At 42.4% G+C, this 144179-nt stretch overlaps 2 protein-coding genes across 3 annotated transcripts; one reads left to right on the top strand and one right to left on the bottom strand.

Moving 5' to 3' along the window:
• The first annotated feature begins 23137 nt into the window (after positions 1–23137).
• On the top strand, positions 23138–38457 carry LOC145350849 (hematopoietic prostaglandin D synthase-like). Its single transcript, XM_080200219.1, is given in 8 exon segments — positions 23138–23324; positions 26526–26666; positions 32603–32695; positions 32825–32835; positions 32838–32936; positions 35198–35221; positions 35223–35297; positions 37825–38457. Coding segments are annotated over 7 exon segments (600 nt in total). The 5' UTR covers positions 23138–23324; positions 26526–26533; the 3' UTR covers positions 37990–38457.
• An 11035-nt stretch (positions 38458–49492) lies between these two features.
• On the bottom strand, positions 49493–134907 carry LOC145347795 (SWI/SNF-related matrix-associated actin-dependent regulator of chromatin subfamily A containing DEAD/H box 1-like). Of its 2 annotated transcripts, XM_080195625.1 has the most exons (23): positions 134617–134907; positions 127819–127990; positions 121334–121514; positions 114575–114641; positions 110973–111070; positions 105749–105838; positions 103490–103568; positions 101245–101657; positions 89095–89297; positions 79626–79716; positions 78847–78946; positions 78527–78586; positions 71294–71369; positions 70442–70577; positions 69552–69689; positions 65045–65140; positions 61921–62038; positions 60392–60510; positions 58736–58924; positions 57280–57398; positions 55709–55891; positions 51179–51288; positions 49493–50408 (listed from the first exon to the last, which is right to left on the bottom strand). In XM_080195625.1, exons 1-23 carry the CDS (start codon positions 134780–134782, stop codon positions 50347–50349), a joined length of 3066 nt encoding a protein of 1021 aa, XP_080051751.1. In that variant the 5' UTR covers positions 134783–134907; the 3' UTR covers positions 49493–50346. The 2 variants fall into 2 exon arrangements, with proteins under 2 accessions (XP_080051751.1, XP_080051760.1); XM_080195634.1 differs by lacking the exons at positions 101245–101657; positions 103490–103568; positions 105749–105838; ... (3 more) ...; positions 127819–127990; positions 134617–134907 and adding an exon at positions 90957–91054.
• Positions 134908–144179: the final 9272 nt, after the last annotated feature.

Below are 144179 nucleotides of genomic sequence, written 5' to 3'. Positions count from 1 at the left end.
TGTAACTTTGTGTTCTCCAGCTTAAAAGCAGTTTTGAATCATGTCACCTTCTGCAGTTTTGAGTTGTACTGATGCCTTGATTAGGCCCCCTACTGCTGAGTCTGAATGGTTTGTAGGAGGTTTCTTCCAGTCCTGCTCGGTATGAGCTCCAAGCAGTCCACTGTAACTGAGGTCCACTAAACCCAGCATGGTGGGCATTTTGTTTATTGACCTGTTGGCTGCATTGCAGCTGAACTAGTTCTGTTGCCACATGTGGATGCTAGAGTTTTGCTGTCTTTATCCTAAGTGGCATCAAGTTCCTTTTGCCCATCACCTCTCCATGCTCTGTCAGCTCCCACTGCAGTGATGCCATTTTAAACACTTATTCTTGACTTCCAGTCTCTATAATCTTGCCCTGACCCCACCTCTGGAAATTCCTCCAGCCAAAAGAAAGTCTGGGCTTGGGTCTTCTAAATGGCCACTTCTCTCAAAACAATATTCAAGTTCAAGCCAGATTTTGGCAATTAACTGCTTGACATTTATTGAGCCATTCATCCATCTTGCCCAGGTTGAGCAACTTACTTCCAGAAGATATCAGGAACTCCTTCATGTTAATGTCGCAACCAGCAGCTCATTTGCAAATAAATATACTGAACTATCCATTAAGTCTTGGGTACATGTCTGAACACCTCGCTAACGTGATGGAGAAACTTGCCTATTGGCCAATGGTTCACTCCATTTTAATGTGTGTGTTTGTCTATATTGAGGTGTTTTGTTTTTGGTTTATACTGTCATACCTATTCTGTCATGCCAGAATTGATGAGATACCTGGCTGACCCAGTTTTAAAGGTTGTCAGAAATTCCATTACCATCCCAAACAAATATTGGAGAGCACTACCAAAACCCAGAAAAGACCCCATGCTTGCATCTAGCTACCATTCAATCTCTCCCCCTCAGTCCCATACAAAATTCTTTGAACGTCTCAAACTTCAAAGCACATCCCCAAATCTGATCCTCACCACCTACATCGAAAACAGCTTTCAGAAAAACTTCAAGACAGGTACTGTGTTCCTTGCCCTTGCAGCTGCCTGCAACACATCTGGCAACTGGTCACGTCCTGAAGCTGTTATCCCACTACCCCCTTGTGTCCCCCCCACCCACCCCCCTCTCTTTTCCCCCACCCCCTGTCAGCTAAATTGATATTGAACATTATGGGTGGACTTTTTTGGCCATACGTGCCTATGGGATTTTCCAGTCCTGCTGCAGTGAACAGAGATTTGACTGAGTGCCAAATTCTCCATCCTCGCTTGCAGAAGTGGTGGGACATGAATGATCAGTAAGATCATGCCCCATAATCCAAACAGTTTCAATTGAATGAGAGAATTCTAGGATCAAAATAATGAGCTAAACTGCACAATGCAACAGTTGTTACCACACAGATCCCACTAAGCAGACACTGAGGAGCATAAATGACTCATTTGAAAAAAATCAGACAGCACTGTGCAATCTGGCAGCAGAATTTCTGCACATCAGCTTCCTCTTTGTTCACATGTTCACCTTAACCAGCAAGGGATTATTTTAATTTGCACAACTGTGTCAAATGAGCAACACCGAATTGGTAGCTAGTTTTACATCTCATTCTGATCTCATGAGACATCAGCCTTCTTGAAGGTCAAGCTATGGAAAACAACTGCCCAGGATGGGGTATCTGGAGGAAAACTTAGATTGTGCAGGGACCAGTTGGCAGAGGCATTCGCAGCCATCTAACTTTTTTTTTTAAAAACACCAATGTCAGGTCCCTATCTGCTTCAGGAAGGGCATCATCCCAGTACCAGAGAAAAGCCAGGCAGTGTGCCTAATGACTATTGCCCAGTGACTCTGGATTCCATCATTAGGAAATGCTTTGAAACAGTTGCTTATGGCATGAATCAATTCCACCTTCTTAGGTTGCTTGGATCCAATACAGTTCATGTCTCACCACAACAGATCTACAGCAGACACCATCTCCTTGACCCTACACTCAACTCTGGAGCACCTGGATAACAGACATGTATGTTAGACTCCTATTTATTGATTACAGCTCAGCCTTCAGCACTATTATTCTGACAAAACTCATCTCCAATCTCCATATCCTAGGGCTCAGCTCCTTTCCCTGGGACCGGATCATAAACTTCCTAACCCACAAACTGCAGTGAGGATAGGTGATGACACAATCCATGATTAATGAACACTGGTGCCCCACAGCATTGTATCCTCAGCCCATTAGAGCTTATCCACCTAGGACTGAGTCCAAATTCCTCTCCAACTCGATTTTCAAATTTGCTGATGACACTGCCAGTTGGTCAGATCTCAAACAATGATAGATGTACAGGAATGAGATACAGAATCTAGTGAATGGGAAAATAGAATTCTATAATATAATAAATTAGAAATTTTAAATTCTCCATGCCTTTGGCTGCCTTGAAGCACGTAGCTCCCACCCTAAACCTGTCCAACACTCTGCCTCTCCTCCCTTCTTTAATACTGTTTAAAACCTACCTGTTTGACCAAGCTTTCGGCCAATTTCCCCAACAACTTTTCTTCTGGCCCCAAGTCAAATCTTAATTAATAATGCACCCGTGAAGCACCTTGGGATGTTTGAGATAAAAGATATTATAATTGCAAAATGTTGTTGAAGTCAGCATGTTTGAAACTAGGGACAAATGCAAAGCAGAATTATTGATCCATTGTCACCTGTGTTTCATATTAAAAATGGCAGAAGCTCTGTCTTCTCAGTGAGAGGTTTATATTGAATCAATTCTAAGATGGCATCTTAGAGATTACCCCATGCCTCCTGTCACCTGACTATGGCAAGCCAGATAAAACATGTAGGGTGAGATTCTCCAGCCTCCCAGCTGTAAGTTTCCCACTGACAGGAGTGGCACACTGTTTGCAGGTGGTGGAATTCTCTGGTACTGCCACTGTCAGTGGAGATTCCCACTGGCATCACCCTGTGCCAGTGGGAACCCATGGGTGGGGGTGCACTGCTGGTGGGACTGGAGAATCCTGCTGGCATTAAAGCTGGAGAATTCTGGCCATAGTTCTGATTGCGTTTCAAACTCAAACATCCCCTCCCTTTAGATTACAGTCAGAAAGAATGCTTTCTATGGTGTATCTGTAAAAGTTGGAGAAAAGTTGAACCAGAGAAACCCTGCAGTGCAGAAAGAGGCCCATCAAGTCTGCACTGAACATAATCCCACCCAGGCCCTACCCCCATACCCCTACACATTATACCACTAATCCCTCTGGGGCAATTTCTTAGCACAGCCAATCAACCTAACCTACACATCTTTGGAATGTGGGAGGAAACTTGAGTACCTGGAGGAAACCCATGCAGACATGAGGGGAATGTGCAAACTCCAGACAGTGACCCAAGCTGGCAATCAAACCCAGGACCCTGGAGCTGTGAAGCAGCAGTACTAACTACTGTGCTGCCCATCAGTTGTAGTGATATGCCAAATTTCCTTCGTCTTCTGAGAAAGTAGAAGCATTGGTGAGCTTTAACTATAGTGTCAGCATGGGTGCATCAGGACAGGTTGAGAGTGATCTGGACACCTTAAAACCTGAAGCTCTCAACACTTTCTACTTCATCCCTGTTGATGTAGACAGGGGCACGTTCTCCTTTACGCTTCCTGAAGTTGATGACTATCTCCTTCATTTTGTTGACATTGAGGGAGATCGTTGCTGCAACAGTTCACCAGATCTGAGATTGGAAGCCAGCTGCTTTTTAACCAAATATCTGAGCCATCCCACATCAAATACCTTTCTCCCTCAACTTATTTGAATCTTTGAATATGCTTTGATCGCATAGAGATAACACTCCAGAAAATATTGCGGTCTATAAATAAGTAGATTCACAGATTAGTCGTTAACAACTGTAAGCAACATTGACACTCACCTCAAAGTTTCCAGACAAGTCCCCTGTAAACTGTAATATTGGAGCCTTTGACTAATTTGCATAACAGAAACAACATCATTTGTTTCGAAATGTGCTGCAAACAGCCAGTGCCTGGATGTAAAAATGGAGGTTAACGTATAAAGAGACACTATATTCACAGAAGAGTAATTTGAACAGATATTTATTTTGTTGGTGGGAAGACTGAAAGCTGAAATAATTTACATTACCCTTGTTTTGCTAATGGGTCACAAAAGAATCAATATACATTGCCATCTGATATCTCAGAACGGTTACAGCACAGAGGCGCCATTTGTAGTGTCTGTGCCCACTCAAAAAACAGGTTCTCCCATTCCTTCCCTCCAGCCCTGAAATATATTATATTCAGATAATTATCCACTTTCCTTCTGAAGGCCATAGAGTCAGTAAGGTTTACAGCATGGAAATAGGCCCAACTCGTCCATGTCCCCTTTTCTTTAACTCCTAAGCTAGTCTCAATTGCTTGCGTTTGGCCCATATCCCTCAATGTGCTTCCACTACATACTCAGGCGGTGCATTTACTCGTGGTGTACAAAAGACTTTCCTTATGCTAACTTTGACTTTTTTGCCATTCACCTGAAATCTGCATCCTCTGGTCCTTATGGGTGGCATGGTGGCAGTGGTTAGCACTGCTGCCTCACAGCACCAGGGACCCAGGTTCAATTCCCAGCTTGGGTCACTGTGTGGACTTTGCATGTTCTCTCCGTGTCTGCCTGGGCTCCCTCCCACAGTCCAAAAGATGTGCTGGTTAGTTTAGACATGCTAAATTCTCCTTCAGTGTACCCCAACAGGTGCCAGAGTGTGGCAATGAGGAGATCTCACAGTAACTTCACTGCAGTGTTAATGTAAGCCTATTTGTGATATTAATAAACAAACTTAAAAATTTGATCCTTTCACTAACAAAAACAATTTCTCCCTACCGACTGTTCAGATCCCTTACGATTTTGAATTCCACTGTCAAATTTTCCCTCATTCCCTTCCCTGGGCAGAACTATTCCAACCTACCCACATAACTGCAAGTTTTCATCTCAAAGCCATTCTAAAGAACCAATTATTCTTTGGAAGATTAAGGTTATTTCCCAGCTATTCATATACTGATTAGTCATGAAGAATACACCCCAAGCCAAGAATTTCCTTACTTGATGACAATATCTTTGGCAAGGACAAATCCAATGTTCATAATAAACGTTTCAATTGCCTAATTAAAACTTTGCTCTCCCAGTTGTGGTGGCAATATGACGTTTCTTTTCCTCTTATTAACCAACATTGAGGAAGTTTTTTTTAAAAAACAATTTCTGGCCATTCCCAGATTTACTGATTGATTGCCAAATCATCATAGCAGGAATTCTCCAGCTGTTTAAGCCAGTGGGATTATCCGATACCACTGCAGCGAATGGAGATTTGAATGAGCACCAAATTCTCCTTTAAAATTTATTAGCATCACAAAGAGGCTTACATTAACACTGCAACAAAGTTACTGTGAAAATCCCCTAGTCATCACTCTAGCACCTGTTTGGAAACACTGAGGGAGAATTTAGCATGGCCAATGCACCTAACCAATGTTTCGGACTGTGGGAGGAAACCAGAGCACCTGGAGAAAACCCACGCTCTCATGGGGTCATTGCGCAGACTCCCTGCAGACAGTGACCCAAGCTGGGAATTGAACCTGGGTCACTGGCACTGTGCCACCATGCTGTCCACATGGTTTAGGTGGATTGGCTATGCCAAATTCTCCCTTAGTGCCCAAAGATGTGTAAATTAGATGGATTAGCCATGGGAAATGAGTGGCATTATGGAGATAAGTGTGGGGTAGAGGGCCTAGATAAGATACTGACAAAGTTGGTGCAGACTTGATGAACTGAATGGCCTCTTCTGTGCTAACCATTATGCTGCTGTGCTGCCCATGTCTGTCTACACTTGGTGATGGTGGCTCATGAACCTTTAATAAGGAGAGTGTACTGAGCTGAATTAGCCTTTTTCCTCAGAGTGCCACATGGACAAATCTACCACTCTTAGTGCTAATTCTATTTGTTTTCTTGCAGTTCAATATTCCTAAAAACTCCATTTTAAAGGACAACTGCTAAGTATTTTGGATATGGATCTAGCAAGTTTGCCAGCTTTTAAGTGCTAGCAGATCCATGATGGGCCAAAAGGCCTTCCTTTGTTCCTTACGGAGCCATGGAAACAGGGTTGGAGGTGAAGAAGTTTTAAAGTTTAAGTTTATTTAGAAGTAGGCTTACATTAACACTTCACTGAAGTTACTGTTGACATTTTGAGACAGCTTCCCTCCTGTTCGTTTCCACTTTGGCTGGCAACAGGGATCTTGGTTCAAGTGAGGCTGGAGAACATTGTGCAGATGAGGGCAGACTCTCTTGACAGGTTACACAGACTAGGTAAAATCCCCTTGTCCCAGATGACCATTGGCTGCTTGCCCCATTGAGGGGCAAAGATGACTGGTACTGATTTAACTGGAGGATCACCTCAGCTGATACAGGACTTGAACCCATACAGTTGGCATCACTGTGCATCAAATGGGGCAGCAGTGGTTAGCACTGCTTCCTCACAGCACCAGGGTTCAATTCCTGGCTTGGTCACTGTGTGGAGTCTGCATGTTCTCCTTGTTTCTGCATGGATTTCCTGCAGGTGGTCTGAAAGATATGCTGGTTAATTGCATTGGCTATGCTAAATTCTCCCTCACTGCTTGGGCAGGCACTGGAGTGTGGTGACTAGGGAATTTTCAGTCATTCCAGTGCAGTGTTAATGTAAGCCTACTTGTGACACTAATGAATAAACTTTAAAACCAGCTGTCCAGCCAACTGAGCTAACTCTTGGCTGGACTGCTGGTTCATGATGCAGAGTTGCATTTTAGGTCTCTGCATCAATATTTACTGCAAGATCTTTCTCCCAAGATATTCAAGGATCTAAAATAATGTGTCATAAAATCTGCTGATTAATTGCTTTGGTTCTGTAGATATCAGGATTTATTTTCCAGCCACAGAGCCACTAGCATTAAGATGTTGAGATATCTCATGACTAAAATCTGAGTTGTAAATATCTGAAAAACAACAAGGAGGTATCAATAAACATGTCATCCAACCTAATGAGTCCCCTCACTTCAAGTATCCAAACCATGGTCAGTAAGGCCTGGTGGGAAATCTATGTTCCCCAAATTAAAATCTTCCATCCAATTCACAGACCATCCTCCACACAGTGTTAATGGATTCTCATTTGTCAGATGCAGTCTTGAAATCTTAAGAAACTACTGTAGTAGCAATTGCTGTGGCTTAGACCTGCAACACTTGACAAAGTGATTCCATTTGCCATAGGTATTCCAATGCTTATAAAGTACAAAGCACACACTTCACCTTTGAGTGCCAGCCACTGCAATTTGGGCAGGGTTTGTTCTGTACTGAGGAAACTTCCTATTTCTCCTGAATTCTTTGCTGCTCCATTGACTCTTAGCATTCAGACAAAGGCAGATTCTAACATGGTTTGTTAGATGGATTAAATGCAGTGTCACTGTACTCCACACACTAAACAGTCTTTGAGTTTGAGAACATCCAAGATGTGCATTTTTACATGATTTTAAATGTTGAGGCAGGTGATTCTATCTATTCATCAGGTTTTGGATGTTTAAAACTTGTACATGTTTGTTTTTATTCATTTGTGGGGCATGGGCTTTGCCAGCTGGCCAGCACTTGTTTCTTCATAAGAAATAAGAACATAAGAAATAGGAGCAGGAGTAGGCCATCCAGCCCTTCGAGCCTGCCCCGCCATTCAATAAGATCATGGTTGATCTGTCGCTGCTCAGTTCCACTTTCCCGCCCTCTCCCCATAACCCTTAATCCCCTCTCCTATCAAAAACCCATCAACCCGCGTCTTAAAAATATTTAGCGAGGCAGCCTCCACCACTTCAACGGGCAGAGAATTCCAGAGATTCACCACCCTTTGAGTGAAGAAGTTCCTCCTCAACTCTGTTCTAAACTTCATTCATTCAGATGGAACTCTTCAAAAAAATGCAGTGAATGAAAATACAAAATTTACTCCAACATATAGATCAAAGGATGTGTTTAATAAAAAACTTACTCCAAACTTGGAGCCTTGCTCTGGGCCACTCCAAGCTCCCCACTATTCTACATAGTTCCTTGTTAAAAGCAAATCAGCTAACCATTGTTTGTGTTTTACTGGGTCAGCCGACCCTCATCTTATTCCCATTGGTCACATTACATTCAAAGTTATCAGTTACATGCTAACAAATTTTTAAATTGTTTCTCAAAATGATTTAAGACAACCATCTTCCAGTATTCTTAATAACTTTCTAGTACCTGCACCCCTTTTTGTAAAACAGGGGATACCTGTAGATTACCACTGACCCAGTCAAGTTAAAAATTTGTTTTCCAGCATTTGCTTAACACTGGCCAAATTAATTCTTAAATCTTTTTCTCTGCTACATTTTTTGTTGAGTGAACATTGTCCACATAACGCTCAGTTGGTACTTTTTACCCAATGTGCCCATTAAAAAAGTGTCAGATAAATATATCCCTGCATCCAACACCTCCACTAATGTTAGTGTTTCAGCACCAATCTGCTTTTGACTACCCTTTTTTTCTTTGCTTTCCTTCCTTACCTACCAGGAAGGTTATGAATCCAGCACCACTTGAATGTCCATCTGGTAGATTGGTTGTGTTTACTGATGCTTCACATGCCAATTTCATATCTTTTGGTTCTCCTAATGCTGGAAATTTAATTACTCCTCTTATTTTAATTAAATATTTTTAGCCTGCAAGATCTGACTGTGGCACACTTCAACATATCACTGAGTTCTAGGACATTAGAGATCTGCTCAACAAAAGGTCAATCACTGGAAACTACATCTATACTTATAAACTGATTCCTGCAATCTTATAGCAAAGTATCATGTTTTAGAGGATGTTAGAGTGTTGTCATCTCCAACACTAAAGCAGATGGAACTATTACATTTTTACTTTGTCTTTATGATCAAGAGACCCTAAACTGCAATTTAGCCAATCTTGGCCATAGACCATGGAAGTACATCCACTATGTAAAACAGCACAGAGGAGAGGTTCAGGACTCTCACTATAAGACTCAACTTTTTTTTGCCACCATAACACCTTCCTGGTCCTTACCCTCATCACTACTGGTTTCCACATGTTCTGTGTCACATGTGATTTCAAGGACAATTTCTTCTTTTCAGACAGCTTACAATGTAGTGGTTTGGGAAATCACATTGGAAACAGCAACTCAATCCCTCTAGCATTCCTAGAAATTTAAACATCTATCAGTATCCCATGTGTATGTCTTCACCCATTTTCAAATTGGTTATAACACTATTAACTATCATTTAAAGGCCTTCATGTACTATTTGGTCTGGTACACAGTTGAGTCACCATTGATTCCTCTGTTCTAGGCACTATAGCATTCCATTGTGTCAAACAAGTTGGTGGGGAGAGAATTATTTCCCAAATTTTTTTTAATGCTACTGCCATTTGATTAAAGGGCCCTGCTCCCTTAATTGTACCCCAGCCATTACTAAGAGAATTTATATGCAACAGACATGTACAGGCCAACAACTTAAAGATCAATACTGCATCTAGAATCTCCAAATTAAAATTTAATTAGCCTGTTACAGCCCCTATTTAAATCTATTATATACTCTCCCAGGGACCAAGCATCTTGTCTCCTAGTCCAGTCAAACATCACCCATCTTTCATAATTCTCCAACTCATCTTTCTGGTAAAATTTACTTAAGTATTATGGTAGGAACTGTAGCCCTTTACTAATGGTATCTACTGACCAAAAAAAAAAAATACCTTTCTTATCTTACTCCTAATTGGAAGCAATAAAGCTAATGCCATACCTTGCTTTTTTTTTCTCTCCAGTATTGTGGTGACAAGCATCCACATTTCCACCTCAGCTTTCCATTGCCAATGTGGTTCAGCATCTGTAAAGACAGGGGGATAATCCAATCCCACCAGTTACTTCTACTTTCTACCATGGTTGTAGCACTTCTTCAAAAAGAAACACCAAATTACAATGGGTTTTCCTCTGCTACCAATGTTTCTTCAGAAAAACATCTTCAAAATGCAGCTTATGAAAATACAACAAAACCTACTCCAACTGATAAATCAAAGAAAGGGTTTAATAAAGAAACATTATTACTGCAAACTTAGCACCTCACCCTGAACCACTCCAAGCTCCCCACAATGCTCCATAGTTCCTTATTTATAATGAATCAGCTGGTCAGCTGACTATTAAATCACTCTGTAATTGGTTCCAGGGTTTCCTGGGTCAGCTGACCCTTACATTTTTGTTCTCATTGGTCACATTACATCCAATCAAAATTATCACTAATTACATTCTAACATTTAATGCCCATTCCTAATTGACCGAGAGTTAACCTCATTATTGTGGCTCTGGAGTCACATATAGGCAGACCAGATAAGGACAGCAGATTTCCTTCCCTAAAGGACTTAGTGAACCAAATGGATTTTTCTGATAATTGACAATGGTCATCAGTAGATTCTTAATTCCAGAATTTTTAAAATCTCCACCATCAGCTGTGGCAGGATTCAAATCCAGGTCCCCAGAACAGTAGTTGAGTTTTTTGGATTGATAGTCTAGTGATAATACACTAGGCTGTCACTTCCACCTCAATTTATCAGGGAGATGGACATGGCCAAATACTCGCCATTCTTTTTCCAAATGTTGACCGTGCTATCATCAACAACAAACAGGCTGATGTGCCAAAGATCCCTTGTGTTATCTCCTGACACCAGGAGTTGTTGGGTTGTGTAAGAATGATGATCAAGGACTATGACTTAAATAGTTCACTACAAGATCTTCAGCAGCTCTGACATGCTGTGCCTACGGCTGTACTGATGAGAGGTCCATGGCTCAATATACATAAATATACATGTTACATCCAATCTTTCTGCATAACTGGTACCATTCTGTTAAATCTCCCCAGTGCCCTCTCGCTGTTTTCACATTATAATTGCTGGCAAAACATTAAAATAATTAGAGTTTACATAAGAAATAGGAGCAGGAGTAGGCCATCCAGCCCTTCGAGCCTGCCCTGCCATTCAATAAGATCATGGCTGATCTGTTGTGGCTCAGTTCCACTTTCCCGCCCTCTCCCCATAACCATTAATCCCCTCTCTTATCAAAAACCCATCAACCCGCTTCTTAAAAATATTTAGCGAGGCAGCCTCCACCACTTCAACGGGCAGAGAATTCCAGAGATTCACCACCCTTTCAGTGAAGAAGTTCCTCCTCAACTCCGTTCTAAACCGCCTCCCCTTTATCTTGAGGCTGTGCCCCCTAGTCCTACTGTCTTTTTTGAGCGGGAAGAGTCTCTCCACATCTATCCTACCCATCCCATTCATCATCTTATACGTCTCAATGAGATCTCCCCTCATTCTTCTAGACTCTAACGAGTACAAGCCTAGTTTATTCAGCCTCTCCTCATAGCTCAACCCCCTCAACTCCGGTATCAGCCTAGTAAACCTCCTCTGCACTCCCTCCAAGGCCAAAATATCTTTGCGCAGGTGCGGCGCCCAAAACTGCACACAGTACTCCAGCTGCGGCCTCACCAATGCCCTATACAGCTGCAGCAAGACCTCCCTACTTTTATATTCAATCCCCCTCGCTATGAAGGCCAGCATCCCATTCGCCTTCCTGACCACCTGCTGCACCTGCAAGCTGGGTTTTTGTGACTCATGCACAAGGACCCCGAGGAGGCTTCGACCTTGTACGGTCACTTCCTCGTCAGTGGGTAATACAAGACTTCATAAGGTGCTGGTGAGTCCACACCTGGAGTACTGTGTACAGTTTTGGTCTCCTTACTTGAGAAAGGATATACTGGCACTGGAGGGGGTGCAGAGTGGATTTACTAGGTTGATTCTGGAGTTGAGAGAGTTGGCTTATGAGGAGAGACTGAGTAGACTGGAGCTATACTCATTGGAATTCAGAAGAACTAGGGGAGATCTTATAGAAATATATAAGATTGTGAAGGGAATAGATAAGATAGGAGCAGGGAAGTTGTTTCCACTGGCGGGTGAAACTAGAACTAGGGGCATGGCCTCAAAATAAAGGGGAGCAGATTTGGGACTGAGTTAAGGAGGAATTTCTTCACCCAAAGGGTTGTGAATCTGTGGAATTCCCTGCCCAGTGAAGCAGTTGAGGCTACCTCACTGAATGTTTTTAAGGCAAGGATAGATAATTTTTTGAACAGTAAAGGAATTAAGGCTTATGGTGAGCGGGCGAGTAAGTGGAGCTGAGTCCATGAAAAGATCAGCCATGATCTTACTGAATGGTGGAGCAGGCTCAAGGGGCCAGATAGCCTACTCCTGCTCCTAGTTTCTATGTTTTGTTCTTCATGTCTGGTGTGAATTTCCATTGCATTCCAGTGGGAAATTAATGACGAAAATCTCCTGCCTATCATGGAATTGTTGACTTAGAGATTACAATCAAGCATTGCTGTGCTACCAATATTGCACGCATAATACAGCTAAATTTCACAAACTTTGCACTTGGTTAAGAAGTACTTCTGTTGTTAATACATGTTTGTTGATTTTTCCTAATTTATTCAACTCAAAAATTTGTCACCATGTCAACAGTAGCAGGACTATTCTCTGAATTCTGAAGCAGAATACGTCACCTCCCTCAAGGCAGGTTTGTTAATATTCTCAGCATTAGCCCAAACTCAACTTGAAATGTGTTGGCAGGAAAAGCAAGGTTGATGTCTGCTCACTGCACTGGGAGAGGGTTGGAGTATGCTCAGCTGCAGGCAGGCATTATTGAACAAACTAGTACTTATGTCTCCCTCCCCCCACCCCTTTTAAAAGTAATTTATAAATCAAAATGTGAAATGATACTTGCACATCATTTGCCAGAATGCAAAACAACTAAGACAATATCAGCAGTACCTGATACGCAACAGCACACGGGCGACACAGTGACACAGTGGTTAGCACCGCTCTCTCACAGCGACAGGGACCTAGGTTCAATTCCCAGCTTAGGTCTCTGTTAATGCAGAGTCTGCATGTTTGCCCCACGCCCGCATGGGTTTCCTCTGGGCGCTCTAGTTTCCTCCCACAGTCTGAAAGATGCGCCGGTTAGATGCATTGGCCATACTAAATTTTCCCTCAGTGTACCCCAACAACTGGAGTGTGGCAGCTAGGGGATTTTCACAGTAATTTCTTTGCAGTGTTAATGTAAGCCTACTTGTGACCCTCATAAATGTTGTTACTGTAATCGCTGTTAAAACACATGTAATAGCAATACTGCTGGAGTAATATGCATGTTTAGAAAAACCTTTTCCTTAATGTAAGTTTGTATTTAACAAAAATACTATCGTTTAACAAAAAGCAATGAAAAGGACAACTTACTTATTCTTCCTTCTTACATACTTTCAAATAACCTAAATGGCTTCTTTCTCTTTCTATACTTTCTTCTGATTCCATTTCCATCAGTTTGAATCTGCTGTTTCCACATTTATCATAGAATGCCTACATCACAGGAGGAGACCATTCAGCTCATTGAGTCAGCAGCAACAACGATCCCACCCAGGTCCTATCCCCATAACCCCACGTATTCAGCCTGTTAAGTTCCCCTAACCCTAAAGAGCAATTTTAGCCTGGCCAATCCACCGAACCTGCACACCTGACTCAAAAACAGCTTCTTGTCTGCTGCCATTAGACTTTTGAATGAGTCTACCTCATATTAATTTGATCCTTCTCTACGCCCTTGCCATGACTGCAGCACCACATTCTACACCCTCTCCTTTCCTTTGTCCATATGTACGGTGTGTTTTGTCCGTATAGCACGAAAGAAACAATACTTCTCACTGTATCTCAATACATGTGACAATAATAAGTCTTTGGAGTGTGGGAGTAAACCAGAGCACCCGGAGGAAACCCTTGCAGATGCAAAGGGAGAACGTGCAAGCTCCATGCAGACAGTGACCCAAAGCTGGGATTGAAACCTGCTCCCTAGCACTGTGAGGTAGCAGTGCTAACCATTGTGCCAGAACAAGGGCCGCCTCATGACAGGTGTCAACCCTAAACTTTAATTTTGACAAATGGTTGTGATTGTGACATTGACTTATTAATTTTAATCCAAGACTTATTTTCCTCTTTTAAGCAAATTATCTACATGACACTGACGGAGTCTCTCTTCAATCTTCAACAGATTGTGAATGCACCTCATGACTTTACAAGGACTGCAGACACATACTTCTGTTTATCATTTTGGTGATTTTTCAACATGGCCTGCTTACCAGTACTGAATTCTCCAAAGTTCATACCTGGTGTATCATGGCCTATCTCCGCTTTGTTTTGCTTTTTCTCTTGCTTTTCTGTTAATATGAGGCTTAAGCTTTTTCTTTTAATTGGTAATGGGTAATGGGTAGAAGGGAGGAAAATGGGGATGAGAAGCACATCGGCTGTGGTCGAATGGCAGTCCGGACTCGATGGGCCGAATGGCCAAATTCTGCTTCAACGTCTTCTGAACTTGTGAAATGTGTTTAAATGCTAACTCGTAAGTTGGGAAACTTGTGGTGTGCTGCCAAGCTATCCTGTATGCTAAGGAAACAGAACATTTTCAAGCTCATGTCAAAGAAAAGTTACTACTGAGTTTGACATCCAGCAAGTGCCATTATAAATGTCTCTTCACAATCTGCACACTTCTTTCTGCAGTACCATTCAATGCTGGGTGATGTGGCGTTGGGTACTGTGGTGTGTTTGAATCCATTTTTACTCAGAACTATTTCAAACTCTTCTCGATTTGATTTGATTTGATTTATTAATGTAACATATATTAACATACAGTAAAAAGTATTGTTTCTTGCACGCTATACAGACAGAGCATACCGTTCATAAGAACATAAGAAATAGGAGCAGGAGTAGGCCATCTAGCCCTTCGAGCCTGCCCCGCCATTCAATAAGATCATGGCTGATCTGAAGTGGATCAGTTCCACTTTCCCGCTTTCTCCCCATAACCCTTAATTCCCTTGTCTGTCAAAAACCTATCTACCTGTGACTTAAATATATTTAGCGAGGCAGCCTCCACCACTTCAACAGGCAGAGAATTCCAGAGATTCACCACCCTTTGAGTGAAGAAGTTCCTCCTCAACTCCGTTCTAAATTGCACCCCCCCTTATCTTGAGGCTGTGCCCCCTAGTCCTGCTGTCCTTTCTGAGCGGGAAGAATCTCTCTACCTCTACTCTATCCATGCCCTTCATTATCTTATATGTCTCTATAAGATCCCCCCTCATCCTTCTAAACTCCAACGACATCTCAAATGAAGGTTGTTAGCTCGGCCTCCGCTGTGTGGATACAGGTGGTTAGTTAGGGGTCGATGCGTGGCCTGTTTTGTATCGTCGGATTATCCTCGTCCCTGCGGTCAGTTGTCCTGTCTCCCCCCCCCCGGGTGATATGCCTTTAACAGTGACCAGTGTTTCCAGCGGCCTTTCCCTTTGGTATCAACACAGGCACATGTGTCGCTGGTGAGGATAATCTCATGGGGTCCTATCCATTTTGGTGAAAATCCTGTTTGGTCGGGAGCAACTCGGATGAGGACTTTGTCCCCTACTCGGGGGAGTGTGGTGGTGTGACTGATGTCCTGCTTGCTAGCCTGGTCCCTCATAGCTTGTTGGTCTCTGGCTGCGTGGGGCAACTCTCTGAGTTGCTGGTCCAGCTGTTTTGCACATACCTTTCCATTTTATCCCGGAGGGGTGCCATTTCTTCTTCTCCTACAGCTACGTTTCCTGGGAGTCTCATTGCCCTCCCCGTCATTAATTCGAATGGTGTGAGTCCTACGGTGCAACCTGGGGTGGCCCGTAGGCGCATCAAGATGCAGGGAGGGACATCTACCCACCCCTGACCTGTCTCAGCGATTGGCTTCGCGATCGCATTTTTAAGTGTGCGGTTCATTCGCTTGACCATCCCAGAACTCTGAGGGCGGTACGGGATATGGAATTGCTGTCGGAGTCCCAGGGTTTTGCAAGCTTGTTTCATTATTCTGCCCGTAAAGTGTGACCCCTGGTCGGAGTAGTTCGGTGTGTATAAATGAGGGGGCTGCTACTTGGTGCCCTCTGTGCCACACTCCATCTTTGTCCCTGGATGCCCCTGCCTGTTCCCACTGTGCCACCTCATCTGGGCTTGTATTACCCTGAAGCTTACAAATGTCCACCTCTTCCAGGGGAGATGTTGTGGTAGAAGTTGTGTGCAGGAGGGCTTCCCCAGCTGTAGCCTCAGTGGCAGCGTCTGCTGGTTGATTCCCCTCCTGTTCTGCAGTCCTCACCCTCTGCTGGGCTTCTATAGTTTATATTCTCATGCTATATGTGGCCCCCCCCCAACCCCCAGCAATCATGAACCCACACCTTTCCCAGGCCATCATGTAGTCGTGAACCACCCCTTTGAAGTTAAAGTGTAAAGCATTGTGTAACAAATATTCCACAAAACAAACAGACCTTTAACAACTCTGCTCTTAACTTAATGCAGCAACGATCACTTACATTCGACCAGCCGCAGGATCACACAAACACACAAAACTACTCAAATTATTAGCTCAACCTTAGATTTCTCTCATCAATTTTCCATCTTGCCAGTTAATTTACATTTTCCTAGTAAGTCGAGAGAACATAGTTCCTTTCTCTCAAAATTCTGTAAGACACCCTGCAAACTTCCTCCTTTTCAAAAAAAAACAAAGGACAACTTGGGTGTGACTGTATACAGTGCTAAGATTCCTTAAAACATTCATTCCCTCCCAATTCAACAACATCTCCTGGTAATTCCATGCTTTCCTTGCAACTAATAGTCACAGAATTCATCAAACCAGGGACAAATTCTAAACTTGCTGTGGGATCAGGTGCCTCTGGAAAAAGAAGTGGGGGGGAGTTTTAAAGAATGCCACTCGCCTACACACACACACACACACACACACGCCATTCCAATAATCTCCCTCTCCCTACATCGTAAAATAAAATATGCGCCCACTATTGCCAGTGTGCCTATTCGCAAGGTACGAGATCAAGACAAAAGTGAACCTAACAGAGGCGACCACGGCGGGATGGGGGTAAAGTTAGGGGCGCAAACATTTATTTACAGAGCGACTGATGGCCCTTTGTGTCTGTGGACTGACAGTGGCAGGAAGTGAGGGGGAGGAGGAGGAGAACATAACCTGGCCAGAGGGGAAGTTTGCAAGCATGAGTCTTCAGGGTGCAGTTATTCACAGAATGGCGATCACTGAACGTCGCAGGAAGTCACCAAATCGTTCCAATTTGTTATACTTCATACACAATGGGTAAAGGAAACGTCAGCTGCGTGTAGGTGGTACAGAGTGCCCAAACAAAATCCTGACTCGCTATCTTGGCAGACAATATATTTATTGCGAGGAGGTGACGGAATGGCTTGTTCACTTCCAACTGCTTATTGTTCTAGTGTGGTCACTGTGCTCAGCGGGTCAGTGCGACTGCACAGGTTTGTCAGTTAACAAATGTCCACTTGATGTGGCTTGTGGTAACATAAACTGTACTTGTTAGGGAGGGCGTCAACTCCTTCAACTAGCGCCTAGCAGACTTTTAATGCAGCCAATCCCCTTCCCCCAAAATACATTGGGGTGCAGAGCCACAGCTTTGGCATTCAAATCCTCGAGATACACAAGTCTCTGAATGAAGGGGAGATGGGCTACTCGCTGAAGCCAAACTACACCTTAACGATTACACACGGGCAGCACCTCTGGACATGTCCAGATGCAGCGCAGGAAACACCCTGACTCAAGTATTCCTGGAAATGGTCTCCACCAACCAGTTACCAAAGGGGGAAATAAGACGGCACATCCAGAAGGCCTGGGCGTGAGGCTAAAACATGAGGTCTGCTGCAGAGCACAGTGCGTGCTAGACAGCGAGTTTTAAATGTCAAGGCTTTAATCCCAATAGTTTATCATTGTGGAAACGCTGGGCTGTTAAAGTTAACAGTCTGGCAGCACCAAATATGGACGACTGCTCCAAGTCATGGCATGTTATCTTGCCCCGAAGCTAAGGATTTGATATTTGTGGATGTGGTGGGGGAGGGATTTCAGCATGATTGGTGAGTGACTCAGTTTAAGATCTATTTAAGCCAATAATGAACCAGTTGGGGAGGGGGGAGGGGGGCTGAGAGGTGCAAAATCATTGTCCTATCGATTAATTTTTCATAACTGCTGGAACGTGGGGTTCTTGTGTTTAAATTACACGCCCTTCTGAAAGCCCACATTTTGAATTGTCAGAAGGCGAGGCTGTGACCCTGAGGAAGGTGAGCGAGATGGGAAAAGCCAGGGACAGGAGGTTTCTTCCTCTCCTTGGAGATTAGTGCAGAACTAAGAAGGGCACGAGGCAGCTCAGAAACGGTTAAAAGGGGCACAGAAATCGAACCGGCCCAAGTCTGAGAAACAAACAGTCGCCGCTACCTGGATTGAACCTCTCTGGTGAAGGAAAGCAAGGCTCACGCCTCGGTAAGAACGAGCACTGCAGAAGGAAGACAGGAGGGGGGCCACACGGAGAGCAGCAGGGAAACTCCACAACTGAACAAGCAACACATCCCAGAGCAGACAAAGCACGTGAGCGCAGTTGTAATCTATGGTCAGTCGGTAGCTTCCCTCTGGCTTACGGACTGGCCACATCGGGGAGTTGGTGTTCGGACACTGTGGATCTTAGGATACCCCCGGGTGACCAAAGCCTGGACAATTTTCCTCAGTGGCTGACAGTGCCTCGGGCTTTATGGGGCACTGTTTGTGGGGAGTGTGGACTGGCCGTTGTATGTGTAGGGGTGGGATCCTTACGAGGCCACACTCACATTTTCACTGGGGACCCAGTATCCCTGAATCCCACATATTTGTATATGATTTAAATTCTACACCTTTTAAGCACAATCATGGCCATTGATTATACTCGAAAGGCTAAGAAAATTCCAAGAATCTATTCCAATTTAATCCAATCCAATTCCCAATTTGTATTTAAACCCTGTATCAAACTCACTGCTGTAAAATCACAATTAGGGAGAGAACATTTAAACATTAAACAACAAAACAAAAACATCAATACAACCACTTTATCAAACACGCACAGACACACATGAAAGCTTCCAACATGCATTCCACATGACCTTCACCATGTTTTTAATTAGATTCTTGTTTTTATCTGTTAGATAGCGGGTGAGGGACCCTTCTTGGTCCCCATTCAAAGATGGTATTATTGCTACCTATGTCGGGTTTCTTATCGAGGACCAGTGGTATACTAATCCTGACTCAGGTGTTTCTCACAGATACTTGTGTGGGTGTCTCTGGCTGGGTTACGATTTGGTGTTCCCACTGTCAGTGTGTTTAAACCTTCAGTGGCAACACGCAGAGCCCGGCCTGCGTGTAACGGGGAGATTGCTGCTCTCAGAGGCAGGTGAGCTCTGTACAGCCTGTCCGCAGGGGCCGCAGGGGAGAGACTACCGACTATAGGGGCTGGGGCCGCTTCTCCTAACCAAACTCTTAGCGCTAAGTCGACTCGCAGGGGCCAGCCGTTTCCCTATCTCCTTGGGAGCCACCCGGACCTGGGTGCGGGCAGGCGTGTAGTCGGCCCCGGGTCAGAGTCCCCCGGCATGTAATCGTTTATTCGCGCTACCAGAGGTTTCCTGCTTGTAGTGTTCAAGGCACTCACAGAGGCTCCAGACTTAGTAGCGCCCGGACATGTAGCAAACTCCTCGCGGAATTTGCCCCCCGTGGCCCGATCTTTCGCGCCTGCAGAGGTCCTTCCCGACTTGCAGCGCCCGGACGTGTACCGAACTCCGAGAGTCCGATCCCAGTGGCCCGAAACCTTGGACGTCCTCCTTAACCACTATTCCCAGGGCGACGCCCCTGCTCTATAACCGCTAGCACGTGTCCTGTCGGGTCCCCAGCGGGCAGTCAGCCTGTGGTCGGGCTTGTTTGTCGGGGGTCAGCGGAATGCAAAAATAACACCATCAGTCACAGTTCGCGACCCCAGCCTCCCGCCCAAAAAGGAGCTTAAGCCCCCGCGTTACCGCTGTACAGCGATCGAACGGACCCTGTTCACAAGTTCAGATCGCGGCAGCCATGAAACGCCGCTCTGGCACTGGGATACTGGTATCCCGTGGATTTGATGAAATGAGTAAAGATACTCACCCAGTGCCAGGAGGCGGCGTTCCAGCGACGATCGTGATCCCGGACGAGCCCCCAATTCTTAGCGCGAGTGGGCGAACACGACCACTGCGGACTCAGAGTCAGGTTCAACAGCGGTACAGCTTTATTTTAGCATCGACGGAGGTGCAGTCAGGACATACAAACAGAACTGTCCCGAAAGCACTCTAAAGACCCGCCGCAATGGGCTACAGTTATACTCGAACTTTGACACATTGTATGATTCAAATGTTAATGTTTTGTTTACAGTATTTGACTCTGACCATTCTGTTTCGATGTTTTCAAGTATCGTAACGATGTTTTTAAGTGTGTGTTAATCGTTTCTGTCTGATGGGTTTATCAATGGTCTCCGGGGTTTGAACAACGGGTATTTGGCTGATTTCAGGAAGTCTGTGAGGCCTGGGAGGCTTCCTTAGCTATGCTAATCGTCAGGTGTCTCCATAGAGGTTTACTTGATTAGATCAGATCTGCTGATTTGATTAGATGGTGTACTTTTAATTTAGTTTCTGTAGGTGCCATCCTGTCCGGTTCCCTTTGTGTGCTAGCCCTCGTTTGCATTTTAAAACCATGTCTTCCTGCCTGCTTGTCTGGATCTGTTCCCTTGTGATCTTCAGTGGGGAGGTTCTGAGTGCAGCTTTAGTCTGCTTCCATATTGTGTACCCAATATCAGAAAATTTGTTGTCCGGTAACAGGAGAATGTCCGGGATGCGTGGGGCCCTTAATTATGCTGGCTGCTTTGCCAAGGCAGCAGGAAGTGCAGAGAGTGTCAATGGATGGGAGGCTGGTTTGCGTGATGGATTGGGCTACATTCACGACCTTTTGTAGTTCCCTGTGGTCTTGGGCAGAGCAGGAGCCACACCTAAACTGTGGACCATCATCTCATTGCAAGAGCTCTAGCAACCCATAAGTTGCAGACCAACTTTTGAAAACCTCAATAGTTCTGGCGTTTGTGGCATTTGGGCATAAACTCAACATTGATCCACTGATCATAGGTATCAACAAAAACAAGATACAGTTCCCCTCCACCTCCAAGAAATTGACATGTACCAATTCCCATCATTTGACCATGCAGTAAGAGGAACCTTGGTTGGATCATTTCTCATCCTGAGACACGCTTCTTAATTTTTTACCTCTGAACAGTGCTTGTTCCTTCAAATTCATCCAGCTCTTTACATACTGCTTCTAACTGTGTAAAAGGCACTGGTTTAGCCTTTCTGTCAGCTGTACACTGTCCATTGGCTTTGTAATGCCTAATTTAATTTATGGTTCTCCTTGTTCAAGGGCCACATTTTTGTGCGCAGTTAGCACTTCCTTATGTCATACATACACTTAATATCTCTGCCATAAATAACTTGGCCCAGTTTACCTTTTTATTTAAGTCAATGCCTTTCCACCAGGAGGACAGCATTCCTTTCCGCTATTATGAACAGTAAGCATCATCATAGTCCACCTGAACACTATCTTGACCTAAGACTGAGATAGGGCTAGGATCATAGAATCCCTACAGTGCAGAAGGAGGCCTTCAGCCCATTGAGCCTGCACCGACAACAATCCCACCCAGGCCCTATCACTGTAACCCCACATATTCACCCTGCCAAACCCCATGGCCAATCCACCTAACCTGCACATCTTTGGACTGTGGGAGGAAATCAGAGTACCCAGAGGAAACCCACGCAGACACAGGGAGAATGTGCAAACACCACACAGTGACTGGAAGCTGGAATTGAACCTGTGAGACAGCAGCGCTAACCACTGTGCCACCGTGCTGCCTGTTACTATGAAGGGGATCTGGTTTTAGGTATGTTTTGTGCTCTCCTTTTGAGACATTAGGCGCTGTAACAACAATGGAAGTGAATTGTGAATCTCTGACTTTTGTTTCCGTTGCAGGCATTGGAATCATTTTTCTAGTCCTGTTCCTCACAATTTCCAGATACTGTTTTTCTAACTCTCTGACTGACCCCTACCCTTGACCTTCCTGCTCAATACTTTCAACTTCTGTCCCCAGATCTATCATATGCTCATTTGAGAACTTCTAGTCTCCTGAACTTGTGTTAGATCTATCACGACCCTGTCCTGGTTCCTTACTGTGACTTGGAGCACTACGGTTTCTTCGACTCTAAAAATCTGGGTATGACAGACTTCCCCACACACATAGCGCTTTGACTTGAAATGGCGGCATTTAAATGGTCGATGGCCCAATAGCGCAGCGGATTATCAGGCTAAATATGTGGGATTATGGGGATAGAGCTCGGGTGGAATTGTTGTCAATGCAGGCTCATGGTCTCCTTCTACACTGGTTGTCATGATGTGGAGATGCCGGCATGGGGTAAACACAGTAAGATGTCTCACAACGCCAGGTTAAAGTCCAACAGGTTTATTTGATAGTAAACGCACAAGCTTTCGGAAATGCTGTTCCTTTGTCAACTGCGCGAAAAGTTCTGATCACAGGAGGACATACAAAGGCACACACAGTTTACAGAATACTGATTAGAATGCGAGTCTTTACAGCTAACCTAGCAGCTTAGTTGTAAATGGCAGATTAGCCTTTATATGCCCTTCTCTGATCAAAACTTTTCACACACCTGACGAAGGAACAGTGTTTCCGAAAGCTTGTGCATTTACTATCAAATAAACCAGTTGGACTTTAACCTGGTGTTGTGAGACTTCTTACTCCTTCTACACTGTCAGGATTCTATGACAACTGCTTCCTTCAGCCCAGGCAATTTCATCTTAAGTTGCGGATTTGAGAATTAATTTCAGAATAGCCCACCTACCGGGTAACATGCTGTGAGGGTCAGCTGCTGGGGAGCTATCCCCCATGAAGTGAGTTGGGAATATAGCACGTCATTCCCCAACACCGTAAGATAACTTGTTTGTCTTGTTCTGCTGTGATGTGATGGAGTTATTCGTCACGCCATGCTCCTCCCCTCCACCAACACCCCCCTCACCTCAGGAATAAATACGTTGACTGACTGACTTGAGAGCAAAGCACTTAAAGACCAGCAGGGAATACCGGTTAATCTTACCGAGTTTGTGTTCTCTGTGCAAGGTGCTGTCTGAATAATACCTCAACCCGCCTCCTGTTGCAACACCAGCTGAACCTACAGTGCAGAAACTCCTCGTTCTTACTGAGAGCAGCACTTCATCCAGGGTTAAAATCCAACAGAAGGTAGGGGTATTTTCAATACTTTTACACAGTGTAAGTATGGGATTCAAGAATCATTACATGGTGTTGTGAATGGGAAATTCAGTCCCTGTTGATGTACATTCGCCCAGGACAAATTGGGTTCAAAGTTTTATTCCTGGCCAGCTCAGATCTTTGGTTTAAAAGGTGACAGAATAGTTGGTTTCCCCCCACCTCTTCTTCACTGTAAATGGGCAAACACTGAGTCCCCAAGATGAAAAGTCCATTGTCCGCAGGATCAGCTGCCTTTTGAGTTTTCTCTTGCCAGTTTCTCTGTGTTCAAATTCCGTGACCTGAACTGCAACTCGTTCATTAACCCCACGACTGACAGGGAAACTTCTCACTCTCGCGCTCTCTTTCTGGGCTAGCTGCTTTGTTTAATTAGCTGTCACACTGAAACGAAGGTTGACACTTGCAGCCTAGGAACAGGAGGAGGCTACCCAGCTCCCCTCTCAGCCTGCATACCAGGTCCTGGTTATCTGTACTCTCACTCTATCTTCGTTCCATGTTCCCCCTAACAGTGCCTCCATTTTCACAGGACCGCCAGCCTTTTCAGTTTTTTTTTAAGGGAGAGAGTTCCAGATTTCCACTGAAGGTCACCTCTGAATGGCCTGAATGTTAAGTTAATGCACCTTAAGGGCGGCAGGATGGCATAGTGGTCAGCACTGCTGCCTCACAGCGCCAGGGACCCACTTGCGATTTCTGGCTTGGGTCACTGTCAATGGGGAGTTTCGCACATTCTCCCCATGTCTGCATGGGTTTCCTCCGGGTGCTCCAGATTCCTCACATAGTCTGAAAGATGTGCGGGTCAGGCACATTGGCCACGCTACATTCTCCCTTAGTGTGTCCAAACAGGCACCAGGATGGGGTGACCAGGGGGTTTTCACAGTAACTTCATTATAGTGTTCATGTAAGCCTAACTGTGACACCGATAAATAAGCTTTAAAACTTTAAACTTCATTCTGGGCACTCTGACCAGAGTAAATCGTTCTGTCCCCCCTATCAACCCCTCAACTTAAGAACCTCAGTTGGATTACTCCTTAAACTTCTATACTCAATGGAATGGTTGGTGTGACCTGTCCTCATAATACATTGAGATGAAAGGCTAATGAATGAGAAAATCTAAAATGTCTTCTGGGCACCCTGAGTTGCTATTTGCATGACTTTTGTTTGTCTTCATTTATATTCCGTGTGTACCCAAAAAACATTGAACTGATGCTGTCCTGATGTCACAAAACCAAACTGACATGATACAATGCCAAGATTTGAAATGTAGTCAACACAGGCCCAGACTAATGCCCGTGGTCCACTGTTGAATAAAGAAGTGTGAAACAGCCAGACTAACTCAATATTTAAAGTTGCAGGCAGTTTCGTATCAGCTAACTAAAATTTATCAAGCCTTTTCTATTGGGCAATGTCGGAGAGGGTCCAAAGTGGAGGCACATTGGTCATGGAGCGTTGCCACGCCCTGACCGGGATGGCAGAGGAGTGGGTCACCTACCCCCCACAAAGGCTGCAACAGGCAGGAGGGCAGCTGTGACAGCACCCCTAGGTGACAGAGAGATGGAGCAGGGTCCATTTGGAGGGCAGGATCTTTTTTTCATTCATTCATGGGACATGGGTGTCGCTGGCTGGCCAGAATTTATTGACGTGCAGATGCTGGCGTTGGACTGGGAGTAAAGAAGTCTCACAACATCAGGTTAAAGTCCAACAGGTTTATTTGGTAACACAAGCTATCAAAATATAGGGAGCAGAATTAGGCCATTTGGCCCATCAAGTCTGCTCCACCATTCAATAATGGCTGTTAAGTTTCTCAACCCAATTTTCCCACCTTTTCCCTGTAAACTTTGATCCCTTTACCAATCAAGAACCTATCCATCTCTGTCTTAAATACACTCGATGACCTGGCTTCCACAGCCTCCTGTGACAATGAATTCCACAGATTCACAACCTCTGGCTGAAGAAATTCCTCCTCATCTCAGTTCTAAATGGTCGTCCCTTTACACTGAGGCTGTGCCCTCAGATCCTAGTCTCTCGTACTAATGGAAACACCTTCTCCATGTCCACTCTATCCAGGCCTTTCATTATTCTATATGTTTCAGTGAGATCCACCTCCCCCCACCCCCCATTCTTCTAAGTTCCATCGACCCAGAGTAGCATAGTGTTAGAAGATGCGGGCTCAGAAAGGTCACAATGGCTGTTATCGAATTGATATTATTTACCAATCTGCTTCACTAGATAGATTCTGGCTATCGCCTGCACCATCGTATTCTCGAACACAACTGATCAATGGCAAATTGTATTTATATAGCCCCATTAATGAGGCAAGAATGCTTCAAAGAGGTTCACAGGAGTGAATATCGATCAGAAATTTGACACCAGGTCACACAAGGAAATATCAGGATAGGTGACCTAAACCTTGGTCAAAATGTAAGTTTTAAGAAGGATCCAAAATGAGGAGTGAGAAAAGGAAGCGGAGTAACTTATAAGCGCAGAGCTTAGGCCAACTAAGGCATGAACTAAGTGAAGGAGCGAGATTCAGGAAGATCGAGAGGTCAGTATTTGGCAGGTTGTAGGGTTCATAGTATTGTATAATCCCTGTAGTTCAGAAGGAGGCCATTTGGCCCATCAAGTCTGCACCAACCGCAATCCCACTAAGGCCCTATTCCCATAACCCTGCACATTTACCCTGCCAATCCCGCTGGGAGTAATTTATCATAGCCAACCAACCTAACCCGCACATCTTGGAGCTTGGGAGGAAACCAGAGCACCTGGAGGAAACCCATGCAGACGTGGGGAGAACGTGCAAACTCCACACAGACAGTGACCCGAGGCTGGAATTGAACTTGGGTCCCTGGTTCTGTGAGGCAGCAGCACTAACCACCGTGCCACACCAAGGAGGGGGTTACAAAGCTAGGGAAAGGTCATGGCGGAACGGGAATTCAATCTTTAGTCCATGTTCAATGTAAATCCAGCAATTCTTTGTACAAGAAGCCTTTCATGTTTGTTACTGCTTCTAAGATTAACCAAAGTCTTGACATAAATTTGGCTAAGCCCAGATAGGATTTGGAAAACGTGCCTCGTTCTGTTCCGCCAGTGTTCTTTCCAAAGAACCAAGAGGAGTTATTAGATAAATCTGAGCTGTACCTGAGTTTATTTTTGAATGATGTGCTTGACTCTTGACAGGTTGCAACATGTCAAACTACCAGCTGACTTACTTCAAAATAAGAGGGAGAGCTGAAACTGCTCGCTATATTTTTGCGTACAGTGGGATAAAGTATGAAGAGAACATGATTGAAATGGCAGATTGGCCCAATATAAAAAAATGTAAGTAGCGCCGATTGCAAATTGGCAATTGGAACAGTTAAATCCTCTTTTGTCTACTTTTACAATTTTACCTTGCTTCATCTCATGAATGGAAGGAGAGTTTGGATTCCGCTGTGCAGCCCTGCCTTGCCCTGGGATGGGGTCATTTGGTGTCAGAAAGAAAACGAGTTGAATAAGATGTTGTCTTGAAAATTTGGCAGGGCCAGAGGGCTGAATAATTTCAATCTCTCTGTTGGTCGGAGAATGGAAATGAGGTTAATGCTGGAAAGCTTTCACATCCCAGAATAAACAACTCCCCTCACAGGCTGTCAGATCCGTTGTGTTGCTGGGCTGCCTGTGGGTTCCAACAAGACATAAGAATTTTCATCGCTATCCCCAATGCTCAGTAAGAGTATCAGAGAATCGTAACGGTGCAGAAGGAGGTTATTCAGTCCTTCGTGTCTGCACCAGCTCTCCAAATGACTGTGTGCCGTTCCCCTGCCTTTTCCCCCTATAACCAGCTAATGTCAACTTGAATGCCTCATTTGAACCTGCCTCCACACACTTCCAGGCAGTGCATTCCAGACCCCAACTACTTGCTGGGTGAAAAAAGTTTTTTTTTAAATCAAGTCTGCTCCACCATTAAATACAACCATAGCCAATCTATTCCGGCCTCAGTTCCTTTTCTCTGCCATTTCCCCCGTACTCCTCTATTCCTCCATCTATTAGATATTTATCTACCTCCACCACCCTTTGCAGCAGGGAATTCCAGAGACCCATCACCCTTTGTGAGAAGAAATTTCTACGCTAGTTTTAGATGACCAGCCCTTTATCTTGTAGCGATGATCCCTTGTTCGAGTCTCCCCCACCAGTGAAAACATCTGACCATTGACACTGTCAAGCCTCCTCGGGGTCTCACACGTTTGAAGAATGTCATCCCTCGGTTTTCTAATCACCACATTTGGTTTTTTTGCCAAACACTTTAAATTTGAGCCCTCCCATCCTCAATCCTTTCACGAGCAGGGGCAGTTTCTTCTTAACTACTCTGTGCATCCCCCTCATGACTTTGAACATCTTGATCAAACCTCCTCTCAGCCTGCTCATCTTCATGGTGAACAGCCCCAAACTCTCCAATCTATCCTCACTAAAGAAGTTTGCCGTCCATCTTTTTAAACCTCTTCTGCACTCTCTCCAATGCATTTAAGTACTTCCTAAAATGTGATGTGCCAGACATGTACACAATACTCTGGCTGAGGTTTAACCCCATATGCTGGGGAGGTGGTGGGATGGTGGTATTGTCATAGAGTCATCAAGGTTTACAGCATGGAAACAGGCCCTTTGTCCCAACTTGTCCATGCTGCCCTTTTGTTTTAAATTGTCAACAGACTAGTAATCCAGAGACCCAGGGTAATGCTGCCATGAGTTCCAAAATTCTTTTTCTAAATCTCTCTGTTTCTCTCTAATTTCCCACCTTCTTGTGAGCTGTCTCCCTCTAATTCTATCTTTTACTCTTGTTAAAACTGAACTCCAACTCTCTTAAACTGTTTCCATATTCCGCACCCTCTCCTTTCCTTCTCCCCGATGTACTCTATGGCCAGAGTTTTACCGTCCCTTCTGCCAGGGGAATCAGAGCAGGCGAGGTCGGACCATGGGGAGGTCCATTGACCTCGGGAGGGATCTTATGGTTTCGGGATGAGTGGGGCCATAAAATCTCACCCTCTGAATGGTATGTTTTGTCTGTCTTGCATGCACGAAACAATACTTTTCACTGTATGCTAACACATGTAACAACAATAAATCTAATCAACTCAAATCAAAAACCCTCCTTGAAACAAATCTCTCGAACCAAGCTCTTCCTAGGGCATTCCGAGCTAATTACTTATCCTGCCCTAATATCTCCTTATTGTGGCTCAGACACCAGATTTTGTTTGAGAATGCAGAATCTTAAGATATTTTATTATGTTAACAGCAATTTACGAATGCAAGACATAGACCGGAATTTTATTGCCTTGCCCTCCCTGGAATTGGGGCAGGCGAAGCTTGCAGAACGGAATTCTCGGTTGGCCTTGGGCAGGATGTTACAAATCTCACCCGAGCGAGGTCCTTTCATCCTGCCCACATTGTACGATCAAGTTGCAGTGTGCGGTTTGGAAGAAGGATGTTGATTCATGGGTGATTTCAGGGCTGTGGTGAAGGGGTAGGGCTAAAGGATTGGCTTGCTGAGTGCCCCTTCTGGCCGAGTCATCATTTTTTTTCCACAGAATGACATAGAATATACAGGACAGAAATAAAATGTTCCTCTCATTCCATCTGCCTGATCTCAGCCTTGCAGAACATCATCCTACACCATCCTTTTCTCTCATGTACTTGTCCACTCATCTTTTGAAAGCGCTCAGCTATTTGCCTTGATCACCTGTGTTTCCCTTTTGGATTTATTCGTAGTACTTCATAACTAATCACTTTACACGTGGGATTATAAATTGCATTAAAAACCCCTTTTGATTTATCTCGAGTGATATAAATCACAGAGGCAGATGAGACTATGTCTAAATCACTTGGTATGCCTTATTTCCACTATTTGTGTTGTTGCCCTTGTACAAGGCACTTGTCTTTAAAAGTTTATTTATTAATGTCAAAAGCAGGTTTACATTAACACTGCAATGAAGTTACTGTGAAAATCCCATGGTTGCCACACTCCGGCATTGGTTCGGGTACACTGAGGGAGAATTTAGCATGGCCAATGCACCTAACCAGCACATCTTTCAGACTGTGGGGAGAATCTGGGGGAAAGCCATGCAGACACAGGGAGAACGTGCAAACTCCATACAAATAGTGCCCCAAGCTGGGAATTGAACCTAGGTCTCTGATGCTGTGAGGCAACAGTGTTAACCACAGTGCCACCATGCTGTCCTAGTGAGGCTGCACCTGGAATATTGTGCATAGTTTTGGTCCGCTGACCTAAGGAGGGATGACCTGGCATTGGAGGCAGCTCAGAGGAAGTTCACTAGGTCGAATCCAGAGGTGAGGGGTTTGTCTGATGAAGAGAGATTAGGCAGTTTAGGCCCATATTCCCTAGAGTTTAGAAGAATGAGAAGCGATCTAATTGAGGTGTACAAGATGGTAACGGGGAGGGCGGTTGATAAAGTAGAAATGGAGAGGATATCTCCTCTTGTAGAGTAATCTAGAATAAGAGTTTTAGGATAAGGGGTGGCAGATTTAAAGCAGCGGTGAGGAAAATGACTTCTCTCGAAGGGTTAGGAGTCTGTGGAATTCACTACCCCAGAGTGCGTTGGATACTGGGAACTGTTGAGTGAATTTAAGGGGAGAGGTAGACAGATTTTTAAAAATTAGTCATGGGTTCAAGGGTAATGGTGAACAGGCAGGAAAATGGAGTTGAGGCTGACTGGAGATCAGCCATCATTGTACTGGGCAGCACGGTGGCACAGTGGTTAGCACTGCTGCCTCACAGCACCATGGACCTGGGTTCAATTCTAGCCTCGGGTCACTGCGTGGAGTTTGCACATTATCATGTCTGTGTGGGTTTCCTCCAGATGCTCCAATTTCCTCCCACAGTCCGAAGACATGTGGGTTAGGTTGATTGGCCATGCTAAATTGACCCTAGTGTCAGGAGGATTAGTAGGGTAAAGTGCAGGATTACGGGAATAGGGCCTGGATGGGATTGTAAGCAGTGTAGACTTGATGGGCTGAATGGCCTCCTGAATGTGATCAACTAGCAAACATTCAGAAGAATTACAAAATTAATCTGGCATCTCTTGCTGGTTGACGGTGGATCAGTTCCTAGCACTCTTGCCTCTGAGTCAGAGGGTTGTGGGTTCAAATCCCACACCAGAGATTTGGGGACATATATCCAAGCTGATATTCCAGTGAAGCAAAAGTTAAAATTTATTTGTTCATCACAAGTAAGGCTCACATTAACACTGCAATGAAGTTACTGTGAGATTCCCCTCGTCGCCACATTCCGGCGCCTGTTCGGGTCAATGTACCCTAACCAGCACGCCTGTCAGACTGTAGGCAAAATCAGAGCACCCAGAAGAAACTCACACAGACACTGGGAGAACATGCAAACTCCACACAGACAGTGGCCCAAGCTGGGAATCAAACCCAGGTCCCTGATGCTGTGAGGCAGCAGCACTAACCACTGTGCCACCCCCACTGTAGTGGGAGTGGGGGGGAGAATACTGTGGGAGGGCAGCACTTTTGGCAATGCCATAGTGCAGATGAGGTGTAGTGCTAAGACCTCACCTCCCCTCTCAGGCAGTGATCCGATGACACTAATTTAAAGAGCGTCAGGGGAATTTTATGTTGTGTCTTGACCAATGTTTATCTCTGAACCAGTCGCAGTAAATAAAGCTGAAACCATACAACATTTGACAGCACTGAGCAGCTAACTGTGGTGTGAAATATGATAAGCATTAAGTACGCAGTGAGAGCCATTATTGCATAAAGCATTAATTGCAGTAGACTTGCCAGAATGATGCTGTTAAGACAAGCCATGAAATTTAAAATGTTTTAACAACTGCATGTTCAGATCTACAAAGATATTGCGAGTGAGATTTAAGTATGTATAGAAGAAGTCTGGGCACATGGGCTGCCAAAAAATTTGGCGTTAGATCTTATTTTAATAAACATTCACAACAAATTTACAGGGAGTTGGTTTTCACTGGAAGCTTGTGCATTGTTTGGGATCAACTTTGCAACCGATACATGAGCAGTAGGTTCTGGAAGGTGGGGCAATGTCAGAGAGAAAGTAAAGGAAAGGAAATGGTGGGGTGGGGGGGGGGGGGGGGGGGGTGGTGGGGGGGGGGGGGTGGGGGGCGGTGGGTGGTGGGTGGTGAAATTTGCTCTAATTTCTTCAGCTGGCTCCATAGATCTCCTCACAGGCAGCTGTAGAACTGGAGAAACCAGTCAGAATTTGTATGGTTCGTCTAGATTCGGACACGTTTTGTAGTGGGGTCCTGAATTAGGCACGGGAGCTTCTTTTAATTGATCCAGTTCTGGTACCCTGGCACTGCCCACCAGGCATCTTGGAGCTGCCAGCCTGGCACACTCGCACTGCCCACCAGACACCAGGCAGTGACAAGGGACTGGGATCGGGGTCAGACTGGGGGTGGGGCTGGGGGGAAGGTAGGAGGGGGAAGGAAGGGGGGGACTCTCTGCATCGGGGGAGGGGGTCTAGTGGTGGGGCCGGTGATCGGGAGGCCGGTGATTGGAGGAGAAGCTGGGGGGAGTGGGGGGGTTTGAGGCCGGCGATTAGGAGGCTGGCAATTTTGGGAGCCAGTGATTGGGTGGGGGGGGATGGTGTGGGGCAGCCATTCCCATGGTGGGGAAGGCCATGTCCATGGGGAGGGGGGTAGGGGAGGGGGGTTGTTGGAATGCCAACTGATCTCTGAGTGTGCCAGAAGATTGGGCGCGTGGTCAATGGCACCACCCCACCCCCCCCCACCCCCCACCACCCCGAGCTCTCTGCTGCCGGCCTCTCTGGTGGGCTTAGATCCCCCCCCCCAACCACACCTCCCCCCCCCCCTCCCCCCATCCCCGCACCCTGCCCCCCAACCAGGCGCCCCTCCCCACACTGGCATGAATTGCCCAACAGTCTCTGCATTGCACAGAGAGCCACATATAACCGAGACCCAGCTCGCTGTAAAGATGGGTGACAAAACCTCCCATCTTCCTGCTGTTGGACACTTAGAGTTACTTTAGGAAAGTGCCCCCCCCCCCCCCCGCTCCACCACCCTGTCCCCATTGATGATCTTGCCCCATTTGAGCAAAATATACGAGCAGAAAGATTAGAACTCTGTTTGGGGATTATTATATCCGACTTAAAGTGGTGGCTTGGCTGGACTGCAGGACTGGTGTCATGCTGGATGCTATGATTACCCACGGTGGGATTGGACTTAACTCTCTCACTAATGTAGACTCTGCGATTCTCATTCCAGCTCTGCTTTTTAAACAAATTCCAGTCCTGAAAGTGGATGATACTGTCCTCAACCAGAGCACAGCTATTGCAAGATACTTGGCTAAAGAAACAGGTAACGTTCGCCAAAACACTTCATTTCATTGCATGTCTTGTGCCAATATGATCATAATGGGAGTTGATTTTTTTTTCCAGCCTGACAATTATACTTTTCCATCCATTTTCTTTAAAAATTCTTTCTTAGGCATAGCGGGGAAAAAAGCAACCTGGAACAAGCTCAGGTGGACGCCATTGTGGACACCATAAATGACTTCATGAATATGTTTCCCTGGACCGAGAAAGACCTGGCTGTGAAAGTACGATTGAATTTCAGATACTATAAGATGGAGAAGTGCCTGTGGTTTGAGATAAGATTTGCTTTTATGGTACTGTAGCTCAGTGGATAACACTCCTTCCTCTTAGTGGATGGTCAAACCCCAACCCAGAGACTTGAGCATTTACCCTGACATGATGGAGGGAGTGTTGCTTAAGAACAAAAGAAATAGGAGCAAAAGTAATCCATTCGCACCCTCGAACTTGTTCTGCCATTCAGTGAGATTATGGCTGATCTGATTGCAGCCTTAATTCCATTTTCCTGCCCGTCCCCATAACTTTATCTTCCTTGTCAACCAAAATCTGACTAACTGACCCTTGGATATATTGAATGGCCCAGCCTCCACTGCTCTATGGGGAATCATAGAATCCCAATAGTCCAGAAGGTGGCCATTCAGCCCATCGAGCCCGCACCTACAACAGTCCCACCCAAGCCCTATCCCTGTAGCCCACGTATTTACCTTTGACACTAAGGGGGAATTTAACACGGACAATCTACCTAACCTACACATCTTTGGACTGTGGGACGAAATCAGAGCACCCGGGAGGAAACCCGTGGAGACACGGAGAGAGCATGCAGACTCCACACAGTCACCCTCGCTGGAATTGAAGATGTACAGTTTAGGTAGATTGGCCATGCTAAGCTGTCTTTTAGTGTACCAAGATGTGTAGATTGGATGGACTAACCATGGTAAATGTGTGGGGTTATGCTAGGGCCTGGGTGGGATTTTCTGTCAGAGAGTCGGTGCCGACTCGATGGGCCTCCTGATGCACTGCAGGGATTCTGTGACGATTATCTAAAAACAGCTTAGCTGATCACCTTCATTTGACTGCTTGTGGGATCTCACTGAGCACAAATTGGCTGCCACATTTCCTACATTACAACAGCGGCTAAACTTCAAATAGTATTTCATTGGCTGTACAGTACTTTGGATTATCCTGAGGATGTGAATCTCTGCTCACACCAAACAAACACGAGGCTTTTATCTTCCCTGTTTGAAAGTGACAAGTCCATGTTTTTTTCCTATCTGCAGTGATAATCTTTTAGTCTAGGCAGCAAATTCCACAGCAACTTCTTAAAACATAGGCAGCTCGGAAAGTGTGGCAATATCACATTTCTAATCATTTAGCTTCAGCGCTTACAATCTTAACTTCCAAAATAGCGTCCCAGGCAGAATTTGATATGGAGGAGTGGGCGAGGGGGGCAAAAAAAAGATCAGAAGAAATTCTGTTTGGTCAGAGCTATTTCAGAATAGTTTGTTCAGAGATTCTGGATATTGAAGTCTTCGAGCCTCTGACATTTTCGCTGCTCGTGGTGCTGTTTTGAATATCTTTCAGAGCGCTTGCACTCCTCACTGCTGTATGATCCCGAAATAAACAGGGCTCAAGTTCATTAATATTCATTAAGTTCATATAGTATTGGGGTGGCATGGGGGTTAGCGCTGTGCTGCCTCACAAGCGCCAGGGATCTATGTTCGATTCCCAGCTTGGGTCGCTGTCTATATGGATTCTGCACATTCTCCCATGTCTGTGTGGGTTTCCTCTGGTGCTCGAGTTTCTTCCCACAGTCCAAAGACGTGCTGGTTAGGTACATTGGTCATGCTAAATTCTCCCTCAGTGTACCCGAACAGTGTGGTGACTAGAGGATTTTCACAATAGCTTCGTTGCGGTGTTAATGTAAGCCGACTTGTGACACTAATAAATAAACTTTAACCCACACATCTTTGGACTGTGGGAGGAAACTGGAACACACGGAGGAAACCCATGCAGACACGGGGAGAATGTGCAAACTCCATGCAGACAGTGACCTGAGGCTGGAATTGAACCCGGGTCCCTGGCGCTGCGAAGCAGTCATGCTAACCACTGTGCCACCGTACCGCCCCATGTCTATTTTTAAGCGAGAGGTAGATAGATTCTTGACTAACAAGAGAGTTATAAGGGGAGGTCGCAATGTGGAGTTGAGGCCACAATTCTCACTGAGTAGCAGGGCAAGTTCGAAGGACTGAATTACCTACTCCTGCTCCAAATTTGTTAGTATTTATGCAAGCAGAATGTTTGTAACTTTTACTGTCCTATTTGACCCCTGAGCTAAACCTCTGATCCCCAAATGGTCCCCATTGTGAAGAGCACCAACATCAATTGGTGGTGGAGGCAGTGCTTGTATTAAACTGTTGCTATTGCAAAACACTTACAGACTCAGTGAACTGGTTTATTCTGCAAGAGCTAATGGCTTTCTCTTTCTCAGCAAAAGATTACAGAAGATGTCTTCCGCCAATAACATCCCCTTGCTGCTGGATGGTCTGAGTGAGCTCCTGGGAGACCGAATGTGGTTTGTTGGTGATTCAGTGAGTATCATTTATTGAAGTTTAAAATTTGCGTGCGGGGAGATTCATAGTAGAGAATGTCTGTGTGGAGTCAGCATGTTCTTCCTGTCTCTGTGTGGGGTTTCCTTCAGGTTCCCTCCAACAGTCCGAAAGACGTGCTGGTTAGGGTGCGTTGGCCAAGCTAAATCTTCCTCGGTATACCTGAACAGGTGCCGGGTGTGGGGGATTTTCACAGTAACTTCATTGCAGTGTTAATGTAAGCCTACTTGTGATGCTAATGAAATAAACTATCAGAATGATTGGCAGGGTAAACATGTGTGATTACGGGGAGAAAGGCCTGGGTGGGATTATCGTCAGTGCTGGTTCGATGGGCCAAATGGTCTCTTCCTGCACTGTAGGGATTCTATGAATATCAAGAGGGACTGAATGGCCACCCTTGGCTGGGAAGCTTCCCCACAGCGAGTGTTGCTGTGATGTACCAGCCCCACTTAATAATCTACAAATATTCAATTATCTAGGTTCATGCATCTTATTCTGGGATACATAGAATCCATACAATGCAGAAGGAGGTCATTTCACTCCTTGGGCAAAACTTTACAGCCGTTTTATGTCTGTTTTGTGGCAAGAAAATGTCATAAAACCGGGCATAAAGCGACCAGTGCGATAGGCGCCGGTTTTCGCTACTGGCACGATTTTACAACACCTGGAATTCAGGGGCAGTGAGCCTCTTGCTGGAAATGGGCGAGAGGCTGAGTAATTTATTTAAATTTATTAAAATCTTGTATTTAGTGAGCCTGGTGCTCAATGTCCAGGCTCGCTTGCCTCCTTGGCCTTGCGGAGAGAGGTTCTCTCCGGTGAGGAAAACACCTGCTCCCCATGAATGGGGGAAGAGTTGTACTGGCCACCTGCAAAGCAGGAGTACCTCTTGGGCCAGACTGGCGGTGCCACCTTGGTACCTGGGCAATGCCCTGCTGTGGGGCCTGTTGGGGTGGAGCCTGTGGTGGCAATGCCAGGGGTTGGGGCCTGTAAGGGGGGGGGGGTGAGAGGCCCACTGCCACTCTGCATGCAATCTCTTACCCACCCTGTCCCCGCAACCTTACACATTTAGCATGGCCAATCCACCTAAACCTGCATATCATCGGACTGTGGGAGGAAACCGGAGCGCCAAGAGGAAACCCACGCAGACATGGGGAGAACATACAAACTCCAAACAGACAGTGCCACAAGCTGGGAAATGAAACCGGGTCCCTGGCACTGTGAGACAGCAGAGCTAACCACTGGGCCACCGTGCCACCATACAGTACATGAGTAAGTTGTGACACCATGTAATGTATCACATGTTTGATGGAGCTGTAGCTCCCCAAACTGCTCCATCATTGGGAATTCTGTTGCCTCCTGTCTGTCTGATTCAAGGATAGAGATTGATTGTTACGACCCCTCCATAACAAGCAACTGAGAGGGCAAACCTGTTCTCAATTCATCTAGCAATTCACGTTTCCCTGTGAATGACCACATCAGTGACTGGAGAGCGAGCAGTCAATCCCTGTGGGAGATGGGAGAGAGAAACATCGATCCTTAAGAGACGGAGCAAAAACTTTAAAATAGGGTGCCTAAAGGATAAACTACACACAGCGGGGATAATCATTTTCTTTTAAGCTGGATTCATTTCACCTAAGCCTTCTGCCTCATTCCTCAGGCACACCTAGCAAGAAAGTGACTATTGGGACTAAAGAAATAACTGGAATTAAGAAACCAAAAGAGAAAATGCTGGAAAATCTCAGCGGGTCTGGCAGCATCTGTAAGGAGAGAAAAGAGCCAATTTTTTGAATCCAGCTGACCCTTTGTCTGGACCTTTCTCTGAACCAGCTTTAACAAAGGGTCATCTGGACTCAAAACGTCAGCTCTTTTCTCTCCTTACAGATGCTGCCAGACCCGCTGAGATTTTCCAGCATTTCTGTTTTGGTTTCAGATTCCAGCATCTGCAGTAATTTGCTTTTATTTAATTGGAATTAAGAATCTACTGATGATCATGAAACCATTGCCAATTGTTGGAAAAACCCATCTGTTTCACTAATGTTCTTTAGGGACAGTAAGAAGTCTCACAACGCCAGGTTGAAGTCCAACAGGTTTATTTGGAATCACGAGCTTCGGAGCACTGCTCCTTCATCAAGTGAGTGAAGTCCGCTCCACTCCACTCACCTGAGGAAGGAGCAGCGCTCCGAAAGCTCATGATTCCAAATAAACCAATTGGACTTTAACCTGGTGTTTTGAGACTTCTTGCTGTACCCACCCCAGTCCAACGCTGGCATTTCCACATCATGTCTTTTGGGGAAGGAAATCTGCCATCCTTATCTGGTCTGGCCTACATATGTCTCCAGACCCACAGCAATATGGTTGACTCTCAACTGCCCTCTAAGGGCGAATAGGGAAGGGGAATAAATGCTGACCCAGCCAGCAACGCCCATGTCCCATGAATGAATAAATAAAACCAATTGTTTATAGGAAACTCTATGCGGCCATTTTGAAAATAATGTGTTTTTGTTTTTAGGTTACTTGGGCTGATTTTCACTGGGCCGTCTGTTCCATCACCCTCACCAACCTAAGTGCTGGGATCTTGCAGAACTATCCCACATTGTTAGCTTTGAAAGAACGCGTGGAATCTCTCCCTAAAATCGCAGCCTGGATAGAACAGAGACCGAAGACGCCACTGTAAAATCACAGCATTGACTTTTGCTTAAAGGCACTTGTTACAGTTCATAAAATGGAATTGTATTTTCTAAACGACAGTATAATTCTTTAAACTGTACTTTCTAATAAGTCTTGGTTCTGTAATAATGGATTTAAAATATTTAACTTTTAAGTTTCTCATTTCTAAACCATTTATCCTTAACCTATCTGAGGAGGACATATAGACCAGACTTGTTTTCTCTTGAATTGATTTGATTTTTGATTTATTATTGCCACAAGTATTAACATACAGTGAAAAGTATTGTTTCTCACAAGCTATAGAGAGAAACATACTGCTCATAGAGGAGGAAATGAGAGAGTGCAGAATGTGGAGTTCCAGCCATAGCTAGGGTGTAGAGAAGGATCAACTTAATGCAAAGTAGGTCCATTCAAAAATCTGATGGGAGTAGGGAAGAAGCAGTTCTTGAGTCAGTTGGTACATGACCTCAGACTTTTGTATGCATGGGGTCCTTAATTATGTTGGTTGCTTTGCTGAGGCAGGGGGAAGTGTAGACAGAGTCAATGGATGGGAGACTGCTTTGTGTGATGGATTGGCCTACATTCAAGACTTTTTGTAGTTCCTTGCATTCTTAAGCAGAGTAGGAACCGTACCAAGCTGTGATACAACCAGAAAGAACGCTTACTATGGTGTATCTGTAAAGGTTAGTGAGAGTTGTAGCTGGCATGCCAAATTTCCTTAGCCTTCTGACAAAGTAGAGGCATTGGTGGGCTTTCTTAAGTATAGTGTCGGCATGGGGATACCAGGACAGGTTGTTGGTGATCTGGACACCTTAAAACTTGAAGCTATCAACCCTTCCTACTTCATCCCCATTGATGTAGACAGGAGCATGTTCTACTTTACACTTCCTGAAGTCGATGATAATCTCCTTCATATTGAGGGCGAGATTATTGTTGTCGCACCAGTTCACCAGGTTCTCTATTTCATTCCTGTGCTCTGTCTCGTCATTGTCTGAGATCCGACCCACCACGGTGGTGCTGTCAGCAAACTTGAAAATCGAATTGGAGAGGAATTTGGCCGTACAATCATGGGTATATAAGGAGTATAATGCATACACAGTCTTGAGGGAAAGGAAAAGATTAAAGGGTGATCTAGTGGAGATATTTAATGATTATCAAGTGTGATAGGGTAGATAGAAAGAAATTAACCCTCTGAAAAGGGAGCATGAACTTAAAATTAAAGCTAGGCTGTTCTGGGATGAACTCAGCAAATATTTTTTTCACAAAAAAGGGAGTAGAAATCTGGAACACATTGTCTTAAAGTATGGGATATGGGACAAAGGTGACCTTATCGAATGGCTGAACAGGTTCAAGGGATTGAATATCCTTCTCCTGTCCTTACGTTAATAAAAGCAACTGATGGTTTTTAGAACTTGAGTATTGCTGAAGAAAAGAGGCATGCTGTCGAAGCTTTTCATTTTGCACTCATCAGGACAGCTTTGCAAGAATACCACTGTAGAGAGATCAATTTATACTGCATGAGAAGAGAGTGCTGATTGGTTGGCAAGTGGACTCTGATTGGTAGACATGTTGCCATAGAGAGTGTACCAGGGAACAGTTAACTATCAAGCTTTTGTTTAAATTGAAACCAGGCAGGTCGACCCTGATTGGCCAAGGCATTGCCGGGGGAATGAACTAGGGAATGGCTGTCCTTGAGCTTTAATTTAGTTGAAGAAAGGTGCAATGTGTGGATATATCTGTGTTCGGTTCCCCATGGCAATGCCTTGACAAGAGTCAATCTATCTGGTTTGAATTTAAACACCAGCTTGGCAGTTAACTGTTTCCTAGTGCATTCTCCATGTCAAAACTCTACAAAACAGAGCTCACTTGCCAACCAACCAATCTGCACTCTCTTTTCATGCAGTGTAAATTGTTGCTCCTTTTACTATCGATGTTCTTGCAAAGCTGTCCTGATGAGTGCAAGATGAAAAGCTTCAACATCACATCTTTTTCAGAAATATAGACATGATTTTAATCATTGTTTTGCTTTGGGTGAAATGGGACAGATGCTGTCAGGTTGTTCTTTTCATCCAGTCACATCCGGGTGTTTTTAATGGAATGCTGTCTTCCTGGCGTTAGGGTGAAGGATCTTAAAACACAGATGTGAATATATCCGAGAACAGAAGGAGAGTAGGCAAGAGCTGGTTGAAACAAATAGAATGTAAGTTTGAGATTTTATAGTGACTTTAGGGCAGCACAATGACACAGTGGTTAGCACTGCTGCCTCACAGTGCCAGACACCCGGGTTCGATTACTGGCTTGGATCACAGTGTGTATCGAGTTTGCACATTCTCCCCATGCCTGTGTGGGTTTCCTCCTGGTGCTCTGGTTTCCTGCCACAGTCCAGAGATGTGCAGGTTAGGTGGATTGACCATGATAAATTGCCCCTTAGTGTCCCAAGATGCATAGGTTGGGGAAATGAGTAGAGTAAATGTGTTACGGCAATAGAGTGGGGTTTGCACCTGGGTAAGATGTTCCATCGGAGAGTCAATGCAGTCAATTGGTCGAATGATCCCCTTTTGCACTGTAGGGGACTATGACTATGAGTTTAAGGAATTACAAGAGTGATAAAAAGACTCGAAGGGTGATAATCTTTGGCCTGTTCTTTTGCTGGATCTGCTTAGGAAGATTGAGGTAGGGTGGCTGGTGAATGAAGGGCTCACATTATCGGGTGTTCTGAAGTTCCTTAAAAGTTGTAATGAAACAAAGGCCTTTGTTTGAACCAAATAACACCAGTGTTCTTGTAGGGCAGGTGATGTTTGTTTGGGGGAAGAGGATGGGAAAGAGCACTTAAGCTAACACGATGGGTGTAGAATAATAAAGGTCTAGGTTTTAGTATAAAGGAGAACAGGATTAGAAAAGCCCTAGGAATAGAAGCAGAAAGATTAGGTGAAGTGAATCAGAACAATACATTATCAAAGAAGAAAGAAGGGGAAAATCTGATATGTTCTGGATTGAATAAATGATATTAAAAACTGTAGATCGGGAAAAATATAAGGGTCAATGCCACCAAAATTTGGAGTCAAGATCGAGTGCTATAGATGTGAATGTACAAGCATCCAAATTTGGAGAATTGGAAGCATAAGAACATAAGAAATAGGAGCAGGAGTAGGCCATCTGGCCCTTCGAATGATAGCATCTATTCCCAATCCAACAGCCATCTTAATCATCACTTTAAAAGATACCGCTGCTTACCTCAACTACTTCATCTAAACAAACTACCTTTACACACTTGAGCTTACCTCTTAACCACCTGTCCAGGCTGTAGATTCTTTCTTCATACCTCATGCTCTTTGCTCCAGCATAGATTCAACTAGTGCCCAATACAATACCCAGCATCCAATTCATTATCCATTATGGCTAATTGGGAATCCAGATGTGGCCAAGCTAATTGTATTTGACTAGTGAATAAGGAGAGTATCTGTAATGCGTATTTAGAATTTGTTTATGCATTTGTTAATAGAATATTGTGATGAAAAAGTGTGTGTGTGTTGATTTGATCTCAAGTGCTTTATTGAATGACAGGAGGCATATAAGAACATAAGAAATAGGAGCAGGAGTAGGCCATCTGGCCCTTCGAGCCTGCCCCGCCATTCAATAAGATCATGGCTGATCTGTCATGGCTCAGTTCCACATTCCCGCCCTCTCCCCAAAACCCCTAATCCCCTCTCTTATCAAAAACCCATCAACCCGCGTCTTAAAGATATTTAGCGAGGCAGCCTCCACCACCTCAACGGGCAGAGAATTCCAGAGATTCACCACCCTTTGAGTGAAGAAGTTCTTCCTCAACTCCGTTCTAAAACGCCCCCCCTTTATCTTGAGGCTGTGCCCCCTAGTCCTACTGTCTTTTCTGAGTGGGAAGAGTCTCTCCACCTCTATCCTATCCATCCCATTCATCATTTTATACGTCTCAATGAGATCTCCCCTCATTCTTCTAAACTCTAACGAGTACAAGCCTAGTTTATTCAGCCTCTCCTCATAGCTCAACCCCCTCAACTCTGGTATCAGCCTAGTAAACCTCCTCTGCACTCCCTCCAGGACCAAAATATCCTTGCGTAAGTACGGCGCCCAAAACTGCACACAGTACTCCAGCTGCAGCCTCACCAATGCCCGATATAGCCTCAGCAAGACCTCCCTACTTTTATATTCAATCCCCCTCGCTATGAAGGCCAGCATCCCATTTGCCTTCCTGACCACCTGCTGCACCTGCAAGCTGGGTTTTTGTGACTCATGCACAAGGACCCCGAGGTCCCTCTGCACTGTCGCCTGCTGCAGTTTTTCTCCACGTAAGTAATAGTCCTTCCTACCATTATTCCTACCAAAGTGGACCACCTCGCACTTGCCAACATTACATTCCATTTGCCAGTTCCTGGCCCATTCGCCCAGCCTATCTAGATCCTTCTGCAGACTCTCCACACCCTCCGCACAATTTGCCTTCCCACCAATCTTGGTGTCATCAGCAAATTTCGACACCCTACACTCGGTTCCCTCCTCCAGATCATTTATATAAATGGTAAATAGCTGAGGCCCCAGCACCGACCCCTGGGGCACTCCACTAGTCACCATCCGCCAATCCGAATAGCACCCATTGACCCTCACTCTCTGCCTCCTATTTGACAACCAGTCCTCTATCCACGCTAACGCCCTACCCCAAACTCCATGTCCCCTGACCTTCTGCAATAACCTCTTGTGAGGTACCTTGTCAAACGCCTTCTGAAAATCAAGAAAGACCACATCCACCGGCTCTCCTCTATCCACCGCCCTAGACACATCCTCATAGAACTCCAGTAAATTTGTCAGACACGACTTCCCCTTAACGAAACCGTGCTGCGTCTGCTCTATCAAGCAATTCCCCTCAAGATGCCTCGCAATTTCCTCCTTGATGACGGATTCCAACATTTTACCTACAACAGTCATTAAACTAACCGGCCTATAATTCCCCGCCTTTTGCCTGGCACCCTTCTTAAACAACGGCGTAACATTAGCCATTTTCCAATCTTCCGGCACTTCCCCGGAATCCAGCGACGTCTGGAAAATAACCACCAAGGCATCCACTATCACCTTCGCCATTTCTTTCAGAACCTTCGGATGCATTCCATCCGGTCCTGGGGACTTGTCCACAATCAGCCCCCCCCCCCCCTCCAGTCTGTCGAGCACCACCTCTCTAGTAACAGTAATGTCATTAAGACCCTCCAGTCTTACCACCTTTCCATCTCTAACATCCGGCAAATTATTCACGTCCTCCTCTGTGAAGACCGAAACAAAAAAGTCATTCAAGACCTCAGCCATTTCCCCATCCCCTACCACTAAGTCCCCCTTCTCATCCTCTAAGGGTCCAACGTTCACCCTAGCCAGCCTCTTACTTTTTATATACTTTTGCTATCCTTTTTATATTAAGCGTTAGCCCAGCTTCATAGTTTCTCCTACCCTTCTTTATCAATTTCTTTGTCAATCTTTGTTGACATTTAAACCTCTCCCAATCCTCTTCTCGCCCACTACCCTTAGCTACTCTAAACGCCTCCGCTTTTAATTTAACACTTTCCTTCACCTCTCCTCCTATGGTCCTTTTTGACCATTGGAATAAATTTCTGCTGAGCACCAAGAAAGATCTCCTTAAAGATCCTCCACTGCTCCTCAGCAGCCCTACCTTCCAACGCGCTCCCCCAGTCCACATTCGCCAATTCTTCTCTCATCCTACCATACTCCCGTGTTCAAACAAAGGACGCGTGTCCGGGAACCCACTTTGTCGTCCTCCATCTGCACCAGAAACTCTACCATACAATGATCACTCTCCTCAAGAGGATCCTTCACCGCAAGGTCCCTGATTCTACCCGCCTCATTACATAACACCAGATCCAAGATAGCTCGCTCCCTCGTCGGCTCCAACACGCACTGTTCAAGGAAACTATCCCGGCAGCATTCCAAGAACTCCTCCTCGAGCCCACCGCGTCCAACATGGGTTGACCAATCAATACACAGATTGAAATCCCCCATAATTACGGCCGTCCCATTCCTGCACGTCGCACTTATTTGCGCGTTAACAGCCCGCCCCACCTCCAGATCATTATTCGGGGGCCTATAGACGACACCCACCAGCGTCTTCCTCCCTTTGCTGTTCCTAATCTCCACCCACAACGATTCCACTTTCTGCTCTTTGGCTCCAATATCATCCCTTGCTACCACCCTGATGCTATCCTTAATCAGCAGAGCTACGCCCCCCCCTTTTCCCTCCAGCCTATCCTTCCTAAACACTTGATACCCCTGGACATTCAGCTCCCAGTCCCCGTCACCTTGCAGCCACGTCTCTGTAATGGCCACCAGATCATATCCATTTGTGTCGATCTGCACCACCAGCTCATCCACTTTATTCCGAATGCTTCGTGCATTCAGATAAAGTGCCTTCATCCCAGCCTTCCCCTGGACCCTATTCATACTCACGCCCCCTATTCCCTTTAATATTGGGACATCCTCAGCCTCCACCCTTACCTGTACCCTCTCCTTAACTTTAGGCCTCGTAATGTCACCTACCCTCACACCCTCCCCCCCGCTAATTAGTTTAAAGCCCTGTCTACAATCCTCTTTACACGATTTGCCAGGACTCTGGTCCCAGCACGGTTCAGACCCACCCCATCCCGCCCGAACAGGTCCCACCTACCCCAATACTGGTGCCAATGCCCCATAAATTCAAACCCATTCCTCCCACACCAATCCCTGAGCCACCCATTCACTTCCTTAATCCTGTCAACCCTACGCCCATCTGCACACGGTTCAGGCAGTAGCCCAGAGATAACCACCTTGTCGGTTCTACTTTTTAATTCCATTCCCAGCTTTTCATACTCCCTCCCCAGATCCTCCCTTTGCATTTTGCCTACGTCGTTGGCACCCACATGTACCACAACGACCGGATTCTCACCCTCCCACTCCAGGTTCCTCTGCAGCCCAGATGCGACATCCCGGACCCGAGCACCAGGCAGACAACACACCCTTCTGTGCACTTTGTCATTGTGACAAAGGACAGTGTCAATACCCTTCACCCCACTATCCCCAACTACTACTACGTTCCTTTTCCCCTTCTCTTTGCCTATGTCCTGCTGCATCACTGTACCGTGTGCAGTTTGCTCACTGACCTCACCTCCCTCGTCCTCGTCCACACTGGAAGAAAGAACCTCAAACCTGTTATGCAGATTGAGAGGCTGAGGCCTCCGCTCCCCACCCCCCTTCCTCCCCTCTCCACCCCCCTTCCTCACTTGCACCCCATTGACAATGGCACCCTCTCTCCCCCTGATGAGCCTCAGCGTCTGTAGCTCAGAGGCCAGCTCGTCTACCTTGAGCTGGAGCTCCTCCAGCAACCTGCACTTACTACAGATGTGGTCACTGGGAAGGACCCTGGGGTCCACCAGTTCCCACATCATACAGAAATAACACATCACATGCCCCTCCATTAATCACTGCAGTAGTATTGAAAATTTCCACACAAACTTACCTGGCCCTTTTTCTCTCCAGCTCTTTTGATCTTAAGCCCTAATAACTCACTCTGCTTCCCTCTCACTCTGCTGCCCGCTGTCTACACCAGGCCTCCTTTTAAACCTGGCACTGATTTAAAGCTTGCTCCCCCTCAACTCCCTTCTAACCACTCCCTCAGAATTCTTAAAGCAGTAAATACAAAAAGCCCACAAAAATGCTTTTAAATGATTTAAACAGTTCTACAAGGTTAGTTCTTACTACAAAGTGCTTTAAACTTATTTAAACAGGCTTTTAACAGGTAGTTTCTTATCACACACATGAAGAATATTTACTCATTATCTGAGCGTGTTAAAGCATTTTCTACTCAAACATCGTCACTGCAGCCATATCTGTGACTAGCCAACAACTTTTAATGTATATGGACAAATTGACTGAGATTGATGGAGCCATTGAACAAGCCTGAATGTGCTCCGAATTACACTAACAACCAATTTAAGATTGACCTTGAAACGTGACCCATTTACACTTGCTAGAAGCTATGTATATAAAAACGTGCGTACGCAGAGCCCTGTTCTCTGCATAGGAATAAAAAGTTCAGACATTGCACTTTTTTAAACAAAAGCATGGGGCACAACTGTTCCCTGGTGAATTCCCCATGGAAATGCCTCCACTAGAGTTGAAATGACTTTCTGAATGCAAACAAAAGCTTGGGGGATAACAGTTCTCTGGTGCATTCTCCATTGTAACACCTCAAGAAGTGTACACTTGCCAACTAATGAGCACTCTTCACTCACGCAGTCTAAATTGTTGTTCCCTTTGGTGTTCGGTAGCCTTATGTCCGTCCTGATGAGTGCATGTAAAAAAGCTTTGACAGCATTTTATTTTCTCCCCAGCAACGCTAACATTTCTCCATTGTGACCAAAACATTCCTCTTTTTAAAGTGTCGCTGTATTTCCTAAATCCAATAGTTGTCTATTTCATTATCTGAAAAATTAAAACTAAAGGTGAAGGGATTCATTGATTTAAATTTCCAATTCTCCTGTGTGCTCACAATGCAATATAATTTACCCGTTTGCTGATATCATGGCTATTGGATACCCGGACATCCCCTTGACCTGCTGCAAGATTTAAAACGGTTAGGAAAGGGGAAATTCATACCACAGATCACTGGATCTTTGTGGGCAGCTTTGCTAGAATTCAGTGATGAGTCCCATTACTTCAGAACTGACCACAGTTCCAAACCCGACGTGGCAGGGTAACATACCACTGCTTTATCCGACCATTATTTCTCCAACTGGATTTTTGCATCATTGCATTTGTCTGCCCACCCGTCATCCGGAAGGGAATTATCCACAGAACTGAAATGTCACCAGTGAAGAGGACATTTTCGTTGCATCCAATTAAAGAGTCGAGTGCAGACAGCACATCAGAATGTGCAGAAAATCATAAAAACAGGGAGGATAGCTAACAGCGACAAGGTTTGTAAACAATTACCAAGCAACCTAGACAGACCAGGCGAAGAAAGGGGTGCTAATGATGGATGTCAGGTTTACAAGCGAAAACAACACTGAATATATAAAATTTAGGACAGGCTTGTCTAACCACCAATTCACCCCCTCCCTGCCACCACACCCCCCAAATTCCCCAGGCCTAGAGGCCACAACCTACCACTAGAAGTCAACAATCACTCTTCAAATTATGAGCAAGATGAATGAAAGGTCTGCAAGCATCTGCTTGTGCTCTCAGAGACTGATTCTTCTGCCACTTTTAAGAACAAAGAACGAAGAACAAAAAAAATTACAGCATAAGAACAGGTCTTTTGGCCCTCCAAGCCTGCACTGACTATGCTGCCCGACTGAACTAAAACCCCCTATCCTTCTGGGAACCGTATCCCTTCATTCCCATCCTATTCATGCATTTGTCCAGATGCCCCTTAAAGCTTTTGCTCATCAATGGGCTTGTCAGCAGCAAATTCAGGAGACAATCAGTTTCTGATTGGATGAGGACTATAGGCCTGGGAGCAGCCGGAGGTCAGCTAGGTCCACCAAGCGAAGGGGCCTGGCTGCCATCTCCTGATTAATTCCTTCTGGAGCAGTGTCCAAATGTTCTGGGGGTGGGGGGGCTTGTGTGTGTGTGTGTGTGAACGAACGAGTCTGTGCATGTGACTGAAGTCTGTGTTCGAAAGAGATAGAATTGCTGAAGCTAGGTGATTTTGAGAGTGAGAATCCAGGGACCTGGTTGGAGACGGAAACACAAACCAGGCCTTCCCTGTCTTCTCTTCCCAAAAAGCCATCCACACAGCAGGTTGGGAAAGGCGGACAATGCAGGCTGAAAGGCACGTCACTTCCTGCGCCTGCTTTTGTATGATTTCTGCTAAGGGCAGCATAGAATAATGACCACCAGAGGCAAATGCAAGGTCAGTGCTTGTTAAACTCAATTCCTCAACTAAGAGCTAATCCCCACACCTTTCCTGGTGACCCTGGGGCCTAGGCTGTCTCTCTCAAGCTCTACTTAAGTGGAAGGGAAAATTAGAAAGACTTTATTGATGAACTTTGCTAATTAGCACATTTTAATGGAAGTTTTATTAATTATTTTACTGAAATTCATTGCATTGACATTTAGTGTATAAAATCTTACATTACTGAAATTAGATCATTGGTGCAATGAGAGAGGAAAAGAATTTATATGTACACCCCACCCTCACAGCATCAGGGACCTGGGTTCGATTCATGGCTTGGGTCACCATCTGTGCAGAGTCTGCACGGGTTTCCTCCAGATGCTTTAGTTTCCTCCAGATGCTTTAGTTTCCTCCCACAGTCCAAGACTGGTTAAGTGCATTGGCTATGCTAAATTCTCCCTCAGTGTACCCGAACAGGTGCTGGAGTATGGCAACTACGGGATTTTCACAGCAACTTCATTGCAGGGTTCATGAAAGCCTACTTGTGACAATAATAAATAAAGATATCAGTAAGGTTCATGACATTTAATATTACATCATCTGCACCAGAGGAGATGTAACTGAGGATGCAGAGTGAAGTGTGAAAATTGCACAGATACTGGCCATAATCTTTCAATTCACCTTTGATACAAGGGGTGTCAGAGGATTGGAGAAATTACATTTTGGTTCAAAAAAGATTGCAAGGATCAAGAGGTTATTCAGTTTAATTTCAGGGGTGGGAGGACAGAATTGTCAGTAGGACAAGTGTAGACTAATTGAGGAAGAACCCCAGCATGGATTTGTTAATGGGAAGTCATGAATGTAAGGTAACAAAGGATTGCTGAGGCTGTGATCTACACAGACTCCCAAAAGTGGCTCGGTAAAGTACCACACAATGACTTAAACTTGGGAATATAGGGCACAGTTTTAAAATGTACAGATGGCAAAGTTTGCAAGCATTGTGAGAAAGATGATGATTGACTTTGAGAGGGTATGAGCAGGTTGTTGAAGTGAGTAGACAGAAGGCAGATGAAGTTTAATGCACAGAAATGTAAAATGACAATTTGTTCAGAGAATGACAAGAGGCAAAGGATAGAATTCTAACATGTGGGCAGGAGCAGAGAGATCTGAGGGTATAACGTGCACAAATCATTGAAGGTGGCAGGATAGGTTGCAAAAATGGCAAATGGAATCCTGGGCTTTATAGAGGCTGAGAGTACTAAAGCAGTAATTTATGATGAACTTTCAAAAACACTAATTGGATCTCAACTTATTGTGAGACAAATTATGGGCACAAGGGTGTGAAGGCACAAAGAAGATGAAAGTGGTTCCAAGGGATGAGTGAATTTAAATATCTAGATAAATTGAAGAGACTGGGGTTTGTTCTCCTTGAAGGAAAGGTTGAGAGCAGATTTAATAGAGATGTTCAAAATCATAACACACAAATTAAGATGGAAGGCAAAAAGAATTAATGGTGACATAAGAGAAATAATTTTCTATGCAGTGAATGCTTAGGAATGCATCCAGTGAGTGGTGGAAGCAGATTCAAGAGAATACTTCAGCACAAGAATTTATATTTCAAAACTGAAGAATCTTTATTTGCACTTAATTTCTCCTTTTCAGTTAGTAACAATACAACAGGTCAGGTAAACAAAGCAAATATGGCTTCACTATGAATACACAACGCAACACAGAACTGAACCAAAATAAGTTTCCAATTATTGGTCCAACACGCAAGTTTTACTGTCTCTGGAGATAGAAAATCCACAGAAGTTTTAAAATGACCACAAATTGAGAGACTTCTCTTCATTCCTGATGAATTTGTTAGCAGAATTTGCAGCTGGTAGGTTTAGAACATTTTCTTAGCAGGTTTAGAGTTTCAGTAAGCACTGTATTCCTCATCAGGGACAATTCATTGAGAAATGCAGGCCAAATATAATTCAATATATCGGAACAAACAAAGTGTCTGGTCTGAGAAAACTACTGTAAAGTCACAGGCATCTGGAAAAGGAGGTGAGAAAGCATTGAACTGTAATGCTGTAATTCCAATGTTTTACCACTAGAGAACACCATTACTATTTAGACTGCTTCAGTAAGGCCTTCTTGTGGTCTAAATATGAAACTACAGTAATACTATATTAACACATCAAAATTTGTTTCTGGTGTCTGTTTGGAAATGGTCAGATTCTGTAACTGCATTCTCACGCAAAAATGGTCCCAGCTCCCACTTTCTCATTAAAAATAGGCCTGATACATCACATACAACAAAAAAATTGATTTGATTCTCTTGTTAATTGACTGTTTCACTGCTTCCAATTGCAATATCAGAGGTTCCTTTTTGGAGATGTGTTCCACACGAATTCAGTTCGTTTATCCTGACAATGCTTATGGGATGGGGGTGGTGTAGGAAAGAGCAGGCGATTGTTACAACCCTAATGAAGTCTTCAACAGCGTTGCTATATTAAGTGGAATGTTTCCCTCGCCTCCTTAAAAACAAAGAAATTCACATTAAAACTTGACAATATCTACAGCAGTTTTAAATAAAAGTATTGTAAAATCCTGGAAATGCCAGCTCACAATGAACAAAGAAAATTACATCACAAGAACAGGCCCTCTGGCCCTCCAAGCCTGCACTGACGCTGCTGCCGACTGAACTGAAACCTCCTACCCTTCTGGGGATCATATCCCTCTATTCCCATCCTATTTATGTGAGCTTGTCAAGACACCCCTTAAAAAGTATCTGTTGTATTTGCTTCCACTATCTCCCCCCAGCAGCGAGTTCCAGGGACCCACCACCCTCTGTGTAAAAAAACTTGCCATGTACATCTTGGTATCGGAGTTAACTGCAACAGCAGCAATGGGAACATCACAGAGTAAGAAAATAATTTTTGAGAGGCAGTGGAATAAAGAATAGAAAGACTGGATGGTATCGTGTGATTAGCACATTTTTCTTTAACCACTGGAAATGGCTTCCAATCTTGTCCACATCCCTGGCACAAAAGCCATGCCTTCTCAATTTTTTGCGAGGACTCTTCCAGGAGAATATATATTCTTGTGGCAGACATGAGTCCCGTATGAAAAAAGAAATTTGAATAAAAAGCTATGTGTAGCAAGTACGTGGAAAGACACACTTAGCAGTTGTGTAGCCACCTCCATTTTTCAATACTGCCATGTAGCAAACCAACAGAAACTGGGGTACAATTTGTACTGAGGGGAAAGGAAAACATGATATTGGATAGTCAGCTGCATAACTCACCTGTTTCTGTTGAAGTCATGTCCTGTTCCAGTTTCAGTTTATGTTCACCAATTTTAAGCATGGACTCTTCAATTGTCCCTTTGCTGATCAGTTTTATAACATGTACTATCCTACAAACAAAATTGTAAGAGTATAATTGAATTTCCTTGTATCTTTTCATATTCTTCCTTTTCAAATACCTACTCAATTTATCTTCTAGATAATGTAATAATTTTTGCTTCAATAGTTGTGGTAACTATTTACTTTGCTCCAATAAAAAAAAACAGCCTTTGTTATTCGAGTGACAAACCTGTGTGCCTCTCTGCTACATAAGAACATAAGAAATAGGAGCAGGAGTAGGCCATCTAGCCCCTCGAGCCTGCCCCGCCATTCAATAAGATCATGGCTGATCTGTCGTGGCTCAGTTCCACATTCCCGCCCTCTCCCCATAACCCTTAATCCCCTTGCCTATCAAAAACCTATCAACCCACGTCTTAAATATATTTAGCGAGGCAGCCTCCACCACTTCAACGGGCAGGGAATTCCAGAGATTCACCACCCTTTGAGTGAAGAAGTTCCTCCTCAACTCCGTTCTAACCCCCACCCCCCCCCCCCCTTTATCTTGAGGCTGTGCCCTCTAGTCCTACTGTCCTTTGAGCGGGAAGAGCCTCTCCACCTCTATCCTATCCATCCCATTCATCATCTTATATGTCTCAATGAGATCTTCCCTCATTCTTCTAAACTCTAATGAGTACAAGTCCAGTTTATTCAGCCTCACCTCATAGTTCAACCCCCTCAACTCTGGTATCAGCCTAGTAAACCTCCTCTGCACTCCCTCCAAGGCCAAAATATCCTTGCGTAAGTGCGGCGACCAAAACTGCACACAGTACTCCAGCTGCGGCCTCACCAGTGCCCTGTACAGTTACAGCAAGACCTCCCTACTTTTATATTCAATCCCCCTCACTATGAAGGCCAGCATCCCATTAGCCTTCCTGACCACCTGCTGCACCTGCAGGCTGGGTTTTTGCGACTCATGCACAAGGACCCCGAGGTCCGTCTGTACCGTCGCATGCTGCAGTTTTTCGCCATGTAACTAATAGTCCTTGATCTTTCGGGTGCCATTATTCCTACCAAAGTGGACAACTTCACACTTGCCAACATTAAATTCCATTTGCCAGTTCCTGGCCCATTCACCCAGCCTATCTAGATCCTTCTGCAGACTCTCCACACCCTCCACACAATTTGCCGTTCCACCAATCTTGGTGTCATCAGCAAATTTCGACACCATACACTCGGTTCCCTCCTCCAGATCATCTATATAAATGGTAAATAGCTGAGGCCCCAGCACCAACCCCTGGGGCACTCCACTAGTCACCAACCGCCAATCCGAATAGCACCCATTCACCCCCACTCTCTGCCTCCTATTTGACAGCCAATCCCCTATCCATGCTAACACCCTACTCCATGCCCCCTGACCTTCTGTAATAACCAAGTTTTCATTGTTTCTGCTTAAACCCTCCTGTGCAAAACAGATCTGGTACAGTGGATAAAACACCTAGGCCTAACCGCAGATATTAAACAGTTCCGACCCAAAATTTGGAAATCTTGAAATATTTTGAATGCCTTGCTCATTAATTTCGTTGTGATACTTTCTTCCTCTTAGGATTTCTATTTTTTTAAAACATTGTAATTATTTTTCCAACAAATAAATGGCTGGACACCCCCATTTTAAACTCTGAAATCAAATGCTGAACCATATAAGAAATTTTGAAAAGATACTTATCCATGCAAATCTGTAGTGATAAAACAGTCCACAATAAATTATTGCTGGAATTCACCAGTGTCGCACCAGCTAGACTGGAAAATTTGGCACTCATTGTTATCCACTGCAGAGAGACTGGAGAATCCCAGCTGCAGGTGAGGTCAGAGAATTCGAGCTGTAAATTGATAAACCCACACTAGCTGTTGGAAAGGTGCTTTGGGGGATACACAACATAAACAGACGAGGATTCAAGGCTGCAGTAAGCTTTGATCTTTACATATGATTCAAGATGTCAGATTCTTTAATTTGGATTATATTCAGCTGTGGCAGTGGTAGAACATTAACAGCTGACATTACAAGATGCCACTTCGCAATCACAGATGTGCCTTGGTACCATGCATAACCAATGTTGCACACAAGTGGAGTCAGGACTTAGATTCAATGAGTCTAGTTTCACCAGCTACCTGATTTGTGTTATTTGTGTTGCAATAAGAACAGCTTTGTGGTGAAAATCATTTTTTAACCAATTTCAGATGTGGATAATACTGGAACATACTCACTCCTAAACCCCCAAAGCCTGCCACCAGGTACAAGGAACAAGTGTGGAGTATGATGGAATACTCCCCATTTGCCTGGATAAGTGGAGCTCCAACAACATTCAAGCAGCTCGACAGCCCTGAGAAGAGCGCAGCCCGCTTGATAAACAGCCTATCCACCACCTTAAATATCAACTTCCTCTACACTGATGCAGAACGGCAGCCGTGTGAACCATCTATAAGATGCACTGCAGGTATTTGCCAAAACTCCTTTAACAGCACTTTCTGAACCCATGACCTAGAAGGGCAGGAGATGCACGGGTACACCACCACCTGCCTGATCCCGTACAAGCGATACACCATTCTGACTTGGAACTGTACTGCCCTTCCTTCAATGTCACTGGGCAACACTCTGGATTTACCTATAACACATGGACTGCAGTGGTTCAAGGCAGCAGCTCATCACCACCTTCTCAAAGGCAAATAGGGGTGGGCAATAAATGCTGGTCTAGCCAATGACAGTCACGTACCCCTGAACGAATAAAATAAAGCAAATCAAAGTATTCTCAAGTTTGTGTTAAGGTGCACCATCCTGAAACTCTAGATTTTGAGTTACATGAATCTGTGATGAGAACAAAGGTTTAGAAAAATGGAATTAGAATTGCAAGCCAGTTTACAGAGATGCACGATGTTGATCAGCATATAAAATACTAAGCTGAAAAAAAAGGATGCTTCGCTGCTCCAATGCTGCAGCTATTAAGACGGTTCATAATGCACAATGTTGGAATAGAAATATTCAAACATCTGTTGTCTGGAGATTCTATTTTTTTTGTCCAGCCATTGTAATTCTGAGAGAAGCAATGGTATTTAACTGATCTGGGGCATATATTCAGAAATGTCCCTTATGACGATGAGGACTTATAAATCATGGAATGATTTGAGTTTATTCAGTTGAGCTCATAATTTGCTTAAATGCTAATTACTATATATTTTATATCAGTTTAGTGCTAGAAAGGTGTTGGAAGCCTCATCAGAGCACAGTTCAAGTTTTTCAAAGGCATCCTCAGCAGTTACTCATCTTATTAGCAGTTGATACATCAGTTATCCTGGCTGTTTAACATGCTTTTCATTACACTTGTCATCTATTAATGACAAAGAAAAGCAAACTTAGTGAAAATATTGTTATGCCAGCAGTGTGCCTCTTTTAGAACTCTGACATCAAGTTTATTGGTCCTTGCGCTATAGAATTTAAATGTTCTAATTGCTAAGCAAGGTAAAATTTGGAATTCATTTACACAAAGTTTACAAAAAATGAAATAATGCAGTTGCCCATGACCTCTGAACTAGCTTACAACAAAGCCAAAACTACCACAAAACAAGCAGAAAACTGAGTTACTACCTTTGGCGATGGATTATGCTAATCAGCTGTCATAAAAGGAAAAATATAGCAATTATACTTGAAGGAATATGACAATTTGAGGGAATGTTGTAATTCATGCTGAAGAATACTGCCCGTAATTCCTGCTTGTACAAACAAAACCTGTTGTGCCATGCAAAAGAATCCCTGGAACAGATCCCAGGTGAAAACATTCTAAAAACAGTACGAACATAACTGCTTAAATCTTGAGCAAGATCAGAAACTTAGCTCTAAAAATCAGGGGCAATTTGACAAAACTAAGGCAGACCTGTGTTGCCAATCTCAACACTACTGTCTGGCATAGAGACCAATCACTTAATCCCATAATGTTGCACAAGAGATCAGATTTTTATATTGCAAAATTAAAGCTATTTATATTATGTTATTTGACACCAAATCAAGAAGCCTCCACGGCAGATGGGCTTTAGTAAGAGCGCAGGTCAAATACAGGATAAAAGCAGCTGTTGGAAAGTCTGCCAATTGAGCAAGCATCTTGTTTTTCCCGAATTTAGTTGTTCACAGTATGTGGGCGTCGCTGGCTCGGCCAGCATTTATTGCTCATCCTTAAGCGTTCAACAGAAGGTGGCGGTGAGCCACCTTCTCAAACCAAACCTCAGGAAGCACGTGAGAGCAGTGTAAGTTCACTAGCTCAGATTCCCCTCTCTGGGGAAATAGTTCGGTGTGTCAGATATTTCACCCACCCAACAACTGGAGAAATACAGGAATAAACCATCACCCTAACAATGAATTGGAAAGCCAAAATATTGTGCTCTTAAGCTGCTTTGAAACAAGCACCTCTGGGAAGAGGAATTGTGAACATTAATTTTTCATCTTACTTTTTCTGTCCTACTCTGTGACATCGATCTTCTGCTTGTTTATCATTATAGGGATTGCAGTCAATATCATGAAGGATGACAATGTTGGCTGAGGTGAGATTTATACCCAGTCCTCCGGCTTTGGTTGATAACAGGAAAACAAAAATATCCATATCTGTATTAAACTGATCTATCAAGTGGATTCTGAAAAAGAAAGTCAGTTAAAGAGTCACATGTAAATTGTTTACAACTAAAAATGCAAACTCTTAATAAAAAATGATCCTTTCCCTACTGAATTTAAATGCTCTTAACACTCTCTCAAATGGAAGCCTTCAATTCAAGCATTTAAAATGTTGAAAATAAAAACCTTGTGACAAAATAGAAACATATTTTGAATACAAATTCACAAAAAACACAACATAAATGTCAAAACATCTGCTTTCAGGTTTAGGTTTCTTGAACTATCCAACAGATCTTTCCTATATTATCACAACTTCAAACACCTCAAAGAAATCCATGCCTTTAAAAGTTTAGAGCAGTTGGGCAAAAGCATCCGCCCCCATCGCCAAAATACTGTTTCCAGAGACGGGGAAAAGGTCTAGGTTTTACCAGTGCAGCACATAAAAATCCTCAAGACTAAAGTAGAAAAGAGAAAAAAAAACATCAAGTGCTAATGATCTAACCACGCAAGTCATGTAAAATAAGAACACTGACTAATAAATCAAAAGCTTGTTTAGAATTTTATAGGTGGTAACTGGAGCCTCTAATTTGAAAGCTGGTGTGTCAGAAAATGCCCCGTTGAACAAGATTCATTTGGAATAATTTCTAAGGAATTCTGAGGCAAAACCCTGAATCTTTCTCTAGTTACTGAAGGCTGTTGATCATATTTCTGAAATGTAAATAATCCATTATTGTGAAAAGAAATCTTTCTATGCCTTGAACCATGCTTCTTTTAAAGCAATTTTTAAAAAAATGTGGCTTGGTGTGTAAACATTTACTACAAAGAGACAAAAGATGCCTAAACCATGGGAATTTTAACTAGCTGAAGCAGAAAAGACCTTGGGCTTGGAAAATCCCACCCGAGATCAACAGATCTTTGCATGGTCTGCCCCACCGCCCACTATGATTCATGTGGTTTGGGGGGAAAATAGGAAAATTCCAGTGCAAGAGTCTCTTTAGTACCATTTAGTCACAAGACTCCATTTTGTTGAAATGAAATGAGTGTAATAACTGTAGACTTTATTGTGACAAAGCATAAAATCCACATGGGATCTGCTTAAATTACTTCCCAACATGATGCATCTATTCTGAGGATACGATAATCAGGAAAAATGTAAACTACAGAAATACAAATATACCATTAGATTATATTTTAAAAATTGAATTTACAATTTTTAAAAAAATTCTTTACTTTCTTAAAAGTCAAACAGAATGTAGGCATCCCTGATTGATAGTAATTTACGATCACAACTGTAACAATTAACGTGCATTAGAATTTCTCGTCGATTTATGGGAGAGAGAAGCTGAGATGATAAAATGTTCATTACGTTAATACACGCAGTACAGAAATTTGAAATATTCATGTATTCTACCTGTCAGAAATTGGAGTTTTGCCATCCAATCGCAGATATCTGTGCTTATGATGTCTTAAGAATACTTCTAGAATGTCCAACATCATAGTAAACTGGCTAAAGAGGACAACTCTGGAACCCTGTTAACAATAACAAATTAGACCAGTTGATGCAAAGCAGAAGCTGGAACCCTATCCATTTGAAGTTAGCATCATGAAGTTGGGTTCAAAATCACTGCATGCCAGTTGTCAGCATACTCAAAAACTATCCATCTTAAAATTCTTGCAACTGGACTTCACAAACGTGGATAAAAATATGAGGTTGAAATGAGATGTGTACACTCTGGCATTGGTTTCGTTCTGTAGCAAGTATCCTATGAAGTATAGTTTATTTGAGGTCTGAAACATACTTGTGAAATATACCTACTAATACGGTCTGCCCCCCTTAAGTGCTCGAGTATCGGTTGGTTTGGGTATCTGTTAGTTAAATTAAAATTTAATACATGACTTGCAAATTTCAGAATCCAGATCAATAAGTGTCTTACTCTCAGTTTTAAGAGATTGCTTTGCAGTTGTATAACATAATGCCTGTCTGTGGCACTCAAGACATCTGATCCAAATTCAATTCAATAATCCTTTAGTACAGAAGTAACAATTTTAATGGCTCTATTTTACATCCAATATTCTCTGTTACACAACCATTTGCATTCCTGTTGCCATCGTGAAGAGTTTGAAAATCTGTTGTTACTACAGGGTTAACCTTGTTCCAAAAGTTCCAGTGTACAACAAAGGAAACAAGTAGTGTTTTTGTTTGAAGTCCAATTGAAGTATGCTCAGATAGATATTCTCGGTGAAATAAAATAAATGGTTGTAACTATTAATGTAATGAACTAACAAAACCTGAATGCAAGCAGGGACCAGAAATAATTTCCTGCATCGTTAAGCAGTCCAAATACAAGCTTCAATTGAGGCTGCAATTTTCAGACACAAAAACTATATCTTTATTATTGTGACAATGTGGAGATGCAGGTGTTGGACTGGGGTAGGCACAGTAAGTAACGAGCTTTTGGAGTGCTCACCTGAAGAAGGGGCAGTGCTTCAAAAGCTTGTGCTACCAAATAAACCTGTTGGACTTTAACTGGTGTTGAGAGACTACTGTATTTATATTGTTTGGAGTACCTTTTCTGCCCCTGCATACCCATCATGAAAATTCTGGAGAGACCACTGACTTGTTCCAGCCAAGATACTCATTTAAGGGAAGGGGCAAAACAGAGATCTAAATTGCATCTTCAAATCTAGTGCATTGCTCAGTAATCTTGAACATCACATGTTAACAGGCTGTGCAAAAATATTTGCTGTATGCACGTCCTTTCAGTTTATGCAATAATCACATCAAGAACAAATATTTGTAAGCTATTTCACATTTAGCTCTATGATGTAAAATGGCTAAGTGCCATCATAATTGTTTGAAAAATTACCTCCTCCTTCAGCTCTGCAAGTATATTCTCCAGAATTTGGAACTTCCCTGAATCCAGGAGCAATTCCATTTCTAACTGAAAGCTTCTTAGGCTACTGTATTCTTGACACAGATGGTGCAATTCAAAATCAGTCATCGCCTCCATGTCTTCAAAGATGAGATCAGGATTGGCATCTCTGTGAGTGGGCTCCTAGAGACAGGTACGAAGTAGCAGCAAAATGTGAATGGACAAGTTACTCCTGCTCGCTGGATGTTTAAATCGTAGATTTCACACACAAAGTACTGCCTGGCTCAATTGATTTAGGAAGGCAGCTGGGCTTTTATCTCCCTTCTAAAATTTGATAAAAGGAATAGCTTCTTTTAATTTTGGCAATATTTAAAGACACACGTACATTGCTAATCTATAGACGTAAAACGCTATTCAGAAATTAGCTATTTCGTGCAAGAGCTTACTTCTGTTACGTTTAATTTGTGTGCGCGTGTGTGGGCGTTAGAGGAAAAACATAGATCGAGTTTAAGAGTTTTTTTTGTGAGCTGCGTACTGGAAGATCTCGAGGCCCTGTTTTTATATGAGTACTTTTAAACAAGATTTTACAATCCTTGAAGCAAAAAGATAGGTTAAAGTAGTTAGTTCAGTAATTTCAGGGAAAAAAAACTGCAGTTGTCAAACGACAGGGGTCCAGGGATACAGATACTGGGAAGGGTAGAAGAGCAATTCAGTTAGTGCGTGTCTACCAGAGCATGAAGGCAGAAATTGTAAGCTCACTACTAAGAAATTCTGCAAGACTGCTGACGAACTGAGTATAAGGAACTCATGTGTTTGCTCTGAAGTTAAAGTAATAGAGAATTTAGATTATGTTTTTTGGGTGTCTAAAAGGAGACAGACAAACAAACCGAGAAATAAAACATCAAGTGAAATCCAACGGAAGAAAATAGCTCATAACCATGGCAGCCCAAGTAAGAAACTGCGGTGTTGAGATAGTGGAAGATTTTCATTGTGTTTTTGTGCAATGGCACTGCTTGGATAAAAGGAGTAGCGCTAGTCTGAATCATTTTCTGGTGCCTGAATTGAAATCTTTCTGTATAGTGAAATATGGTTCATTTTTCTCCTACAATGAACATTTTGTGTTAAAAGTCTGCTGGCAGATGTGTTCAGTAACTGACCTCCAGTTTCAAAGAAACAATATTAAGGCCTATTAAGCCAAGATTCACCTTGGCTCTGACTTGTCTAGTATTATTAACTGGGATTATAATTCAAGATCATCTTCTCCATGTTGATGCAAATAGGTAGTCGTGATTTTATTTTGGAAGCAATCAAGAACGCTGTGAAATTGCAGCATCCTTGATTTCCAACAGCATAGTGGCACAGTGGTTAACACTGCTGCCTCACCACGTCAGGGATCCGGGTTCAATTCCTGGCTTGGGTCACTGTCTTGTGGAGTTTGCACGTTCCACCTTCTCCATGGATTTCCTCCAGGTACTCTGGTTTCCTCCCACGAGCCGAAAGAATTGCTGGTTAGGTGCATTGGCCACGCTAATTTTTCCCTCCGTGTACCCAAACAGGCGCCGGAGTGTGGCGACTAGGGGATTTTCTCTGTAGCTTCATTAACATTGCAATGTAAGCCTATTTGTGACACTAATAAACTTTAAACCTTACCTTTTTCATCAGCTTGGCCATTTTTCTGAGTTTTTCTGCAGTGTAATACTGCCTATGGAGCAGTGGGTGGTTTGCCATCTTTCGAAGCTGCATCATCACATTACATAATTCATTCTTTTCTGAGAGAAAAAAATACAGAAGTCAAATTAGAAGACTGTCAAATGAGTAGAATTTGTAAAATGTATTAAGTGAAAATAAAGTCATTTGCAAGAATAAAAGACGACCCCTTCCTACATTTGGATCTAATTTCATGCGTTTTCCAAATATAACTGAAAGATTCAACGATCAAACTGGCACATTATGGAGAAACATGCATAAGGCAGACATGATCTGCTGATCTTCATTGCCAAACAATTCCACTATGGAAGTCGCCTTGGGAGGAAAAATGTGAAAAGGGTTTCTGTTCAGGGGTCAGGTTGCAGTACAAGATGACACAAGGGAAATAAAGAAAATACATTAATAAGTCAAATGGCAGAATTGCACCTTTATTGTGCAAGTTAGTATTCTGCAAACAAGTTGCATTCACTACCTTTTTCAATCAGCTTCTCACAGCTTTTATTTAAAATTATATGGACTTTAATTAAGTACAATGTATAAATATAAGCTACCTCCATCATTTCTGGCTATATTACGTATGAGGGCATGTTGCTCCTTCAAATTCTTGATGCTTTGTGATATTTCTTAAAATCATCCATGTTCTTGAAGGTAATTCACTCATTCTATTTTCATCAGACCAGTACTAAGGCACAGTGTACTAATGTCATGGGAACGGAATATGGGTGCAAGCTACCACAAAATGTCATTAAAATGGTATTTAACTTTTAAACATAAAAGATCCTGGGACTACCACTCATGCTCTTGATATTTATCCATAACACAATAGGTAGTGGTGATCAAACAAAACTCAGCAGATTTTAAAATATTTTTTCCTTCATTAAGAATGAACTCATCATCCTTTTGGTCTAATTGGGAAGTAGTGCCGTTTTTAAAAGCTACTATATGACAGAAAAACATAACTAAAATGACACTTAATTAAGACGAACACCCAGGAGACAGACTTGTGTAGAATACATCAGGTATAGAACATAAGAACATAAGAAATAGGAGCAGGAGTAGGCCATCTAGCCCTTCGAGCCTGCCCCGCCATTCAATAAGATCATGGCTGATCTGTCGTGGCTCAGTTCCACATTCCCGCCCTCTCCCCATAACCCTTAATCCCCTCTCTTATCAAAAACCCATCAACCCGCGTCTTAAAAATATTTAGCGAGGCAGCCTCCACCACTTCAACAGGCAGAGAATTCCAGAGATTCACCACCCTTTGAGTGAAGAAGTTCCTCCTCAACTCCGTTCTAAACCGCCCCCCCCCTTTATCTTGAGGCTGTGCCCACTAGTCCTTCTGTCCTTTCTGAGCGGGAAGAGTCTCTCCACCTCTATCCTATCCATCCCATTCATCATCTTATATGTCTCAATGAGATCTCCCCTCATTCTTCTAAACTCTAACGAGTACAAGCCTAGTTTAAAGAATGTACCATTACTGTTGATAGATTTTTTCAACTTCTTGTAGAGGGCAGAATATGCCTGTTCCTGTTTATCAGACAATGAACATATTTCTATGCGATCTTGTTTGGGTGGCAGTTGTTGCAAGACCTAAAAAACAGATTTAGTACACTTAAATAATGAAGCAACTTTCAAAACCAGAAACAGCAATAGGAACACAAGAGCTGACAGTGGCCATTTTCCAACGCAATCAATTGATTTACAGCCCATTAAAACATACAAATAAAGTCTAAAGCATTTTTGAAATCTGTTCTTTCCATGTTTGGAACTTACATTTATACTTATTTTTGTTGGGAAAACACAAAAAAACTTTGCTAAAATGAAGTAGTCTGTTTCAGATGGTCAAAATGGCTAGAGTACAGTTTTGTTTTGCAGGCTGCAGACCTTTAACACCAAAGGCCATATTAATATTCAAATTAAAATTCTCACTGATTTGCATACTTAACAAGTTGTTGATATCAATCAATTTTCGGTTTAGTCTTGGGATTGATCTACCAGTGGGGCAAAACTGCTTAAAACCTGACTTTCAAAGCATCTAGAACACACAATTCCAATAGAACAAGAGTGACTAAAAACAAGTACAAGTGGAATGAGTGCCTCAAGGATCAGAAGTGTGGACATCAAGGATCAATGATTCATTAAATACTAGTAGCTTGAGAAGTACTTCTAGCAACAATGGATTGTGTGTTAGATAGATTCAAAATACCTTAGGATAAAAAACTAAAAGACCATTAAAGCAGAGTGGATTAATTTAGGATAAGAGTTACAGGCTGCCCTTTATGTGTATTTTAAGGAAGTACTGTTTCCATAGAAACACATATAACCACAGTTAGAGAAGTTAAACATGTATTCTTGAAATAAGTGTGTATTGAAAGAACATACAGCTTGGCTAATGGTACAGAGTTCTAAGACATCATAGGAAAATAGTCCAGTAAAGTGAACCACATTCTTTAAAACAACACACTCAGAAGCATAGCTCTTATCAGCATGGACTTTAGACAGTCCTTACAAATAGAAAATTCATAAGCCATGGACAAAGCCAGCAAACTCAGACAACTTAATGACTAGACAAAGCCTTAAACCAAGAAAGATAGTTTGGAGTCCTAACAGGTGGCCATGAGAAAAGCAGTCAATCAGAAATCACTGGTAACCACTATTCCCATGCTGTCCCTACAGAGGACAACTGTAATTGACCGAGGTATATGACATTTACTAATAATGATTGACTTGTATTAACGATGACTGCTTCATTTTCGACTGAGCATGAGCCAGTGGGCATGTAGAATGACTTCTGAAAATTGTATAACTATATTGCCGATGTGATGAAACTTCAGAGAAGTGTTGGATCGCCCAATCCTTCTCTCCCAGCGTACATTGGTCAATAAAGAAACGTCTTTCACTAGGATACTACAGTCGCTAGTCTTTGTATTAGCTAAAATTAAGGTCAATACTTAGCCTCTGAAGAAAACCTCCAACATTGTATTATCAATAATTAAAAGCAATTTACTAAATAAAAAGGGCCATAGCTGATGCATTCCCACCGGAAACAATAGTTACCTGTATTCTATTTAAAGGCTTATATTTATAAGGTATTCATAGCTTGGAGTAGTGTACAGTATGTGTCCTACAAAGAGCTCCGGTTGGATGGGAAGAAATTTATTTGCTAGATTCTGGCTACTAGATACCCGTCTTTTAGTCTTCAATCAGGGACCTATGTAGGTAAGTTTGGAAGAACAGACATCAGATGAGAACAACTTGAAGCCTGTACCACTACTTGTTGCATAGATTCATGTTGAAAAACAGGCACGTGGGAGATGTTAAAGTTTTTCATCTAAGGAAGCAACTGCCTCCCGAGGGGCCAGCAGGAAGTGAAAATAAAAAGAAAAACCCAAATAGAAAAGGCCCTATGACATCCATTAAGCTGAAAATTTTTTAAAAAATACACCTCAAATAATTTGCTCATCTCATTTTTTCTGGGGGGAATTGCTTACTGGTGCACAACAGGTAAAAATATTCGGCAAGTGAACTAATTTCTTCCAGCAGAATCAACAGTTTATATTCTAGTGTACGCTATCAAATTAGGTGAACTGCAGGTAATATCAACAATGACATTTTTATTCAAATAATAAAAGATAAATTAAGAAAACTTTGAACAATTTTCTCAATGCACTAGCAACTTGGCCAATTATATTCTGATGACATGTTGTGACTTTAAAAGGTCCAAAACTAGACTCAGTATTGTTTATTATAAAAGCAAAATACCACAGATACTAAAAATCTCAAATAAAAACAGAAAATGCTGACACAATACTCAGTAGGTCAGGCACCATCAATGGAGACAGAAATGGAGCTAGTGCTTCAGTTTGAAGGCCTTTAATCAGAGCTAGCTCCAGCTCCTCGATCCTGAACCACATTCAAGAATATTAAGTTCAGTTCCAGAGCTTGAGCACAAAATTCAAAGCTGGCTCTTTAATGAAATACTGAGGGAGTGCTGCACTGTTGGAGATGTAGCTGTTTGGAAACGTTGTTCCCATCGGTCAGTTCTTGTTGATAAGAAATCCCAAAAAATTATTCTGAAGAACAGGAGAAATTCTCCATGGCGTCATGGCCAGTATTTATCCCTCAACCACCAACCCTAAAGCTATTTAAGTCATTGTTTTGTGGGACCTTGGTGCGTGCAACTTGGCTGGTCATTATCACACGGTTGTTTGGGGGAGTTTGCTGCATGCAAATTAGTTACCACGTTTCGTCCATTATAAAAATGACCATACTCCAAAAATTACTTCCACGGCTATGAGGCACTTTGGGACATCCAGTGTCATGAAAATACAGGTAGTCTTCCAGAATTTTCAGTATTTAATTTTAGTTATTTTTGTAGTGTATACATGTTCAAAACAGTCTCTTGCAGAACAACGCTACTGAAGAAGCCTGCACAATTAATAGGTGGTGACTTACAATCACATGTACACTTTGCGCTGATAGCATTGTGCAACATGCCAAGTCTGCACAATGTAACAGAAACATCATTCAGACAACACTTTATACGTCAGAAAATAAAGCTATCAACGCATCAGATTGCAGGTAGAAATATATTACCTCACTCTTTACCCGCCTCAAGATAAATGGCTTCATGATCTTTTTGGCATGAGCAATCCTCCCTTTCTCAAAAGTACTTTGCTGCTCCAAGATTTTCTACAAAGAAACAAGAAGAAATTCAGTAAACTGTAGTATGGAATAAATTAAAACAATCAAACAGTGGTTATGCCAGAAGTACCTTTGCGCTTGAATCAACTGAAAAAAAATAGGAAAACAGTTATTTTGGAGAAAATACAAGTACATGAATAACAGTAGACTACACTCCCAGAACCTGTGAATAAAAGCAATCACATTTTCAGCATTCACCTCTGAAACCATCCACCAGAAACACTGGTTAGTGCAGAACACAGCTCTCAACAGATTAAATTCTTTTTTAGCAGCAACAATCCTACACAAAATGAGTGTAGATGGTTCTTAATGGACACAGATGCTTGGTACAAGGCTACACAAAGTAACACTAAATTGGCAATCTCGCACCAGAGCTTCTGTTAGTAGGAAATGGGAATGCCATATGGGGTTTCTAAGTTGGCCTTGTACATAGTGAAGTCCAGAGATATTTATTTTAAATCAGCTAAATCACATTATTGACTAGCACCATTTGATACAGATACTTGATGTAGAAAAATAGAGGGGATTGGGGTGTGGGGGATATCAAAGAGTTCTGGTGCTTATACATTAATTCAACCCATAAACATTTAAGACATTCAGGGAGATTGTCACTAAAGCTTATTTTAGAAAAAAAAAGTACAAAGAAAAACAAGGTTATGAGAGACAAAAACATCTTTTATAAGCATCTTTTCTGAGCACTACATTCACATACACCTTCAAAGATATAGCAACAGAACACAAGCAACCATTCTGAGTATAGCTTGACAATACAAACTTCAGGTTTGGGACTGCAGAAATGCCCCAAACATATTACAAGATAATATCTGCTGCACTCAGGTTCGCTTCAAAACAACTGCCTACACAAAAGGCTTGCACATCTCTTGATGTGACCTTCTTCACCTGGCAAAACTGCCTTTACCAAATGCTGTAAAAGAGCCACTTTACAGGCCTGTAATGGGAAACTCATCTGTTAAGAATAGATTCTTATCCATTCCTGACAGAAAAATGCCCACTTGTTTTTATGTTGCTGTCTGAACAATAACTGCTAAATTCACGCCCTTTGATTGCATACAGCTCGCCTGTAGCAACAAGATTTTCCAGTTTTGTTTTCAGACAACTGACATCTTTTCTACTATCAACACATTCTGCTGCTTCACTTTCAGGCAGCGTTGCCCTTTATTCAGTTATTAACACCTATTTTAGGTCAAAGCTTTAAGTTTTTAATACCATCAATTTCTTTGACTTATATTCCATGACATCTTTGTCATTTAATCTCTTCTGCCCTTCAACCTATCGGTGGTCTTCTATTCTGCTTCACCTGCCTTTCCCCTCTTTATTCAACCTCTTCTCTCATGTTTCGAAGAGTCTTATTGAACTTAATATATTAGTGTTCTCTTGCTACATATTTCACCAGAATCAGAGCAGTACAACATGGACCCTGGCCCTTCGGCCCAACCCGACCATGGTGTCCTCCCAGCTAGTCCCAGTTGCCCGTGTTTGGCCCCAAATCCCTCTAATCCATTCCCATCCACGTACTTAGCCAAAAGCTTTTTACATGTTGCTATTGAACCTGCCCCCCTCAACCATTTCCTCTGACAGCTCATTCCATACATGCACTACCCTCTGCGTGAAGCAGTTGCTCCTCTCACCTTAAATCTATGCCCTCTAGTTTTCAACGAGGCAGGTAGAATTAGGGACCTTGCGGTGAAGGATCCTCTTGGGGAGAGTGATCATTGTCTGGTGGAGTTTCTGGTGCAGATGGAGGAGGAGAAAGTGGGTTCCCGGACACGCGTACTTTGTTTGAATAGAGGGGAGTACGGTAGGATGAGAGAATTGGCGAATGTTGACTGGGGCAGCGCGTTGGAGGGAGGGTGTGCTGAGGAGCAGTGGAGGATCATTAAGGAGATCTTTCTTGGTGCTCAGCAGAAATTTATTCCGATGGTCAAAAAGGACTGTAGAAGGAGAGGTAATAAGCCGTGGATAACGAAGGAGGTGAAGGAAAGTGTTAAATTAAAAGCGGAGGAATTTAGAGTAGCTAAGAGTAGTGGGCGAGAAGAGGATTGGGAGAGGTTTAAATGTCAACAAAGATTGACAAAGAAGTTGATAAAGGAGGGTAGGAGAAACTATGAAGCTGGGCTAGCGCTTAATATAAAAAAGGATAGCAAGAGTTTTTATAAATATATAAAAAGGAAGAGGCTGGCTAGGGTGAACGTTGGTCCTTTACAGGATGAGAAAGGGGACCTAGTGGTAGGGGATGGGGATATGGCTAAGGTATTGAATAACTTTTTTGTTTCTGTCTTCACGGAGGAGGATGTGAATAATTTGCCGGGTGTTAGCGATGGAAAGGTGGTAGGACTGGAGGGACTTAATGACACTACTGTTACTAGAGAGGCGGTGCTCGACAGACTGGAGGGGCTGATTGTGGACAAGTCCCCAGGACCGGATGGAATGCATCCGAGGGTTCTGAAAGAAATGGCGGAGGTGATAGTGGATGCCTTGGTGGTTATTTTCCAGACGTCGCTGGATTCCGGGGAAGTGCCGGAAGATTGGAAAACAGCTAATGTTACGCCGTTGTTTAAGAAGGGTGCCAGGCAAAAGGCGGGGAATTATAGGCCGGTTAGTTTAACGTCTGTGGTAGGTAAAATGTTAGAATCCGTCATTAAGGAGGAAATTGCGAGGCATCTTGAAGGGAATTGCTTGATAGAGCAGACGCAGCACGGTTTCATTAAAGGGAAGTCGTGTCTGACAAATTTACTGGAGTTCTATGAGGATGTGTCTAGGGCGGTGGATAGAGGAGAGCCGGTGGATGTGGTCTTTCTGGATTTTCAGAAGGCGTTTGACAAAGTACCTCACAAGAGATTACTGCAGAAGGTCGAGGGACATGGAGTTGGGGGTAGGGTGTTAGCGTGGACAGAGGATTGGTTGTCAAATAGGAGGCAGAGAGTGGGGGTCAACGGGTGCTATTCGGATTGGCGGATGGTGACTAGTGGAGTGCCCCAGGGGTCGGTGCTGGGGCCTCAGCTATTTACCATTTATGTAGATGATCTGGAGGAGGGAACCGAGTGTAGGGTGTCGAAATTTGCTGATGACACCAAGATCGGGGGAACGACAAATTGTGCGGAGGGTGTGGAGAGTCTGCAGAAGGATCTAGATAGGCTGGGTGAATGGGCCAGGAAATGGCAAATGGAATTTAATGTTGGCAAGTGTGAGGTGGTCCACTTTGGTAGGAAGAATGGTAGGAAGGACTATTACTTACGTGGCGAAAAACTGCAGCAGGCGACGGTGCAGAGGGACCTCGGGGTCCTTGTGCATGAGTCGCAAAAACCCAGCTTGCAGGTGCAGCAGGTGGTCAGGAAGGCGAATGGGATGCTGGCCTTCATAGCGAGGGGGATTGAATATAAAAGTAGGGAGGTCTTGCTGCAGCTGTATAGGGCATTGGTGAGGCCGCAGCTGGAGTACTGTGTGCAGTTTTGGGCGCTGCACCTGCGCAAAGATATTTTGGCCTTGGAGGGAGTGCAGAGGAGGTTTACTAGGCTGATACCGGAGTTGAGGGGGTTGAGCTATGAGGAGAGGCTGAATAAACTAGGCTTGTACTCGTTAGAGTTTAGAAGAATGAGGGGAGATCTCATTGAGACGTATAAGATGATGAATGGGATGGATAGGATAGAGGTGGAGACACTCTTCCCGCTCAAAAAAGACAGTAGGACTAGGGGGCACAGCCTCAAGATAAAGGGGGGGGCGGTTTAGAACAGAGTTGAGGAGGAACTTCTTCACTCAAAGGGTGGTGAATCTCTGGAATTCTCTGCCCGTTGAAGTGGTGGAGGCTGCCTCGCTAAATATTTTTAAGAAGCGGGTTGATGAGTTTTTGATAAGAGAGGGGATTAAGGGTTATGGGGAGAGGGCGGGAATGTGGAACTGAGCCACGACAGATCAGCCATGATCTTATTGAATGGCAGGGCAGGCTCGAAGGGCTAGATGGCCTACTCCTGCTCCTATTTCTTATGTTCTTATGTTCAATTCCCTTACTTTAGAAAAAGATTGTGTGCGTTCATCCTATCTATGCCCCTCAGAGCTGCTGAGTTTTCCAATTATTTTCTGTTTTTGATAATAGATTTGCCTTGTTTACTTTGAAGATTTGTCACTAGAGTTGGAGAACCCACTGGCAGTGAAATAGAAATTTAAATGCCACAAGATGATTTTTTAAAAATTTGTTTTGCTTCGTTACTGAAAATAAACAGGTTGCCTGAGTACAGTAAAAATTGAGGCAAATACAAATTCTGGATTGGTTATCATTGGATCAGTGCTCTAGTACCACAAATGCCTTTTTAAAAAAAATACATGAATCCTTCTCAATATACATCTAGCTATAGAACTACTCTATAGATGGCCTAATACTTACAGTTTTTGAGGAAAACATCCTGCGAATTTCACTGGTACTACTACTGAACATGTTTGGCATGACAAAATTCAACAGCGACATCAATTCTAGAAGATTATTCTGCAGTGGAGTCCCAGTTAACAGCAAGCGATGTTCAGCCTAGTAATTGAAAACACAATCTGATCAGAGTTTCAAACTCAGATTACTCACACTTAAAATATTTTTTATTCAGCTCGCTCTAAAGTACATTGACACACTAAATGAAAATTACAAGGAGCAGAATTATTCTAAGACAGTAAGTATTTGAGACTATCACAATGATATAGGTCTAATAGAATCAGAGTCCTACATGCAGAAGGAGGCCATTCAATCCATCAAGTCTGCACCGACCACAATCACACACGGGCATGTATTTAACCCCATGCATTTATCCTAGCTAGTCCACCTGACACTAAGAGGCAATTTATCATGGCCAATCCACCTAACCGGCACATTTTTGGACAGTGGGAGGAAACCGGAGCACCTGGAGGAAACCTGCGCAGACACGGGGAGGACGTGCAGACTTCGCACAGACAGTGACCCAAGCCGGGAATTGAACCCAGATCCCTGGCACTGTGAGGAAGCAGTGCTAACCACTGTGCTGCCCCATAAAGGAAACTATACCATATCAAGCAATGAATTAAATAAAAGAAAAATACCGCAGATGCTCAAAATCTGAAACAATAGAAAATGCTGGAAAAACCTCAACAGGTCTGCAAGCATCTGTGGAGAGAGAAACATGAATCATAAAGACTCAAAGCATTAACTCCTTCCTTCCAGCATTTTCTGTTTTATTTGAGCAATGAGTTATTCTGGATTAATAAACTGAACAGCTAATTGTGGAGTGGTGCTTCATATATTTTAAAGCTTACATTAAGTGTCATGAGATGCTGATAACGAATGGAACTCATATTTTTCAGCATGTGCCCTTCGTCAAAAACTGCATAATGGAGTTTCAAACGTCGAAAGAGACTACGGTCGTCAGCGTTACTTATTGAGCAGCTATACCTATCAATTGAAGCAACAAAAAAATTATTGCACTCAAATCAGCAGAATGGCAAAATATTCAATGACTTTTTTAACATTAAAAAAAAGCTTTATAAATGTGTTTAATTTTGAGTTTGTTCCTTTTTTCTTATCCATATATTGCCAATGATTATTAGACGATGAACACAATAGGGATTAAAGAACTTCACATAAACATGACAACTAAATAGATTTTCTGCTGTTGAGATGGCTGAGGGGGGGGGAGAAGAGGGGGACTGGTGGTGTTGAGATGGCGGCGTGGGCTCGCTGGGCCGAAGGGCCTGTTTCCCGGGCTGATTTTGTTCTTTGTTGTTCTTTGTTTTAGAACCAACCAATATATAGAAATTAAGTCAAAACTTGGATCAGTGCTGTTAGATAAAATCCACACTGAATGCTCAATATCTAACTACTGCAAGTCCTTACACTCACTACTAGAGGGAGCACCAACTCACGATCTTTAGCAATGCCAGTCAGACACTTTATACTCCCTCTTGTGGCATAGGACAAACATTGCAGAAAGAAGCTCAACACTGCACTTGGTTTCATCTCTGAGGTTGTCTTCATTTTGCATTTCTATGCTCGTTTATACAAACATTTTTATTCAACAAAATTCAATGCCTACATACACATCCATCTTATATTTTCTCCATTATTTAACAACCCAAAACTTCTGTTACAGTTGTGTATCAATAACTTACGTCGTTACTATTACAGTGAAGTCCACAAACTTGTGAAGAATATCAGATCGAAGGACCTTCCGGTCTTCTAAAGATCCTAAACACCATAAGCATCAAATTCATAGTTAGTAACAAAATTAAGCTGATAAAACAAAACAGCTATATTAAGGCAGGGGATTAATGTTGTATATGTATCTATTAAAAATATTTCATTATTTTTGGGAATTTATATTTATTAAATTTGCTGATACTGTTCCAAATATTTAAGTCAAATGAACTGGAGTTTAATCCTGTTATTTAAACATAGAACATAACAGCGCAGTACAGGCCCTTCGGCCCCCAATGTTGCACCGACCAGTGGAACCAATCTAATGACCCTCTAACCTAAACTATTCCAATGTTATCCACACGCTTATCCACTGACCATTTGAACGCCCTTAAAGTTGGCGAGTCCACAACTGCTGCAGGCAGGGCATTCCACGCTCTTGCTACCCTCTGAGTAAAGAACCTACCTCTGATATCCGTCCTATAATTACCAGCCCTTAATTTAAATCTATGTCCCCTAGTATTAGCCATCACCATCCGAGGAAAAAGGATCTCACTATCCCTCTGATTTAGTTATTAATCATGCTGCAAAATGTCATATTTATTAAAACTAATGTCTGATTTCTAGTATTTGTTTAAGATGGTAGCTTATATTTATTTGTTCATCTTCCTTCCAAAGCTTACCAGTTATTTATCTAAATTAATCTGAAACTAGTTACATACAGGATGGGAGGACTGTGTAGTTGATCTAGCCTTAATACTCTAGAGATCGCAACATTAGTTTAAAGGCTTGATTTTACTCACCAAAGTGGCTAATCATTTACCTTTGCTACCGTTACTCAGAATAAAAGCGACTTCAATCACTTCTTTCGCCCTACAAAATCTTTCCTCAAAAGCTGGTATGGGAATTAAGGTTTGATTATGTGCTATGGTCTTCCCATCATGTGGCACATTAACAAAATTCCACCACATCCTTTTGAAGACCTGGCCAGTAAAATTGAGTTTATCCATCTGAGTTTGTTGTATCCCTACATGTCCTGCCATAGGAATTTCACTATTATCCACAATATCTCTTCACGATATTCAGGTACTACCACTACCTGATAAACAAATGTGCATTTTGCATCTGCAGGTGAGAGAGATCTCCACTTATCCATTTTTGATGCAATAGCACACTGGAACTTTCTCAGCTAGCTTACTCAAGTATAGACCAACTTGTTAAATTTCAATTAGGGAGGATTATTGCATCCCTGCTGAATTGTCTGGATCTTAAAGTTTCAGCTAACCAATCCGTCTATGGTATTATTTTGACTTCTGATAGCGGACTTTTGTTTAACCATTGCTCTAAGGGAAAAATTTTTAACCCTTTCCAGTTATCATTCCATTTCTTTAACCTCACTTCAGCTTTCCACAATTATTAGAGAAGCTACTGCCCTGACTCTGGCTAATCATTTCCCATAGGTAAATAAATTGTATCTACAGGTAACTTCTTGAACTCCTCCTCCCATCACTGCTCCAGGTGCACCCAGCACAAAGGTACAGGAATATGCTCCACATTTCAAAACCTGCAAGAGCCCCCAATCTATGTTACAACTGTGGTGGGAGGTGTACAAAGGAGATATGTACTCAGTACTCACAGGCTGTGACAGTCATTCACTCACGGCCAATAATTTTACCTTCGCTATTAGCAGAATAAATGAAACTTTAACCAGGCTTCTTTCAATAAACAACAAACTTGTTTATTATAAAACCAGTCTTGTTGACTAGAAAGGCAAAACTTGCTGGCATACAGAAGGGAATATTGTTAAGGAATAGAGCTGGTTAAACAAATCATATTTGTATGGAGGGTTTTAGAAACAAAAGATAAATTGAAGCTTAATTTGTGTTTCTGTACTAAAAAGGGTTAAAATTCCAGTTAGTTTCACGTTATACAAAGATTCCTGCATTTCTTGAGGTTCTTCCGTTTTAAATTTTGCCTGCATTGTAATTAAGGAATTATGTAAAAGCAATTTCAGGGGCAAGAAAAACTGAGTTGCTGCTGAGCACCCTGAGGTTCACACTGAACTGAGACATTTTGATTTCAGTATGGAACCAAGTCCGTCAGATGCAAGAAATTTTTCATAGGTACTGCCAGTATAGGTCGGACAATAAAGAAGCAGAAAGCAAGTCCCAGAAGCTAAATAACAAAGTCGCAGAAAGACTGAAGTCAAAGGGACAAATAGCCAGAATCTAACCAAGGTAACCAAGTTAAAGGGATAGAGATAGACTCCAAGTTAAAAGCAAAGTTGCAAGGTGCAGATCTGGTGAGGTCGACTAGTAAGCCGCTGACATTTGAAATAATCCTAAGGTTGGTAACGCCTTAATACAGCCTGTGAAAGTGTTGTTCTGTTGGCATTGTTGGGTACCTGACAGATTGTGTGGAAGTTTAAATAAATGCAGCAATCCAGGGAAGAGGGAAAAGTAAGTTTGTTTTTTAGTCACAAGCTGGTTTACATTAACACTAATGAAATTACTGTGACAATCCCCTAGTTGCCACTCTCTAGCGCCTGTTCAGGTACACTGAGGGAGAATTTAGCATGGCCAACGCACCTAACCAGCAAGTCTTTCAGAATGTAGGAGGAAACCACAGTACTCGGAGGAAACCCATGCAAACACAGGGACAGCGTGCACGCTCCTCAGACAGTAACTCAAGCTGGGAATTTGGAGTATTAAAGCAGGGAGGTCTTGCTGCAATTGTACAAAGTACTAGTGAGGCTGCATCTAGAGTACTGTGTACAATTTTGTTCTCCTTATTTAAGGAAGGATATATTAGCTTTGGAGGGGATGCAGAGAAGGTTCACCAGGTTGATTCCGGAGATGAGGGGGTTAGCTTATGAGGAGACATTGAGTAGACTGGGCGTGTACTCATTGATATTTAGAAGGTTGAGGGGAGATCTTATACAGACATAAGATAGTGAAGGGGCTAGACAGAGTAGAAGCAGCGAGGTTATTTCCACTTGGAATGGAAACAAGACCTCGGGGGCACAGCCTCCAAGTACAGGGGAGTCAATTTAGAACAGAGTTGAGGAGGAACTTCACTTCTCCCAGAGGGTACTGAATCTTTGGAATTCTCTGCTCATTGAAGCAGCAGAGGCTACCTCATTACATGTGTTTACGTCACAGATGGATAGATTTTTGAACAATAAGGGAATTAAGGGTTATGGGGAGCAGGCAGGTAAGCGGAACCGAATGACTATCAGATCAGCCATGGTCTTACTGAATGGTGCAGCAGGCTCGAGGGGTTAGATGGCTTACTCCTGCTCCTATTTCTTATGTTCTAACCTGGATCCTTGGAACTGACAGGCAGCAGTGTTAACTGCTGTGCCACCATGTTTAATGAAAGGAGATTGAAATCCTGGATGTGGATCTTGGTGAAGGCATTGTGTGGGAGAAGATTTCCAAGCAACTAAGAAATGTCAAAAGACCCATCTCCTTCAGAAAAGTCATCCTTATTCAATCTGGTCTACAGACCCAAACAATGCAGTTGACACTTATCCCCTCCCCCACTGAAATGGCCTAGCAAGCCATTAAATTCAAGATAATTAGAGATGGGCAACAAACGTTGGGTCTTGTGATGAATGAATGAAAAAAAAAAGAAATTTCTATACAAGGGAAAACACCATTTTCAATGAATAAAGTGACAGGTAAAGGGTCAGGCCCTTAATTAACAGTGTTAAAATTCAGATGCCAGAACTTAAGCATTTAGGCCAAACAGAGGACAATAATGATTATGTATCTGTTATTCTACCACACGTACTTGAGCAAAAGTCCACAAGACAAGTGTTAATCGTAGCAGTCAAGTAGAATAGCAATTTAAATAATTGGCCAATCACAAATGTTTCAAAGTTGCAGTGGGCAACTTTGGGCAGTGACTGGTATTGAAAATAGAAAATACTCATTTATAATATCGCAGCATTTTAAATATTGTTGAAATATGGTGGTCAGGTTTTGCTGATAATGGTAACAGCGGTTGCATGACATATTCAGTTGTTAATGCTTGTCAGCAACTTGTAGTGAGGAAAGAAATATTCCCTGAATTGCAAAAATCATTACAAGTTGCTGTTAAATTGCACCATTTTAGTTAGATTAATGAAAACGGGATCTCATCGTTACTGTATTTATGCATTAATTGGAGACTGAATTGTGCAAAGGTACAACCACAGTGCAAGTACCATCTTAACAATGTGATAAAGACTGCCAATTAACCGCTTGCCCAAAGCGCAAAAAAGTGTGGAGCCTCATTCCTTCGAGTTATGCATTTTTTAAAAATTTCAAATGATCAAATTCTTTTCTTTTACCTTCTAGTCTCTTTGCACTCAGTTATCTCTTTCCCTGATTTCTATACCTGAGTCGCAATTGAATGCACTTGCTTTCTCAGTCCTTACTCTATTTAATACTTAAATCACAAGGAGACATTCCTGGTCTTCATTAAGGTTCTAGTTGTCTTGGTTGTGTTGCTATCAGCTTGCTTTTCCAACAACTTTATGGGAATTTGTTTTAAAAAATTCTGAATATGAGCAATTCTAACTGCTGAGTATGCCATTAGACCCGACTCTAGGAAAATCAAGTTCAATGTGCAAAAAAAGAGAGCTTCTTACTTAAAATCGCAAGTTTACCTCTAAGCTAATGGGACATAAGCATTAATTGCAAAAATACACAGTCTCAAGAGAAAGATGTACTTTTTATGCCCCTCATCTTCACGTGTTTATTTTATCAAAGGTACATACCTGGTTTGAAAGTAGACTATTATCCCTCTTGACAAATGATGGGTTACTTAGATATAAAATACTGGAAGATTTTGCATTTTTGGGTTAATTTTAAGTGCTGTAAAATTGGTCATAGCACCTTCTCTTCCTTACAAAGTTCTGCTGTGTTCTTTTATTTGATGCAATACTAGACAATGCCCAGGCCTAGGCTAATAAGTGACAAGTAACACTCATACCACACAAGTGCCAGACAATGGCTATCTCCAACTTAAAAGAATTTAACTATCACTCCATGACACTCAATGGCATTACAATTGCTGAATCCCCACTATCAGCATCCTGTGGGTTAGTATCAACCAGAAACTGATTTGATTTAACCACTGAACACTGTAGCTACAAGAGCAGGTTATTGTCTCGGAATGCAGTAGAGAGAAATCCACTTCAGACTCCCCAAAGCGTGTACACAAACAAAGCATGAATGAGTAGTGTGATAGAGGACAACAAAGCAGCCTGCTTGATTGCTATCCCTTCCAGACATTCACTCCCTCCAACACCAATAGCAGCAGCAGTGTGCATCATCTACAAGATGCACTGCAACAACACACCAAAGTTCCTTAGACAGCACCTTCCAAACTCACAATAGTTACCCTTTAGAAAGAGAGGGAGAAGGGCAGCAGATTCATGGGAATACATAAGAACATAAGAAATAGGAGCAGGAGTAGGCCATCTAGCCCTTCGAGCCTGCCCCGCCATTCAATAAGATCATGGCTGATCTGTTGTGGCTCAGTTCCACTTTCCCGCCCTCTCCCCATAACCCTTAATCCCCTCTCTTATCAAGAACCCATCAACCTGCTTCTTAAAGATATTTAGCGAGGCAGCCTCCACCACTTCAACGGGCAGAGAATTCCAGAGATTCACCACCCTTTGAGTGAAGAAGTTCCTCCTCAACTCCGTTCTAAACCGCCTCCCCTTTATCTTGAGGCTGTGCCCCCTAGTCCTACTGTCTTTTTTGAGCGGGAAGAGTCTCTCCACCTCTATCCTATCCATCCCATTCATCATCTTATACGTCTCAATGAGATCTCCCCTCATTCTTCTAAACTCTAACAAGTACAAGCCTAGTTTATTCAGCCTCTCCTCATAGCTCAATCCCCTCAACTCCGGTATCAGCCTAGTAAACCTCCTCTGCACTCCCTCCAGGGCCAAAATATCCTTGCGCAGGTGCGGCGCCCAAAACTGCACACAGTACTCCAGCTGCGGCCTCACCAATGCCCTATACAGCTGCAGCAAGACCTCCCTACTTTTATATTCAATCCCCCTCGCTATGAAGGCCAGCATCCCATTCGCCTTCCTGACCACCTGCTGCACCTGCAAGCTGGGTTTTTGCGACTCATGCACAAGGACCCCGAGGTCCCTCTGCACCGTCGCCTGCTGCAGTTTTTCGCCACGTAAGTAATAGTCCTTCCTACCATTCTTCCTACCAAAGTGGACCACCTCACACTTGCCAACATTAAATTCCATTTGCCATTTCCTGGCCCATTCGCCCAGCCTATCTAGATCCTTCTGCAGACTCTCCACACCCTCCGCACAATTTGCCTTTCCCCCAATCTTGGTGTCATCAGCAAATTTCTACACCCTGCACTCGGTTCCCTCCTCCAGATCATCTATATAAATGGTAAATAGCTGAGGCCCCAGCACCGACCCCTGGGGCACCCCACTAGTCACCAACCGCCAATCCGAATAGCACCCATTGACCCCCACTCTCTGCCTCCTATTTGACAACCAATCCTCTATCCACGCTAACACCCTACCCCCAACTCCATGTCCCCTGACCTTCTGCAATAACCTCTTGTTACCACCGCTTGGAGGTTCCCCTTCAAGTCACTCACCATCCTGACTTGCAAATATATTGCCGTTCCTTCACTGTCACTGAATCAAAATCCTGGAACTCCCTTGCTAAGAGCCCTGTGGGTATACCTGCACCACATGGACTGCAGCAGTTCCAGAAGGAGCTCACCACCACGTTCTTGAGGACAATTGTGGATGGGTAATGAGTGCTAGCCTAACCAACAAAGCCCACATCCCTTGAATAAATTTTTAAAAATGCTTGGTTTGTTAGCAAATTTCAACAGTTCCCTTCAAACCACACTCTAATTTTACTAATTTAAATGTGCAGCACAAAATGTTGCTTTTTACTTATTGTATAGTAAGACACACCAGAAAATGGTGTAGCTATTCAAGTGCCTATATGGGGAAAAAGTTTTACTGTACTTGGTTTAAATTTTTAAGTAGAAGCTTGAAACTATAGAATTGGAAGATGAGACAATGGTATCAGATTTATGGTACTTTATTTGTTTCAATTAATGCGAGAGATTGCAACCAGAATATATACAAACAAAAGCTTTGTAGCCCAATTCTGTGGTAACAGTTTATTCTTCATTAAAGTTTTTATGGCACACAAACTTACCATAATACAGAAGGACTTTGAGATCAGGGCACCATTGCTTAAGTTCTCGGATCCAGTTGTCTGAAGAAAAGTTAAATTTAAAACGTTCAGTGAATGAATATGTTTATTTAAACTATGAATAAATCAGGCATTTCTACTCTACGTTTTATGAAATTATGTATGAAATTTTAAAGACATTTTGACTTGCTAAGGAAAATTGCCAAGTCTTAGTAACTTGAAAGACAAATCAGGGCAGGAAAAAACTGACTAGCAAAACAGTTAATTACTATACTTTTTTGTCAGGTTCCTGATAAATTTGGTATCTTGAGTTTTGATGTTACCTAGGGTTGAGGCAGGTACAATGATGAGATGTGGTCCTTTGTCTCCTTCCTGATAAAGATAGGCAAGGAACGATATAGCTTGTACAGTTTTTCCCAAGCCCTGCGTACAAATAAGGCAGTTATTGAAACAGGAAGAAACCACTCCTTCATTAAAAAAATTGGCTTCTTATACTACTTTGTATGCAAAACATTAAAATCCAGACCATCGATGTTTTCCCCACAGTAAATATTCTCAGTGAAGCTACTACTAACATTCTGAAAAGAATACCGACTTGCATTTCAAACAGCATAGTAATAAATGCAGGGAAAAGGATAAACTATAAGCCTTTGAGGACAATTTTTTTTGAGAGATTTTCAGCTATGAAAAGCTTTGTAAGTAAGTCAAGGAGGGGCAAGATTTCTTTTTGCAAATTCTGAGCAGGGTGCAAATTTGGCAGTTCAATTCCCATCCGTATGTTCAAATTTGGACCAGTTACTTATCCCATTTTATCTTTTGGCGATTATTAAAATGGGAATTATTTGAGCTTTGATGGATCAGAGTACTATTGAATGACAGATTATGATTTGAGTAACAGAAATAAAGGAAGCATCTCCAGCGCCCCTCTTATTATTCTGCTGAATTCACAGTAGGGGCGGCACTCAAAATCTTCCAGGTTAACACATATAGAAATTGGACAGGGGAAGAAAAGATCCAAAGAACTGCTGAGATATTAGATAATATGTCAGAAGATGCATCAACCAGCTGGATTAACAGCAGTGCAAAGATTATTTTTACTTACCATTTCATCTGCTAATATGCCATTCACTCGATGTTTATTCAGCAAGACCAACCAATTTAATCCCACTAGTTGATATGGTTTAAGCTCCAAACTGCAGAACAGAACATAGCAAAAGGCAGATAAGACACACTTACTTAGAAAAGACTCCTGCATCTTGCATACACCTTCTACAAGCACTATCTGGCAGATGTTCTGTAATACTTTTGCTGTCACACTCATATCATTGGAAAACTACCATGAGAATGGTAGATGCTATTGGATTGAATATATTAGTACATGTAAACATCATGTTTTGTTACAGATACAATTCAATCCTAAAGAAAATGGGAGCAGGATAGAGTGAGTGGCTAGTGTATTGAGATTCTGGCAGGGGCCAAAGATAACGTTCAGTGTTTAGCTGGAGAAAATTACAGCTCATTCAAGGTCAAAAGCCAGAGAAGCAACTGGATTGCAGAGGGTTGGAGTTGGCTTACGTAAAAAAAAAGGTAGGCCATTCAGCCCATTAAAGTTGCTTGATCTTAATAACTGTGGCCTCAACTCCACTTCCCTACCTGCCGCATAACCCTCAACTCTCTTGCAGATGTCTAATTTAGTCTTGAATATATTCAATGACCCATCCTCCATGGCTCTCTGTGGAAGAACATTCCAAAGACAAAACTCCTGAGAAAATAAATTTTTCTTCATCTTAATCTAAAATGGGAGTCCCCTTATTTTGAAACTAAGCCTCCAGATACACATTTGCCATGAGAAGAAACATCCTTTCAACACTGATCCTGGCAAGCTACCTCAGAATCTTAAGGTTTCAATAAAAATCACCTTTCATTCTTTTAAGCTTGAGTATAGGCTCAATCTACAATTTCACCAATATCCCATACATCTGCAGCATGACCTCCCCACTTCTATTATACTCCACCCCCCTTGCAACATGGACCATTTCATTTTCCTTCCTAATTACATGCTCCACCTGCATATTAATCTTTTGTGATTAATGTACAAGTCACCCTAACCCTTTGTACCACATTCCTGCAATCTCTATTTAATATTTTGCTTTGCTATTCTTCTTGTCAAAGGTAGATAACCTAACATTTTCTCCAACTTCCAAATTTTTATCCACTTACTTAACCTATCTATATCTCTTTGCTTGCCCTTTTGTGTTATACCCAGATTTGGAAATAATGATAAAATGACAAGAAATCCAATAATCGGGAAAGTTGTCTAGTGGTTTCATGTTTAAAGAAAAACAAGCTATTTTAAAATTGAAATTTTATCAGCAAAAACAGGTTGGCTGGGTTGAAGGAACTACAGTTTTGAAATGATTAGCCTAGTAACACTGAATAAAAAATTACCCAAGACAAAGGAAGATAGAGGTCGGAATTCTACAACGTCGCATGCTACGGAATCGGCGCAGGTGAGCACCCGACAACGGAAATCTCCATTGACCTCGGGTAGGAATTTCCAGTCTTGCCCGAGTGAGGCCGTAAAATCCCACCCAGAGTATCATAAGTTAAAATGAAGATGATGAAAGTTCAAAAGAAAAGCTGAGGGTGAATTTCACACTTACATTCTAAGAAATGAACTAAGGTAAGGCAATTGCTGGGAAGGGGAATAAGGGGAAATCAAAAAGAAAAACAGCATATCCCTGTACAAGGGAGGTGTTTTGAGGCTGCAGCCCATAGTAGGTAGCTGTGTCAACTCCCAAGATGCTGTGCTTGTTTGAGAAGCCAGTTGCCTCTATCCAAAGTTGAAAGCACCCCCAAAAGATATAGATGTCTGGTGTGGTAATTTATTGCTGGATTTTGCTTAAAAAGCGTTAAAACCTATGGGATGTTGTTTGGGGAGGTTAATGTTAGAAAGACAGAATGGTCTGCAACTGAGTAAATTTAAAAGGTACTGTACACAGTCAATGATGGAATCAAGTGTATTTTCAGTTGAATTTCTTTTGCATGTTTTATTGTTTCATAGAATCCCTACAGTGCAGATGAGGCCATATGGCCCATCGAGCCTGCATCAACAACAATCTCACCCTGGCTCTATTCACATGGCCCCATGTATTTACCCACCTAATGTCTCTGACACTTAAGGAGCAATTTAGCATGGCCCATGCACCTAACCCACACATCTTTGGACTTAATTTGTTTAAATTATCAAAAGAAAATCTGAGACATCCCTCACTGGTCTTCAAATCTTTCTTCACATTATATCAAATTGCAAAATAAAGTTGAGAGCAGGTGTTCCCGGTTTCCCTTCTGGGATTTGGAATAACCCTAGCATTTATCAGCTATGTTCTTAACTCTCAACTTGCTTTCCTACCTATGTACTGACAGCAAATTCCATTGCAATACAGTATTGTTTCTTCATCCAAGCCATTAATACAAATCATGAATGGTTGAGCCCTGCCTCACCCTCACCTCCCCAGTAAAAGTTTGCCCGGTTGAAAAATGACCTGTTTACCCAACTCTTGTTTCCTGTTAGCCAATTCTCTACCCATGCTAATATATCAATCCCAACACCATGAGCTCTTATCCTGTGTTGCAAACTTATGGGCACATTATCAAATGCCTTTTGGAATTCATAATACACATCTATTGGTTCCACTTCATCTATTCTGGGATCCATCAGCAAACACGTGCAAGTGGATGCCATGTCCATGAACGTTGTTACTAATGGAGCATAATATTGAAAGACAATGAGGTAGGGGACTTGCAAGAATGTCAGAAAATCCACATTGTTTATCAATCTATATGCGAGGCTAATTCAAAATTCAAAACAATATCATAGTATCTCAGCAAACTTGCAACCACTAGAGGGTGCTCTTGGATTATGGCTTAACGGAACACAATAGGGGAGCTCGCTGCATCAATTCTTTTATAAACTATATCAAACTTATCGGAGTAAAACAGATCACTTTGCCTAATTGGTCTATGCTTGTGTTTATGTTCTACACAAATCTCCTCTCAGCATATCCTTCTATTCTTTCATGTACATATTCTGTTTCACCTTAAAAAGGTGCAAGTGATATTTTAACTCTGATATTGGCCAGTCAAGAACACAAGAGTTCACCAATATTATTTTGATTATTGACTTACTGTGTGTGTGTTTAAAAGGATAAATGTGGTGTTCATCAGGCTGAGAAATTGCACTGTATATATAGGCCATCAGAAACCTTGCTTAATGCATCACTAACATATGGGGAGATGGGGAAAAATTGCAGGAATTAAGTTAATGGTAAGTTTGTGAATTCATAGTCTAAACTTTATTAGATGTGTGGTCGGTGAGGAATCACCATGGCAGCTATATCCTAGCCAATAAATCCGAGGCTCAGCAAGGCATTAAGAGATCACTTCGCAAATATCAGAGAGAGTCTGCTGGGTCAGCAGCATTACTTGAGTCGTGGATTCAGGTTCTGCTCTGAAGACTCCAGCACATAATCAAGGATAACCTATCAGTGCAGTATTGAGGAAGCTCTGCGCTGTTGAAAATACCATTTTTCAGCCAAGATCACTGAAAATGAACAAAAAAGTTCCTACTGAACACAATTCAAACAACAAGGGAATTTACCTGGTGTCCTGGTTAACATTTATCCACCAGTAAAAGATTAATCCCAATGTAGTTTATGGGTTCTAGTTGTGTACAAATTTGCTGCTGCACTTCCTACGTTAAAAAATGCCTAAAGTTCAAAAGTATTCGGTTATGAATTGATTGGAATGTCATAAAAAAAACTTTGAAAATTAAATTTAGTATTAACTCGAATAACAGAAATCTAAACCAAAACAACAAGGGAACACATTTCAAACTAATTATAACCCTTACTCTTTCCTACCACAAAAAACTTGGATGGGATTTATCTCAAATTTCCCCTCTAAGTCATATCATCCTGACTTAGAAATATATTCCTGTTCCTTCAATAAAATGGATTCAAAATTCCGGAACTTCCTTCCTAACAGCACTGTAGGTACAATTCCATCACAGGTTTGACTCACCTTCACAAGGGTAAATATGGATGGGCAATAAATGCTGGCTCTCCCAGCAAAGCTCACTTTATTTGAATGCGTTAAGAAAAAAGTGCCAGTATGGAGGATGGCACAATCAGAACAGGTGTGACAATAGATAGAAAAATTGGGATGGCGGAAGAGATTCATAGGGGGAAATGGGGTGGGAGAAATGTAATTAAGGTAACTATGGAAGTCAGGGCATTTATAATAGATACTGATTAACAGTCAATTCCCAGAAAGAGAGAAGCCAAAAGGGAAGAGTTAGATGTGAACCATGGGAAGGCAAGGTGGGGGTGACAATACTCCATAGAATCCCTACAGTGCAGGAAGCGGCCATTCAGCTCATCGAGTCTGCAACAACCACAATCCCACCCAGGCCCTAACACTGTGAACCCACATATTTACCCTGCTAATACCCCCTGACGCTAGTGTCAGTTTAATATGGCTAAATCAACCTAATCCGCACATCTTTGGACTGTGGGAGGAAACTGGAGCACACGGAGGAAACCTACACAGACACGGGGGGAATGCGCAAATTCCACACAGACAGTGCTCGAGGCAGGAATTGAACCTGGGTCCCTGGCGCCATGAGGCAACAGTGCTAACCACTGTTACCATGCCATGCTTCTGTAGTTTGGTTAGAGCACAGGAGGGCAGCATTCAGCCTGCTATGCCAATGCTGATGTCACTTCTCCACCTTTTTCCTTTAGTTTCAGAAAGTTCTCCAAATTCTTTTTGAATGCTAAGATTTAAACTGCCTCCACTCAATTATGATGTGGAGATGCCAGCGCTGGACTGGGGTGGGCACAGTAAGAACTCTCAACACCAGGTTGAAGTCCAACAGGTTTATTTGGCAACACAAACTTTCGGAGCGCTGAGCATTCGCCTGATGAAGGAGCAGTGCTCCAAAAGCCCGTACTGCCAAATAAACCCGTTGGACTTTAACCAGGTGTTGAGAGATTTCTTACTCCACTCAGTTAAACGGTGCATTCCAGATCTTAAACCATTTGCTTCATAAAAGTTTTCCGCTCAAGATGCCTCTGGCTCTTTTGCCATTTGTTCTCTAATTCACAATCATTCCGTCAGTTTCTTCCAATCAAATCTATCTGGGTCCCTTGTGATTTTGAATATTTCAATCAAATCTCCTCTTAACCTGCTTTTCTCCAAGGAGAACAGCCCACTGTCACCAATCTGTCTGCATAACTGAAGTGTCTCACTTTCAGAACTATTCCCATAAATCTTTGCTGCAACCTTTTCATTGCCTTCACATAATTCCTAAAGTATGGTCCACAGAATTCGGCACAATATGCCAGTTGAGGCATATTGTTCAGGTTCAGGTTCATTGTACCTACCCGCTAAAACCTAACACTCACATTTCTCTGCTAAGTATTGGCCCATTCTATCAGCTGGAGGCTTTGCACATCAGTTCAAGTTTTGTGACATAAATTCACAACCATGCTGCCGCTGTCACTTATTTCATGAGCTAGAACTTTGCAGACAAACCATTAAGTTACATGGCAATTTATCTAGCATCTTTGAATCCCATGTGCATCACATCAACCACATTATGGCATGGTGGCACGTGGCTAGCACTGTTGTCTCACAGCACCATGGACTGGGTTGGGTCACTGTCAGTGCAGAGTCTGCATGTTTTCCCTCTGGGTGCTCTGGTTTCCTTCTACAGTTCAAAGACATACTGCTTAGGTGCATTAGCCATGCTAACACTCCCTTAGTATACTTGAACAGGTGCCACAGCGTGGCGACGAGGAGATTTTCAGTGATTTCATGTAAGCTGATTACACTAATCAATTTAAACTTAAATTACTTACTCTCATCAATCCTCCTTGAACCCAGTTTCATTTGACATTTTCCAGTTCTGACAAAAGTTAACGTTTCAGGTCAATAATCTCACAGATACTACCTGATCTACTGAGTATTTCCAGCATTCTCCGTTCTACTTCAGATTTCCAACATACAGTGTATGCTTTTGTTTAAATCACACTTCATTTGCCATTCTTTAAGACACATGCTTAAATTAAATCTGGATGCCTATTTTTGTGGTTTATATTGCCCATCAAATAGATGTATCCGAGGCAGTACGAAAGGATATTATAACCTAAGTAAACCAAATCAACCCCTGCAAAACTGCATGTTCACTGTCTTCAATGTTTTTACCATTTATGATCATCTACTTAATTCACTGCCAATTTCATATGTAGCTTCGTTAAAGCTCAATTTGAAGTTTACCAAATGCCCTTTGAGTACTAGAAATTTTTAAATCAAATCGATAGCGCAAAATCATTAATGTCAAATATCTTAGCATGACCGCCTTTCTCAAATATTTGGTTTGTCAATTATGCCGACTATAAAAACGTCACATAAATAGTTTAAAAAAGGTAACATCCTCCACAAGGCTATTTCCCAGGGCTGAAATCGTCGCTACGAAAGGACATAGGTTTAAAGGTGCTGGGGAGCAGGTACAAAGGACATGTCAGGGGTAAGTTTTTCACTCAGAGGGTGGTGAGTGAGTGGAATCGGCTGCCATCGGTGGTGGTAGAGGCGAACTCGCTGGGGTCTTTTAAAAGACTTCGGATGAGTACATGGGATTTAATGGGATTGAGAGTTATAGATAGTTCTACGACCTGGTAGGTATGGATATGATTGGCACAACTTGTGGGCCGAAGGGCCCGTTCGTGCTGTAGTGTTCTACGTTCTACAATCTAATCAAGATTAGTTTCCTTTTTTATTGACTACAGCTCAGTCTTTAACCCCATTGCTCCTACAAAACTCATCTCCAAACTCCGTAAATTAGGACTTGGCTCAACTTTCAGACCGCAATCAGCAAGGGTCTGGGTGAGCAATGACACCTCCATGAATATCCTCAACACCAGTGCTCTGCAATGCTGTGTCCTCAGCCATTTACTACACACCTTATACACAGACGTGGTCAAATTCTGCTCCAACTCGGATTTTCAAGTTCGCTGCTGATACCACCGTAATGAGTCGGATCTCAAACAATGATGGGACAGAATACAAGAAACATCTGGTGAACTGATGCGACAACAATAATCTCTCCCTCAATGTCAGTAAAACAAAGCTAGTCACAGACTTCAGGAAGCACAGTCAAGGACATACCTCTGTCTACATCAATGCAGATGAAGTGGAAATGATCAACAACTTCAAGTTTCTAGATGTCAAGATCATCAACCTGTCCTAGTCCCTCCACACCAGCAATATAGTTAAGGAAGCCCACCAATGCCTCTACTCTCCCAGGAGCTAAGGAAATTTGGCATGTCCAACTCTCATCAATTTGTACAGATGGACCATAGAAAGCATCCTTTCCAGATGTATCAAAGTTTATGGCTCCTGCTCTGACCAAAGCCATAAGAAACTACAAAGAGTTGTGAGCGTAGCCCAATTCATCAAGCAAACCAGCCTCCCACTCATTGACTCGGTCTACACTTCCCGCTACCTCAGGAAAGCGTCCAGCATAATCAAGGACTCCCACGTAGGATATACTCTCTTCCACCACTTTTTTGGAAAGAAAAAGATAAAAAGATACAAAAGTCTGACATCACTTAACGACTGACTCAAGAACATCTTCTTTGAACAGACCTTATATTAAGCTGATCTTTCTCTACACCTGAGGTATGACTATAACACTACATTGTGCACCCTCTCCTTTCCCTCTACCCTATATACTTTATGAATGGTATGCTTTATTTGTGCACCATACAAGAAATGATATTTTTCACTTGTACCAATACATGTGATAATAACAAATCAACTCCAAGTATAGTTTCAATAATTTTCTGGTTTTATGATTGACTATCTCTCAACTATTGGGATAAATATCAGTACCTTACATCAGGCTTTCCCAAACTGGGTTCTGTAGGAGACCCTGAGGTGCCATGGTAGGATACAAGTTTGTAAAGTGCTCTCTTTCCTGTTTGTCCAATTGGAGGCAATTTTCACCCTGCAGTAGCTACTGATGGGCGCATGAGTCAGCATATCAGCAGCTAAGGCACTGAGAAGCTGGCCTCTGATTGGACAGACTGGAAATAAAGTTTATTTATTATTAGTCACAAGAAGATTACATTAACATTTCACTGAAGTTACTGTGAAAATCCACCAGTCATCACATTTCAGTGCCTGCTCGGGTACACAGAGGAAAGAATTTAGCATAGCCAAATTCACCTAACTAGCACATTTTTTTTTGACTGTGGGAGGAAACCAGAGCACACGGAGGAAACCCACACAGACACATGGACAACATGCAAACTCCACACAGACAGTGACCTAAGCCAGGAATTGAACCCGGATTCCTGGTGTTGTGAAGCAGCAGTGCTAACCACTGTGCTGCCCAAACAACAAACTGGGCATTCAAAACTCCAGGCAAAGCCAAGAGCAAAAAGAGGAGCAAAAGTGAGCAAATGGTGAAGCAGGCAGAAAAACGAAGGCAAATGGACGGCAGTGAGAGATAGGCATCAACTCTTGAGCTGGAGGGAAAGTTGTAATGGAATAAGGGTGGCAAGCAGGCAACGAGGTGGGAGGGAAAGCAGCCATGGAGCAAATGAGATGGCCTGGGAGCGAGCAACGAAGTAGCCATGGAATGGGGGAGGGAGGCGAGAATGTGCGCTCATATGAAAAAGGGCGAGTATGTGTATGTGAGTGAGTGAGAGGTGTGAATGTGTATGTATTTGTGAGAGACAGGAGGGTGCTTACAAGATAGACAGTAGTGTGGGCTTGCGTGAGAGAGAAAGATGAGAAAGAGCATCTGATCCGAGAATCCAGCTCTCCAGCAGCAGTCCTAATATTAAATGAGTGAGCAAAAGCAGCAGCCTGATTTTTGTCATTTTAAATAGGGAGCAAGACTTAAGTACTTTGCTGAAAAGAACTTTATAATTATAAATGTATAGACGAAATACAAAATACTTCTTTAAATTTGTTTCCATTTACTTCCACCTATTGTACAAAAACAAATCAATTTTTTGTAGCTTAACTTATCAATACAAGAATGTTTTTCAGGCATTCCGTCAGTGCTCTTACGAGGTCGAACGAGTGCCATACTTGGAAACATTTGGGAAACCTGGCCTTACATCATCTCATAAGTTTGTATATAGAGTGCATCTCAAATACTCCAAGTACCTGCTAATATTTAAATTATTTGAGATGTTTTAGATTACTACAGCTTTACTGACGCCCATGTGTATTTTTGCCAACTGAAGAAATCCACAGCCCAAAACTTGTGACCCCCATTAAAAAGGAAGAAAATATGGTGCAAGGTGAAATGTACCAAAAGGTTCTAACAAACAGATATTGGTTCACCATTTTACAACTTAAACAAAATGTACTTAATTCTTAAATCTTCGTTCCACAGGTTATGTGATGTTTTCCGTGTTTTTTATGAAGGTTGTACTCTGTATTAAAATATTGAATTTACTAATGCCTGCAAGTATTGAGTGGAAAAACCCAACCTTTTACTCAAAATGGCTGGCTGTTCAATCGTTCTGTGACTTCCACCATCTTCTGTTATTTTTGTTACTTGCATCTCTAATCTTTGGGAGATTTCTGCACATCTGTTCATTAGCTTAAGTACCACTTCCCGTTCCTTGATTACCATTTTGCAGTTCCATATCAAATCTTCAGACAAACCATTTGATCGATTAAACTTTTTAAACTGAAAGAAAAAAAACTGCAATTAATTCCACAGTAGAGTACTTAAAAATACTCAAAAAATTGAAAGGACAGTTTTCTATATTCCACTAACTTCACAAATACAAGCATTATTCACTTGGATGGAGAGAACGAATGCAAACTTTGTACTCATTAATAGTCTATCTCAGTCCTCAATGTAAGTAAAAACACATTCTATGTCCAGTATGACTAGATAAATGCATTCTATGTCAATTGTGGTTCTGTGGTAACATATGTTGATTCTGAATTAGAATTGCAAGTTCAAGTCCTATTTCAAAGATTTGTATTGTACGAGCTTGGCAATGGGACCCTCTTTCCTCTAATATTTCGAAGGCCTTCACAAAAATGCAAAAGATGTATCTTTGCAGGATCTTCTTCCATAGGCATTCTCTCCCTTTTCTGACAACTGTCTTCACTTGCAAACACCACCGAGACAAGATCCAGACTTGGACTTAGAAGTGGCAAGTAAGATCTGTGCCACACAAGTGATTGGTAATGATCACCTCCAATGAGAAAATTCAACGTCTTTCCTTGGCATTATTATTGCAAAATCCTTCACTGTCAACATTCTTATTCAACAGACTTGAACACTGACCAGAAACATTACTGGACTAGCCATATAAATAATGTAGCCAGAAGTTGAGATAGTGACTTCCCAAAGCCTGTCCACCATCTATAAAAGGTACCAGTTAGGACTGCGATGGTACACTCTCCATTTGCCAACACTGAAGCTGCTAAACACCATTCCGGGCAATGCAGCCTTCTCAGACACAATTTATTGACCACCTTAAAACTTTCGATCTTTTCACCATCATCTCCAACCTTCCTCTAATTTGACACTTTGTCCCACATCACAGATCAGGTGTTTGTGGGATGCATTTTCTTCCCATCCCAATTTCTTTTGCAGGAGGCTTTGTTTCTTCCAATGCTTTGGGCCTGGAATGTGTGCGGTTTGAGTTTCGGGTGTTCTGCAGGTGACCAGAGGCTCAGGTTGTGATCAAGCAGCATCGGCGTGTGCAACTGTGGGACCACTCTCCCCGTCTCAAATACTTGCCAGTGCTCTCCTCCAGGCACCCTGCTCTCATTGGTTAGTGGGGGCTGCTGGCCAGCCTAAGATGTTAGTTTATTTATTCCCCAAAAGTTGGTCACCTTAATTAGCTCAGTGGTAGTGCTGTAGCATACTGCAGCAAACTGCCAAGGCTTCTTCGCAGCATGTTTCAGATGCCTGACCTCTCCCAGCTAACACTATATTCTGTTCTGGACATTTCCGTTCTCTGGTTCAGAAATCTGTAACTTCCTCCCTAACAGCCCACTGAGTGCACCACACCACATGTACTGCAGTTGTTCAAGGCCCATCACTATCATCTCAAAGGCAATTTGGAATGAGCAATAAACACTGCCTTATTCTAGGGGAAATGAGTAGTTGACATTAATGGCTAATTATCCTTCTTTTGTGTTTCTATCTTGCCAAATCATCAAGTGCTGGGTGTGGTGTGTATTGTGTAGGTTTCTACTGAAGGTGGTGGTGCTGGGAAGAAATTGCATAGTGTAGCAGTTCACAACCACTGTGCCATGAAAACTCCAAGTGTGTTGTGGAAAAAAAAATTCAAAATGCACGTATTTAACTTAAACAAAGCTTCACCTTCAGCTCTGTGGATGGCATCTCCAGGAGCCAATGAATCTTGGACTGCCTATGCATGCACCAACTGGGTGCATGTGCAGTTTAGATTTTATATTGGTCAGGCCCATGCATGTGACCAATGGGACTTGAAGCTGAGAACAAAAGGTCCCATGCACCTATAGGAGAAAAAGTGAGAACTCAAAGGTCACAAATGTAGCCCAATCCATCACGCAAATCAGCTTCTCATCCACTGACTCTGTCTACACTTCCCACTGCCTCAGAAAAGCAGCCAGCATAATCAAGAGCCCCATGCACCCAGGCCATTCTCCTTTCCACCTTCTTCTGTTGGGAACAATATACAGTCCGAGGTCACATACCAACCGACTCAAGAACAGCTTCTTCCCTGCTGCTGTCAGATTGTTAAATGGGCCCACCATATATTAAGTTGATCTTTCGCTATACTCTAGCTATGACTGTAACACTATATTCTGCATTCTCTTGTTTCCTTCTCCATGCTTTGTCTGTATAGCGCAGAAGAAACAGTACTTTTCACTGCATACTAATACACATGACAATAATAAATCAAAAATCAAATCAAAAACCCTGGCAGAAGCAAGACAGATGGGGAAAGGTTAAAAAAGGCAAGAGGCAGAGCGATGTTAAAAATGAAGTTCCCAGTAAGGAGAAAAGGCCGTGAAAATAGTATAGAGGTATGCCAGGTCACATTAAAAGGTTGGAACCACTGGCCTATTGGGCAACAGAAAAGATAGTGAACGTATCTGTGGGTAGGGGAGAACTGTTCATGCCAGTAAGAGCTGCTGCAGTACACAAATGATGCCACAATGTGGACACCGTAAATTGGCTTTATCAGGATTGTGAAAGGTAGAGCGCTTTTCACAAACTCGAGCTTTGCTCTGACAAGGTACATAATTAGCCTACTTTTTGGTTGAACCAATGTCCATTTCATAGGAGGAGGTTCTTTCCAAGCTTTAGCAACATTTCAAAAGATCCCTTCTGTGGTTTGAACTTTAGTAATAGAAAGGTACATGTTTGTACAACAGCAGCTGCTAATAAGTAAATACATTTTTAATAGGAATGCAAGTAGAGACAAATTCAGGAACAAACTGGAACCTGATGGAGAAATGTGGGTGCTCTAATTCACAAGGATTTTTTTGGGAGTAAAGAATTGTGAAATGTTCACTGTCAATTTGGCACTGTAGATTCCTCAGCAGGTCAGAAGAACGATTGCAGTGTTTTGGTAAATACACCAAAATGTGCCACTTTATTTTTTGCAGAAGGTGGTACACAACAGCAGTTAAGGATTAAAGGCAGAAGCACTGTGCCAGATAGGTAATCCTTATGCCAACTGAAGCTAGCACACAATGAGTCGAGCTGGTCCAACTGGGGGAGACAAAATCGGAAAAAACCCAGGGTGGTGAGATTGCAAGCAATACTGTGTGCACCTGACAGCGTAGGTGATGGTGCATGCTAATAGAGGGTTATTGATGCATCTGCTTGGGAGCACACTCTTCCAGTGATGAATGACCAAACAAATTTTTGGAACTGTGAAATGGCAATAGTAACACCTCACAATGTCAGACGTGGTCACAAAGTATCGGGTTCCTCACTGATACAATGCATTGCCCTGTTTGTCTAAACATCACACCTGGGAAGACCTGCTGTTGCTGCATTGTGCCACTGAAGTCTCCCCACACAGCCTGAAATGGGGAAAACGGCAAACAAAAGTTTGGAGCCAGTGATTTCAGTGCAACTGGCTTTAGATGTACATACTTCCACCCCATGCAGATGGATGAAATCTCCTTGGACAGCATCTCAGAGAGAAGTCAAGTCACAGGAGCTCTCAAAAGCTAGAGTCTCCAATGGCACTGTGTGGCAGCCATTTGACAATAGGTTTTCCAGTCGATGCGAGTGAGTGGATAGGGCGTCCTCCCACTCTGTAGCTGTTGCATCCTGCTCTCAACGGCTATTGCTGCTCTGCAGATGGAATATTCATGCATTTCTTATGCCTCCTGCCTCTGACCATTTGACTTTCCCTCCTTCCCATTGTCGTCGTCCTCCTCCTCCTCTCTGGAGGATGCCTCTCACACTGTCGCCAAATTGCTCAGAGCACAAATGCTGCAGTGCAGACAAAACACAAACCGCACAAGTTTGCAGGGAAGTGCTTGTTGAGAACCTTGATAGTACCCAGTGGTTCAGCAAATTCTGAAAAATCACTTGTCACAAATCTCTCAGTCCCTCCTGCTGAGGTTATACAGTGACTGAACTACAGCTTCAAACCCACCCTGACAAACAACAATGAAAAAAGTTTTCCACTTGGTGGTTTTCCTATGCTGAGAACCTGTACTTGCACAGAAACTTAGCGTTAGTGTTAATATAAGCCTACTCTTGCTTCTAGTTTGTGTTTCTATATTTGGGCCGGAGTTCCAGAATTTGACTAAGTGATAATGATAGAGCAGCACTATATTTCAAGGCAAGTTGGTGCACAACTTGTAAGCAATCATGTTCCCACGCATCTTCAAGATTGTAGGAGGTTATAGGTTTGGAAGGTGATGAAGGAACTTTCTTGGCATATTACTGCAGTGTAGCTTGTAGTTGGCAAACTCTACTTCCATTGTGCACTGTTGGCAGAGAGGGTCATTATGGTGATGGACGGGTTGCTGATGAAATAGGTGGCCTTGATGTCGTGCTCGAGTGTTGATTGGAGAATATTACATCACATTCCTAACTTGTACCTGAAGACATGGAAAGCCTTTGGGGATGAATAACTTGACACAGAGATTCCATCCTCAGATTGGCCCTCATAGCTAATGTATTTATATTGCCGATCAAGGTATGATTCTGGTCAATAGTGCCCCCACCAGATGTTGATGGAGGGGCTTCCGTGATGGTCATGTCTTTGACAATCAAGGGAAGATGGTTAAATCCACTCCTGTAATAAGGTCTTCAACATCATTAAAGGAACTAATTCCAAATTACCCTGCTTCTCAAAAGCACAGGTACAGCTTATAATATAATTAGCAGAGTGGATCCCCAAAAAATTAGAACTGACTTTGTTCGCACTTAAAATTAATTTCATTAGAGTTGATTGGATTTAGTCAAAGAGAAGCAATGGAAGATATTGCAAATTTAATATACTGTCAACATCACTTCATATTGTTTAAACTCCCAATACTGATACAGTTAAAGCCCTTTAAGGTAGCTTAGTCTTATTTCCATCCAAAAACCAAAACCTCAGTTCTCAATGTGTACACCACCAATGCACACTTCTCAGATTGGAAGCAAAACTTCAGACTGCAAAAATGACTTCAGCAGTCTGCAGCTGATTTACAATTTCGTAGCTCATTCAGCTTCAAGTTTCTCTTGTTCTTTTTATTTAATCAAACTGTTTTTGACCAACTGCTCGTAATTATATCATTTTTTATGCATGGAAACAAAACTCAATAACTCCTAAAAGTTAACACACAAGGTTCTATTTTTAGATGGCTTCTGGTACTGAGCCTCCTCAGACAGACATGAATCAGAGCTAGGGAGAAGTAAATTTAAAGCTGATCCTGATCTGTTTTCCCATTCCTAGTAAGACTGATGCTGGGTGCCTTTGTTTGTTACTTGGATATGAGTACAACCATACAACTAAGCTTTTCAGCAGAACTTATTTATTTTAAGTGAACTGAATTGCGATCCTACTAGTTATTCAATTAAATGGGTTGTAAAAAGGGAAGTGATGAATCCAATTAAAATTACAAATTAATTACTACACCATCTAGCTTTTCCCACAAAACAAGGGCGCCTTGTGCATCGTCCAATGTTAAAATTTGGCCAATGGGAGAACCTAATTGATATATATTGTTTAAAGCTAAAACTGAAAGTAAACACAAACGTAAAATAAATAATTCTGTTAGCAAGCATGTAGCAATAAAAGTAGTCTTAATTATCTCTTCATCCTCATCACTGGAGCTGACCTGCATGGGTTGGCTTTAGGACCCATGGGCTGGGATTATCCAAGGGAAGCAAAGGGCCTTGCTTCTGGCGTAGACAGATATGTTATAGCTGGATGGAAACAGGGTGGGAGACTCAAGATGGCCACTCCAGAGAGATGCATGCAGTGTGCAATGTTGTTCAATATCCTCACTAAGTTGAAAATTAGTATGCTATAGAAGAAACCATTCTTCCCAAAGATCGTGTTACTGTTAATTTATCGCTTCAAATGTTGCCATGGCTACCAGACATGCAAGCGCCAATATTTCACCTTACTTACCCAGGTCAGAATGCTTACTACATATAAAACCACAGTTTGCAAACAACAAACTGACAATTGTATTGCTCACAGTTCAAGTGGACAGAACACAAAAGTGTACCCACCTCTCAATGTGCTTTACAGAAATTTATACTGACAATTTACAATGATAATCTTTCAAAGAGATTGGGAAGGGCAGTAAACTCAATTGACTGAAAATTCAGAAAGGTGTAACATAATACAGGAGAAATAAATAGTTTGCACAAAACGTGGGATTAAATCCATAGATGGCAAAAAAAATCGATGTCCTACAAGGGCAATGCAAACCCTGAGAGCAGAATTTAATCACCTGTTTGAAGCTACTGAAAAGCATCACAATCCGCAAAACTTAACGCCTGGTACCAATAATAACACCAGCGCCATGATAATTGAGGAAACAAAGACAAGACAGAAAATGGAAAAGCAAAGGAAAGAGTACCATTATGAACAGTGGGATGGGGAGATGAGTAAAAAACAGCATTGGAAACGGACAGGTACATGGTTTGAGAAACTGCCTCTGGAAGTGACCCACGTCATGATTGGTCATGAAACTCAAAACATCACATTTCCTATAACTTTTCAAAATAAATCTAAGTGTTTAAAATATACTTCTTACACATCTATTGAGGTGTAAGAAACATATGACTTTCTTACAGGGAGCCACCTGGCTTCCCTTTGGCAACTGTGTCTTCCATTACTTAATTGTGCATTTAAAGTAATAGATAACAAAATCAGATAAGGGTTACTTTCAGCCAAAACATGCCAAATGTTAGCACTTAGCACTTTCAGATCAGGAATGACACTACCAAATAATAGTAATAAAGGGAGTGGGGGGTGTGAGTATGGTTGGTGGCGTTCCGGGAAATCGGGTCCAGGTGAAGGCTGGGATGAAGGCACTTTATCTGAATGCACGAAGCATTTGGAATAAAGTGGATGAGCTGGTGGCACAGATCAGCACAAATGGATATGATCTGGTGGCCATTACAGAGACGTGGCTGCAAGGTGACAGGGACTGGGAGCTGAATGTCCAGGGGTATCAAGTGTTTAGGAAGGATAGGCGGGAGGAAAAAGGGGGGGGGTGTAGCTCTGCTGATTAAGGATAGCATCAGGGTGGTAGCAAGGGATGATATTGGAGCCAAAGAGCAGAAAGTGGAATCGTTGTGGGTAGAGATTAGGAACAGCAAAGGGAGGAAGACGCTGGTGGGTGTCGTCTATAGGCCCCCGAATAATGATCTGGAGGTGGGGCGGGCTGTTAACGCGCAAATAAGTGCGGCGTGCAGGAATGGGATGGCCGTAATTATGGGGGATTTCAATCTGTGTATTGATTGGATGATCTGTGTATCGACCCATGTTGGACGTGGTGGGCTCGAGGAGGAGTTCCTGGAATGCTGCCGGGATAGTTTCCTTGAACAGTGTGTGTTGGAGCTGACGAGGGAGCGAGCTATCTTGGATCTGGTGTTATGTAATGAGGCGGGTAGAATCAGGGACCTTGCAGTGAAGGATCCTCTTGAGGAGAGTGATCATTGTATGGAGGAGTTTCTGGTGCAGATGGAGGACGACAAAGTGGGTTCCCGGACACGCGTCCTTTGTTTGAACAGAGGGGAGTACGGTAGGATGAGAGAGGAATTGGCGAATGTGGACTGGGGGAGCGCGTTGGAAGGTAGGTCTGCTGAGGAGCAGTGGAGGATCTTTAAGGAGATCTTCCTTGGTGCTCAGCAGAAATTTATTCCAATGGTCAAAACGGACCGTAGGAGGAGAGGTGATAAGCCGTGGATAACGAAGGAGGTGAAGGAAAGTGTTAAATTAAAAGCGGAGGCGTTTAGGGTAGCTAAGAGTAGTGGGCGAGAAGAGGATTGGGAGAGGTTTAAATGTCAACAAAGATTGACGAAGAAATTGATAAAGAAGGGTAGGAGAAACTATGAAGCTGGGCTAGCGCTTAATATAAAAAGGATAGCAAAAGTATATAAAAAGTAAGAAGCTGGCTAGGGTGAACGTTGGACCCTTAGAGGATGAGAAGGGGGACTTAGTGGTAGGGGATGGGGAAAAGGCTGAGGTCTTGAATGACTTTTTTGTTTCGGTCTTCACGGAGGAGGACGTGAATAATTTGCCGGGTGTTATAGATGGAAAGGTGGTAGGACTGGAGGGTGTCAATGACATTACTGTTACTAGAGAGGCGGTGCTCGACAGACTGGAGGGGCTGATTGTGGACAAGTCCCCAGGACCGGATGGAATGCATCCGAGGGTTCTGAAAGAAATGGCGAAGGTGATAGTGGATGCCTTGGTGGTTATTTTCCAGACGTCGCTGGATTCCGGGGAAGTGCCGGAAGATTGGAAAGCAGCTAATGCTACGCCGTTGTTTAAGAAGGGTGCCAGGCAAAAGGCGGGGAATTATAGGCCGGTTAGTTTAACGTCTGTTGTAGGTAAAATGTTAGAATCCGTCATCAAGGAGGAAACAGCGAGGCATCTTGAGGGGAATTGCTTGATAGAGCAGACGCAGCACAGTTTCGTTAAGGGGAAGTCGTGTCTGACAAATTTACTGGAGTTCTATGAGGATGTGTCTAGGGCGGTGGATAGAGGAGAGCCGGTGGATGTGGTCTTTCTTGATTTTCAGAAGGCGTTTGACAAGGTACCTCAAGAGGTTATTGCAGAAGGTCAGGGGACATGGAGTTGGGGGTAGGTGTTAGCGTGGATAGAGGACTGGTTGTCAAATAGGAGGCAGAGAGTGGGGGTCAATGGGTGCTATTCGGATTGGCGGATGGTGACTAGTGGAGTGCCCCAGGGGTCGGTGCTGGGGCCTCAGTTATTTACCATTTATATAGATGATCTGGAGGAGGGAACTGAGCGTATGGTGTCGAAATTTGCTGATGACACCAAGATTGGTGGAACGACAAATTGCGTGGAGGGTGTGGAGAGTCTGCAGAAGGATCTAGATAGGCTGGGCGAATGGGCCAGGAAATGGCAAATGGAATTTAATGTTGGCAAGTGCGAGGTGGTCCACTTTGGTAGGAAGGATTATTACTTACGTGGCGAAAAACTGCAGCAGGCGACGGTGCAGAGGTACCTCAGGGTCCTTGTGCATGAGTCGCAAAAACCCAGCTTGCAGGTGCAGCAGGTGGTCAGGAAGGCGAATGGGATGCTGGCCTTCATAGCGAGGGGGATTGAATATAAAAGTAGGGAGGTCTTGCTGCGGCTATATAGGGCATTGGTGAGGCCGCAGCTGGAGTACTGTGTGCAGTTTTGGGCGCCGTACTTACGCAAGGATATTTTGGCCTTGGAGGGAGTGCAGAGGAGGTTTACTAGGCTGATGCTGGAGTTGAGGGGGTTGAGCTATGAGGAGAGGCTGAATAAACTAGGCTTGTACTCATTAGAGTTTAGAAGAAATGAGGGGAGATCTCATTGAGACGTATATGATGATGAATGGGATGGATAGGATAGAGGTGGAGAGACTCTTCCCACTCAAAGGACAGTAGGACTAGGGGGCACAGCCTCAAGATAAAGGGGGGGTGGTTTAGAACGGAGTTGAGGAAGAATTTCTTCACTCAAAGGGTGGTGAATCTCTGGAATTCTCTGCCCGTTGAAGTGGTGGAGGCTACCTCACTAAATATTTTTAAGACGCGGGTTGATGGGTTTTTGATAAGAGAGGGGATTAAGGGTTATGGGGAGAGGGCGGGAATGTGGAACTGAGCCACGACAGATCAGCCATGATCTTATTGAATGGCGGGGCAGGCTCGAAGGGCCAGATGGTCTACTCCTGCTCCTATTTCTTATGTTCTTATGTTCTAAATTCAGAACAAAATGTGCCCTGTCTCACCCAAATAATACTATCCCAAAGACAATCCTCAAAGAATTAGCTCATATGCAGATTAGGTTAATATATATTATCTGCAGTGACTTTTAACCTTCTTCACAACTCTGTAGAAGTGCTGGAATAAATTTCTCAATTTATAAGTCAGTGTAGTGCTCCTCACCTTTTCTTTGTAGTACTGCCAGTTGTCTGTCTAATGTGATAAATATTTAAAATGTCTGGCTAGGTATTAATCCATGCTTGTATACCTGTCCATACAATTTTCTAATTCCAGGCCACTCCCTTCACCGATTTCATGTTTTTACATGAAGTACAGCATGCAGTGTTTGTTTTAATAGCTAGCAAAGCAAAAATATTTGTACATTTAATGGGAGCTCAATTACCAAGATAATGAATGTGCTTCAAAGCTTTGAAAATATTCATCGGCATAAAAATAATGAAATGAACTTAAGACAAATTATGTAGGTCATACATTCATCCAATTCTCATTAGAGTTTTATCGCTGAAGAATTCTGTATTGCAATTTACAACAATCACCAAATGATTGTTTTGATAAACATTTGACACACAAACATGTAAAACATTAACACCCAAGCAAGTACAGTTCACACAAATATTTAAGCACAAACTGATAAACCTTCAATGTCCAGGTCTTCTAAAACCCAAGTCTGATATCAGCTAAACATATCTACTAAATTTAGATGATCTATTCTTTAGATGTTATCTCCTCCTGTTCAAATGTTGAGTTGTGTGTACCTTCCGCTTAGTTTCTCTTGAGCATTGAGAAATATTTCTACAAGGAACAAGCAACAAGATAGCTAAAAGGGGTCAAAACACTGCAAAGAATAACTTATAAAGATTAGTTCCTTTATTATTTCAAAAGGTGTTTCAGGAGAGACGGCACCACATTTATATTATCCTTATAAAATCCTGTGTGGTTAAATGATGTGCTGTCAATTCCAAAAATGAAATTACTTTTGCCAAAATAAACATAAAAGAATTCGTAGAAGAGAAATCTTAAGAAAAGATCAAGTATCCAACAGCTGCCATTGCTCTCAGCAATAATGCTGTCAAGTTAAATTAGGCATGCTGCAACAACCCTACTCGCTGGGTGAGGCTGCTGACAATACATTCTTGAAATAAAGTCGTATTCTTAAACCTTCAAATGGCTTAAGTTCTGGGTACTAGAAAATCTTGGAACCATCAGAAGGGAATAACAAGTTTGAATCGGAGGAGCACACAAAGCAGATGTTTTCTGCTCAATGAGCTGTAGACAATACTTCTGTAGAAAAGTCTACAGAAAGAGAATAAATCTTTGCAAGACACTCCAAACTACTGATTTATTCTTTTAACTTTTAAGCAAAGAAATAACTTCCAGGTAGATAAATATTCTTACAAATAAACAAGAGGACCGTGTAGCTGCACCAAATTACAAAGCTCAAAAAAAATCAGAACATCAAAGATTTAGATTTTTTAGTTTTACATTGTAACTGCACTATACATTTTCCTTTTACATCCTCAGATAAATCCACAAATCTGCTATAGCAGTCGCCCTTATGACAAAGTGGTTACTCACCACTGAGATGTTGTCTTCTGAAAGCTCTGGAGATTTCAGACATTGCTTGTTCGAAAACCATTTTTAAGATGTATTCTGTGCATTTGACCGTACCAAGTGAAAACATTGCAACCTTGTAATTACAAGAAAACTCATCTTTGCTGATCAACACAAAAAACTAAAACAAAAAGTTTCAATAAATTAAAGAACCTTATTCTGAGACGCGCAAAAAAAAATCCTTGGCTGCATCTTGATTCATTATTGTCAGGGAGCTGTTCATCTTCAAACACTTAAAGTAACAATCATACATGCACCATGGTTTTCTTCTGAAACAGTGAAGAACTGGCTGGCAACCACTTCATACCCAAATACCACTTCTTTTGCCTAGAACACAGTCACAGAAATCAAGTTTCTATGCTACCAGAATGAGTGACAGAATTATCAGCCAATCAGCATGGATTTTAAAGTAAAATCATCCCATATACTATTCAGAGTAAGGTCATATGATTCTTATTCCAAATGCTATTTGTTCGGAATAAGCCTAGTGTTGGAATCTAATCACAGTAAGGCAACCCATTAAAGGCTCCTTATATGTAATATATGTTGGCCATGTAATGTTTTTTGGGGTTATATTAAAAAAAAAATGCAGTCTCACCAGTGCCTCCCAATTATTAAAGGGCCGCAGTTCTGTAATCTTCTGAGCCTTTCGCAAAGAACACTGAGGTATGAGTGTAAGTTCATCCACTGTAGCATCCTGCAAGAAGCTGACAATTTTAGTCCTGTATTCATCTTCCACCTCTTCATCTGCACTACTGTAGTCCTCATCAAGTGAGCTGTCACCACCAGAAAGAATGGATTCCATATCTTCGGAATCGCTACCTTCCTTTTGAACAATTTTATTATCTTTTTGCCTTTTGTCATCTTTTTGGCTTTTACCATTCTGATCTTTTGTTGCTTCAGTTTGTTTCGACTGCACTGCTGGCATCTCTTTTGGTTTTACTTTAAAATGTGAGGTGGCATCTTTTCCATTTATGCCTTTAGGCTCTGGTAGACAAGGCACTTCATCTTCTAAACACAAAAGAAGTAGTTTTCAGTTTGGAACTATTCAAGTAAAGAGGATCATTTAAAATCTAATGTAAAAGGTCACATCTACAAACAGGTTTTAACAATAGCTATTTTATACTATTCAATGCTTTTCTTCTTAAACTCAGGGTCACTTAAAACACCTTTTTCAACAATGTAAGCGCAGTCCAAAAAGGAATGCCTTGATGGTAAGATTTTTCAAAAAAGTTGTCTTTCAGTTTAAAAAGTGGAACAGCAAATTGTGTCATACCGAACAGCTCAAAGAATCCGCAACTTCCTTTAAATATATATAAGAATGCAGGAAAAATTAACAAATTCCCATGTTTAAATCAAAATCTGGACAAGCTGGAGTTTCGATTATTTAAAAAAAATTGCTCATGGGTCTTTTGCAGAGCTCAGCTAATCCATCTTAAATCTCTTTAGTATAACATTTTAATTGAAGAACTGTTGAACACAATTTAGTAATGTTAATTCCAAAATATATGAATTACTTAAAGTTATTGCCAGGAGTTATGATCCAAAAGCAACTGCATATGACAGACTACATAAACTAGTTGGCTTTATGCACCTGTAATTTCTCATGTTTTCTCTTTATTGTGGTTTCTAATTACAAGCATTCTTAATTCCACACTCCTATAAAAGCAAGAAGCATCTGTCAATGGGCAAACACTAAACTGTAGTCAGGTTAAAGCTCAAAGCATTGACTTTGCTGGAGAGCTGGAACAGTGTTTATTATATATGTAAGGGCATATCAACTACATTTTCAGAAATATGCTAAACGCACAATTTAAAAATACTGAAAAGTTGCGAAACATTAACAGTACAGTTGTACTGCATAACTGTATTCAGATTGGTATCTGCAGAGTGCAAAGTACAGCTCAAGGCTGAAATGATATTTTGGGTACTTTGTAACATGTTTGCATGCATGTGCAGAATTTTACTGACTGGCAGTTAAGTGCTAGGAAAGAGTAAGCAACATACTGGCTCTGCCAATTTAATTCCTAAGGTTTATAAAGCATTCAGGTCATGCACTCTTATGCTACCACATAGATTCCTGGAGAGGGTTTACATGTCTGACTTTAGTATGGGTGGCTTAGAAGAAGTCCCAAAGATTTCAAAATTTCCCTGGCACTTGATCCACTAGTGACATAAAAAAGTCATACAGCCACAATCCAACAGTCTAGGGTGCAGATAACTGTACTCAGGAAATATGGTTAAAGGAATTGCAGCCATCAATTGTTGTAGAAGTTACTGGCTTTCTCCCATAATGCTAACACCACCTAATTTCCATTACTAAAATCCTACTGATGCATTTCGTGGGCCAGTTACACTTCTGCTCCCCCAAAAGATCTGGGGAACGCTAAAACAAATCATCGAATGCTTGAAAAAAATCAGTCTGCAGTAATCTGTAAACTGATTAAGTGCTGTCGACCCACATTTATCCAGCACAACTGTTCACTGTGGTAGCTACATGACTGACCATGAAATGCCTAGTTATAATTCACAAGGCGCAGCATGAATATGCACATCACTGTAAACCTATAAAACATTTAACATGAAAATCGAAAAAACATTTTAAAAAAATGCACGTGCAATAACCTTGAGCGTTGATGCAATGTTATGTGAGTGATGCTGGTTCTCTATATATTCATTTCCTTGAGGAAATAAATCCCACATTGAGGCAAATGCAGTAAATTAGCTCCATTCAAAAGATGTGCAAAAAAAGAAAATTTCCAAGTTTTGATTATAAGCTTATCAGCTTTGATTTTAATCAAAAGATATATTGCGAAAGGGTTAATCACATAGATAAACTTTACCTTGACTGGCAAATGTCTGCAAGGCTTCCAAGGCCTCCCAATAGCACCAGTCATGTTCTTCCAGGACTTCCCTTAGTTCCTAATAAAGGACAGGACAGGAACACATTTGACAAAATGAGCCACTTTTATTCTGGTATGATATTCATTTTGCTCCGCAGCCAAGTACAATACCTCACCATGTTTTACAAGGAAGACGTCATACTCGCAGTAATAATAATCCTCGTATTAACATACTACAGAAACCCCTTCAATAGAAGTAAAAACAATGATAGTCACAGGCATTCAAAATTAGTAAAACTGCTTTAAAATACAAGTGACTAGATTGTGCCACATCAGACCACACAGTACATTAGCTACTAGTATATTTTGATCTTTCCATTCCAATGTTTTAATGCATGCATCATGTTGTACTGCTGCTGCAGCATTCCTGCTGCTGCATTCCGACTGCATTGGTTGTGCTGTTCCCAGTGACTTACACAGTGCTGCTGCATTGCAAAGTTTTGCTGCATTGGTGCTGCTGCTTTTGGTCATTTTGGCAATTGGTCATACATAGTCCAACTATGTTAGACAACTATACATAGACAATTTGACATTTTAGTGAATTCCTTTCAAATATAAAAATAAATATCTTTTCTCTCTCCAGAGAATCAGACATTAAACACATCCAAGCTCTCAAGGATTGACGGAAGCAATTCCAAAGCAGTTTCGAACACATATGAACTATGATGCAGCTAACCTGCAGGTGCTAGTCAAATTATACACAGAATGGAAATGGAAAAATTTCAGTGACCATATATAATACTTCCTGGCAGATTTTGTAGCTGTCAACTGAGCTTCAGAGGTTGTAACCCAAAATAGCACCTCTCAATGAAGGTAAAGATCTTCCTTTTTGGATCTAAGATTCTCCTTTAAGGCGGGGACTTGTATCTGGAATGGACTTCAGTTTGAAATGCTCAAAAAGATGAAGTAAGGCAAATGATCACCGAGTTAGTATTTCTCAGTGAGAAGTTGTGGAAGATCTTCGCAGTTCAGTTTACAGATAGGAAGTGTACCAATCTCACAGAAAAAGGAGCCTACTTGTCAGTTTAAAATCAACTGATTTCACTCTAATTAAAGTGACAATTAAAAGCATATTCATTCTACTACTATTTTTAAAAAACCTGCAAGTCTCCGCTGAAGCAAGACTACAGAGATTTCCTAACACTTAGAAAAAGCTATCAAGTGAGCACATGGTCCACCTACGTTTCAATAACATCAGTATTTAGTGGCATTGTAATTGAACTGATGATTTACTCTAAAAGCAACATTCAATTTGGTTGCTAACATATAAACACAGCATCCTTCATTACAAATTGAAGTTGCTCATGTATTTAATACATGAATAAAAATTCCTTATTTTGCAGCATAAAATTAGATTTTTAAAATCCCCATCATCACTGAGAAGTGTCATGTTGGGTCTCAAATTCAAACCAAAGCAGAGCTAACATCAATTGAAATATCTGTCATACACAATACATCTGAAAATTCTATTTTATCTTCTGTTGGTTGGGGATTTCAGTGCTATAAACTGGCAGGTACCACTCATTCTGACCTACATGCACTTCTTGTACATACATAATTTGATCCACACATTTTCTTAAGAAAAAAAATTTGATGGGGTTAAAAAAAGGAACATGCCAGTGTCATATCTGGTGCAAAATTTATATTTGCAACTTCATGTGTGTTTCTATGATTAGCAAACATTAAGCTATTGCCAATCTTTTTCAGGTTGTTTGCCAGATTTTAAACAACATTGACAAAGGTTGTTATTATTCTGCTCAATTGATGCCTTAGCTATTGCTACTATATAAAAAACCAGAGCACGGAACAGAATCAAGTGGAGGCATGAACTTCAGTAACTGCTTAAACTGCAGTACATTGTCATGATTTCTTTGACATGACCTGCAGGCTTGGCATTCAATGCAATAGATTAGTCAGTGAACACTTCAGAACTTTTCATTTCTGAACTAATTCATAGCACACATGCTATACACATCCTATTAGCAGGATTACTTTGTATCATAATACACAAAGTTCAACATTCTTTAAGTTTTGTATAAAAATGCAGCTATGTCAATTCTCATTGATGGAATGTTAAATATGCATCCCATCAGCCTAGGGTTTAAAAAGGGTTGCAAAATAATTTGCTTGGTTTGCAATCTCAAAATTGTATGCTTTTTTAAATAAAAGGATGCTCAAACGACTTTCAACAAAACTTACTTCTTTGTCCAAATCTGAAAACTTTTTGTGAAGTTTTCTCAGGATAGATTCTTTTTTCTCAAAATCTTCTACAGAATCTTGCGACTCAAGCTAAATAAGATGACGAGAGATTATAAAATACACAATCGCAAGTAACAAAACTGAACAAATTATAACAAAGATCGCGTGATAGCATCTGAAAACTCAGTACAAATCTATTCCTATGTAAAGACTTTTAAGGCTCAGATATACACACGCACACACACGAAACTGTGAATCTTTTCAGTCAATTAAATAAATCACAATATCCTGTCCCTTTACAAGTTTCAGTTGTTCGTCTGTTCAAACTGGCATTATCATACAATGGAGCAGCAAAATCCCAAACCTTGCAACAAACAATTAAACCTATTTACAATTTAAAACAAAAAATGTTCCAGTTACGTAACAAATATGTTTCAACTTTTTTCACAGTATTATTTCAATCTCTTCACATATATAAGAATAATCATTTTGGGGGTGGGGGTTAGAGGGGATTCGATTCAATTACTCGCAAATTAAATAGCCTGAAGAGATAAGGAAGTGTAATCCTACAACTTGGATAGGACTCCTTCCAGACCCAAAATGTAAAGGAGCCCAAGGGAGAATTCACTCCTAGCTCCACAACGGTGAACGAACCAGAGCAGATAATGAAATAAAAGGGAACAGCTAGGCAACGGTGAGCATAATACAAATATGCTTTAGGTAATATTTGAGAATTACACAAATATGACGAAGGGCAGAGTACTAGACTGGAAAAAGACTTAGAGGACTGGAGATCAGAGCTTAAGAAAATAAAATGCACAATATTGACAATTACGTAGCATAGCAGTGAGAAACATTTACAAAAAGTGCGTGCAACAGATGAGGGAAAAATATATTCCACTTATAAAAACAAAAACAAACTGAATATCAGTGAGACATCATGGGCAAATAAGGAAATCTAATGGCAAGGCAAGAAGCAGACCAAGTACATGAGCATTAAGGAAGAGCATTGTACAGGAGAATAGAAAGATTAGGACAGAAGGGGAACTATAAAATGATCAAAGAACAAATTAAATAGAAGATCTTCTGTATGCATAAATAAAAAGTCAGAATCACAGATGGAGGATAAATTCATTAGCAGTAATAACAAAATGGTTTAAATATTACTTTGTTTTTGTACACAGTAAACCAGGAAGACAGTTCAGATGGACATGAAAACAGAAAATGAGATTAGAAATTATGTTACTGCACTTAAAATAGAAAAAGATACAAAAATGTAGGAAACAGGAACAAAAGGCCAGCTGGCCCTTAGAGTCTGTTCCAACATTAAACCAAATCATGGCTGATCTATCGTAACGCCATTTTCCTGCACTTTTCCAACATTCCTTGATAACATTCAAACCAGAGATTAGTAGGTATCAGTGATTATTCCTCCAGTCCTGTGTTTGGAATTCTTTAACCCATTCAGTACCTTCTGCATGAAAAAATTATTTTTCAGCCGACTCCTACATGGTCTTCCTCTGATTTTGAGATGGTATTCCCTGGTTCTAGACCCTGCACACTGTCACTGAATTTCTCACCATTTAAGAAAAGCTCTGCATTTCTCTTTTCCTTCCAAAGTGCAAAACTTTGGATTTTTCCAGATCATATTCCTCAGCCATGTTCTTGTCCACCAACTAAGCCTGCCTAATTACCTGAAGCCTCTGATCATCATTCTCACAACTCTCCCTTAGTTTTGTGTTATCAATAAACTTGGAAATATTACATTTGGTCCCCATAACCAAATCACTGATTTAGATTATGAATAGCTGGAGCCCTAGGTACTGAACTTACCTAGGGTATCCCACCAGTCACAGCCAGTCTACCTGAGACTGACCTGTTTATCTCTAATTGCTGACATCATAAATAATCTAAATCAAGCTCAACATGGATAAAACATATGGTCTTGACAGATTAGATTGAAACATTTTAAAAATAGCAGAGACACTAATAATAGGTGGCACAGTGGTTAGTACTGCTGCCTCACAACCTCAGGGACCCACGTTCAATTCCAACCAGGTGACTGTGGAGGTTGCACGGTCTCCCAGTGTTTGTGCGGATTTCCTCTGGGTGCGCCTGTTTCCTCCCACATGCCAAAGACGTGCTGGGTAGGTCGATTGGCTGTGCTAAATTGCCCCTTTGTGTCTGGGGGATTAGCAGGGTAAATACGTGGGATTATGGGGATATAGCTTGGATGGAATAGTTGACGGTACAGGCTCAAATGGACCTCCTTGTGCACTGTAGGGATTCTATGATATAGAATCTTAGTGTTAGAAAAAGGTGCATTGCTAAAGCAGATAGCTAGTGTAATACTTACATTTAAGAAGGGAGATAGAACACAACTAGATAAAGCAAAGGTCTGTCAGCTTAACGTTGATGGTAGGAAAAACAAATGAAATCCCTACTAGATCTGAGTACAAATCACTAAAAAGTAGCAACCCCGGTTAACAAAGCCATTAAATAGAGAAAAATCAAGTATTAGAGGTAATTTCTAACAGGTGAGAATTGCAGGTGTAGAAGTTATGCAAATCCTGTATCAAACCTTGGTTAGATCATAACTGCTCACAAGTCTTTCACAATTATAAAAAGAATATAAAGCCATGGGAAAGCATGCAAAAATAACTAGTTATGCAGATAATGGAAAAGATTGGAAGGCTCAGGTACAGCATAAACATCAGTGCAAAGAGTTATCTATGACCAAGTGCTCCAAACTGGAGTGTTTCAAGGTCCAGGACTGCATTCATCAGCTTGGGGTAGTTGCTGCAAAGACCCAGTAAAACCAAATTTCATCTACTACGCTCACTTGTTAAAGCCACTTCAGCAATTCGATAGTGGAAGCCATCACAGCTGCAGAAACAGACCTATAACTTCAAAACATTCATTTCAAACAATGCAATACCTCAACTTCAAAAATATCAGGTATACACTGAACTTGGACTTGTGCGTTAATCACATTTTTTAAGTTCCAGGGCAAGAAATTAAATAAACTAGAGCTACTCAACAAAGCACTTGCACGGGACCAGGAATGGCTCTGGCATCATGAAGTGTTGCTCAATAGGGTTTTATTGCTAGAAAGAATCTGAAAATAGAACATAGAACATAACAGCGCAGAACAGGCCCTTCGGCCCACGATGTTGCGCCGACCAGTTACAAAACAATGACCCACTAACCTAAACCAATCCCTTCTCATCCATAAACCTATCCACGGATCTCTTAAACGCCCCCAAACTAGGCGCATTTACAACTGCAGCAGGCAGGGCATTCCAATCCCTCACCACCCTGTGGGTAAAGAACCTACCCCTGACATCCGTCCTATAACTACCACCCCTTAATTTAAAGCCATGCCCCCTCGTGCTAGATTTCTCCATCAGAGGAAAAAGGCTATCACTATCCACCCTATCTAAACCTCTAATCATCTTATATGTTTCAATAAGATCCCCTCTTAGCCGCCTTCTTTCCAGCGAAAACAACCTCAAATCCCTCAGCCTCTCCTCAAATCTTCATAGCAATTTTAAAATTGAAAGAAAAAAGGCCACCTGTTGCCAAGGAGATTGCAAGGGTCTATCCCTTTATAAAAGGCACAATGTAGTGTCGAACATATTCCACCAGAAATTATCAAGCAAATTTAAATGGTGGAAACCACTCTAAGCCGCATGTGAATACACAACCAGTATAAACAGAAAAAAAAACTCTCTTCCTCTTGGAACAAAGATCAGAAATGTCAGCAGAATAGCACTAGAAATGAACAGGATTAAAGACATATGATTACAAAAATAGATATATTTCTACATGGTTAATATTTCAATTTCCCTAATGTAATTTTTAAGCAGCTAATGTGTGAAAGCTGAACAAAACAGAGCAAGGGAAAAAGCATTTCGGGCCTCTAGCATCTTCAAGTCCTTCAAAATTAGGATAATAATTTAAATGCCAATTTTTTCTTTGGTTAAATAGCTAATATATGTGCTTATTTCTCAAGACAATTTTTACAATGTATTTATGCAGTATAATTCAGCAAATTTAGATCTTTCAGAGCCAATAGAGCAAGACCCTGTACCTGTTATAACATGAAACATTATCTGGAACAGCATCATGCTTCAGGCACAGACACATTTGACATTAAATTGTATTTGTAATTCTAACCACAGTCTATCAACAATCCCAAAGAAATGTCTGTGCACTGTTAAAATGGAGGGCACATGTCAATATTGCAACTAAGAATTAGAGAAGGTTTCAGAATCTCAAAATTCTAAACTGATCTGAACTTTAACATTCCTGCCAATTTGGTCGATTGAGCTAGTATAATCAGAAGTAGTTTGCCTGTTCAAAGCAGTGCTGCTAATGCAGCCCAAAAAAAAATCACAAAACTTTGCAGGAACTTAGCCATTAGAACTGAACCTTTTAGGAAGAGGGGATGACTATTTTGTCAATTGAGCTGTCCCGCAATTCAAATGAGATGACTGGTCTATGTCCTGACTCCATAACTCATCAATTTTGCAGCACATCTATTACTCCTGTCTCGCTTCTCCTTCCACGACAAGTGAATTGATCAGATTTTTACTTGATTATTTTACCGTCCTTTTATAGTTATTTCTAAAATCACCTGATGCGTCAATGGTTTTACAATGAATTCGAAGTAAACTAAAAAAATTCTTGAATACACAAAGCAAAAAAAATTTACATTTTTAGAATGCCAGTACAGTCAATTTACTAGGCAAAGTTAATTAAGTATGATAGCACATTGGAGTAAACTCAGGATTCCCAGACAAACTAGGTGGCTGGAACTCCACTGCAGAAATTTACACTAATCTCTTGCAGTGCCTAACCTAGTAACCTTGCTTTGCAAAGGCATCAACTGAACTTGATAAATTGAAACCTTAATATCAGCAGGAGGATATTTAATCAAATTTGTTAGTTTGTAAAATGAAAACTAGATAAAAGACCTCCACCTCTTAGTTAAGCCTCCTTTGTTCATTTCCATTATGCCAACTGATTCAAAAGTGAGTGCGCGCATACTATGGGAATTTCACTGTCATTCTTGTCAAATATTTTTGCATGATAGAAGTTCAACATTTTAACAGAAATATTTAATGAATGTGCCTGTACTCCAAGCATTCTGCAAGTTCTGTGCATCACAATTAAGATTTCTTATGGAAAAGCCTTCAGGTAGGTCAAATTGAAAACCTACACGATTAGGTTTCTTCTTCTTGAAAGAAACAGGGAACTCGTCACTTTCTTCGGAGCTGCTGTTTTGAGGCATTTCCAGCTTCCTTTTCCGAGCGGTGGCTGAAAATACAAGTATATGCTTCAAAATTAAAATATCAGCAGGAGGAGGATATTTAGTCAGATTTGTAGTCTGTAAAATGAGCATCCTCAGCAGTCTTGTTTATTGTCTGATGACAGATCAATACGCAAATAATGACACCGTCAACTGATCAACAAAACTCAAAACCTTCTCCGCCTCTATTATCAATTTTCTGCATCGATGCTTATTATGGAGTACAATTACATTATGCTTCACCCATGCATGTTATGCATTATTTACACATGCTGTTTGATATTCCAATAAATAGCTATAGTACAAAGTTTTATTTGGATAGGTCTAAAGGTTAGCTTGCAGTAAGGTACAATAAAAGGTCAGGTTTTAGAAAAGTACTGAAAACAAAGAAGAATTTTAATGATTCCAATTTAAATTATTTGAAATGGCAGTGAGGAAAATATCAGACGCAATGGCATCCACTCAACTGGTGTTAGCGGCATGTTCGCATCAGCAAGTGATGTCTTTTTCTATCCTGGATGTCGATTTGGGAGAGAAACACATCAGTACCAGTAAACTCCTCTACTCAGTGTACTCGGTAATCTTAATTTGGTTTCTAGTGTGCATTAAGCCACACAAGGAACAAAAGATACATCATTCAACGAATGCACTTCACCTTTCTAATAGACTATACAGCCTTTTGGACTCAATACCAAGTTCAACAATTTCAGACTGTATCCTTTGTCCCCATTTTACTTCCTTTATCGTTACAGGTTTGAGTCTTACGAGCTTTTCTCCTTTTACCTTCGGATGGCAGCTTTGCACCATTCTTCTATTCACAATTCCTCTAGGTATATCTTATGTCACCTTACTTGTCCAATTACCTCTCTTTATAGCCCTATTACACTAACTTTGTCATTTAATCTCTCTTCTTTTACACTTCGTTATTTTTCCCAAATTCCCCCCACATTCCTTCAGTTGCTTAAAATCTTTAATATTGGTACTTCTCCCCATTCTAATGAAAGGAAGTTGACCTGAAATATTAACTCTATTCCTCTCCCCACATACCTTAGTGTTTCCAGCATTTTGATTTTTACTTACAACCAACTGCTTTGAACATGTCAGTGATTTATACAGTTCATCCTTCGGCAAAAAAACTTTCCTTTAATCAGATCCAAACAAAATAGATGCTTTACACAGAAACATTCCTTTAACACCCTTTATAGGAACAATGTTGGGACAACAATACTCGGAAAACCCCAGCAACACAAAATTCCTACAGAAATCATTAAGAAGTCTCACAACACCAGGTTAAAGTCCAACAGGTTTATTTAGTATCACAAACTTTCAGAGTGCTGCTCCTTCATTATTCACCTGATGTATCGGAGATTCATCTCCGATAGAAATGGCAGTTCAGGAAGATAGATAATTTATCTAGCTAAATAATTTATCTCTAAATCATCAATGTATTATTAAACATACGCATTATGAAGAATACACAATTTTATAGCTCAATGAAATAATGAGAATGAGCACAATTCAGTCTGCAGTCTCTTGCAAGTGGGCACTAATGGGCAGCACAGTGGTTAGCACTGCTGCCTCAGCACCAGGGGCCCCCCCGAGTTTGATTCCTAGCTTGGGTCACTGTCTGTGCAGAGATGACATGTTCTTCCAGTGTCTATGTGGGTTTCCTCCCACAGTCTGAAAGACATGGTTAGGTGCACTGGCCATGCTAAATTCTCCCTCAGTGCAACCCCAACAGGTGGAGTGTGGTGACTAGGGGATTTTCACCAACTTCACTGCAGTATTAATGGAAGCCTGCCTCTGACATCAATAAATAGACTTTAAAACTAATAGCTGTAAAACTTGATGAAAATCAATATTTTAAAAACTTTTGTGCAGATTCTGCAATTTGTAATTGCCTCGGTATTGCTGACAGAATATTTTGGGTGGGATTTTAAGGCCTCACTTGAGTTAGGGTAGAGATTCCCATGCAAGGTCAACAGACATTTCTGTTGCCTGCCTTGCTCATGCTCCGATTCAGTGGTGGGTGGGTTGGTAGAATTTCAGTGTTTATGTTAAAGGTGTTATATAAATATGTTGGCGTGAGAAGCAATATTGCAATGCTTGTTGCAGGTTACTCGGTTGTACAAACCAACTTTTTAATAAAACAATAGCTTTTCTTGTACCCAGTTCCACAAAAAACTGCACTAGGACAATAGTTTTGAAATTAATGTTTTTTCCACAGGATTTGCTACTTTAAAAAAAGCTGTCAGAATGGTGGGCAGGATTGACATTTACTGCATATCCCTACTTCCCCCAAGAATGTGGACCTTCTTTGTTTCCTGATAAAGGATTCTCCCAGCCACCTGACGAAGGGACAGGCTGTCCCTTAGAAGGTGAAGCACTTAGGTCAAATTGCAGTCATGACCAAGGATTTTTAACTGGTGTTTTTGGGGATCAATATTCTGTGAAAACTGCAACCCGTATCCTTAGTATTAAGCTGTCTGAATGATATCATAGGTCATGTAAGGCTCTGCACATCAAGGACAGATGTGAAAAAAACATTTTATTGGCACTGCACTTGCTCAAATAAATAGCTCAATATTATAGATGGCTCTAGTCTTATAGCGAGTGCACTCACTGGCAGTGACATTATGGGCACTATGACTATGTAGAGGCTCGTGTGCCCACTGCAGTTGCGATGTCTGCAAATCGAGTCTTTACAAACTGCATTTGATTCGCACACAATGCTTTACAGTCATTTGGCAGCACAGAACTTGAGTATCGCTTAAAAAAGACACGCTGTCAAAGCTTTTCATCATGCACTCATCAGGACAATTTGCAAGAATACCCAATGTAAAGAGAACAATAATTTGTACTTCATGAGTGAGCACTGATTGGTTGGCAGTGAATTATGATAAAGACGGTGCCATGGAGTGACAGTTAATTGCCAATAGACTCAAAACACTAATTCGGTTTTGCTCTTCTCTCCACAGAAGTTGCCAGACCTGCTGAGCTTACCCAGCATTTTCTGTTTTTATCTCAGTTAATTGCCAAGCTTTGTTCTAATTCAAACCAGGCAGACTCTAATTAATCAAGGCACTACCCTTGGCAATGAACCAAAGAATAGCTATCGTCCATACCCCAAAGACTGGCAGATCACATCAAACAGCATGTCTGTCTGGCTGTATGTAAAGTCAGTCAATCTTTAGTAGGATTTTAGAATGCAAAGACATACTTTCACAATTCGTCAGTTACTAATCTCGCAAGAGTTGAGGGAAATATCTGTGCTTTATGGAAAGTAAATTAGTGTGATAACTATTAAGTGGGTTTTGTCAAATAGAAACTAATCAGAATTATGTTTCAGTCATAAGCTTAAATAGGACTAAATATTTCCAAGACATTTTATGGAATAAATCTTAACAAAGTGTCATTTCTCATATGATTCTTAGGTTAGGCATTTGATAATAATTGCTGCGTGTATTAAGACATGCCATTTAAAGGAAAGCAGAAGAATGAAGTGGCCTTACCGTCTTCCCCAAACAGGATTAATCCCGAAGCTACAGCCCCATCCAGTGTACTTGTTGATTCAATTACCTAGGTGGGTGAGAAGGAAAACGAGAGAAAGGTGACAGAAAAAAAATAACTTAGTGAATCCATTCTGTATGGAATATCACACCGAACGTATCAGTCAGAAATCCCTACATTCCAATGCTTCAAAGAGTTTATTCAAGGACTAGCTGAGTCTAATGCTCTTTTCTGTTCCGTGCAGAATGCGAACACCTGTTGAGAAGGTGTAAAGCAAAAATATGTCCGATTCCTTCTACAGATCCGGAAAATCCCTGCTAGAAGAACACGAATAAATGTTGGACAAGTCTAGGATTGAATTTGGCTGTGGTATTCTTCACAGTGAAACAATCTGCTAAGGCTGGCTGTAAATGCTCGCACACGAATAGTAATCATTTGTGATATAAAATGCGAGCTGTGGAATCCAGAAGTTGATGCAGCACAGAAGCAGGCCACTCAGCCTGTTGTACCTGCACAGTTCTCCCAAGGGCAACATATTGAGCACGACTCCCAGGCCTTCTTCCTAAAGTCTGGCACATTCTTCCTTTTATTAAAATCCTGTCAAATGCCTCAATTGAACTTGCCTCTACCATTCTCAGGCAGTGCATTCCAGATCATAGCAACTCATTCTGTGAAAAAGATTTTCTTCACATTATTGCTTCTTTGGCCAATTATCTTAAATTTGTGTCTTCTTATTCTCAGCCCTTCCACCAATGGGAACAGTTTTCCCTACCTACTCTGCCCAGAGCAGTCTCTTTCACTTTGGTAATAGCTTGAAGTCTCCTCAGGTTGAAGAGCTTCCCATCCAATCTATACTTGAGGCTGATTCCAGCAACACTGTCCTGGAAGGCATCATTCAGCACAGCTGTAAACATCATGCTGAACAGTGTGGGTGCGAGCACACAGCCCTGTTTGACACCACAGGTGACTGGGAATGCCTCAGAGGATTCTCCGCCATCCAGTATTCTGGCCATCACGGAATTGGCATTCCATCTGAATGAATTTCGGAGGGCAGCCAAACTTTGACATGATCCTTCACAGGACTTGTCGGCTTGCAGTGTTGAAGGCTTTCGTGAAGTTAACAAAGGTTGTGTAGAGCTCGTGATTCTGCTCCTGACACTTCTGAAGTTGGCATGCAGCAAAAATCATGTCAGTAGTCCCATGATCTTTGCGGAAGCCACACTGTGACTCTGGAAACAGGCCCAGCTCCAGATGAGTGACCAGACGATTTAGCAGGACTCTTGCAAAGGTTTTTCCCGTGATGGAGAGCAGAGAGATTCCTCGGTGGTTGTCGCATACTTGTCGATTGCCCTTCCTCTTGTAGAGGTGTACGATGGAAGCATCTTTTAAGTTCCTGAGGAATGGATCCTTGCTTCCAAAAGGACTGGAACAACTTGGTGAGCTTCTCGATAAGTGCAGGACCAGCTGCTTTATAGATCTCTGCGGGTATGGCATCTGCCCCTGGATAGCTGGCTGACAGCTTTTGTGACTTCGGCTACTACCGGTGGATCATCCATGGTGCTGTTGATATCAACCTGGGGAATCCTGTCTATTGCCTCATCACGAGAGATCGGGTAACTCCCAAGAGATTGAGGTCCGTACAGAATGTTGAGGGCTTCATAGAACCGTTTCAAGTCGTGTCTGTCAGCGTATCCCTGTATTTCATCTGCCTTGGTGCTCAGCCTGGCATCCTGCATTTTATGCAGTTTATTCTTGACTGTCCTGCAAGCACTGATAAAAGCATTTTTCTTGGCAGCTGGAGATGGGTTGTTCTGACAGGCCCGATAAAGATGGTGCTTTTCAACAAGTACAGCCTGTATCTCCTCATCATTCTCAGTGAGCCAATCATGCTGCTTGCGGGTAGAGGGCCCGAGCATCTTCAGCGCAGATGTATGGATAGCATCCCTGAAGCGTTCCCAGTCATCCTCAGCGCTGCCTACGAGGTGTAGATCAGCAAGCTTGATTTCTAAATCTTCAGCCAGTGCTGAAGTTATGCTGGGGTTCTTTAGCTTGGCTGCATTGATTCCTTTCATAACCTTGCTTCCTTGTGGTCACCTCTTGGGTCTGATGCGGAGCCTCATTTTGGAGACAATGAGCCTGTAATCCATCCAGTCAGCACCACACATGGCCTTGGTTATTCTGACATCCTGCCTATCTTTTCTCCTGACAATGACATAGTCAATAAGATGCCAACGCTTAGAGCAGGGATGTATCCAGGTCTTGTTACAGGTAAGCAGACGGAAGGTTGTGTTGGCGATGAGGAGGTCGTGTGCTGCACAGGTCTTCAGTAAGAGTAGTATTACTGTTACACTTGCCCACTCCATTTCTCCCAATGACTCCCTGCCAGATTGTGGAGTCACACCCTACTCTTGCATTAAAATCGCCAAGCATGATCAGCTTGGCAGTACTGCCCACTGCTGATAGTGGGGCATCCAGTTCTTCATAGAACTTGTCTTTCATCTCGCCCGGGTTGTTCATTGTGGGTGCATTGGTGCTGATCAGGGTGGCTTGATTTCTGTTCTGTAGCAGAAGCTGTAATGTCATAAGCCAGTCGTTCACACCTTTGGGTAGACTATCAAGTTTCCGAACAAGGTGACTCCTGGCAGCGAATTCAACTCCAGCATCACGACGCTCATTGCTGCCCTGAGCATTCAAAAAAGTGTATCCACTTCCAGTTTCAGCCAACTGACTTACGTTGGCAAGATCACTCAGGGCTGCAACGTCAATGTTGTATCTTGCAAGCTCTGCGGCAACCAAGGCTGTTCTTCTCTCTGGTCTGTCTGCTGTAGGGCTGTCCAAAAGCGTGCACACGTTCCAAGTGCCAGTGGTGAGTGGTGTAACCTTGTGTTTTATTTTGTTTGTTTGACTGCAAGATGGGATCCCCGCCAGCTGCGGTAAACTGGCCAGGATATAGTAAAGCAGGCAATGTTTAGGGCACCATTTTTAGCCCCTTCCTCAATCTACGGAGGTGAGCAGTGCGTTCCTGAAGAGGACTGCTCAGTCGCCCAGGTAGACGCTGAGGTCTACTGCTGCTTCAATCCGTGAAAAATGACTATTAGACCCGAGCCGCCTGGGTGCAGGTCCGTGACTACAGCTCCCAGTGTATCCAGACCTGCTGCTTCATCGCTCACCCAACACCACAGGACTTCATCACTACAATAGCACACCCTCAACAACTTTCTGCTCCCTCAAAAATTTCCAGCAAGCTAGTAAAGCACAATTTGCCCATGGTAAATCTGTGCTGACTTAAGTAACCTGCATTTGTCCAAGTGACAATTAATTTTGACCCAAATTGTAGCTTTTGGAAGCTTCCTACCACCAGGTTTAACTGGCTGGCTTTCGTTGCTGGGCCTTATTTGTTCAAGGTTGTAACAACTGCAAGTCACTGGCACCATGCCCTAGTCTAAGGAAGACTAGAAAATTATGATGTGGATGTGCCGGCGTTGGACTGGGGTAAACACAGTAAAAAGTCTGACAACACCAGGTTTTAGTCCAACCGATTTATTTGATAGTAAACTCAAGCTTTTGAGGGGACTCCCTCTTCGTCAGGTATATGGAGAGTTCTGGCCTCAGACAGAGCATATAAAGCACAGACAGTTTAGAGATTACTGATTAGAATGCGAATCTTTACACCTAACCTGCTGTTCAAGTCCTAAAGTGCTGACAATGTGTGTGGAAGGAGCACTGATCACAGGTTAAAGAGATGTGTATTGTCTCCAGACAGCACAGTGAGTGAGGTTTTGCAAACACAAAACCTTGGCTGCTGTCAGCCAAGTTCCACACACGAGGACGGTCTCAACAGGGATCTTGGGTTCACGTCGCACTATCTGTAACCCCCGTGACTTGCCTGCGTTTACAAAACCTCACTCACTGTGCTGTCTGGAGACAATACACATCTCTTTAACCTGTGATCAGTGCTCCTTCCACTCACATTGTCGGCCACTTTAGGACTTGAACAGCAGGTTAGGTGTAAAGATTCGCATTCTAATCAGTAATCTCTAAACTGTCTGTGCTTTATATGCTCTGTCCGAAGCCAGAACTCTCCATTCACCTGACGAAGAGGGAGTCCCCTCAAAAGCTTGTGAGTTTACTATCAAATAAATCGGTTGGACTAAAACCTGGTGTTGTCAGACTTCTTAGAAAATTATGGCCATAATTTCCAATCTCCTTACTATCCTTGGATGCAGCATGACGTGGATCTTATCACAAAAACTACAGACTGCCTATCTGGTATCTCTTCCTTTCGATTTTAAGCTTTCAAATGTCTAAATTAATTCCTCTTTTACTATGACCTGTGCAGCATCCTGCTCCTTGGTAAAGACAGATGCAACGCACTAATTTAATACCGTAGCCATGTCCCCTCCATCAAATGTGCACATCCCTTTTTGATGCCAAATCATCCCCATTCCTCCTTTTTAGCTACCTTTTCACTATTTATATGCCTAAAATAGGATCTATGCCTTTGCAAGCGAAGAGAGGAGACAGTTGGCTAGAAAATGTAGAAAAAAATACAAAATCAACAGAACACCACCAGTGTGTTACTTTACCCCATGTACCTTCTATTAACAAAATACTGAACACTTATCATTTACTCAGCTGGTGTTTTTTCAAAAAACCAGTACAATAATTAAACATTAAAATATCAAATGCTACCCATTCTATAGCTATTTCTTTTAAATCCAGCAATTCTTGAGAAATTTAACAAGACAGAACATTAAAAAGAGGTTGTCTTTACATGCCCATGCCAAACAAATCCTTACTTGCATTGAGATATGTTAACTTCAGTAATGCTGGCTATAATTATGGATAATTTATTCCCCTTATAACTCTCATTGCACTAATTTCTGGCAATTATTCTTGCTTCCAAAATGCAGTGCTTCACACTTCTCCACAATAAATTGAGTCTGCAACTAGCCATTCCTTCTGTTACTCACATCTAAGTCCTTGTCAAAAGTCTGGCAACCCCCAATTTTCTAACATTACTTTGTTCCCAAAGGCTAGCATTTATTGACCATGACTACTTAGGATGGGTGGTGTCATACAGCCGACTGCTGGGCCAAAGAGGACCCAAATGTTCAATCACAGTGCTGTAGTACAATGGAGTTCTAAACAAACCAAGCCTATGAATCAACATAAGTCATACAAATAGGCATTTAAAAGCTGCTCAATAGAGTTTGGTTGATATTTATCAAAATCAATTGTTATTTCCTCAATTAAAATTTGTTAGATGCAGATTAAAAAATGCCGGCTACCAACGTTTCAGCAAATAATTTTATTCCACATCATAATAACTATTGATCAACAGTGGTAATCTTTTGTAGACAAAGTTCAATCCTACCTTATTTCTCAAGCAACAAATTCAGTCACTAAAATGACAGACAGACAGTGGGGGCAATTGTCTAGCCCCTTTCGATGCAGGCACAAATCCCTTTATGGCTGGAAATTAGGGCTGCCTTACAGCCTCCGGGACCTGCATTTGATTCCCGGCCTCGGGTCAGAGTTAGGGTTCTTGAGAAATTTAAGACAGAACACCGTCTGTGTGGAGTTTGCACGTTCTCCCCACGTTAGCGCGAGTTTCCTCCCACAGTCTGAAAGACGTGCTAGTTAGACGCATCAGCTACACTAAATTCACCCTCAGCGTACCTGAACAAGCACCAGAGTGTGGTAACTAGGGAACTTTCGCAATAACTTCATTGCAGTGTTAACTTAAGCCTAGTTGTAACACTAATAAACTAACTTTAAAGTAACAGGATTTGCAACGAGGAGATCTCAGCTTGAGATCTTCCCTGTCCCCGCCAGTGATATCATCAGGTTCACGGCTAGCAAACAGACACCAGACATGATGACCACGTCAGGGACTCGGAGGCCAAGATATTCCCAGGTGGTTAGGGACATGGCTGGGCAGTGGCCTGGTACTACCAAGGGATGGGGCCAGAAGGAACAGGACCTATAGGCAACCTCATAGCAGGGACTCACTGTCCTGAAGACCTGATATTAGCGATCTGGGGGAATATGAGGGTCTTTAATATTGTTTTGAGTTTGGAGCACCTGCAATCTCTGGAGCCAGGCTTGCTCCACCCTGCATAATGAAGGCGCAAAACATCGCCCTCTGGGAGATTTGGATGGAAATCTCTGGGGAGAAAAACACCAGTTTTCAGGCAGAATCTGACACTTCGGTTTACCCAATGAATACTGGGGAGAAACAGACCTGACTCAAATGGTGCCGATCAGGTTTCACAATGTTATACCCCCCGGAATCTGAAAATGGGCCAGGCTGAATGCTGTCATTAAACTGGCACCAGGTATTTAGTCTCTGAAATTAAACAACATTCAATTATTTTTGTTCTTCAGCTTCCTCGTCTTTCTGAAATGACAACTCACACTGAGCTAGTAACGTATGCATAACAGTAGTTCGCTCAAAGTTCATCTGGACGGTCATTTTACGGCTGGTATCAGCAGCACGCTGGACCACATCCTTATGGCATTTTCTAAACAAAGGGCCACTGGATAACAAAGAAAAGGAGGAATGGTTGATTAATTATTCTTCCCTCCTTTCTTGTTCAAGATTGAAGACCAAAGTCCCCACAAAATTAATGGCTGGGATCAATGCAAACCAAGGATCAAAAACACAGTCATCCTCTATAAAGTATAATTCAATAATAAGCACATCCAATAGTTTCTTAAGTCATTCAAAACCACACATTTTACCACATCCTACTTACCTGCATTAGTTCAGCATTGGTTCTATTTGGAAATATTTCCTTCAGTTTATGTAGTTTGGTGGCAGCAGAGTCCCCCAAGTCAGTATTAAAGTGAGATGAGCTACTGCAGTCTGGGGAAGACACATTTGCTTTCGGGGAAAGTTGCTCATCGTCATCAGATGGAAAGTCAATAGGACCATTTCTGAAAGATGTTAAATGATATATAGACATGAGACTGGATAAGACTTGTGCAAATAAATGAATGCAACAAAAGTGGATTGTACACAAAACCACCACAACCATTATCCATCATTTACTTCAAATCTCACAGTAGGACAGTGAAAATAAAAACGTTCTGATAAAATTAACGGAACACTATAGTTTGGGGGTCCTCTCTCTAGTTTTTAGGAGAGATTACAGATGTATGTGCCCATATCTACTAATCACATCACTAGATATTCTCTAAATCCAGTCTTAAAATTATTACAATCAATCAGTCTCGAAACTGGAATTAAAAAGGTAGGAAAAAAATCATTCCGGGAAAAAGCATTGATAAATACACATAGTAATCACAATGCACTCAGAAAACAAGTTATGTACATCACGCAGCCGTAGGTTCAGCCAACTACCAGGGAAGTGATGGGATACAGATATTCCACTCTGACATTTCCAGCTCCATCGTACCACAAACACCCTGCACATTTTAATGTGCTGAACACACATTCTCATAAGGCCATAAGACACAGGAGCAGAATTAGGCCAGTCGGCCCATCGAATCTGCTATGCCATTCAATCATTGCTAACTGATCCATGATCAAGACATTCTCCTGATGTTTCAATTAATTTGCCGTATCCCACCAAATTAGGAAGTTTTTTTTTGATAGTTCCACAAGTTGATCAGGATGTCCTCTGTTCTGATAGTGTTTAGGTGGATTGGATGCAACAAATTGTCTGTTACAAAAAAAAACTTCAAGCTGAAATCCTTGTTATAAGAAGCAAAAATATTACCTTGTGCCCATTATGACATCAAAATGAGATTTAGTTGGCACCAACTTGGAACAAAAGTTGAAAGTACAAGACTCATTGTCTCAAGTCCAACAGCTTATGCTTCAAAATCTAGGTTGCTTTGCACATGGCTGACAAACTGGGTGCTTCATTTGTAGCAACCAATCATCCCACAAAGCATAGCTGATAATTCGGTTGTGTACTTTATAGTGACAAAATATATTATTTGAATGTGAGAAAAGGCCCCTCTGCTGTCACATTGCAACTTAAAATGACTTCTGTAGGGTTGATTTGCAATGTAATTTCAGACTAATGACTGTAAAGTTATAAAATGCGCAAGCTAGAGTGGTGCATATAGTTTGCCATGAGAAAGGTGAATTCAAGAGGCTATTCTCTTATCTCTGTTTTATGGAGTGAAGATGCCAGTATTAGACTAGGGTGGACACAGTAACAAGTAAGGGGCAGCAGAGTGGTTAGCACAACTGCTTCACAGCTCCAGGGACCTGAGTTAATGTCTGTGTGGAGTTTGCACATTCTCCTCGTGTCTGCATGTGTTTCCTCTGTGTGCTCCAGTTTCCTCCCACAGTCCAAAGATGTGCGGGTTAGATTTATTGGTCGTGCTAAAATTGCCCCTTAATATCCTGAGATGCGTAGGTTAGAGGGATTAGCGGGTAAATGTGTAGGGATATGGGGGGGTAGAGCTTGGGCGGGATTATGGTTGGTGCAGACTCAATGGGCCAGATGGTCTCTTTCTGCACTGTAGGGTTTCTATGATTCTAAGTCTCACAACATCAGATTAAAGTCTACCAGGTTTATTTGTAATCACGAGCTTTCAGAGTGCTGCTCCTTCATCAGGTGAATGGACATTTTTTTCCATTCATTCAATGAAATGTGAGTGTAAGCCAACTAGTAATATAAAAGAAGATAGGAAGAGTTTTCTCAATACATGAAAAGGTAAGAGAGGCAAAAATAGATATTGGACCACTGGAAATGAGGCTGGAGAAGTAATAATAGGAAAAGAAATGGCAGAGGAACTGAACAGTTACTTTACGTCAGTCTTCACAGTAGAAGGCACCAATAGGACGCCAGAGCTCCAAAGATCAGGGAACTCAGCTGAGTGTAGTGGCCATCACTAGGTTCTGGGGAATTGAAGGTGGATAAGTCACCTGGATCAGATGGAATACACCCCAGGGTTCTAAAAGATATAGTTCAGGAAATTGGGGAGGCATTGGTGATCTTTCAGCATTCACTGGAGGCAGGAAGGATCCTGGGGACTGGAAAGTAGCTAATGTAACACCGCTATTTAATAAGGGAGGGAGGCAGCAGAAGGGAAATTATAGGCCAGTTAGCCTGACTTTAGTCATTGGCAAGATTTTAGAGTCCATTATTAAAGATGAGATCGCAGAGTACTTGGAAATGCATGACAAAATAGGACTGAGTCAGCATGGCTTCATCAAGGGCAGGTCATGTCTGACAAATCTGTTAGAGTTTGTTGAGGAAGTAACAAGGAAGTTAGATAAAGGAGAACCAGTGGATGCGATTTATTTAGATTTCCAAAAGGCCTTTGACAAGGTGCCGCAGAGGAGACTGTTAATAAGAGCCCTTGGTGTCAATGGCAAGATCCTGGCATGGATAGAGGATTGGCTGACTGGCAGAAGGCAGAGAGTGGGGATAAAGGGGTCTTTTTAAGGATGGCAACCGGTGACCAGTGGTGTGCCTTGGGTTGGTGCTGGGACCATAATTTTTCACAAAATACCTTAACGATTTGGAGAAAAGAACTGAAGGCACTGTTGCTAAATTTGCAGATAATACAAAGATATGTCGAGGGACAGGTACTATTGAGGAAGCAGAGGGGCTGCAGAAGGGCTTGGAAGGTTAGAAGAGTGGGCAAAGTAGTGGCAGATGGAATACAATGTAGAAAAGTGTGAATTATGCACTTTGGAAGGAGGAATGGAGGCATAGACTATTTTCTAAATGGGAAAATCTCAAACGAAGGGAATTGGGATTATTCTTCAAGATTCTCTTAAGGTTAACATGCAGGTTCAGTCGTCAGTCAGTAAATACAATGTTAGCATTCATGTTGAGGAGGGCTGGAACACAAGAGCAGGGATGTACTTCTGACAGCATATAAGGCTTTGATCAGACTCCCTTTGGAGCATTGTGAGCAGTTTTAGGCCCCATATATAAGGAAGGGTATGCTGGCCTTGGAAAGGGTCCAAAGGAAGTTCACAAGACCGATCCCTGAAATGAAAATCTTGTCATATGAGGAACAGTTGAGGCCTCTGGGTCTGTATTCATTGGAGTTTAGAAGGACAAGGGGGGATCTTATCGAAAGTTACAGGATTCTCCAAGACTTGGATAGAATGGACGTGGAGAGGATGTTTTCACTAGAAGGAAAGTCTAGAGCCACAGGGCATAACCTCAAGCTAAAGGGACGCTCCTTTAAAACAGAGATCAGGCGGAATTTCTTCAGCCAGAGAGTGATGAATCTGTGGAACTTTGCCACAGAAGGCTGCGGAGGCCAGATCATTGAGTGACTTTAAGGCAGAGATAGATAGGTTCTTGATTAATAAGGGGATCAAGGATTATGGGGAGTCGGCAGGAGATTGGGAATGGGAAAAATATCAGCCACGATTGAATGGCGGAGCAGACTCGATGGGCTGTGTGGCCTAATTCTGCTCTTATGTCTTATGGTTTTATGGTCTAAGGTATGTGGGCTTCGCTGGCTAGGCCAACATTCTTTGCCCATGCCTAATTACCCTTGAGAAGGTACTGGCAAGCTGCATTCTTCAACCGCTGCAGTCTATTTGGTGCAAGTACAACCACAATGCTGTTATGAGTGAGATCCAGGATCTTGACTCAGTGACAGTGACGGAACAGTGATACAGTTCCAAGTCAGGTTTCTGGAAAAGTACCAGAGGATTGGAAAACTGCCAAATCAAAATAGGAGAGGAAGCGAGCAAAGAGCAGGTAACTATTAGCCTCGCTTGCATTGTTGGAAAAACATTGGAATCAATTAAAGACATAATAGCAGCACATTTGAAAAATCATAATCCAATCAAGCAGAGTCATCATGGGTCCATGAAAGGAAATCGTGACTGATGAATTTATTGAAGTTTTTTGAGAAAACCCCAACCAGCGTAGACGGAGGGAAACCAGTTGGTGTGTCCTACTAGGATTTCCGAAAGGCATTCAACAAAGTACCTCAAGCTACGAGTTAACTGTCAGCCACCATCAGCTGGTGCATTCTCTACAGCAACGCCTCTACCAGAATCTGCATGTCAACTAATCAGTACTCTTCTGAAAAATTTGTTCATTATATTGGTATTCTTGTGGCTTTTCCTGATGAGTGCAAGATGAAAAGCTTCAACAAAATATGTCTCTTTCAGCAATACTCAAGTATATTATGTTTGAAATGTCATAAATCATACAACATGCGATTAGATAAAACTACATTAGTATCCATTAATCAATAATATTTTGTCCAATGAGTTCTTGAAAATGTGCAAAAGTGTCTGATATTTGAAATATGGATGCAGCTTACATTAAAATGCAGAAATACTAAATTGAAATAAACACTAAACAAGAAAGAAAATGCTCATCTTCTAAAATAAAAAGGTGGTGTAAGGAAGTTGTGACCAGAAATGCATTGCCTGCAAGGGCAGTGGAAGCAGATTTAATTGTAACTTTCAAAGGGGAACTGGATAAATTGAGAGAAAGAAATTCTAGATCTTTAGGGAAACAGTAGTGAAGTGGCACATTCAAGGAGTAGGCATGGCTCTTTATGCATCATTTTATGAGTCCATGTCTCTTTCTTGTCGATGTCAACAGAACTGGAGACCCCAATTAATCATACTGATTTCTGAATTTTTCCCATCATGTTTTGCAGGTAGGTAGGAGAAATATTTCACTGGAACAGGGCAAGCGTTTCTTGTCCTGCAGGTTCCTGGATTTATGAGCTGATGTTGGCACAGCATGGACAATGTTATTATAAAGTCACAGTGCCCCAATCCATATTTACATAGTCCAAGTTTCATTGACTTCTGTCTCTCTGTCTCCCTCCTCCATGTAGGTCCTTCAGCTCTTCCTTTATCTCACTTACTCTCCATTTTTTAATTTCACTTTTTCTTACTCTTTGGAAGTCAGAGGTTTACAGCATGGAAACAGGCCCTTCAGCCCAACTTGTCCATGGTGCCCTTATTTTTTTTTAAAACCCTATGCTAATCCCAATTGCCCGCATTTGGCCCATATCCTTCTACACCCATCGTACCCATGTAACTATCTAAATGCTTTTAAAAAGATAAAATTGTACCTGCCTCTAGTACTACTTCTTGTAGCTTGTTCCAGACACTCACCACCCTGTGTGAAAAAAGTTCCCCCTCTGGACACTTTTGTATCTCTCCCCTTGAACCTATGCCCTCTAGTTTTAGACTCCCCTATCTTTGAGAAAAGATATTGACTATCTACCTTGTCTACGCCCCTCATTATTTTATAGACCTCTATAAGGCTCATCCTCCTATGCTCCAGGGAAAAAAGTCCCAGTCTATTCAGCCTCTCCTTATAATTCAATTCATCAAGTCCGCTACTATCCTAGTAAACCTTTTCTGCACTCTTTCTAGTTTAATAACATCATTGGATTCTTGGATTGAATGAGTGAGTAGGCAAGCCTTTCCAAAATGAGGAACATTTATATTTACAAAGAGAAATGACTATGTAGAAAATTAACTAAACTTCAAGCAGCAAATAATGAGGGGATGAGCCAAGGAGGTAGCTTGAAAAGTCTCAATTTAAGGAGGAAAGCCCAGCTAACTAAAAGTTAATCAAAAGGCACAGTACCAACAAGTCTGATAAGTTTACCAGACAGTAAATAAACCAGAAAGTTTAAGTTTCAATTCCCATTTGCTGGGCTAAGGAGAGAAAACACCCAAGGTTCCCAACTCCTTTGTGATATTTAGTGACAATGCATATGACAAAAACAGGAAACATTAGTTTGAAAATGATATCCACTCCTTTTCATTGGCTTGATAACACAGTCAAGCAATGGTCCTCTATGTTTTTTTCCAAATGGAGCATGGGGTGGGCGATTTCTTTTAAATACACACACACAGTTTGCCTGAAGACTTTTGGGTTGTTCGACAGCTTAGAGAAAATACTGGCAGTCAGACTCACATTTGAATAAGAAGGTGCACTGACCCGAACGGGTGCCAGACTGTGGCATCTAGAGGAATGTCACAGTAACTTCACCGCAATGTTAACGTAAGCATTATTTGTGACTAATAAATAAACTTTACTTTAATTGAAAACATCAAGTACCAGATAGCTATCGATACTTGTGAAACATATTTCAGCAAGAGGTCAAATTATTCAGGACAGAACAGTTGGGAAGAGAAATATCAAATAACTTTACCGCAAATTATCAAGCATAAACCACTGCTATAAATTTGAGGTAAACATGGCACATGAGAAAATCAGTGATTAGACTTTGTGTATAAAATACTTACAGTTTTTGAAAGCCCTTTGGCTTTCCATTCACTACTGGACATGATACATTGTTCTTGCATGGTTCTTCATTTTCAGATTCAGAGTCGAGAAAAAGGACTCCCTTTTCTTTTCTGCTAAAATATGATAAAAGGTTCGACTGCTTTCCTTCTGGTGTCTCCGGTACAATGGTCACTAAAAAATTGAAATTAAAAACAATGTTTCTAAAAATAGTTACGAAAGTTACTGTGAAGATTGAATCATCACATGAATCAAGGCACCGTTTCACTAAAATTTTATATGTCAAAATGTGTTTTAAAAATTGATACTTGTTTACATGGTTAACTGTTCTCAGCGCTAATTTATTCAAACTGCAACCGCCTCTAAACACTATGGCAAATTTACCCACTTTAGAAGCAACGTGCGTGCCCTTTGCGAAGCCCATTATTGTATGCACTGACCTGTGACCTATTTAAGAATTAGAAACATGATGCACACGCTCACTGTAGCACTTTATTCCCATTATCTCTATTCTTGCTCCAATGCTAACAGTTTAATAAATTTCAATGAAGCAGTTGAACTTTATTTGTATTAAAGGTTTGAATTGGTTTGCTATCTTTGTTTGCTCAGCCTTCTGGCTCTATTCCACTTTGTGCATCAGAGCCACTTTGAAAAAGATAAATCACCCCTAATCACGTTAAAATCTTTTGGTTTGGCAAAACAATGAAAGTGATGAATAACTTAACAGTGTCACCAGTAAATGTTAATCATTCCATTTCTCTCCAGTGTGGAAGAGTAAGTTAACCCCCAATTTCCAAAAGAGAGGCATGCTGAGTTAAACTATCCCAACAACAATTATTTTAGCTGGTAGCCTGCAAAATTGTTATTTTCCTCTATTTGTCTGAATCAGAGTTATACACACATTTATTTATTTAAGGAAGCAAAGGCTCTACAGCAGACTTAAAACAAATCAACTGATTCTCCTTTCACTCATACCAATGAACGCAAATATAACCCAAATTAGGGTTGAGAGGAAACCGATTTTAGTTTCCTGCTCCCCTCTAAATTGGCACCCACCTCCCAACCCCAAAAAGTAAACAAAATTTACTAACTTCTAATTGTCAGAGCAATAGTTGGGAGATTTTAGATGTAAATTTGTCTTGCAAGTAGGATTTTTTATAAACATGCATTTGTTAAAGTAAAATTAGAGTGATATCCGCTTACTATACGCACTGTGATCGCTTCACTACTCGGAAAGAAAAGCGCCAATAAAAATAGAAACGCTGACATTGTTAGCCAAGGGGCTCTTGCATTGCACATGGAAGAAAACTGAGTAAAATATAAAACCTGTGAGCCGATAACCAAAACTGGCTGGAAAAGGTAGCACAATGGATGTATTTGATGAGGATTGAAACACTTGGAACTTACATAAAGAATCCAATAATATCTCCAAGCAAATAAAAATAGGATGACCTAAAAGGTTATAATATTTCTCAGTGTAGTAGGAAAGAAAACAAAACTTATACAGCAATTTGTCCTTTTTTTTCCTCCTAAGCCTTACCCATTTTTCCTCTCACCTTCAGAATCAGCACATGCAGCTGTGCTTGTTCCCTGTTCTGTTTTGGGCCCCATATCTGTTTCCACAATTTCCCATCAAAGGACACAGCCTGAATTTCAGAGCTACTAACTCCCAGAGTACTGAGTTCTCACTTTATTTTTCAAGAATTGAAATTTCAGTTGAACTGACTGAGTCAGTTTAACTGAAATTGGTGACAGCAAATCAGTCTTGGATTCACACCTCTCCTTTGAGATTTGTTTACAACTGAGTCAAAGACCAATTTAATCCCATAATGCTGCTTTTCAGAAGTATGAAGGATACATTTGGTAGGCAAAATGAGAGACAATAAGCTAAATCATGGAATTTTAAAGTGAATGCAGGAACAGACAGAACTAGCGTGTCTGTTCACAAAACTTGGACAGTGGTATAACAGGTTTAAGTTTAGTTTATGGAACCCTGCGCTTTATAAATAGAGTAAGAGGTCTCACAACACTAGGTTAAAGTCCAACAGGTTTATTTGTAGCAAGTGCCACTGGCTTTCAAACTGGCTGTTCCTGCATCAGGTGGGTGGGAGTTCTGAACACAAACAGGGCATACAAAGACACAAACTTAATTTACATGAATAATGATTGGAATGAGAGTCTTTACAACTAATCAAGTCTTAAAAAGTACAGACAATGTGAGTGGAGAGAGCATTAAGCACAGGTTAAAAAGATGTGTATTGTTTCCAGATAGGAAAGTTAGTGAGATTTTGCGAGTCCAGGCAGTTTGTGGGGGTTACAGATAGTATGACATGAACCCAAAATCTCAGTTGAGGCCGTCCTCATGTGTGCAGAACTTGGCTATCAGTCTCTGCTCAGTAACTACGCTGTTGTGTGTCGTGAAGGTCGTCTTGGTGGACTCTTACCCGAAGATCAGAGGCCAAATGCCCGTGACCGCTGAAGTGTTCCTCAACAGGAAGAGAACAGTTTTGCCTGATGACTGTCGAGCGGTGTTCATTCATCTGTTGTCGTAGCGTCTGCACGGTCTCCCCGATGTACATGCCTCGGGACATCCTTTCCTGCAGTGTATATGGTAGACAATGTTGGCCGAGTTGCAAGAGTACGTACCATGTACCTGATAGATGATGGCATCAGTGTCGATGATCCAGCATGTCTTGCAGAGGTTGCTGTGGCAGGGTTATGTGGTGCCGTGGTCGCTGTTCTCCTGAATGCTGGGTAGTTTGCTGCAGACAATGGTCTGTTTGAGGTTGTGTGGTTGTTTGAAGGCAAGAAGTGGGGGTGGGGGGATGGGGGTTACAATCTGCGATTATTTGCAGATCCAACCAAAGAACAAACCCGTCAACTCAACACTCTGATCAAGACCTTTGATCCGGACCTTCAGAGCACTCTGTGCTCTCATCCCCTATACTCCCCATGTTGAAGGTCTCCACTGCATCCCGAAAATATACAAGGCAAACACACCCGGCCATCCCATCACATTGGGCAATGGGACCCTGTGGGAGAACCTCTCCTGTTACAGCGAGGGCATCCTGAAATCCCATAATACCCCCAGCTTTTGTCGCGACACTACAGACTTCCTATAAAAACTCAACACATATGGAGCAGTTGAACCAGGAGCATTCCTCGTCACAACGGATATCTCAGCACTCTACACCAGCATCCCCCATGACAATGACATTGCTGCAACAGCCACAGTACTCAACGCCGACAACTGTCAGTTTCTAGATGCAATTTTACAACTCATCCGCTTCATTCTGGACCACAGTCTTCACCTTCAACAACCAGATCTTCATCCAGACACACAGAACAGCCATGGGGACCAAATTTGCACCTCAATATGCTAACATCTTCATGTACAGGTTCGAACAAGACTTCTTCACCACACAGGACTTTCAACTGATGCTATACGCTAGATACATCGATAATATTTTCTTCCTCTGGACTCATGGTGAACAATCACTGACGTCAACAAGTCCCATCCCACCATCAGACTCACCATGAACTACTCTCTGGAATCAGTTACATTCTTGGACATGTGCATCTCCATTAAGGACGGTCACCTCAGCACCTCACTGTACCGCAAGCCCACGCATGAACTCACAATGCTCCACTTCTCCAGCTTCCACCCCAAAAACATTAAAGAAGACATCCCCTACAGAGAAGCCCTCCGTATACAAGAGATCTGCTCAGATGAGGAGGATCGCAACAGACACCTCCAGATGTGAAAGATGCCCTCATAAGATTAGGATACGGCGCTCGACTCATCGATAGATGATTCCGACATGCCACAGCCAAAAACCGCACCAACCTCCTCAGAAGACAAACATGGGACACGGTGGACAGAGTACCCTTCATCGTCCAGTACTTCCCCGGGGCGGACAGGTTACGACATTCTTCTCCGGAGCCTTCAGCATGTCATTGATGAAGACGAATATCTCGCCAAGGCCATCCCCATACCCCCACTCCTTGCCTTCAAACAACCACACAGACCATTGTCTGCAGCCAACTACCCAGCCTTCAGGAGAACAGTGACCACAACACCACACAACCCTGCCACAGCAACCTCTGCAAGACATGCCAGACCGACACAAGATGCCATCATCTCATGTGAGAACACTATCCACCAGGTACACGGTACATACTCTTGCAACTCAACCAACGTTGTCTACCTGATATGCTGCAGGAAAGGATGTCCCGAGGCATGGTACATTGGGGAGGCCAGGCAGAAGCTACGACAACGGATGAATGAACACCACTCGACAATCACCAGGCAAGATTGTTCTCTTCCTACTGGGGAACACTTCAGTGGTCACGGGCATTCAGCCTCTGATCTTCAGGTAAGTGTTCTCCAAGGCGGCCTTCACGACACAAGACAGCACAGTGTTGCTGAGCAGAGGCTAATAGCCAAGATCCACACACGAGGATGGCATCAACTGGGGTTTAGAGTTCTTGTCCCACTATCTGTAACCTCCACAAACTGCCTGGACTTGCAAAATCTCACGAACTTTCCTGTCTGGAAACAATACGCATCTTTTTAACTTGTACTTAATGCTCTCTCCACTACATTGTCTGTACCTTTAAGACTTGATTAGCTGTAAAGACTCACATTCCAATCATTATTCATGTAAAATGATTTTATGTCTTTGTATGCCCTGTTTGTGATCAGAACTCCCACCCACCTCACGAAGGAACAGCCTTTCCAAAAGCTAGTGGCATTTACTATAAATAAACGTGTTGGACTTTCACCTGGTGTTGTAAGACCTCAGTGTGTTTACCCCAGTTCAATGTTGACATATCCACGTCTTTAAAATAGAGATAGGGTATAAATGGCAGCATGTTAAGCATATGCAACATACCAGCTTGGGCAAATGGAATATTGCATCCAGTTCTAGGCAGCACATTACAAGTACAGACACAAATGGATTTAAGAAGGTAGAAAAAGGATTTACTAGAATGGTTCCAGGGATGAGGAATAACAGTTACATAGGAGACTGCATTCACTGTGATTCTCCTTAGAGCAAAGAAAGCTAAGTTTTGTGAAGACGTATTTTAAATGCAATGAGTTGTTAGGATTTGCATTGTGTTTCACAATGCTGTGGTGAATAGAAATTCAACAGCAGTCTTCAAAAAAGAAATAGATGAATTTTTGAAAGAAAAAATTTCAGGACTGGGAAGAAAAAGGAGATAAAACTAACTGGATTTGCTGTTTGAAAGAGCTGGTGCAGCCCATCAGACCTCCTTCTGTGCTAAACTATTTTACCATCTATCTCAACAATAGAAAATAGGAAATTCAGATTAGAGCTGAACAGATTACATAGATTTCTTCAAATTTGGATAATAAAGCTAATGTGTCAACAGCTGTTAAGAGACCATCATTTAACTTTTCCTTGTTTCAGCTTGAGACAGCCAAGGTCCTAAGCAGGGGTTTTATAATGGTGGAGTGAGTGGTGCAATGTGACAGGACTGGAGTGGATAACAGGGCAGAGTAGTGAATAACATGACAGGACATGGGCAGGTGGGTATGGGGACAAACATGATGGAAATGGGAATATTTCTTTTAAATTCTTCCTTGGAACGCGGACTTCACTGGCAAGGCCGGTATTTGTCAGTCAGGGCTAATTTGTGTTCAGGTGGTGGTGGAAAAGGTGCTTTCTTGAACTGCTGCAGTCCATCCTGAACAAGAGCACCAAAATTGCTGCTGGGAAGGGAGTCATAGAATAGAATCTCTATAGAGCAGGAGACCATTCAGTCCATCGAGCCTGCACTGAACACCAGGCCCTATCTCCATAACCCCATTTATTTACCCTGCTAGTCCACCTGACACTAAATGGCAATTTAGCACAGCAAATCAATCTAACCCACACATCTTTGGACTGTGGGAGGAAACCCACAAGGAGATGCGGAGGATGTGCAAACTCCACACAGACAGTGACCCAAGCCAAGAATCGAACCTGGACCCTTAGCACTGAGGTAACCGTGTTGACCACTGTGCCATCCTCAGTTCCAGGATTTTGCTCCCAAAAACAAACTTGAAGAGAAAGTCTTCTAGGTGGTACAGGTCAGTGGTTTGAAGGTGCTTTTAAAGGATCCTTGGTGTTTTACTGTCGTAGCATCTTACATATGAACGTAGCCAAATGATGATACTGGTCAAGCAGGCCGCTTTGTCCAGTACGATGTTGAACTGTACAAACGGTGATGGAGCCACACTCAACCAGGCAAGTGAAGACTATGTCACTACCCTCCAACAGGGCAGCACAGTGGTTGGCATTATTGTCTCACAACATCAGGGACCCAGGGGTTTCATGTGTGCCATGCAAGGGGTTTGGGGGGCAGAAAGGCCAGGGGGTGGAGGGTTTGCTGGTGATGCAGCAGGGTAGGGGTGTCATAGGGAGGGGTTTGAGGGATGGGGGCCAGGAGAGGTTTGAGGATACAAGTAGTGGGGGGGGGTGGCAGGGGAAAAGGGCAGGGAGGAGCTTGGGGAATGGGGGCAGGGGGGAGTGGGGGTGGGGGGGAATGGGGGGAGTGGGGGTGGGGGGGAATGGGGGGGGAGGGGAGGGGAGGGAGGAGCTTGGGGCATGGGAGGGGAAGGGGAGGGAGGAGGAGCTTGGGGGATGCAAGGGACACCGTAGGGGGTAGATGGTAGGGGGATACAGGGAGATGGAGGGCGGGGAGCTTGGGATGCAGTGGGTAAGGTGCTATGCGGTGGAGAGGATCGGTGATGGGAGGCTTTGGTGGTGTGGCCCGCGGGCTGTCTGTCTCACCTGCCGGTCTTTCCTCCTCCTCCTCCTCCTCCTCCTCCCGGAAGCCGGGCTGTAGCGGGCGGATGCCGGTGGCGGTGCCGGGCCGCTCCCGGTTGCCTTGCAGCAGCGGGCCGCCCGCGGCGCTTTTCTTCTCATATCGGAAGCGGTGGAGGTTGAAGGAGCTCATCCGGGGACTGGGCGGCCGGTTCAAAGGGCAGGATGGAACGCGGAGCCGTTAGAACCGTTAGTGCGGCCGGCTCGCGCCGGGGAGAGAGAGAGAGAGAGAGGGGGGGGGACGGAGTGTGACAGCCCCCGGGATCACGCCGCCGCCTTCAGCGCACTCGCTGTACGGTGAGAGCCGCCGCCATATCCGGTATCGATATATTATAGTTCTATATCCTAAAGCACTTTCCCGCGAACCACGCCGCTCCGCCAACCTATCCGCAAGGCGCGCTCCCATTGGCGGGCAACACGAGGAGCGGGCCAATCAGCGAGCTCCATGAATGAGAGTGGAGGAGGGGGCGTGTCCTATTACGTCACTGGATGGCGGGCTCCGCCCCCCCCGAATCAGCTGACCCCCAGGGGAAGGGGTCAGCTAAATGTAGCATCCTGCTCCATCCCTTTGCCCGGCACTGACGTGTCACTGAATAGACCAGCATTTGTCACCCATCCCTAATTGCCCCTTCAGAAGGAGCTATCTTCTGGATTTGCTGCACCCCCTCAGGTGTAGGTACACCTGCTGTGCTGTTAGGGAAGGAACACAGGAGTTAAAGTTTATTAGTGTCACAAGCAGGCTTACATTAACACTGCAATGAAGTTACTGTAAAAATCCCCCCTAGTCGTCACACTCTAGCGCCTGTTTGGGTACACTGAGGGAGAATTTAGCATGGCCAATGCACTTAACCAGCACGTCTTTTGGACTGTGGGAGGAAACCGGAGCACTTGGAGGAAACCCACGCAGACATGGGGATAATGTGCAGACCCCGCACAGACAGTGATCCAAGCCAGGAATCGAACCTGGGTCAATGGCGTTGTGAGGCAGCAGTGCCAAGCAAATTCAGCCATTCGAGTCTGCTCTCTCATTCAATAAGATCATGGTTGATCTCTCCTGGGTCTCAAATCCTCTTATTCCTCTATTTATTAGAAATATATCTATCTCGTTCTTGAAACCATTCAATGATCCACCATGCTATGGGGAAGCAAGTTCCACAAATTTACCATCCTCTGCGAGAAGTAGTTCATCTTAGTTTTAAATCTACCATCTCTCAATCTATACCTGTGACCTCTTGTTTGAGATTACCCCATTAGAGGAAATATTTGGTCTACATTTATTTTATTAGAATTTTATATATCTTGATCTGATCCCCTGTCATTCTTCTAAACTCCAGTGAGTGCAAGTCCAAACCATTTAAACTCTCTTCATACATCAACCTTTTCATCCCAGAATCAATCTGGTGAACCTCTTCTGAACTGCCCAAAATGCTACCATTTCCTTGATAAAGGGTCATTTGGACGTGAAACGTCAGCTCTTTTCTCCCCTTACAGTTGCTGCCAGACCTGCTGAGATTTTCCAGCATTTTCTCTTTTGGTTTCAGATTCCAACATCTGCAGTAATTTGCTTTTTTTCTACTACTTCCTTCCTCCATTAAGGAGACCCAGCAACATTGAAGGAACGGCCAATATATTTTCATGTCAGGATGGTCTGGGGCTCAGAGAGGAACATACAGATGGTGTTGTATCTGTGCACCTACTTCCCTTGTTACGCTAGGTGGTGGAGTTCATGGGAGTGGAAGGTGTTCTTGAGAGAGCATTGAAGCAATGCATCTTGTAGATGGTACACACTGCTACCTTGGTGCACCAGTGCTGGAGGGTTTATATGTTTTAAGATGGTGGATGGGTTGCCAATCAAGCAGGCTGCTTTCTCCTGGATGATGCCGAGCTTTTTGAGTCTTGTTGGAACTGCACTCCAATTCAACTGGAGAGCATTCCATCACATTCTTAATTTGTGCCTTTCAGATGGTGGACAGACTTTGGAGAGTGAGGAGATGAGTGACTTGGAGAATGGTTTAGGAGGTGAAGGATGAAAACAGACTTACATTAATACAGTGCCGGTTAACAACAGGATGTCTCAAAGCACTTATTAGCCAAGGAAGTACTTTCTGAAGTCACTGTCGGAATGTCAGAAATGTAGACAATTTTAGCAGAGCAAGTTCCCACAAAAAGCATAATGACCAGACAAGCTGCCTTGTGATGTCATAGAATCATAGACGTTTACAGCATGAAAACAAGCCCTTTGGCCCAACTTGTCCATGCCTCTTTTTTTAAACCCCTAAGCTAATCCCAATTGCCCACATTTGGCCCATATCCCTCTATACCCATCGCACCCATGTAACTATCTGAATGCTTTTTAAAAGACAAAATTGTACCCGCCTTTACTACTACTTCTGGCAGCTTGTTCCAGACACTCACCACCCTCTCTGTGAAACAATTGCCCCTCTGGAAACTTCTCCCTTCTCACCTTAAACCCATGCCCTCCAGTTTTAGACTCTGCTACCTCTGGGAGTAGGTATTGACTATCTAGCTGATCTGTGCCCCTCATTATTTTGTAGACCTCTATAAGATCACCCCTCAGCTTCCTATGCTCCAGAGAAAAAAGTCACAGTCTATCCAGCCTCTCCTTATAGCTCAATCCATTAAGTCCCAGTAGCATCCTAGCAAATCTTTTCTGCACTGTTTCTAGTTTAATAATATCCTTTCTATAATAGGGTGACCAGAATCACACACAGTATTCCAAGTGTGGCCTTACCAATGTCTTGAACAACTTCAACAAGACATCCAAACTCCTGTATTCAATTTTCTAACCAATGAAATCAAGCATGCCAGATGCCGCCTTCACCACTCTGTCCCACTTTTGACTCCACTTTCAAGAAGCTTTGAACATGTACCCTAGATCTCTTTGTTCTGTAACTGTCCTCAACACCCTACCATTAACTGATTATCATTACATTAAGTGACTACCAAAATACATCACCTCGCATTTGTCTAAATTAAACTCCATCTGCCATTCATCAACCCACTGGCCCAATTGATCAAGATCCCGTTGCAATTGAAGGTAACTTTCTTCACTGTCCACTATGCCACCAATCTTAGTATCATCTGCAAACTTACAAACCACGCCTCCTATACTCTCAGTCAAATCATTAATAAAAATGACAATTAACAGTGGACCCAGCACTGATCCCCGAGACACACTGCTGGTCACAGCTTCCAGTTTGAAAAACAGCTCTCTACAACCACCCTTTGTGGGATAAATATTTTGGCCAGGACTCCACTGGCCCAATCAGACAGCTGGCAGTACAATGGCCTCAGCAGTACCATTGGGATCATTGGCTATTGCTGGGGCTGCACAGGGGGCAGTAACTCAACAAGGTGCTGCTCATAAATGGGGTCTAGAGGCACCAGAGTCAAGCAAGCAGGCCCCAGCAATGGGGTAAGGGATTAGGGAATATTAGTGAGGGCAGATGACACCTCTGCCAGGGAAGACCTTTGCTGCCAGGGGACATATTCACAGGCCAAATGACTGCCCAGAAATGAAGCAACCACTCGGATGACTGTGGGAGGTCACCAGGCTCTTACTGGTCAGTCTCTCAGCATGGTGTAGGCCCCCTGCCGCTGGTGAAATGCCAGAAATAGTAGGAAGGGGCCCTTAATTGACCAGTTAAGTTGCTCAGTTGGGCTCAGGACAGGCAGAATGTCTGCCATCTTTCCCACCACAAGCACAATGGCATGGCGGCAGGAGCAGGTCAGTTACCGCTTTGTCATTTTCTCATGTCATTTTGCCAACATTTCTGCTGCAAAGCCAGTACCCAAAAGCTCTGTAAAGTTTAGCCAATTAACATTCTTTGTGTTATACAAGTTGTGCTGTCCTCCAGGTTATGCCTTAATTATGTGAAGAGGGATGAATCCAGAGCAGGACCATAGAATCATAGGGCTAAATCTTAGTTGCTGAAAATGGGACTCTTGAAGTCCTGTGGAAGCGTAATATCTGGCACAATGATGTTGGATCATGATAGCAACATCATCACGCCAGTCAGCAATAATACAGTGGTGGGCAGTCAGCCATTTTGATTTTTCTAATTATTGACCATTTGAGCATGTTTGCTGCCCAATCGATTGCAATAATAGGTCCCTGAAACCTGCACACAAAACTCACCTGGTGGGCACTTCGTTTTATTTTCATTGATATTGGAAAGGATGGATATAAAGCATATTTTTTAGTATCACAAGTAGGCTTACATTAACACTGAAATGAAGTTACTATGAAAATCCCCTTGTCACCACACTCTGGCACCTGTTCGGTTACACTGAAGGAGGATTTAGCATGGCCAATGCCCCAAACCATCATGGCTTTTGGACGGTGAGAGGAAATCGGGGCATCTGGAGGAAAGTCATGCAGACATGGACAGAACGTGCAGACTCCACACAGACAGTCACCCAAGCCGGAATCGAATCAGGGTTCTTGGCGCGGTGAGGCAGCAATGCTAATTGCTGTGCCACCGTGTCAGCCTAAAGGCTGGTGGTGAGTCCATGCCTGACCATCGTTCAAATCCGTCTCCAGGCAATCTCACACACACTGAATGAGGCTCAAAAGCATTCTACCAAGATATCACCAACACATCTGTTCCACCAGAGGGCCAAACATCCTAAACCATTGCTACACAAAAATCAAAAATATCTGCCTATCTCTTGCCCACACTTTGGCAAATCAGACCCAAGGCTGTCCTCCTGCTCTTGGCTTACAAGCAAAAACTGAAACGGGAGAATCCGTCAAAGAAAGTCATGCAATGTTGGTCTGAGGAATCGGATGATTTCCTACGGGACTTCTTAGAGTCAGTAGATTGGTGATTATTTAAAACCTCTGTGACCAGCCTGAACAAGTACGCCGCTACGGTAACTGATTTCATTAGTACGTGTGTAGAAGACTGTGCGCCAAAGAAACAAATCTGCATTTTTCCCATCCGCAAATTGGATGAACAGGGACATCCACTGCCTGCTGAAGTTCAGGTCTGAGGCATTCAAGTCTGGCGACCCTGATCTTTACAAGAAAGCCACATATGATCTACGGAGATCCGTAGAAGATGCCAAAAATCAGTATTGGACCAAGCTAGGATCCCAGGCTAGGCATACGGATTCCCGCCAACTATATCAAGGTCTGCAAGACATAACAGGCTGCAAAATGAAGGCAGGTAAATTCGCTGGCTTGGCCGAACGTGTATCTGAGGTCACCATTGCTGATGTCACTATAATCTTCCCAAAAGTCAACCCACGGAAAGCAACTGGTTCAGTGGAGTACCCAGACAAGCACTCAGGTCCTGCATGGACCAGCCGGCGAGGGTATTTGCAGACATCTTCAACCTCTCTTTACATCAATCTGAGGTCTCTATCTGCTTCAAGAAGATGAATATCATCCCATAGAAACATAGAAGATAGGAATAAGAGGAGGCCATTTGGCCCTTTGAGCCTGCTCTGCCATTCATTCCGATCATGGCTTATTATCCAACTCAATCGCCTAATCTTGTCTTTTCCCAAAACCTTTGATCCCATTCGCCCCCAAGTGCTGTATCCAGCTGCCTCTTGAATGCATTCAATGTTTTGGCATCAACTATTTCCTGTGGTAATGAATTCCACAGGCTGACCACTCTTTGGGTGAAGAAATGTTTCCTCACTTCCATCCTAAATGGTTTACTCTGAATCCTCAGACTGTGACCCTGGTTCTGGATTCCCCCACCATCGGGAACATCTTAACTGCATCTATCCTGTCTATAGAATTTTATAAGTCTCTGAGATCCCCCCTCATTCGTCTGAATTCCAGCAAAATAATCCTAACCTAATCAATCTCTTCTCGTACATCAGTCCCACCATCCTCAAAATCAGCTTGGTAAATCTTCACTGCACTCTCTCAAGAGCAAGAACATCCTTCCTCAGAAAAGGAGACCAAAACTGCACACAATACTCTAGATGTAGCCTCACCAAGGCCTGTATACTTGCAACAAGACATCCCTGCTCCTGTACTTGAAACCTTCTTTACCACCTGCTGCACCTGCATGCTTACCTTCAGTGAATGGTGCACAAGGACATCCAGATCCCACTGCACACTCCCCTCTCCCAATTTATACCCATTCAGATAGTAATCTGCCTTCTTGTTTTTGCTTCCAAAATGAATAACCTCACACTTAACCAAATTATATTGCATCTGCCATTGATTAGCCCACTCAGCCAACCTGTCCAGATCATTCTGAAGGATCTCTTTATCTTCATCGTAGTTCACCCTCCCACCCAACTTGGTATCGTCTGCAAGCTTTGAGATGTTACATTTTATTCCCTCATCCAAATCATTAATATACATTGTGAATAGTTGGGATCCCAGCACTGATCCCTGTGGCACCCCACTAGTTACTGCCTGCCAATTTGAAAAGCACCCTTTAATTCCTACTTTTTGTTTCCTCTGTGCCAGCCAGTTTTCTATCCATCTCAATACACTTCCTCCAATCCTATGTGCTTTACTCTTGCACAATAATCTCTGGTGCAGGATTTTGTCAAACACTTTCTGAAAGTCCAAATATACCATATCTTCTAGTTCCCCCTTGTCAACTCTACTAGTCATATCTTCAAAGAATTCCAACAGATTTGTCAAGCATGATTTCCCCTTCATAAATCCATGCTGACCCTGTCTGATCCTGCTACTGCTTTCTAAACGCTTTGCTATAAAGTCCTTGATAATGGATTTGAGAATTTTCTCCACTACTGATCTTAAGCTTACTGGTCTAAAAATCCTTGTTTTCTCTCTACCTCCCTTTTTGAATATTGGAATGTCATTCACTACCCTCCAACCTGCGGGGACTGTTCCAGAGTCAATAGAATCTTGGAAGATGACCACCAATACATCCGCTATTTCTAGAACCACTTCCTTAAGTGCTCTGGGATGTAGATTATCAGGGATTTATCTGCCTTTAATCCCATCAACTTTCCCAGCACCGTTTCACTACTAATTGATCTCCCTCAGTTCTTCCCTCTTACTAAATCTTGCATTCTCCAACATTTCTGGCAACTGATTTGTGTCCTCTTTTGTGAAGACAGAACCAAAGTATGTATTCAGTTGCTTGGTCATTTATTTGTCCCCTATTATACATTCTCCCATTTCTGTCTGTAGGGGACCTGTATTTGTCTTCATTAATCTCTTTCTCTTCACGTATCTATAGAAATTCTTAGTGTTAGTCTTTATGTTGCCTGCAAGCTTACTTTCGTACTGTATTTTCCCCTTCTTAATAATCCTTTAGTCCTTCTTTGCTGAATTTGAAACTGCTCCCAATCCTCTGACCTGTTATTTCTTGGCCAATCTGTGTGCTTCTTCCTTCAATCGGATACTGTCTTTAATTTCCTTTGCAAGCCATTGATTGGCTCTCTTACCAATTTTGCTTTTGTGCCAGACAGGAATAAACAGTTGCTGCAGTTCCCCCATGCATTCTTGAATGTTTGCCACTGTCTATCCACTGTTATCCCTATAAGTAACACTCCCCAATCTATCAAGGCCAACTCATGCCTCATATCCTCATAGTTTCCTTTATTAAGATTCAGCACCCTAGTCTCTGAATCAACTACTTCACTCTCCATTTTGATAAAAAAATTCTATCATGTTCTGGTCGCTCATCCCCAAGGAGTCTCGTACAGCTAGATTGGCAATGATAACCTTCTCATTACACAGTACCCAGTCTAAGATGGTCTGCTCTCTAGTTGGTTCCTCTACATATTGGTCAAGAAAACTATCCTGTATACGCTCCAGGAATTCCTCCTCTGTGGCATTGTGGCTAATTTGATTTGCCCAATCTATGTGCAGATTAAAATACCCATGATCACCAATATTCTCTTATCACATGCATCACTAATTTCATGTTTAATGCCATTCCCAACATCACTGCAGTTTGGGCATCTGTATATGACACCCACTGATGTTTTTTGCCCATTGGTATTTCTCAACTCTACCCATTCAGACGCCACATTGTCAGAGCCAATATCCTTTCTCATTATTGTGTTAATTTCCTCTTTAACCAGCAGGGCCACTCCACCACCTTTTCCTTTATGCCTGTCAATTCCTACCCCAGTCATCCTGCAGCCATGTCTCCGTAATCCCAATTATATTGTACCAGTTTATATCTATCTGTGCGATTAGTTCATCCACTTTATTGCAAATGCTCTGTGCATTAAGGTATAGAGCCTTTAATCTTGTTTTTTTTTAACATTGTTTGCCTTGCTCCCAGTATTATTCTCCATAGCCCTGTTTGGACTTTGTCCTTGGTTTCCCTGCCTATCACTGTTCTTATTCCCTTTTCTACCTTTTGTTTTTATCCTTATTCCCTCCTTCTCTGACTCCTGACATAGCTTTCCACCTTTCTGGCATATTAGTTAAAACCCTCCCCAACCACTCTTGCAAACAGTCACCCTAGGACATCAGTCCCAGTCCTGCCCAGGTACAACCCGTCCAATTTGTAGGTTCCACTCTCTCAGAACCGGTCCCAATGTCGCAGGAATCTGAAACCATCCCCCAACACCATCTCTTCAGCCACATATTTATCTGACGTATCCTGTCATTTCTACTCTAGTACCAATGAAAATCCAGCCCAGTGCCTTAATGACTATCATCCGATGGTTCTGACATCCATCATTTATGAAGTGCTTTGAAAGTTAGTCATGGCACAAATCAATTCCTGCCTCCTAGACTGCCTGGATCCACTACAATTTGCCTATCACCACAACAGGGCCACAGCAGATGCTGTCTCCCTGACCCTGTACTCAACCCTGGATCACCTAGATAACAAAGACACATATGTCAGACCACAGCTCAGCCTTTAACACCATTAATCCTATGAGACTTATCTCCAAACTTTGTGGCCTGGAGCTCAGCTCCTCTCTCTGCGACTGGATCCTCGACTTCTGAACCCACAGACCACAGTCAGTAAGGATAAGCAACAACACTCCTCCATGATCATCCTGAACAACGGTGCTCCACAAGGCCGTGTCCTCAGCTTCTTACTATATTCCTTAGATACCTCTGATTGTTTGGCCAAATTCTCCTCCAACTTGATTTTTCAAGTTTGCTGATGACTCCACCGTTGTGGATTGGATCTCAAACAATGATGAGAACGGAGAACGGAGTTGAGGAGGAACTTCTTCACTCAAAGGGTGGTGAATCTCTGGAATTCTCTGCCCGTTGAAGTGGTGGAGGCTGCCTCGCTAAATATTTTTAAGACGCGGGTTGATGGGTTTTTGATAGGAGAGGGGATTAAGGGTTATGGGGAGAGGGCGGGAAAGTGGGACTGAGCAGCAGCAGATCAGCCATGATCTTATTGAATGGCGGGGCAGGCTCGAAGGGCTGGATGGCCTACTCCTGCTCCTATTTCTTATGTTCTTATTCTTATTCTTATGAGGCAGAGTGCAGGAAAGAGATAGAGAATCTGGTGAACTGCTACGACGACAATAATCTCTCCCTCAATGTCAACAAAATGAAGGAGATAGTCATCAACTTCAGA

This window comes from Carcharhinus amblyrhynchos, chromosome 1 (genome assembly GCF_965287045.1).
Source record: "Carcharhinus amblyrhynchos chromosome 1, sCarAmb.v2.hapA, whole genome shotgun sequence".
In the NCBI taxonomy this organism is placed as follows: domain Eukaryota; kingdom Metazoa; phylum Chordata; class Chondrichthyes; order Carcharhiniformes; family Carcharhinidae; genus Carcharhinus; species Carcharhinus amblyrhynchos.
The sequence above is the reverse complement of the archived record's forward strand: the minus strand, read 5'-3'. Positions and strand labels throughout refer to the sequence as shown.

Excerpts from the sequence above, each read along its gene's own strand:
- LOC145347795 (XM_080195625.1), bottom strand. The coding sequence starts at position 134,782 with ATGAGCTCCTTCAACCTCCACCGCTTCCGATATGAGAAGAAAAGCGCC. Across the intron at positions 105,839-110,972 it reads AGAAGAAGAAACCTAATCGT|CTTGAGTCGCAAGATTCTGT; the intron begins GTAGGTTTTCAA and ends CATCTTATTTAG. Across the intron at positions 69,690-70,441 it reads AGCATCTCATGACACTTAAT|GCTGAACATCGCTTGCTGTT; the intron begins GTAAGCTTTAAA and ends TTCAATTACTAG.